The sequence below is a fragment of the Grampus griseus genome (assembly GCF_964374135.1).
Source record: "Grampus griseus genome assembly, chromosome: 12".
Classification (NCBI taxonomy): Eukaryota; Metazoa; Chordata; class Mammalia; order Artiodactyla; family Delphinidae; genus Grampus; species Grampus griseus.
Window position 1 is genome coordinate 1,060,186 of NC_139006.1, and position 144,179 is coordinate 1,204,364.

The 144,179-nt window shown below is 48.3% G+C and overlaps 1 protein-coding gene across 2 annotated transcripts; it reads right to left on the reverse strand.

Annotated features, from left to right (window-relative positions):
* Positions 1–275: 275 nt before the first annotated feature.
* Positions 276–82,780, reverse strand: SFSWAP (splicing factor SWAP). 2 transcript variants are annotated; one of them, XM_082668207.1, is made up of 18 exons: positions 82,448–82,780; positions 79,730–79,899; positions 79,017–79,148; positions 74,447–74,532; positions 68,510–68,735; positions 67,231–67,343; positions 66,149–66,284; positions 48,183–48,423; positions 47,043–47,174; positions 46,405–46,498; positions 45,293–45,464; positions 37,440–37,670; positions 36,127–36,317; positions 18,543–18,808; positions 12,031–12,156; positions 2,336–2,491; positions 950–1,022; positions 276–576 (listed from the first exon to the last, which is right to left on the reverse strand). In XM_082668207.1, exons 1-18 carry the CDS (start codon positions 82,663–82,665, stop codon positions 511–513), a joined length of 2,829 nt encoding a protein of 942 aa, XP_082524333.1. In that variant the 5' UTR covers positions 82,666–82,780; the 3' UTR covers positions 276–510. The 2 variants fall into 2 exon arrangements, with proteins under 2 accessions (XP_082524333.1, XP_082524334.1); XM_082668208.1 differs by lacking the exon at positions 82,448–82,780 and having other exon boundaries at positions 79,777–82,069.
* Between the last annotated feature and the right edge of the window lie 61,399 nt (positions 82,781–144,179).

The window sequence follows — 144,179 nt, forward strand, 5'->3', positions numbered from 1 at the left end:
GATCTTAGTTCCCCAACCAGGGATCGAACCCTCGTCCCCTGCCTTGGAAGGCAGATTCTTAACCTGCCACCTGCCTCTCCTGCTTTGCGGGGGCTGAAATGGCTGTGGCCTCACGCCCCGGTGCAGGGCTGGGGGAGCGGGACAGGCGACCCCTACAGCCGTCCCCATGCTGCGCGACACCCACGCAGCAAGTGTTAGAGGCCAGTGACAGACGACAAACAGTAATGAACTCACAAGCCAAACAAGGAAGAAACTGCCCACGGTGACTAGCTAGAAAAGGTGTTTTCTTCCCATTTTATTTGATAATACATTTTCACAGAAACAGGATATTATTTACAAATATACAGGTAAGAGACTGCTGGTCAAAAATCTTAAACCTAAAATGTCATCAAAAATTAATTTACAAAACCCGCCAACCGTCCAGGAGCCCCAGCAGGATGTCTGTGCAGGACGGGGCTCTCTGCTCTGCCAGCTCCTGGGGCCCCAGGCCCAGTCGCCCACGGCCGAATCTCAGGAGGCACTGGTCTGCATGTTTTTGGAAGCTGCGAGCATCGCTCTTACTTTGGCCATGAGGTCCTGTGCGAGGAGAAGAGGGCATCCCTGAGGGCTCCCGCTAAGTCTCAGGAAGGGGACGCTCCACACAGGGAAGTAGCTCGTGAATGTGTTAACGGGTGAAGACCGAGGAAACTGGGGGCAACGTGCTGGGTGGCTGGGGACACACCCAGGCAGGCTCAGGGCCCAGGAGGAGATGCTCAGGCCTGGCCGGGAAGGAGGAGACGGGGCTGACCGGAAAGGGGGGCCCAGGGACCAGCTGCCCTGGGCAACGCTGACACCACCGCCTCCAGAGGACCAGCTGGGACCCCCGTCAGGACCCACAAGATAAGGGGACAGGGAGTGGAAACCAGCCCCCTTAGAAGAAGATGGGAAGAAAGAGACCCTCCCGCCTTACCTGAGTGATTTTGCTCTGCACGGAAGAAACAATTGCTGAGGAGATCTGACCGTCTTTTTCCTGAGAAACTCCCCTAACGCAAGTAAACAGAGAGGTCAGAGGCTTAAAAAATACTTTAAGGAGGCATTTTGTTTTACTTGTTTCCAGTATCCTTAAAAAAGAAATCAACATTATAAATATATTTCACTTTTATGTTTTATGTAACACGTTTGAAATATTTCATAAAATGCAACATTACTCAAAGATATAGGGCTTCCCCGGTGGCGCAGTGGTTGAGAGTCCGCCTGCCGATGCAGGGGACGCGGGTTCGTGCCCCGGTCTGGGAAGATCCCACGTGCCGCGGAGCGGGTGGGCCCGTGAGCCATGGCCGCTGAGCCTGCGCGTCCGGAGCCTGTGCTCCACAACGGGAGAGGCCACAGCAGTGAGAGGCCCGCGTACCGCAAATAAAAAAAAAAAAAAGATGAAGAAAAGGACAAAAGCACAGAAAGCGGGCGCCACACTCCCAGAGCCTGACCACAACCCGAGTGGGCGCCTCTGGTGCATCGTGAGGACTTTCGGGCCGTGGACACGACACACAAGTGGTGGTCGGGGCCTGTACTGAGTCACGTTTTACCTTTGAAGAAGCTGCACCTTAGATTCTGACCCACCTCAAGTGAGCTGTGGCCTCTGCTACTCACCCACCAGCATCGGAGCACCGTAACGCACACTTGCGGAAGCAGGGGGTTTACAGGCGCGATGGAGGACCTGATCCCCTGCCCCCGACCCCCGCCCAGGCTCTGGGTGGGTGGGTGTGGGCGGGCGGCTTTTCAAAACAGGACTAGGTCTGGCAAATATCCCCCGACAACCACGGGCAGCCAGGCAACGGGGGTCACCTGCGCTGGCACGGGGAGACCGCGGGACGATCAGCGTGGACGCCGACATCCCCACAGCCTGCGTGGTCAGGAAGTGATGGGTTCACCCCTGCCCGCTTGGGCTGAGAGGGAGCGATGGGTGGGTGGGGGTCCTGGGCCCCTGTCACCGCGGAGTCCAGTGCCCGACCCCCTCCTTTGGTCACACTGGGCTCCCCAGCTCCCACGCCATACGGCCCACGTGAGCACAAGGCACTACCGGCAGGGAGCCTGGAGAGACACTGGTTTGGGAACCGGCCGCTGGCACACTACGCGGCCGCCCCACACCCACTCGTAGGGTTCCCCCTGCCCAAGCGCGGGGCGGGTGGCCCGGGGCGGCCTCTGGACCCACCCCTCCGTGTGCGCCCTCTACTCATCTGGAGCCCGAGTGACACCCGGAGGGGGTGAGGCGCAGGGCCTGGGGCCGGGGGTCTGCCAGCCCGCCCCTTCTCAGTGCCCCCCCCCCGCCCCCGTAGCCCAGAGGTCAGGGCGGGGTTACCTGGAGCGCTCCTGGCTGGAGCCCCGACTCTCCACAGGAGAGATGCTGGCCGAGTGCCGGCGCGCGGCCTGCTTGCTCGGGGAGGCTGGCTGCGAGCCGGCCTTGGACTTGGTCCGCGACCGCGAGCGCCGCTTCTTCTTCTTCTCGTGGGGGCTTCTGGAAGGAAAGCGGTTTTAGACAAAGGCACAGCGCGGGCTCTGAAGGAGCTCTGGGTGCTCTCCACGGGACAATTCAGCAATTTCACCCACCCTTCTATACACATTGACTCCTTTTCAAAACCAAACACATTTAATTAACTTGAAACGGATGGATATAACAAAATAAAAGTCGTGCAGAAGTAACTGCACGTGGACCACCTTCTCGCCAGAAGTCCTGCAGTCAGATGCCTGTGGGTTTAAAACACCATCAGCACTTTATCTGCATTTAAAATAACCCAAGATAAGTAACCAAGCGCTGTTTGTACTGCTTGTTCATTTACGCTGACTTCATGGGAATTTCCAACCAGAAGTGGAAAATCATCAAAACCCAGCACTGCGAGCACAGACGCTAGGCGTGTCCCTGTGGCCTGAGGCTGACGGCCCCCGGGGCCACCCGCTCTCCCACCGCCCTCGCGGCCGCGCCTCGCTGCCCGCGTCCTCGCGTCCTCCGAGTCGCCAAGGCCCGTGACTCCACATCAGAAACGACCCCCAGCCCCTCCCCACTCCAGCCCCGCAGCCCGCACTCTGCCTGGGCCCAGCGCCTCCCGCCCAGAGGCAGCTCTCACTCCACTCCACGCCCTGCCCTGTGACCCCCCCTCCCCACGGCCCTGAAACACAGCAAGAAAGAGGGTATGTGTAGGCGGTGGAAGCGCTGCGGTGCAGGCCCCTGTCCGCTTCTCCTGAGACCACGGTTGCCCGCCCTTCAGAACCCGCCGGCGCCTGGGCTGCAGGCCGCCCTCCTGCTGGGACCATCTCCTGGAAAGTCTCTGCAGGCACAGGTCACCGCTGGTTTCATCAGCCCCCGTCTCAGTTTGTCGCTCCCCGCTTCCTCCCGGGCTGCGACTTGCTGCAAAGCACTAGAGGGTGGATCCCTGGCCGTGGGCAACTGGGCGACAGGACGGGAACTGGACCTCGGGAGACATTGCCCGATGCCCACGCCCTCGTCCTCGGAGCGCGGTCGGAGGGTGGGCGACGGGCTTCTGGTGCTGTCACTTCCCTGCGTGCCGTCACTGCTCTAAACACGGACGTCCTGGGTCACCGCCTGCACAGCTCACACTCCTCCTGGTTCCTCGGGACTCAGGTGGCTCACAGGCCCTTCCCAACCTGGAGACACCCCGGGGCCTGTCTACACGCCCACCCACCCCACTCGTCGGGGCACCTCCCTGGGGCGGCTCCCGCGGACCCCTGGTGCAGGAGGCTGCTGGCCAGCGAAGCAAGCTGACCGTCCCGCCGGGCAGGGCGTGGCTTTCTGGCTCTGTCTCAACAACAAGGACCTGGCCCTGGGTGGTGGCAGCTGGGCAACTTCAGTTCAGCTGTGGGAAGTGTCCCTGGTGCGCTGGTCTACGTGCAGGACAGGAGCAAGAGAAGTGGTCCACAAAGAAGAGGCTGTTCCCGGTGCAGGGTACACAGAAGCGGGAAGTGCACACCATAGGCCTACTTCCTACACTGCAGACGTTTTGTGACTTTTTGTCACATGGCTAGGATTTCAAAAGCAGCAGCAAATAAAACAATAAATATTTAGGAGCACGTGGCATACGTCCCGAATGATTTCAGCCCCAAATCCGGCTAAGTTCCTACGGCTGCCTACGTGAATTAATTAAAGGTAGGTGAGCAATCCTGAACTGTAGATCACGTTCAATTTCACTACAACTTGATCTCATGACAAAACTTTCTAAGCGTTCGCTTAAGGAATTAACTCATCTTTTTGCTTTTTAAATTGAGGTGTGCTTTATATCCAGAGAAATGCAAAGGTCTGAAGTGCTATTTGCTGAGTTTTGGCAGACATGGTGAAACCCAGACCCGTCACGACTAGGAACACTCTACCATCCAGAAGCTTCTTCCACTGATGCTCTCAGGCATCTGCATCCCCTGCCCCACCATCCCAGATACCCACTGCTCTGATTTCTACCACATAAATGGAAACTCAGATAAACCGGATCACACAGTGCTAGTCCTCTGTGACCGGCTTCTTCCGCTCAAGCAGTCTGACTCTGAGATTCCTCACGAGGGGGTTCTTTTCGCGGCCGGGTAGTGTTACACCGTATGAATCTGCCATCACTGGTCTTTTCGCGGCCGGGTAGCGTTACACTGTATGAATCTGCCATCACTGGTTGAGGCTCTCCTCTGTTAACAGACATTTGGGCTGTTTCCGGTTTCTAGCAATTACAAGTCAAGTTGCGTCTGTGGTCAGATGTTTATGGCGAGTAAACACCTGGGACTGGCACGGTCAGGCCATGGAGCAGTGTATGTTTAACACTGTAGGAACCCGCCAAACTGTTTCCCAAGCGTTTCAACACTTAGTAATGTCCGTCTGCTTGTTTCCAGCCATTCTTGTCAGTGTAAAGAGCGCCTCACCGTGGTTTTAACCTGCATTTTCCCTGACAGGTGACTAAGGAAGCTGAGCACATTTTCATATGCTACCTTCACTGGCTATTTAAATATATTCTGTTTTTCCACCAAGGTATTTGTGGTTTATTTATCAAGAGAAAACTATTCCTTAGCCCAGATATGCATAGTTCATAGTTTCGAAACACAAGCATGTGACAAACTCCTGTGGAACTCAACCCAAAGAAATCCTTTCCATTCCAAAATAACTTTGCACTCTAAGAGATACCGGCCTTCCGCATCTCCTCAAAATCTCTTATGGAACCGTAACTTCTGTAGACATCTGCATGTGCCTTCTTTCTTGGTTCAACCACAGCAAGCTTACAGACAGCTGCGACACCCGGGGACACAACGAACGCTCCAGCAGTAGGAAAGTGCAGGCGCTTGGCCAGGAGGCTGCCCCGCTGAGGCCTCCTTACGGGACGCGAAGCTCCTCTCTTCCACAGCTCAGTGACAACAGCCTTCCAGGCCGATGGAGAAATGGACCTGAAATACATTGTTATGAAATGTCTTTCAAGCCCTCTGCCCCTCTTCTAATTGGGTTGCCTTTTTGGAACTGACATAGGCCTCTGTCAGAGATGCACATTGCAAATCTCTCTCCCCGTCTGGGGCCTGCCGATGCACTTTCTTAACTGTCCCTTTTGAATGAAGTTTTTAATTTCAATGAAGTCAAATTTATGATTTTTTTCTCTTATGGTGGCATTTTCTACATCCTCAGGAATCTCTGCCACCTCATAAATGTATTCTCCTTGTTTTCTTCAAAAACAGAATGGTTCTAGTTTTCATGTTTAGGTCTGTGATCCATCTTGAGTTAAGCTTGGTATTCGGGGTACAGGTCACTTTTCTTCCATTCTGATGTCCAGTTGTTCAATCAAGTTTTGCTGCAAAACGACTTTTCCTGCCTGCACTGTTTCGGCTCTTCACCCTTTTAAGGTGTGCAGCGCACGCCGTCTGACTCCTGTGGCTCTCTTAAGTCCTGAATTGGTATGAGAGTCTCCAACTTAGCTTTCAAGGTTGTTCTGACTGCCAGTCAGCGTGCCGAGGGCACAAGAAGCCGAGGGCGTTCTGACTGGGACCGTATTGGGCCTACAGATCCTTTTGTGGAGAAGAGCCATCTGCACGACACTGAGCCCTCCAGTCCATGAACATGGACTCTCTCTCCATTTATTTAGGTTCTCCTAAACATCTTCTCTGAACTGTTTTGTGATTTTCAGTGTAGAGAGATCTTATACACACTTCCTTACATTTATCCGTAAGTAGTTTGTTTTTTTGATACTGTTCCAATTAGTATTGTTTTTAACTTCACTTTTCGGTTGTTCTAGGCTAGTATACAGAAATAAACTCAGAGGTTCCTTAATAAGAAGACACACTTTTACGCTCTCCTTTGAAATCTTTAGGGCTTCTATTTCTTTTTTCTTGCCTTACTGTCGAGGCTATGAATTCTATTACAGAGCAGACACCTTGGCCTTGTCTCTGATCTCAGGGGGAAGGCACCAGCAGGTGTGATGCTAGCTGTAGGCTTTGCAAAGATGTCCTTTGGGAATTCTCTGCTGGTCCAGTGATTAGGACTCCACACTTCCACTGCTGAGGGCCCGGGTTCAATCCCTGGTTGGGGAACTAAGATCCCACAAGCCACAGGGTGTGGCCAGAAAAAAAAATAAAGATGCCCTTTACCAGATGGAGAAAATTTCCTTCTATTCCTGCTTTGCCAAGTTTTTTTTTTCCCCTTTTCTCTTTTTAATGAACAGGTGATGAATTGTGTCAAATATTTTTTCTGCATCTATTGAGATGCCATATGATTTTCTTCACTTATTCTGTCAATACTGTGAATTACAATGACTGGTTTTTGAATGTTAAAGAACCTTGCATTTCTGAGACAAACCCCATTTGGTCCTGATGTATTTTATCCTTTTAATTAATTGCTAGACTCAAATCAGCTAACACTCTGTTAAGGATTTTTGCACTTATTTTCCTGAGAGTATTAGTTTATGAATAAACACATGCGTGTGCACACACATCCACCCCCCCAACAAAACACACCACACTCCACACCACACAGATGTGCACACGCTGTCCGTCTGCTTTAGGATGGTCTCATGCGGTGAACTGGGCAGTGTTCTCTCTTCTACTTCCTTTGAAGTGTCTATAAAATTGGTTATCCCCTTTTTCTTGAACGTTTGTTAGACTCTACTGATAAAAGTCATCTGGGCCTGGAGTTTTGTGGAAAGGTTTTAAATTATAAATTCAGTTTATTTAGCAGATGTGGAGCTACTTAGATTTTCCATTTCTTCTGCTGTCCATTTGGTAGTTTGTTTCTTTCAAGGAATTTGTCCATTTCACCTATGCTGTTAAATTAACCGGAATGAGATTTATTTTCTTATTATCCTTTTAACGTCTATAGGGTCTTTCATTCTTGATCAATCTAAAAAAAGATTTATCATTTTTAAAATTATTTTCAAAGAACCATCATTTGCTTTTACTGTTTTCCTCTGTGAGTCTGTTTTCTATTTTGTTGATTTCTGATCTTACTTTTATTATTTCCTTGCCTCTATTTACTTTGAGATTAATTTGTTCCTCTTTTTCTAGCTTAAGACAGAAGATTGGGTTTTAGACCTTTCTTTTTTTTTTCTAATAGAAACACTTAAAGCTACTAACTTCCTTCTGAGTACAGCTGCAGAAGGAGTATGTTACATTTTCATTATCATTCATTTCAACATATTTTCTACTTTCTCTTGTGATTTCTTCTTTGACCTATGGGTAATTTAAAATGTGTTAACTTCCAAGTATTTGGGGACTTTCCAGATACCTTTCTACAGATTTTTATGTGTAAGAAGACATACTCTGTATCATCTGAGTCTTTTGGAATGTGCTGGGACTAATTCAGTGTTACAGGGAACGATTTAGCCTGCTGACTGACCCACGTGCATGTCACGAGAGTGTGCATGCTTCACTGCTGGTGGTAGTGTTTAGCTGGTCAACAGTGCTGTTCATATTTGCTGCATCTGTAGTGTTCTACTGCCTGCCTTTCCCTTTAGTTCTGTCAGTTTTGTTTCAAGTATTTTAAAGCTCTTTTATTCAATGCACACATTTAAAACATTATGTCCTCATGAAGAGCTGGCCCCTTCATCATTATGAAACTGCCTTCTTTATCTCTAGCACCACTTTTTCAAGTCTGCATGGTCTCCTGTTAATACGGCCACACCACCTTTCTTCTTATTAGCACTGTACGGTGTATCTTTTAGATCTTAACCTATTTGTATATTTAAAGTATCTCTTATAAGCAGCTTAGTATTAAGTTTTGCTTTTTAATGCAGTCTAAAATCTCTGCTTTTTAACTAGAGTTTTTAGTCTGCTTACATTTAATGTAATTATTTGTATGGATGGTGTTAACAATCTTCTTGTTTTCTAGCTGTCCATTTGTTCTTTTTCCTCCTCTTCCCCACTTTTCTGCTTTCTTTTGCATTAATAAAGCATTTTTATGGTTCTCTTTAACAGTCTCTATTGGATTTTTAACCTTTTTATTTTTACTGGTTGCTCTAGAGAATTATGATATGCATCTTTCGATTGTCATAATTACACTGAATTAATAACACTTCATGTATGATACAAGAACCACAGAACAGCAGCATATTCCCATTCACTCACTCAACAAGCGTTTGCTGATGTGCTCGGTGAACGCTGAGCTGTAGGGATTCAATGCTAAACCCTGCCCCCCACCCTAACCAATCACATACTATTTATTGTCATAAAGTAACCGGGACTTCCTGTTGGAGTGTACTGTAATATGATTTGGCTAAACATTTTCATGAATTTTACTTTTAAAAATATTCACTCTCCCAGATCTGGATCTCCAAACGCTAAAAGGAACCAGGATTCCTAGGAGAAACAGCTGACCCCAGGTCTGGGGCAGGGAAAGCACAAGCTAAGCCTGGAATATCCTGGGCCAAAAGTGACAAAGTACTCAAAGAACAATGGGGCCAAATGTGAGACAATGTTACCATCAAATAAAATATAATGGCAACGGACTGTTGCACAACAAATAAAAAACAAATCCCCAAACCCAAAGTCCACAGTGATACTAAAACAAAGGGGGGTGTTTAGAGAAGAAATGAGGAGAAAGCTGCTGGCCACAGGACACTCACATTGTTCCAGTGCCACCCCACAGATGACTTGTTAGTTCAAAGAGGAAAAGGTATGATTACACAGCAGACACAACCTTAACCAAGTGATCAAACTCAGTGTCACTGGCAAAGGGACAAAGGGACACTTGTGTGCCTCCTGGTGTGATGCAATGGGAAGTTACACAACATCACTATAGAGTATTCTTGCTAAAAATACTTAACATGAACACAGCCAAAAGGACACAGTAAGACAAATCCAGAGTGTGGGACCTTCAATGATACAGGTGACCTGGGCTTGTCAAAGTCATGAAATATACACTCACAGGAGGGCATGAGGGAGGGAGGAAGAGGAGGAGAGAGAAAGGAAAGCAAATGTGGCAAAACGTTAACACTGAATCACGCTACAAGTTACATGCAGATGGGTGTTTTTAAGTAGTAAGTTAAAAACTTTCTAGTAAGTTAAAAGTTTTTCAAAAATAGAAGTCAGGGGCTTCCCTGGTGGCACAGTGGTTAAGAATCCGCCTGCCAATGCAGGGGATGTGGGTTTGAGCCCTGGTCCAGGAAGGTCCCACATGCTGTGGAGCAACTAAGCCTGTGTGCCCCGACTACTGAGCCTGAGCTCTAGAGCCTGCGAGCCACAGCTACTGAGCCTGCACTCTAGAGCCCGTGCTCCGCAAAAAGAGAGGCCACCGCAGTGAGAAGCCCACACACTGCAACAAAGAGCAGCCCCCACTTGCCGCAACTAGAGAAAGCCCGTGCGCAGCAATGAAGAACCAACGCAGTCAAAAATAATAAATTAATTAATTTAAAAAAATGTTAAGTTAAAAAAAAATAAAATAGAAAAAAAGTCAGTGAAAGAAGCACTCGGTGATCAGCCTGTAGAAATAATCCTTCAAATCTGGCAGGAGGCACTTCCCCTCAGTTGGGGTGACCTGACGGGATTAAAGTGACCCTGACTTGGTGGACGGATTAGTCACCTGCTGCCACACTGAAGCAGAGACCCCGAAGCTACTCCGAGTAGAAGGTTGAGGGGACAGCCTGATTGCTGGGTAACAAAACGCGCCTGCTAACAGAACATGTTCCTGGCCTACAGAAACTCTGGGTTTATAACCAAGCCCAGGAAATCGACCAGTAATCGTGCACATGTTCACCTCTACTGGGTTCCTCCTGAGTCCACCACTGTCCACGACCCCTGAGTCAGGTCACAGGCTTGATCCCATCTATCAGGGCAGGGTAGCTAGGCCCTGCAGTAAGTTGAGTCTTAACTTCTTTTATCTGACTTACTGAAGTTCTGATGATAGCACAAGCTCTGATGAATCCTAATATAATCACCGTCTTCTCTAGTGATAGCTCTTTTAATGCAAAGGTTAATTTGAGGGCAAAGCAAGAACTCTTCTGTTAGGAGAGATCTTCGGCTCCAAGGAATTAATTTTAGACCATGCCCTTTACATATACCAAGGGTGACGATAAATTTCAAATGTCAATTACTTGCATAAGGAATAAAATTTAAAATGGACTTCAATTTTCATCATTTTATCCTGCAACAGTCACGTATGCTTAGCGTGGGAGTTCCAAGGCACAAAATGAAATTTATAAACAGACAGAGTGAGTCTGTACATGAAGCCTTCACTGAAATATATCAGTTTTACAGCTCCTTTCCTGATTTTTCTGTTTTAAGAAAGAGATGACATTTTATCATTTAATGGAACTATTGCATAACTAGCCAGACTGCAGGAACGTTTTTCAGTTAGAAATGCCTTTCAGAACTGCTCCTGCATGTACACATGTAGCTGATTCCCTTTGCTATACAGCAGAAACTAACACAACATTGTAAAGCAACTACACTCCAATAAAGATGTTAAAAAAAAAAAAAAAAACTGCTCCTGTTGAGGATGTCTGCTGATGGAGGGGCGTCTCTGAGGCAGGTTTGGGTGATGGCTGGGTTCATTTGTCCAAGAATGGTGGACACCTGCAATGCAGATTTGTCCTCTGGAAGACCTGGAAGGTTCTGGAACCCCGGGTGTCCTGACACTCAGCAGCATGGCATCATGAAGTCTGAGACTACGATAGGCAACAATGGCGTCTTGCCCTTTTCTGGGTGCCTTGGTCACCGGGCCAGCAATGCTCCTTGTCTACCTACCAGAGCCGGGGCCTGCCTTAACTCCAGTGCAGGGACACAAAAAATGGGAAGCCCTCATTTTCAGAGAGAATGGAAATACAGAAGCCAAGTGACAAAAAGCATTCAGGTGGCATCACCCAGGCTGGACGGGGCGATCCCCAGACGGCGCCCCTCAGCTGAGAGGGACACGCCCACTGGCCCACCGGACACGCTCCTGGCTTGGGCCCTGTGTCTCCTCGAGGCAGTGGTGGTGCCAGGGCCTCTGGTGGCAAAGGTCAGCCCCGGAGCGCTCTTCCTGGGAGCGGGGGCAGGGGCCCTGGCTTGCTGGGCGTCCAAGGCCCAGACGGGGGGAGATGGCGACATGGGAACCAGCCTCCCTCACTCTCCTCAACTAGACAGGTCTCTCCTAGAGGTCAAGGGGCCAGAGGACGGGCCCTCTCCCTGCTCGCAGACCCCACGAGGACCCTGCGGCACTCTCCTGGGAGCTGCAGCCGAGGCGTGGCCACCTGGGCAGCAGGAGGGATCCACCTGAGATCTGAACTTCAGATCCTCCTTGTCGGTCGCCCCTCCACTCCTTTCCCTGCTCAACACGTGAAGGGGAAGGAGCTGCGTGTGGGGGTCTAGGGGCAGCTAGGCTTGGGGGAAATGTGGCCCCAAGAGCTCCCAGCAGGGCCAACCACCTGCAAAGACAGACGTGTTCCAGCACAGGCAAGCACCCTCTGCTTCTGAGCTCCAGAGCAGTGAGAACGCTGCCAGGATGACTCGGGATCGGCCAAAGCAGCTGCTCCCCGGCTCCGGACAGCTCTGTGCCGGAGACGTGGGAGCCCCACCTTCCAGCGCAGGTCCCGTGTCTGCGGAAGCTCCGCCGCCTACCTGGACCGGGTCCGCTTCCTGCTGACTCCAGGGCTGTTACTCATTCGGTAGGCAGTGGGGACACTCCTGTCCTCCCGCCGTCTCTCGGGGGAGTGTGCTCGTCTCCGAGGGGACCGGGACCGGGACCTGGCAGAGGAAAGCAGGCATTTCAGTCCTGTGTGGGGTGGGCAGGGGAGCACCTCCACTGCTGAGACGGAGGCCAGCCCTGGCCTGAGCCCGTGGGGCGTGGTGGGTCCCTGCCTGTCCTTTCAAGGCCCACCCCCAGCCTCCCTACTCTGCTGACCCGGAACTGGATCCAGGCTCGGAGGCAGAACGCTCATCACACCAATGCTAAGCTTCTAAGTGGGGCCCAACTCGTGCTGAGGCTGGAGCCGTGGGCTGCTGGTGCGGACAGCCAGCAGGAGCCAGCTCCCGCCCACTGGGTCCCTGCGGTTCCTGGCGGACGCAGGCCCGCTGCTGCTCTTCCTTTCTCTTGCCTTTGCCCATCCGGTCTCCCTAAAACACGTTCAGCTCACTGGTATTGCTGTCAAAATTAGGTAAGCAAAGGCAACAAGGTCCAAGTGAGCTGTTTCCACTTGTTCTGAACACTGGCAAGAGGAAGAAAATGACACGAGATGAAGTTTGAGGACCCCTGGAAACCTCTCTTGTTTGCACTCATCTTATGGCCTCTCAGCATGAGGAACAGGCTGCAGGCCCGCTGGCAGGAAGCCTGAACCTTCAATCCAATTCGGACCATGCCGTTCCCATGAAAGTTCTGGCTAAACCATTTGTTTATGAGATGTCTAATATTTTTTCTTCCCTTTCCTGTGCCTGGAAGAGGACTATTCTATTCGTGCAGTGCCGTGACCCACACACGGCAACCGTGCCCCAGACAGCAGCACGCAGAACTCCAACTCGAGACCCTCACCCACGGGGTCACGGTCCTAACGGACGGCCCTTTAACAATGGGTTTAGGACTCTTATTTTAGTTTTTTGTCCATTCAGTGAAATTACTGTTTTGGGGAGACCTGAAATAAGCAGAAATCTGGGGGGGGGGGAATTTCTTTCCGTTCTGTTTCTATGACAACCCACTCAAAAAATGATATACAGAAGAGGTTTTGATTTTGTCATCTAAAGAAGTTCTACACGGAATCATTTTAAGTCACAGTAAAACCCCCAACAACGCACACCGTTGTTGCAAAGATCAGCTTGTATCACATTCCACCCTCTGTGTCACAGGGGGAACGCTGAGTCACTCCTGAAAAACACCGCAGCCACGGAATGACCTGCTCCGGGAGAAACGCGCCTCGGCCCTGGGGCTCCTCTGACACAACTGCTTTTCAGCTTATACAACGGTTGTGATTTTTGTTTCCAGAGCTGTCCTAAGATTTAAGTAACGATTACAAAGGTGAGGTCAGTCAGACTCCTGGACATTTTACCGGGCTTTCCCTCAAAAGAGCTCCAGGAGTCAAATCTGTTCGTGGTGGAGGCTGCCCGATAAATGCCTCGCTGTGCTGCCGCCACTGCCGAGCTGCCCTGACAAGGCTCCGGGCTCAGCACCCTGGGAGGCCGTGGGTCTGTGGCACGGAGGCACACACTTAACGTTCAGAATGACACGTGCTGGGCTGCGCGGTGCTAGAGCCCCGAAAAAAGCTCTGCTCAATCAAAGCCATAGCGCCTACGGAACGCTTAAACACAGGCTTCTACGATAAGCTCAATAATCAGGAAAATAAATGAGTTTTTACTGTCTGCAAATCCCTAACTTTGACATACAATACCACTTTGCAGTGGCCACTGGTGCTTTCTTTGAAGTGAGGTGCCTGTTACCAGTAGATTCCAAGTTACCCGGGAAAAGCCCATCTCAGAACGGAGGGCCATGAGCTACACCAGATGACGCTTAGGTTTTATTTTAATTAAAGAAGCTCCAATGCTTTTATTCTGTTAAGTAGGGTCTGAATATTGCTACCATGGCACAGTGCAAGGAACAGGAGGTCCATTTTGTAAGTAAATCATCTGTATAACGTGACCGGAGAACTTCTCATAAAGAAAATGAAATAGTCTGAATTAAAAATTTTCAAGCATGATGCAACTCAGATTTTTTTTCTTAAATGATCATAATGGTTTGCTTTCAAAGAGGTCATAAGGAGACTTCTCATCTGAATGACAGCGATATTTATAAACAGCTTCTTTCCACCAGTGTTTAACCATTTCAGGAACCCACTTCCTCCATTCCTGTTACTTCACTACTCACAGGCCCTCACGGAACTGAACAAGCAGCAAGGATCTGGTACCAACCAGGCTGGGGTCCTGGCGGCAAGGATCTGGTACCAACCACGCTGAACAAGCAAGAGGCTCCCGGTTTTAGTTCTTCTCAAGCTTGAACTGTGGACCCGACTTCACCCGCAAACCCTTCCTCCCCTCCTGCGGGGACAGCTTCTCCCCGCAGCACTGTTACCAACACGGTGGCCACGGCTCTGCCTGGGGTTACGACTCACTTCCTGGACACCAGCACGTGAACCGGCGCCTGGGGGAACGTCAAGCACCCCATCCTCCTTTAAGGGCCTGGATCAGGAGATTAAACCAACCACCCTCACCGGTTTGCTACGCAGTTTTATCAGGGGGAGAACGTAAGGAATTACAAATTTCAAACTAAAATACGACCACAATTTTGCCCGCCTGAGTTCTTTTTGAACATTAAATAGAGCACTTGCAAAAGTCACATTAACCCCCAGCTCCCAGGCCCCTCCCCGAGTGAAAGCCCTGAGGGAGCCTGACCTCTGGAAGCCACACGGGGGGCCCCTGGCCCTCCTCCACATAGAGCACCTCACACCGTGGGGCTGCAGAGTTCCACCCAGAATCCCCCCAACCTCAGAACAAGCGAAACCAACCCCCCACCAACTAACCAACTACACGACGCTGCAGGCGATCTCATCAAAAGCCTTACAAACAAGCTGAATTTCAAGCTTTAGTCTCATCGAGCTTTGTTTTAAAATACCTACACTGTTACAAGTGGATTTTAATTTTAGGCAGTGAATTGCATGAGTACATCTTCATCCATTAAGGTATAAAACCTAATGTGATATAAAAGCAGAAAACAACAGAGAAAGAAGTCTTATACTTTAATCAGTGTTGATTTAAAAGACACCAAATACTGTCTTTCGGTAATCACTGTGCTTTCTGAGAAGCAAAAGACTGATTTCCAAAACTAAAAATTTTTCTATGACAAATTCACCTTTGGAGAGCCAGAGTCATCTATAATTTAGACATATTTGATAAATGGGACTTCAACCATACGAGCATTAACATATTAACATAAAAATTACTTATGACATAAAAGCTTTTTAATCTTAACTTTCTACATTTTATACAGTATTTCAGTAATTTAATATACAAGAGAAAATATATTTCAACTGTAATATCCTACAACAAGTAGAAAGAAATATTAACAAAAGTCATTTTACTTGGAGCTGACAGTAGTCTTTTTAAAACAATTAAGTTGTGTCAGGCCCAAGAAACAAGTCTTATATATCCTATGCAGACATTATGTCTGTCATGGGTTAGTCTATCTGGAAAGACAGATAGTTAAAGAGAAAATTATGACAGTATCATTAGCAGCTGGTTAAAATTTAAATTTCTTTTTTTTATACTTCAAACCATTCATATCACCAAGAATACCAACCTCTTTCATTTTATAAGTTTATTTTATAAATCCAGTTGGATCCCTAGAAACTATTAGTGTGAGCCTGGATTAAGAAAGCAGGTCTGTAACCAGCTTAAGAAAAAAGGCAGTATTCTCAAATAAAACTCACTCTTCTCAGAAATAAGAGCTGAAGCAGGATTCTACCTGGTGAAGGTGACTTATCCGACTTATGTCCCCAGGGCCCAGAGACCCACCACGAGACAGCTGGTCTCTCCTCCGTACCTCCGATCAGAGACCTGCAACCCGCCTCTGGGCCCTGAGCTCAGAGGTGGTCTGATTTCAAGGAGCGTCACTGCCACATATAAGCTGTCAAGGCAAATACTCCTGGACAAACACTTTGAAGGTTTGGTTTTATAATATTTTTTTAAAAATATTTTATAATAAAGTTGCACTCTGCCTTGACATTTTATCTAAACTGCAAAATCAAACATCTGACTTATTTAGTGAACTTAAGTCAGCTGATTTAACTAAAAGTTAACTGATTAACTAAAAGTATCACACAGATACTACTGAGATTTAAAAAAATGTTTGGGAGTTATGAAAATACTCAGCTCTTTTTACAAACATTTTAACTATAGGTCAAATTAAGGTAAAATTGATGGTTTGCCATCACAGAACTCACACTAAAAATTTTTTGAACTTAACTTTTTCTTTTAACTGAAAATTACAAACTAAGGATTAGGAATTTGCTTCCTGCAGTTGTCAGCACTGAATATATGAGAACAATATAAAATATACTTGAATATAAAACCTGTAAATCTATTCTAAAATAAAAAAAATTTAAATGTATTAAAATAACATACAAAATGACTTACTATTATATATAGATAGTCAATAAATATCACACAAATCCTAGCAAGTTAAAATTCCAAGTGTTTCACGAACACTTCCAGTTCTGAACAGACCAACCTGGGGGAAAGGTCTGTGGCCATCAAATCTGACCAGACAGGCTCACTTCAGTACTAGACACCGGCACCTACTGTATGCGCTGAGCACTCACCATGAACACCTGCTCATTTCTTACCCTGGGAAACAATCTAAGGAATCCTGAGAGTTACCAGTCCCCTAGATGGGGCTTTATGGATGCACTATACTCTCTTCTCTTTGAGCCCTGGAATAAAGGCTAACTAGGAAGAATTTTACTGGGTATGTCATTACTCAGAGGGCTTGTACAGGCCTATTTATTTATTTCCACTATATAATGTTGTAAGAAATTTTTTCAAATAAGAAACTTTAAAAAGTTTTGATATATACATACAAGTTTCTGGGGACTTTCAAAAACTGAAAATATGTCAGCAAAGTTGTTCATTTAGTTAAACAACAACAAGCTCTGTGTGTTTGTGTGTGTGTGTGTGTGTCTGTGTGTGTGTGTGTGTGTGTGAGGGGGGGGAGAGAGAGAGAGAGAGAGAGAGAGAGAGAAGTGATGGAACGTCTAAAGAACTAGCAAAAACACAGAAAGCGGGACTTCCCTGGTGGCGCAGTGGTTAAGAATCCACCTGCCAACGCAGGGGACACGGGTTTGAGACCCGGTCCGGGAAGATCCCACATGCCGCGGAGCAACTAAGCCCGTGCGCCACAACTACTGAGCCTGTGCTCTAGAGCCTGCGAGTCACAACTACTGAAGCCTGCACGCCACAACTGCTGAAGCCCGTGCACCTAGAGCCCGTGCTCCACAGCAAGAGAAGCCACAGCAATGAGAAGCCCGCACACCTCAACCAAGAGTAGCTCCCGCTCACCACAACTAGAGAAAGCCCGCGTGCAGCAACAAAGACCAATGCAGCCAAAAATAAATAAATAAATTTATTAAAAAGAAATGCAGAGAGCCAAAGATCAAATTTATTCTAATTTCACTGTAGACAAGTGTAAATACTTGTCAAGCCTTTAAGGTCTGGTCTGGGTAAAAACAGAGAAAGCACTGTTGTTCTAAGATATATTTAAGACAGGCAGATGTGTATACAAGTACACTTGTTTTTTAAACATTAAAAAATAAAAAGTATAGGGCACCTGCATTTTTCCCACGGAAAGGAAAGAACTAACAGCAGCTGGAGAAGAAGAACTAGATCAGTACAAGTGCTGTGCTAAAGAGAAACTGAGAGAAGTCCAATCAACGTTCAGTAATAAATCACAAGGCATGAAGTAAGTTTTAAAATTAAAAATTTGCTTTCCTGAACCTCCTGCAAGCCAGGTGCTTTAAGAAAAAGAAAGCAGCAAATTCTGTGATGCTTACAGGTTTTCATGTTTATTACTTCTGTTGCCTGAAATGTTAAGCTGCTTCCTCAAAAGCTGGCTCCTTGTAAAGGTGGTTTTGGGTTGAACAGTGACTGTGGGTGAGAGGTTTGGAAGCAAATTAATCGAGAAAACAGATGTGTGCCGCTGTGCTCCCTCCTTTATGTGCGCTTGTAGGTGCTGTGCCAGGGAAGCTGAACACAGCCGAAGTACAAATCCTCCTGCTTGGCCACCTGCACGTTCACAAGGAGCTGGCCTGGGAAAGCCTCTTGCTCACACCAAGCAAAAGACCCCCAGCCTGTGGATCTTCCACACATTTCAGCCGATATGCTAGGCTTGCTTCTAAGGCCTGTTAAAATGTAAATACCTCTATTTTTAAAAAACCTGGCAGTAGCTGATGAACCTTAGGAAGTCAGGTTAAAAAAATATTTTGAAAAGACCTTATTTGGGTTGGCAGGGCGCATCTCTCATCAACACACGCAGGTGTGTGGGTCTGTGCTTACGGGGAGCTGGTCTAGGGAGGCCCCACCCAGCTCTGCCGGTGAGCAGGTGCGGGGGTCTGCACCCACACCAGATGCACGGCCGCGAGGGCGCCCTGCACACCCACCTCGAGCGCCGTGCTGTCCGATAGGCACTGGGAAGACAATGCTTTGCTTTCGAGTGGGATCTAGACCTGGACTTGGATGACGAATGGTACTTGGGAGAGCGTGATCTTGTTCGAGACCGTTTTTTGTGCTTTTTCTTTTTCCTCTCTCTCTCTTCTTCTCTCGGCGGGTCTTTGCTTTTGCTTGAGCGCCCTTCCGGAGGCTTAATGTCTAAAGTGGGCAGCGGTCTGCCTCCGGCCAGTAGAGGGCAGGACACAGTACTGGCTTCCTGGGAACAGAAGCAAACGTCTGGATGTTAACAGGGAAAATGCGACATTTAAAAATGTATGTTTATAAGCTTCCGACTTTGGGGCCCTCTCACCAGTAACAAACCAACACCTCCTAGAGCGGACCACGCCTCCCTCTGTGGTGCTAAAAACCCTGCCCTGGCATCTTAGGGAGAAGGACGGCTCCTTCGAAGTCAAGAGCTGAATGCCCACCTCTCCCGGCCGAGCCTTCCCGTGCAGGGTTCCCCCCAAAGCCTGCTGCGCTGCAGCAGCTGGATTTGACGAAAGGAACGCGGCACGAAGGGCACTGTGTTAGGAAAAGAGCCCCGCTTGCTCTTTCGTAAATAATTGTGACCTTCCACCGAAAAGGAGATTCCTCTAGTATCGCGTTTTGATGAACCTCTGCTCTGCCTGAACCAAAAGAGGTTCCTCTTTGATTTTTAAAAAACTCTTTGTCACAAGGAAAATACATTTCTCTCCTTCTTTCTTTGTACCTGTGTGAGGGGATGGATGTTAACTCCTAACTCCTACTAACTTACTGTGGTAGTTATTTTGTTCTATATGTAAGTGAGATCATGCTGTGTACCTTGAACACACAATGCTGTGTGTCAACTGCTAACCAGAAAACTGTCACTCGCCATCTGCTCTACAAGGATGAAGACACTGGCCACTGCCGTTGCTGACCTCTGACATCCCCTGAAAGGAGCTCTGGGTGGAGATCAGGAAGGAGGCCCTCGGTGCTCTGGGAAAACCTGGCAGAACAGGCCTTCAGATAGAGTTTCAGAAGACTTTATGGGCCTAATTTCTTGCAGCTCCTCATGCCTAGAAAAGCACTAACATCATTAATGGTGACATCTGCTCCTCGTGACGAGCAGCCACCTTCTGCCAAGATGTGTGCTCGACTGCACGCAGCCCCTGACCAGAGTCACTTATCTACTGACCCCCGGCCCCCAACCTCTGCGGAGCAGTTCCTCGGCGCTCCTGAGAGGCTGTCTCCTGGGCTATCATCCTCATGTTGCCCCAAATAAAACTTAACTCACAACTCTCATGTTGTGCACTTTTTTTCCATTGACACAACCATATCTCAGTAAAACTGAAAGAAAAAAATAAAGCCACTAATGGGAATCACAAACAAGATAATCCCATCAGTGCAAGTCAGCCGTGCTCCACACATGTGAACGCACCACACCACGGTACCGCACTTAGTAAGTTATCAGTCATCCTCAGAAACTCTTTACCCAAGCATGACAGACACACAGAAGAGTGCACAGGCCTTCAGGACGCTGCCTGCTAAACTCTCACGGTGGGACACCAGCACACACATCAAGAAGCCACCACCCTCAGCGCTGTGGCATCCGGAGCACGCCCATCGCTGGGACTTTACTGTAAAGTGCTGGAGACGCACACCTGAGGACCACATCGCACTCTACGATGACAGGAATGATAAGCTGCCTGCATGGCCATCAGAAGGGTGCACTCCTGGCTCACTATGGTCCATCCCAGCAGTGAGTCAGTACAAACCAGCTTGAAAGAATGATGTGGTGACATCCTATTTTTATTGACGTTAACATTTGTCCACATCACGTTGTAAGATGAAAAAATGAAAAACCCCATCAAACCCAGAACTCCAAAAACCCACCACTGGTATTTTACATTTGCAGCTGTGGCCACCCACCTGCAGCCCTTCCCCTTGTCCTGAGAAAGGTCATTTCCTCAATTCATTTACATGAATTTTAACTACAGCCAGTAAATACCACACGCAGAGATATATCGAGAAATCTGCAATGTGTCACTTTGTGCCTCTGAGGATTCAGCTGTAAGGTTTACGGAAAACAACCCCAGGCAGGGGCTGCGGCCCGGCCCCGTCTCGTGGGCCGCGTGGGCGCTGGCTGCTGCCGGGTGCTGGGCTCTAGCAGGACCGGCCTCCCCGCTCTCCTCCGCTGGTCCATTTGGACAAGGCCAACTGGATGAGGGAAAACGACACTTTGTGCAAATGGTTCTTCTAAAGTTGCGCTTCTTGCCCTGGCGGTGCTCCTGCGGCCGGACGAGGATGCCACCCTGGGTTACGGGTCAGGGCTGCGACCCGAGGGCAGTGCTCTGCCTGCCTACTGTTTACACTCACAACACCGTCTCTCACACCTTCCCTTCCTTGTGAGCTGAGAGGCAGCAGGGCCGAGAATCGCTCAAGAACAGTAGAACAGTGCGCTCTGTTCCCAAAGCAGTTTGCTCTCTGTAGCCGGGGCCACTGCAGGACGGGGGGCGCACGGGCCGCCTGCCGCTCCTGGCTGGCTTCGCTCGTCTCCTCCGTGTCAGCGCTGCCCAGTTCATTTTTAAGGCTCTGCCTAAACTGTCTCCAGGGAAGCCAGTTCATCGTGAGACAGTTCTTCCTATCAAAAAGGTCTCTCTCACTTCAAATTCTTTTAGTGCAATAATATTTTTTGGGTTGCATTTAAAAATAATTGGTTGTTGTTAAACAATTCTAACATGTAGAAATGAACCTTTACTTCTAAGAACACCTAACTCCCACTCCGGCACTCCATAAACTTATATACAAAATGATATGTTAAGACTAAAATAAATAAAATGTAGTGGCCTTTCTAACTTTAAAGGCTGGCGGAAGGGAAGTGCTGGCTGTGCCGCCAGCCGTGGTGCCTAGTAGAGAACCCTGTTGCCGCTCGGCTGCAAGAACCAGCTTTTAGTGCATTTAAAAAATCCCAGTAACTGTGGACTCTAAATTAGGAATATATACATTGCACGAACAAGGAGACGGAAGTAGGGGTAAGAGGCGCCAGTGAGCACTTCCACACCGGATGCACGAGGCCTCCAGCAACGGCGAGTTAGTGGTCACGGCCCCAGGAGCCACAGGGCAGTCAGGGCTGCTGCAGAGATTTTCCCCGGAGAAGCAGAGAGAGTCTATTTTAGGAGAACTGAGACATGGTTTCCATCCCTTATCTAAGTGGTTTGTTGAGTGAGGAGAAACACAGAATGGCTGTCTTTCTCCCTCAGGGTTCTCCCTTCCTGCACATGAGGACAGAACCACGGTACTAATTAGTGATGATTAGTGCTGCAGTAAACGGGGGAGAGATGGGAAAACACGCCCCCCATGATGGACGTCTGCAAAGAATAAGAACCAGGTGGACGAGGCACACTGCAGGCGGCCAGTCCAGGACAACAGGAGAGGGTGAGTGGCAGCTTATTAGATGAATTCCTATTTATACATTATTGCCAACCTGATAATTTGTACCTCTGAACTTTATTACTGCTTCTTTTGCCTTTATCCTACCTAACGCCCGTCATTAGGAATACTTATTTCACCACTGTGGTTATAGTTTAGTACTTCATTTTGAAGCGAGGGAATAAGTGAATCAATATATTCAAAATATAACTCGTAATTAGGTCATGGGGTCTATTTATTCCAATAAAATGATTGATTACCCTTCACCATTAAAGTGAAAATCAGCAACTGAGGTGGGGGGCCTTTGCTGGGCTGAATTAAGATGATACATTGTGACGACCTCACTGTTTTTTTCAGCCTAAAAGTACTAAGAGGATATTAAAAAAAAACCCGGCAGTTAGACTTGAGAATAAGAAAAAAAAAAGGATAACCAGTCCCACACGCCCAGGGGCAGCCCCCCAACAATGGTGACCCCAGGGGCAGGCTGTCTGTGCCAGCACGTCTCGGGGTCCTGAGATGTACGCTCTCCCCAACACGGCTCCACTTCTGAAATCAAGCAACCTCACGACGCGTCCCACCACGCAGGGCGGCGGCTCTCGTGACCGACCGCACCAGGGGGAAGCAGGCGCGGGTCACGCCCTTCATGCAGGGTGAGGCTGAAGAGACTTGCAGGCCGCCCGCACTGCCAGACAGGACGGCTGGATGCAGGAGCTCTACCCAAACACAAGCCGAAGGGCCTGGCCTGCCCGGGCCTCCAGGGCTGCTCAGAGGCAGGGCTTCTGTTACGTCCAGGCTCGGGGAGCGGCCAGCACCTGGGACACGTCAGGACAGGCGTGTGTTCTGGCCTCTTCAACTACACCCAAGGCGTTCCTGGGTGCACAGCTGGCGCAGGGGGCACGGACTCAACAACACTGAGGGGTGGTTCGTGGATATTAACGACATGAGCCACAGAACTATTTCAGGAAAACATCACTTGGGCTGTTCAGGAAAGCGCGGTGGCCCCCTGCTCTCTCTGCAGCCCGGCACCCTCTCCCCTACTTGCAAGAACACCGTTGATGTGGACAATGGCCCTTCCTGCCCTCTCAGTGCGTGAATTCCGGATGAAGATCTGCAGCTGAAGCAGAAGACAGACCAGAACATTCTGCTCTCCCCAGCCACCTTGCTACGTTGAGGGAGAAACACATGACCCGAGTCTGGCCCAGGTCAACAGATTCAAGACCAGGCTGAGCGGGGCGGGGCTGCGGAGTGAGGCACTGAGACAGGGGCCGGAGGGAGCAGAGCTGCGGAGCTCAGCCCGCCCAGGAGGCTGAGCCTGCAGAGGAACCCTCGAGACATACGTGAGCCCCAAGCACGCTGCGCCCCCCTCACAACTCAGAAAGTGAACCCAACTAGTTACTGGACTTGCTTAAGTCATTTGGGGGCAGTCGGGTGGTTTTCTAGCACGTGTAATCAGGGCCCTGACTGATGCAGCAATCCAGGCTTTCAAACGACTGGAAAAGAGATTTAAATACCCAGCTAGCTCTGTAATCTAGACCTGGCTGCAGTGATGGAAACGTACTGTTTCTGCACTGCCCCCCACTGCAGTTAGCTACCAGCCATGTGCGGCTACTGAGCGCTTGAGATGTGGCCAGTGTGATCAAGGACCTGAATCCTCAATTTTAATTGAGTTAAGCTGAAATTGCCACGTGTGGCTGGTGGCCATACTGCACAGTGCACATCCGGAAGGAGTCAATGGCCCTGCTAATTTGTACTATAAATTATACGAAAACCCCAAGACCAAGTCACTGCTGAGTCAACACCCTCCCTGCAGCCCCACACCTCCCTTGTCTAGTTTCTGAAGGCGCCTGGCTGAGGCTCTGCAGAGGGTGACCCGTGAGGAGCTGCCTGTGATGCCCGCGGGGACACAGCAACAGAGCCGTGCGGCAACCAGTGTCCAACAAGCAAAGTGGCCTTTTGGGGATGGAATGTGAATACTCCAGCAAAAATGATCAGAGCACAGATCATCACGGGGTAGGAGAACACATAGGCTGGTCTGAGTCATGACTGGCAAAATCAGGAAGGAGCATGAGAAAGATTAGTCCTTTATAAGAGCATTTAAGGGCTTCCCTGGTGGCACAGTGGTTAGGAATCCGCCTGCCAATGCAGGGGACACGGGTTCGAGCCCTGGTCCGGGAAGATCCCACGTGCTGCGGAGCAACTAAGCCGGTGCGCCACAACTACTGAGCCTGAACTCTAGAGTCCCTGAGCCACAACTACTGAGCCCACAGGCCACAGCTACTGAATCCCACGTGCCTAGAGCCCGTGTTCCGTAACAAGAGAAGCCACCGCAATGAGAAGCCCACGCACCACAATGAAGAGCAGCCCCCGCTCGCCGCAACTAGAGAAAGCCCGCGTGCAGCAACGAAGACCCAACGCAGCCAAAAATAAATAAAATAAGTAAATAAAAAAAAAAAGAGTATTTAAAAACTTGTGCCCCTTATTTTGGTAACAGTGGGAAACAATACTGATCAGTCTTTGATCACAATAAAGTATTTGTCAACAAATTAGCACACAAACTAGCAACTATTATTTCCTGCTGTGGGAAAATAAATTGCTCAAAAGCAGACTAACATACATTTTAAAATAAAATCTTATTTCTGAAGTAACACTACATTAACCACTAAATGGGATAATTATATAAAAGACTCAAGATATATTATACGTTTGAAATCAGACTTTGAAACGCATCCTCTAAAACCGCATTTGCAAATGTCTACCAGTGCACATCGAGCCAGAGTCTCCCCAGTCGACCTCGCAGGCAGGGCAGTCGCCCAGATCTGACTGCTGAGGCCTCTTTCCAGATGACCCTCTCCTGCCCTCTAATCAGCTGTGCCCGCTCAGAGTGCTGTTGCCGCCGTATCCACATTCTTCCGTGGAAACGTACTGCAGCGGTTCAGCCTCTCCCAGACCTGTCCCCATGGCCGTGCTGGTTCTGCCCCTTCCTCCACAGACCCTTCATTCAGTGCGGGGTTGGGCCAATCACTGCTGCCTGCGCAGCTTGTGGGTCTTTGGCCCCAGAGTGCCCTCGCCCCCGTCACCTCTCCAAATGACCATGGTTCCCCAAGACCCTGCTCTGTCCCCAAGCACTCTACGGACCCTGCCCTGGGCCGCCTCTGCTGTCCTGGGGGCCCAGCACCCTCACCCTCTTGCTCAGAGCTGCTCTGTGCCCCGCAGGGCTGACCTGGTGGAAATGTCCATGGGCAGATGCCAAGCACACGAATGCGACTGGTCACGGAATAAGAGACAGGCTTCTAATTCACATCCCAAAGCGCCCTGAATATAACAGAGGCTCAACAAACATGGGTTGATTTTTGTTCCCCTTTCCTTTTCAAACTCTTGTTGGACCTGTAAACTTGGCAGGATCATTAACTTGAAAAAATTACTGTTATCTAAACAATGTCTTGAAGTCTGTTGTTACCACGTAAATGACGGCATGATTCAATTCAAGACTTCTGATTTCTCTTTGTTTTGAATTAAGAGCACAAACAAACACACACCAGAAATGAGATGGTATATACACAGATTTCTAAGTACTACTTATGAATAGTGTTTTAAATATTTTATATACTGCTTAAAAATTTAACATACTAGTATCTGTCCACATCAATAAACACACTCCAAGGCATCATTAAAAGTTATACCTGAGTATGTAAAAATCACCTCTCCTAAGAGATCGATGGAACCGAACAGACAACCATGCACTAACAGAGCATGTACAGCTGGGATTGAGTGTATAATAAAGGGGCCCTTGAACTAGTGCAAAAAGATGTGTGATTTAGTGGGTTGTGTTGTGTCTAGCTATATGCTCCCCAGAATGAAATAAATTCCCAGTGGGGCAGATTAAAAGACAAAAAGGAAACTGTTGGTAACTCTGGTGATACAGAGCTAACACAAAACAGGAGAGAAAAGCCAGCCAGCCAGGAGAAAAGTAAAGGCTATGGAAGGGGTTCACAGCAGGGGAATAAAAAGGCCACAAAACCCGTGAAAAGTTACTCAGTTAACACCTATAATTAAAATATGTAGGTTAAACCAAACAGATACCATCTTTTCCTATCTATCAGACTCACAGAATTAAGATGGATGACAGCCAGCGACGGCAGGGCGTGAAGACAGTTACATTCACACACCACAGAGAAAAACAATATGAAAACAAACCCCCCCAAAACTGCTATAATCGTTCTAGGCACTAATTTAGCAATAAAATAAATTAAAAAAATTTTAAATCTGAAGTTTAAAAATCAATTCCACGGTCAGGGATTTATGCCGTGGATATACTCCCCTCAGTGAGCACAGAAGGCTTAAAGCAGCACTACTGTAACAGTAAAACCCCAGGAGCGGCTCGCGTTTCCACCAGCAGGGAGGGGTGAACCAAGTACGGCACAGGCAGGCGGTGCTTGATTTCAGGACTGATGTATGCAAGGACTGACGGTCACTCATCCTGTAAACAGTTACCACACGAGGCACTACTCTGGCATTGATATGGAAAGATCCCTAGCAGAAGTGAAAAGAATCGAGATACCAGAATAATGGACAGGGCACAGTCCTATTATTGTAATATTCAAAATCTATTCCTAACTACAGAGGATGACGGGTGCCGGGGCCTGGAGAGGGGAGAGGGGAGCTGGGGTTTAATGCGGACAGCTTCAGTTTGGGAAGACGGAGAGGTTCTGGAGATGGGTGGCGGGGGTGGCTGCACAACAGCGTGAATGTGCTTAATGCCCCTGAACTATATGCTTAGAAAGCGTTAAAGTGATAAACTGCATGTATATTTTACGCAATAAAAAATGAATTAAAAACGGATACTTCGGAGACGGCGGGGAAGATGGCGGAAGAGTAAGACACGGAGATCACCTTTGTCCCCACAGATACACCAGAAATACATCTACACGTGGAACAACTCCTACAGAACACCTACTGAACGCTGGCAGAAGACCTCAGACCTCCCAAAAGGCAAGAAACTCCCCACGTACCTGGGTAGGGCAAAAGAAAAAAGAATAAACAGAGACAAAAGAATAGGTACCGGACCGGCACCACGGAGGTGCAGGGAGGAGCAGGGCGGACACTGCGGATGGCGGAGGGGGAAAGCTTCGAAAACGTGGAGGAGAGCAACAGGGGTGCGGAAGGCAAAGCGGGGAGATTCCCGCACAGAGGATCGGTGCCGACCGGCACTCACCAGCACTCACCAGCCCGAGAGGCTTATCTGCTCACCCCCCGGGGCTGGTGGGGCTGGGAGCTGAGGAGAGGCTTATCTGCTCACCCCCCGGGGCTGGTGGGGCTGGGAGCTGAGGCTCGGGCTTCAGTCGGTCGGAGTGCAGGGAGAGGACTGGGGTTGGCGGCGTGAACACAGCCTGCAGGGGGTTAGTGCACCACGGCTGGCCGGGAGGGAGTTGGGGAAAAGTCTGGACCTGCCGAAGAGGCAAGAGACTTTTTCTTGCCTCTTTTGTTTCCTGGTGCGCGAGGAGAGGGGATTAAGAGCGCTGCTTAAAGGAGCTCCAGAGATAGGCGCGAGCCGTGGCTATCAGCGCGGACCCCAGAGATGGGCGGGAGATGCTAAGGCTGCTGCTGCCGCCACCAAGAAGCCTGTGTGCAAGCACAGGTCACTATCCACAAACCCTTCCGGGGAGCCTGTGCAGCCCGCCACTGCCAGGGTCCCGGGATCCAGGGACAACTTCCCCGGGAGAACGCACGGCGCGCCTCGGGCTGGTGCAATGTCACGCTGGCCTCTGCCGCCGCAGGCTCACCCCGCATCGTGCCCCTCCCTCTCCCCCCGGCCTGAGTGAGCCGGAGCCCCCAAATCAGCGGCTCCGTTTTTTTTTTTATATTATTTTAAAATAATATCCTAGCAAATTCTACCACCATTTGAGTGATTAATAAAAAATAAAACTTTTATTTATTTTCTAGCACCTGAAAACATCTCTAAACCTTTCAACTAAAGTATGTATAGATGAATGTGCAGACCAAAGTAAAAGCATCAAGATAATTATATTTAAAAATGAGTCAGGATTAAAGGCGATGTCCTCCTTTTTAAAAGCATATTGCAGTATTCCAAGTACATATCCTTACTCTCAGCGGCTCCTTTAACCCCGTCCTATGTGAGTGAAGAACACACGCCCTCCTGCGACCTACGCGCAGAGGCGGGGCCAAATCCAAAGCTGAGCCCCCCCAGCTGTGCGAACAAAGAAGAGAAAGGGAGGGAAATCTCTCCCAGCAGCCGCAGGAGCAGCGGATTAAAGCTCCACAAGCAACCTGATGTACCCTGCATCTGTGGAATACCTGAATAGACAACGAATCATCCCAAATTCAGGAGGTGGACTTTGAGAGCAAGATTTATGATTTTTTCCCCTTTTCCTCTTTTTGTGAGTGTGTATGTGTATGCTTCTGTGTGAGATTTTGTCTGTATAGCTTTGCTTTCACCATTTGTCCTAGGGTTCTGTCCATTTATTTTTACTTAAAAAATTTTTTTTCTTAATATTTTTTATTTTAATAACTTTATTTTATTTTATCTTACTTTATTTTCTTTTCTTTTTTCTTCCCTCCCTCCCTCCCTCCTTTTTCTCCCTTTTATTCTGAGCGTGTGGATGAAAGGCTCTTGGTGCTGCAGCCAGGAGTCAGTGCTGTGCCTCTGAGGTGGCAGAGCCAACTTCAGGACACTGGTCCACAAGAGACCTCCCAGCTCCACGTAATATCAAATGGCGAAAATCTCCCAGAGATCTCCATCTCAACACCAACACCCAGCTTCACTCAACAACCAGCAACTACAGTGCTGGACACCCTATGCAAAACAACTAGCAAGACAGGAACACAACCCCACCCATTAGCAGAGAGGCTGCCTAAAATCATAATAAGTCCACAGACACCCCAAAACACACCACCAGACGTGGACCTGCCCACCAGAAAGACAAGATTCAGCCTCATCCACCAGAACACAGGCACCAGTCCCCTCCACCAGGAAGCCTACACAACCCACTGAACCAACTTTAGCCACTGGGGACAGACACCAAAAACAATGGGAACTACGAACCTGCAGCCTGCAAAAAGGAGACCCCAAACACAGTAAGTTAAGCAAAATGGGAAGACAGAGAAACACACAGCAGATGGAGAAGCAAGATAAAAACCCACCAGACCTAACAAATGAAGAGGAAATAGGCAGTCTACCTGAAAAAGAATTCAGAATAATGATAGTAAAGATGATCCAAAATCTTGGAAATAGAATAGAGAAAACGCAAGAAACTGTAACAAGGACCTAGAAGAACTAAAGATGAAACAAGCAATGATGAACAACACAATAAATGAAATTAAAAATACTCTAGAAGGGATCAATAGCAGAATAACTAAGGCAGAAGAACGGATAAATGACCGGGAAGATAAAATAGTGGAAATAACTACTGCAGAGCAGAATAAAGAAAAAAGAATGAAAAGAATTGAGGACAGTCTCAGAGACCTCTGGGACAACATTAAATGCACCAACATTCGAATTATAGGGGTCCCAGAAGAAGAAGAGAAAATATTTGAAGAGATTACAGTTGAAAACTTCCCTAATATGGGAAAGGAAATAGTTAACCAAGTCAGGAAACACAGAGAGTCCCATACAGGGTAAATCCAAGGAGAAACACACCAAGACACGTATTAATCAAACTGTCAAAAATTAAATACAAAGAAAACATATTAAAAGCAGCAAGGGAAAAACAACAAATAACACACAAGGGAATCCCCATAAGGTTAACAGCTGATCTTTCAGCAGAAACTGTGCAAGCCAGAAGGGACTGGCAGGACATATGTAAAGTGATGAAGGAAAAAAACCTACAAGCAAGATTACTCTACCCAGCAAGGATCTCATTCAGATTTGATGGAGAAATTAAAACCTTTACAGACAAGCAAAAGCTGAGCGAGTTCAGCACCACCAAACCAGCTTTACAACAAATGCTGAAGGACCTTCTCCAGGCAAGAAACACAAGAGAAGGAAAAGACCTACAATAACAAACCCAAAACAATTAAGAAAATGGGAATAGGAACATACATATTGATAATTACCTTAAATGTAAATGGATTAAATACTCCCACCAAAAGACACAGACTGGCTGAATGGATACAAAAACAAGACCCATATATATGCTGTCTACAAGAGACCCACTTCAGACCTAGAGACACATACAGACTGAAAGCGAGGGGACAGAAAAAGATATTCCATGCAAATGGAAACCAAAAGAAAGCTGGAGTAGCAATTCTCATATCAGACAAAATAGACTTTAAAATAAAGAATATTACAAGAGACAAAGAAGGACACTACATAATGATCAAGGGATCAATCCAAGAAGATATAACAATTGTAAATATTTATGCACCCAACATAGGAGCACCTCAATACATAAGGCAAATATTAACAGCCATAAAAGGGGAAATCAACAGTAACACATTCATAGTAGGGGACTTTAACACCCCACTTTCACCAATGGACAGATCATCCAAAATGGAAATAAATAAGGAAACACAAGCTTTAAATGACACATTAAACAAGATGGACTTAATTGATATTTATAGGACACTCCATCCAAAAACAACAGAATACATTTTTCTCAAGTGCTCATGGAACATTCTCCAGGATAGATCATATCTTGGGTCACAAATCAAGCCTTGGTAAATTTAAGAAAATTGAAATTGTATCGAGTATCTTTTCCAACCACAATGCTATGAGACTAGATATCAATTACAGGAAAAGATCTGTAAAAAATACAAACACATGGAGGCTAAACAATACACTACTTAATAACGAAGTGATCCCTGAAGAAATCAAAGAGGAAATTAAAAAATACCTAGAAACAAATGACAATGGAGACACGACGACCCAAAACGTATGGGATGCAGCAAAAGCAGTTCTAAGAGGGAAGTTTATAGCAATACAATCCTACCTTAAGAAACAGGAAACATCTCGAATAAACAACCTAACCTTGCACCTAAAGCAATTAGAGAAAGAAGAACCAAAAAACCCCAAAGTTAGCAGAAGGAAAGAAATCATAAAGATCAGATCAGAAATAAATGAAAAAGAAACGAAGGAAACGATAGTAAAGATCAATAAAACTAAAAGCTGGTTCTTTGAGAAGATAAACAAAATTGATAAACCATTTGCCAGACTCATCAAGAAAAAAAGAGAGAAGACTCAAATCAATAGAATTAGAAATGAAAAAGAAGAAGTAACAACTGACACTGCAGAAATAGAAAAGATCATGAGAGATTACTACAAGGAACTCTATGCCAATAAAATGGACAACCTGGAAGAAATGGACAAATTCTTAGCAACGCACAACCTGGCAAGACTGAATCAGGAAGAAATAGAAAATAGGAACAGACCAATCATAAGCACTGAAATTGAAACTGTGATAAAAAATCTTCCAACAAACAAAAGCCCAGGACCAGATGGCTTCACAGGCGAATTCTATCAAATATTTAGAGAAGAGCTAACACCAACCCTTCTCAAACTCTTCCAAAATATAGCAGAGGGAGAAACACTCCCAAACTCATTATACAAGGCCACCATCACCCTGATACCAAAACCAGACAAGGATGTCACAGAGAAAGAAAACTACAGGCCAATATCACTGATGAACATAGATGCAAAAATCCTCAACAAAATACTAGCAAACAGAATCCAACAGCACATTAAGAGGATCATACACCATGATCAGGTGGGGTTTATCCCAGGAATGCAACGATTCTTCAATATACGCAAATCAATCAATGTGATACACCATATTAACAAACTGAAGGAGAAAAACCACATGGTCATCGCAATAGATGCAGAGAAAGCTTTTGACAAAATTCAACACCCATTTATGATAAAAACTCTCCAGAAAGTAGGCAGAGAGGGAACTTTCTTCAACATAATAAAGGCCATATATGACAAACCCACAGCCAACATCGTCCTCAATGATGAAAAACTGAAAGCATTTCCACTAAGATCAGGAACAAGACAAGGTTGCCCACTCTCACCACTCTTATTCAACAGAGTTTTGGAAGTTCTAGCCACAGCAATCAGGGAAGAAAAGGAAATAAAAGGAATCCAAATCGGAAAAGAAGAAGTAAAGCTGTCACTGTTTGCAGATGACATGATACTATACACAGAGAATCCTAAAGATGCTACCAGAAAACTACTAGAGCTAATCAATGAATGTGGTAAAGTAGCAGGATACAAAATTAATGCATAGAAATCTCTGGCATTCCTATACACTAATGATGAAAAACCTGAAAGTGAAATCAAGAAAACACTCCTATTTACCATTGCAACAAAAAGAATAAAATATCTAGGAATAAACCTACCTAAGGAGACAAAAGACCTGTATGCAGAAAATCATAAGACACTGATGAAAGAAATTAAAGATGATACAAATAGATGGAGAGATATACCATGTTCTTGGATTGGAAGAATCAACATTGTGAAAATGACTCTACTACCCAAAGCAATCTACAGATTCAATGCAATCCCTATCAAACTACCAATGGCATTTTTCACAGAACTAGAACAAAAACTTTCACAATTTGTATGGAAACACAAAAGACTCCGAATAGCCAAAGCAATCTTGAGAAAGAAAAACGGAGCTGGAGGAATCAGGCTACTTGACTTCAGACTGTACTACAAAGCTACAGTAATCAAGACAGTATGGTACTGGCACAAACACAGAAATATAGATCAATGGAACAGGATAGAAAGCCCAGAGATAAACCCACACACATATGGTCACCTTATCTTTGATAAAGGAGGCAAGAATATACAGTGGAGAAGAGACAGCCTCTTCAGTAAGTGGTGCTGGGAAAACTGGACAGCTACATGTAAAAGAATGAAATTAGAACACTTCCTGACACCATACACAAAAATAAACTCAAAATGGATTAAAGACCCAAATGTAATGCCAGACACTATAAAACTCTTAGAGGAAAACATAGGCAGAACACTCTATGACATACATCACAGTAAGATCCTTTTTGACAACACCTCCTAGAGTAACGGAAATAAAACCAAAAATAAACAAATGGGACCTAATGAAACTTAAAAGCTTTTTGCACAGCAAAGGAAACCATAAAAAAGATGAAAAGACAACCCTCAGAATGGGAGAAAATATTTGCAAACGAAGCAACTGACAAAGGATTAATCTCCAAAATATACAAGCAGCTCATGCAGCTCAATATCCAAAAAACAAACAACCCAATCCAAAAATGGGCAGAAGACCTACATAGACATTTCTCCGAAGAAGATATACAGACTGCCAACAAACACATGAAAGGATGCTCAACATCACTAATTATCAGAGAAATGCAAATCAAAACTACAATGAGGTGTCACCTCACACCAGTCAGAATGGCCATCATCAAAAAATCTACAGACAATAAATGCTGGAGAGGGTATGGAGAAAAGGGAACCCGCTTATACTGTTGGGGGGAATGTAAACTGATACAGCCACTATGGAGAACAGTATGGAGGTTCCTTAAAAAACTAAAAATAGAACTACCATACGACCCAGCAATCCCACTCCTGGGCATAAACCCTGAGAAAACCATAATTCAAAAAGAGTCATGCACCCCAATGTTCACTGCAGCACTATTTACAAAAGCCAGGACATGGAAACAACCTAAATGCCCACCAACAGACAAACGGATAAAGAAGATGTGGTACATATATACAATGGAATATTACTCAGCCATAAAAAGAAACCAAACTGAGTTATTTGTAGTGAGGTGGATGGACCTAGTCTGTCATACAGAATGAAGTAAGTCACAAAGAGAAAAAGAAATACCGTATGCTAACACATATATATGGAATCTAAAAAAAAAAAAAGGGTTCTGAAGAACCTAGGGGCAGGACAGGAATAAAGACGCAGATGTAGAGAATGGACTTGAGGACACGGGGAGGGGGAAGGGTATAAGCAAGGATGAAGTGAGAGAGTGGCATGGACATATATACACTACCAAACGTAAAATAGATAGCTAGTGGGAAGCAGCTGCATAGCACAGGGAGATCAGCTCGGTGCTTTGTGACCACCTAGAGGGGTGGGATAGGGAGGGTGGGAGGGAGACGCAAGAGGGAGGAGATATGGGGATATATGTATAGCTGATTCACTTTGTTATACAGCAGAAACTAACACAGCATTGTAAAGCAATTATACTCCAATATAGATATTAAAAAAACCCAAAACAAACAAAAAGCCCACAGTTTTATTAGAAAATATAGATGCAACCATGTAACATAATGGGTTACAGTATCTATGTATGCAGATACCTTTTAATTAAGCCCTATATTCCCTGCGCAAATGACATCAAAACAATAAAGGAAATTAAAGTAGTCCACTCACACCCCTCCCATGTGGCAGCTCCCTCACCTTCTTAAGTTCCCTGCCCGCCCACACTATATGCGCGTTTTTACAGCTGCAGCCATAAACGTGGAGCTGTTCTGTACTCTGCCTCTCCCCCCTTTTCTATCTGCGGCGGTTATAGCGGCTGCATGTTTTCATCACTGCCCTGGCGCAGAGGTGCTCCCAAAGCCAGGGTATGACTGCAGGTGCTTTTCTGGGCCCGCCTGCCTTTGGCCTCCCCAGGCGGCCGCCTCCAGAAGCAGCACAGGGAAGCACAGAGGCGGCCAGGCCGGTGCTCCAGCAGGTGGCCGGGGGCCCAGGAGGATGGCAAGCGCGCCCAGCCTGCCAGGGCGCAGCCCACAGTCCACAGGCTCTCACGGAAGCTGGCATTCGTGCTCCCCAGCCTGATCCAGCTACCATTTTTGAGGTCTCCTGCCAGATTTGAATTTCAGACTGACTCCTGAGGTGAGAAAGCTGATTCGACCTTCAACAGAATGCTGAAAATCTGAACTTAGAATGCTGCTTTCCATGGAGAAACAAATAAACCAGTGGCTACATGCAGCAAAAATCAGTTTTTAGTAACGGCCTTAGACGCTCAGAAATGTCAACATAATTAAAGTAAAAAACGCGCAGCGCCCGTTCTACGTTACAGGAAAAAGGCAGCTGCGAAAGACGTTTGGGGACCCCTGGAGAAGCGGGGCAGGCCGTGTTCTGAGCAGCCCAACGCCCCACGCCCCACTGCCATGTGAAGGGAGGAAATGGGCCGGGGACTAAGCTGTGGTTCTACAGCTTAGGAAAGAGTTGTGGGCATCTGACCCCTTTAAGAGAAGACGACGGTAACCGTAGCTTACTTTTCTTTTTAATTAAAGTGCTGCTATTAACACAGACCCCTGAGTAAGGTTCTTGGCCGTCAGTGTGAGCTCAAGGGCCACTGCTGTGGCAGGAGCCTCACTGCTCTGGTGAGTCTGTCCAGGCCCGAGGCGGCCCTCACAGCCGAAGCTGTCCTGCAGCTCCTGGGAGGCTCACCACGAAGCACAGGCTCCCAGCCTGGGCCCAAAGGTCCGTGTCTGTGACACTGCACCCAGTATTTGGTGTGCATGTGCACTCAGGGAGTTTTCATCAGGTTCTTACTGACCTCAGCTATACAGTACAGACAGACCTCATTTTATTGTACTTCACAGATACCGCGTTTCTTTTTGTTGTTGTTGTTTGTTTTTTTACAAATTGAAGGTTTGTGGCAACTCTGCGTCGATCAAGTCTATCAGGGCCACCTTCCCAAGAGCACTTGCTTATTTCATGTCTCTGTGTCACATGTTGGTAATTCTCGTAATGTTTCAAACTTTTTCATTATTAGATCTGTGATCAGTGATGTTACTATTGCAAAAAGATTACCACTCGCTGAAGGCTCAGATGATGGTTGGCATTTCTTAGCAATAAAGGGTTTTTAAATTGAGGTATGTATATATTTTTCAGACATAATGCTATTGCACACTTAATAGACTACAGTATAATGTAAACATAACTCTTATACACACTGGGAAACCAAGAAGTGCACGTGATTTGCTTCGCTGCTATGGTCTGGAACTGAAACCACGGTATCTCCGAGGTCTGCCCGGAAAAGCACGCGATCCCACGTGGCAGAAGGGCGGGGTCTGCTCACAGCCTTCACGCAGGCTCGAGCGCTGAGTGGCCGGAGGAACCCACGCTCAGGTGCTTTTACCAACCACGCTTTGCCCAGAACACAGACGTGGACTCTTGTTTAACTCACCTCGACGCTGAAAGGATTTTCTTCCACTTTCCCGACTTCTGCTTCTGGCAGAGGATTTTTTAAGGTTTGTAAAAATAAAGCTGCCTTCCTTTTACGTTCCGCTTGAAGCTGCTTCTCCTTTGATTCCTTAGACGCCTGGGCAAGCTTTTCCCTGGCAGCAGCTGCCAGTCGGTCCTCCAACTTTTGCTTTGCTTAAGGAATAAACAGAAAAAAAGATGTTTAGAGCAAGCAGTACTGTATAAATATATTGCTATCTTAATTTCCATGGGCAGTAAAAGGGTCATGAAATATAATGCAGTTATTTTAAAACGTGAATATGATACAGGTTTCAGGAAAGGCCAACAAATCAGGCAAACAATTCGCAGAGCATTAGTTTACAATGCTTTTACTATTGGTACTTCTCACCGTTTACATTCAAAATCAAAGTCAGAAAGTTGTTGGGATTCCACGGCAGTGAAACCTGAAATGATGAAAACCTCGGAATGGTTCTCATAAACATGTGCCCAAATTACCAGGCAAGGAACACCGTGGAAAGCGTTTTATTCCACATGACCTGACACACTGTTCCGTCCACACGCAATAAACGCAGATTTAGGCACACACGCATGAACACAAGCGTGCTCGGGGGGGCAGCACAACGCTAGTTCCCAAGAGCAGGGCATCCTATGGTTAAAGAATTGCCTTCCATCAATGTTGCGTGATCTGTTTGTGTATACAAAGAAAAACTCATTCACAAAACCAGTTAGAATAGATAAATACTGCAAACGCAACTGTTAATTCACTACTTTAGTGAGAGCAGAACAGAACTTATTTTGGAGGAGGGACAGAACACGACAAGACGTTCCCCACAAACACTGCTAGCCATGCGTCAGAGGCAAGCGGTGGCCACACCGTGACCCCTGAAGACGAGCCACAGCCTGAAAACCAGCTTGGGCCCCAGCACCTTCAAGGGTCCGATGGTTCTGCAGGGAGATGGCCTCGCAAAGAGGCGTCTCCCAGCTCGGAACATTACCCCGAGCTGGGCGCACAGGCTGAGCATTTGCCCCAAGGCTGCCATTAAAGCCTTCTCGGCCACCCTCAGCTGACCCTCTGAAAACACATCGCCGAGGGCACTGCATCTGAGCTTAAGGAACAGCAGCGCTCCTCACTCCACAGAGAACTTCTCAGCTGAGCCAAAGCAGCCCGCGGCTCCGCAGTGGTTCTGATCTCCGAAGGCTGGAGACTCCAGCTGGCAGTCCCGTAGTTTTGGCTTAGTAGGTTAATCTTGTATTTACGCACTTTTCTTTTAAGAAGTTTAAAACATATTGACAAACCTTGCTTTGCTTCTAGCTCCTCCTGGGTAAGTTGAGGCCGCTTCTCCTCAACAACTACACAGGGTGGGGCAACTGCCGGGTTAGTGTTTGTAGCACTACTAGAACTTTCTTGGCCTTCTTTGCTTTCTTCATCATCATCACTGTCATCATCTAGCTTAACACGATTTTTTTCCAGGGGAAGTAGATCATTTTCTTTGGCCTTGATTGCAAAGCTTATTGGAGCAAATGAAGCTATTGAGAAAAGGTGAAAATGGTAATACATTTTTAAGTAACTGGAAGCACAGAGCAGAAATCTACACGGGCCCCACCATCCACATGAGCATCAGCTGGTGGAGCAATGTCTTGAGTGGAGCCACATCTTACGCAGAGGGAGGTTCTAGGGGCCGCAGGCAGTGCCTGTGATGTCAGAGGGCATTTAAGAGGACATCACACGTGCTGAGCCCGATGGAGGGGAAGGCAGAGCACCGGCTCCATCTCGGGCCACGTCAGGATGCACACACTGAGTGCCAGCTGGGGTCACTCTATGGGCAAATGGTCAATTTTTGTTGGTGTTTTCCTTTTTTTTCTGGGCTCAGCACATTGCTGAGTTTGCAGAAGTAAGCATATGATGGGACTCCACTATTAAAAGGTACTTCTAAAAAATCCCAACCATAGAAGGTAACCTTTTCTTACAAAAGCAAGCTGCAGAAACTGTTCCTTTATTCAGCAAACGTTTGACTGGGTGCCTACTTTGTGCTAGGCGTTATGTCAGACTATTCTCTGCACCTTTAAGAAAATCTTAAACCTAGTGTAACAAAAATTTAGGTGGTTCAATTTTTCTCTCCTAGAATATTTGGAAATTTTAATTGAAGAGAAATACAAAGGCCCCAAAGGAAACAATCTTCTTCCCCTTCCCCCGTCTACTCAGCACTCACTGAGTCCCTGCGTCCTCAGACTACGGCAAATGGCTCCTAACAACACCTAACTGGTTGTAATGAGATACTTTATTTTTAAAAACCATGCGTTATTACTGATGAAAGCTACTCAAGTAAACCACAGCGAAGGGCAATGTCAAGTGCAGTGCAAACGGGCTGACTCTGAGAGGGAAGTGGATCTAGGTTACCGAAGGCAGGTTCTGATGTGGCTGTAACTGTGGAGGTGAGCTCACCCAGCTGCCCCCGCCCCCCGGGCTTCTCTACTTTCAGCATTTCACGGTTCCAAACCCAAGTGTGACTTGAAGCTGGTAAATAATCTCTGACATATAATCATCTCTCGTCAATAATCTCTCAAGCTACACAGCACACCCCAAGATGTTAAATGTTAGCAAAGTGATATTTTATAAGTCAGAATGAAAAGGGGGCAAAATCAGTCTCTGTGTTGATTATGCAACGCCATGCACTTGCACTGTACGTGGTGCGCTGAGGTCTACCGTCCTAACAAGCCCCAAACAAAGATATAGCACGGGGTGGAAAGCACACTGTGCTGGGAGAGTCAATGTTAACTATTTTACCGTGGTTATGTTAAGAACGGCCCTTATCTTTTGGAGATAAGTGCGATCACACTGATGGATAAAATGCCATGATGTTGGGGTCTGCTTCAGAACATCCTGGGGCTGGGCTGGACTGAGAATTCTAAGCTGTGTCCTGCGCCGGCCGCGGGCGCTGGATGCTAGCGCTGCGTGTGTGACTATTACACCACGCTCTGCTTCTGTACTTGTTTGACATTCTCCGTAAGAAAATACTTTCATAATATTAACCGTTTATAGCCTCTAGTAATATGGTCTCTTTAACAATAGAGTCAAAGAAACAGAGAAAAGAAAACTTCAGTTAAATGTTAACCAAAATTACTCAAGTTAACTTGGGCTAAAGTATTATATCACAAAATAATTTTAAAACAATTACTCCCAATCTCTTCCTCCAAATTAAAAAATATGCAATCAACAACTATATTAAAATGAAAACTTCTGGAACACAGTTTAATGCATGTCGAATACAGTGGCAAACAGCACCACTGTTCGATACATACTTTAAAGTGATTTAGGGACTTCCCTGGTGGTGCAGTGGTTAAGAATCCGCCTGCCAATGCAGGGGGACACGGGTTCGAGCCCTGGTCTGGGAAGGTCCCACAGGCCGCGGAGCAACTAAGCCCGTGCACCACAACTACTGAGCCTGTGCTCTAGAGCCTGCGAGCTGCAACTACTGAGCCCACGTGCCACAACTACTGAAGCCCGTGAGCCCTAAAGCCCATGCTCCGCAACAAGAAGCCTGCGCACTGCAATGAGGAGTAGCCCCTGCTCGCCACAACTAGAGAAAGCCCGCGCACAGCAATGAAGACCCAACGCAGCCCCCAAAATAAATAAATAAATTTATATTAAAAAAAATAGTGACGTAACAAAAGAACTGACTAATGTGCAGAGTCTCCACGCCTCACCTCACTTAACATTTGCAACCCCTGGAGGAGACAGATACTATCAGGCCTCCCCATTTACAGATAAGGAAACTGAGGCTCAAAAGGTCAAGTAAGCTTCCCGGCATAGCTCAGCCAGAAAGCAGGGGATGAGGAACTACTTTCTTTGGAGAATTACTCAATTACACAACTACTGCTTCTACCTGGAACCTTATTTGCAAGTCACCTCACAACACGTGAAAAGCACTTCCTACAGCCTTCAGCGGTTTCCTGTTGTGTTAAGGATGAGCAGCAGCTGTGGAGGGGCCCCTCTCCCACTCCCCGCTCCTGCACTGCGCTCCAGCCCCGCCCTGTCTTCTGCCTGGAGCCGTCATCCTTTTCTCATGCCTGGCTTTCTTGCTCGTCTCATCTCAAATGAAGCCTCTCCTCAGACAGGCCCTGCCTGGCCTCTCTCCTTCACGCCACTCCTGACGTTCTGTGTTGTGTGTGCGGTCTGGTTACCCCGGAGCCTGGAGTGGGCAGGACCGCAGGACTAATGTGGCCCCGGTGTGCACTGACGCAGAGTAGCCTGTGCTCAGGAAACACGCGTGAGTGAGCTGACGGCGCCCGGCCCTCCACCTTCCACATCAAATATGCTTCGTTTCTTAAGGTATCAAGTTTCATTACTAACTTTTAACTTCTAAGGTAATATATATTCTCTATAGGAAATTTTGAAAACACAAGTGAACAAAATGAAAAACCAACTGCTATTCAGATACGGGAAAGAAATGATCTGAACACAATGGTTCCGAGGCACGTACATGTGCATGTGTACAAACACACGAAAAACGGGACCATACTTTATAGCCTGCTGTTTTCACTTAGTAAGCGACACCTTTCCATAGAAAACGTTTAGACATCTTTCCATGTCAACATACATCATTTTAATAAATGGCAATAATATTCCTTAGTATGGACATGCCAACTGATTTCAGTCTCCCATGATGGTTCCCAATTTTTTATTTTTAAAAGCCCACGAGCCTTGGGAGGAACACCTGGTCGAGACGTCCTGGTGAGCCAGACGTTTCTAGGAGTGGGAGGGCATCCGCATTTAGGGTTTGGTCCCCATCACTGGGCTCTCCCCTGGAGAGGCCTTACCGACAACACTCCAAGGACAACGCACGAGTGAGGGTCCTGCCACTTGCACGCTCTCTGTTACTTTCTAACTTTACCAAATTGGAGGCAAAGAACAGTATCTTGTTAGTGAGGATATATTTTAAAAGTTTAGGACTTCCCTGGTGGTGCAGTGGTTAAGAATCCGCCTGCCAGTGCAGGGGACACGGGTTCGAGCCCTGGTCCAGGAAGATCCCACATGCTGCAGAGCAACTAAGCCCACGTGCCACAACTACTGAGTCTGCACTCTAGAGCCCGCGAGCCACAGCTACTGAGCCTGTGTGCCGCAACTACTGAAGCCTGTGCTCCGCAACAAAAGCCACCACAATGAGAAGCCCGCGCACTACAATGAAGAGGAGCCCCCGCTCGCCGCAACTAGAGAGAGCCCGTGTGCAGGAACAAAGACCTGACGCAGCCAAAAAAAAAAAAAAAAAAAAAAAGTTTATTCACTGACCAACTGTTTTCCTTCTTTTGTGAACTACCTTTTCATGTCCTTTGTTTTTCTACTGCAGTGACTCTTCTTACTGATTTACAAGAGCTCTTTCTATAGCAAGGACTTTGACCTTTATCTTCTGTTATATTAGCCATCACTGCCATCCTGACGTTTATCTTTCAACTTTATACAGGCCCAGTTCCCATCAGACCTATCTTTCTTTATCATTCATGGCTTCAATTCTTAGAAAATCCTTTCCACTCTGACTAGAAAAAAATTACCTTTATTTTCTTCTACTTCATGATTTTATTTTTTATGTTTAAACACTTAAATCTATCTGGAATCACTATAATTGTCAGAGGTAACGTGAGAGTCTTATTTTTTTCACAATGGAGAGCCTGTTTTTGCAACGTCAATTACTGTCATACTAGGGAAGCTTTATCATAAAAATCTCAGCAAATGTTGGTGCTTTTCCAGCATCTGCTAGCAAGGTAAGATTGTCCTTGGAGGCTTTTCTGGCGGGACGCCGCACTGGGATGGCTGCAAGGAGCCCCACCTGCTCACACCTGCTCTCACTGTCGTTCCCAGCTTGCTTCCATCTGAGGTGCTAACATCTGGGTTTCCCGGGGTCCTGGCCTGCAGACTGCTAAGCTTTATGGGGCTAAGGTGCTAGGGCTGGAGAGCTTCCTAACTTTCCACCTTTGGGCTCTGGAGTAGCTTTAATCAGACAGGCTTTTCTCTTCTTGAGGGAAGTTACCTTGACCTTAACTTTGTCCTGGCCTGCCTGCTTTTAGAGGTATTTCACTGACCAGTTTTCTAAATTCTTTCAGGCCTATAGATCTGTCGTCTTACTGCCTCTCTGGAGACATTTTAGCAATTGATCAATATATTTTCTTAGACAATTTTTTCAGTTATTTTCAAGTTTATTCAAATTTAGTTGAATACACTGCTCCCGTGGACTTAAAAACACCGCGTTCTCTCTCATTATGCTGTGCATTTGCTCTTTTTTCTGTATTAAACTTGTACAATGATGATAAGTTTTACTGGTCTTTTATTATATCCTCACCCATTTCTGCTTTGATTTTTACTGATTCTCCTTTTCTGCTTTTCTTACGTGCATTTTTTTGTTTGTTTTTGTTTTTTTGCGGTACGCGGGCCTCTCACTGTTGTGGCCTCTCCCGTTGCGGAGCACAGGCTCCGGACGCGCAGGCTCAGCGGCCATGGCTCACGGGCCCAGCTGCTCCACGGCATGTGGGATCCTCCCGGACCAGGGCACGAACCCGTGTCCCCTGCATCGGCAGGCAGACTCCCAACCACTGCGCCACCAGGTAAGACCTCTTACGTGCATTTTATAGAAAGTTTCTTCCTAGGTCCTTGAGTTGAATGCTTGCTTTGTTTTCACTTTCTCTTCACCAACATAAGCACATGAGGTTGTAGGTTTTCTTTAAGTTTTCACTGCATCTGATAAGTCTGGATAATATGCTCACTGCCCTCACCTTCTCTGACTGATCAATTTCAGGGCGCTGACATGTCTGTAAGAACCTTTGTCCTCCAGCATTCAGAACACTTTTCATTCAGAAGTTCAGATAGAGCTGAACTCCCTTTCATTTAATGCTGTAGATACACGTCCGATGCGCCAGCCTCTGCTTTTTCTCCCCCGTGAAGGACAACCTGTCTATTTTCCCATCTGGATGCTTTTCCTTCCATCTCTATCCTTTCCCTTGGAAATCTGAGAAAAATTTTGAACTTGTCTTCTCACCCAGTCTGATTTGTAGTGTTTTTATTATATTTTAAAATTTGGCCATCTTTTTCTAACAATCTTTTCCAGATGTCAGATTATCGGCTGCACTAATTCTACAGTGCCTTTAATTCTGTGAGAATACGCATCAGAGACTAAAAGAATTTTCCTGTCACTTAGTAACTGTTTCCAAGGTGCCCACGTGCTCCGAGGCTCGGATCGTGTTCTCCTGAGCTCCTGCCTCTTTGCGGAGCCGAGACTCTCTGTCTCCTCGTCCTCACCCTGACGGAGCTGGGGGTGGGGTGCGTGCTTTCGGACACCCGCAGCTCTCGGGCGCCTCAGGCTCAGAGGGTACGACGAGGGAAGTGGCGAGCGAGCACCATTTTGTCTGCCGAATCCCAAGGCGCTTGCTCCCGGGAGCGGGAAGGGCGCTCCATGCGGGGGCTGGCCCACTGCACCCCGACCACACCCTGTTGGGGCCCCGCTGCCCCCTGGACGCTCCTGGTGCTTCTGGCCTTCTGCCCGCCCCCTTCTTTGGTTGACAGTGGTTCCCCCGGGGTCACTGCCACTGAGTCCCCAAATGTCCTACTCTTTCCTATGAACTGAAGTCCAGGTGGCCTGGCCTGTCCTTCTTAAACATGAACAGTACCTCCCCCTGCTTCTGGAGCAGTAACTGTTTTTACTCTCCTTACTAATACATTCCTTTGGTTATTCCAGTGAGAGCTGAAGGCGGCTGGGAAGGGTGAGAGATTAAACACGTGTGCTCAGGTGACCTCCTGGACTGAGAGGCTCACAGGCACTTCCATAAGTTTCCCAGTTACCCATCTGGGTCATTTGGGTTACTCCTGATCGCCATCTTTGTATCAGAAAAGGCATCTGTATGCACAGAAAAGGCCTTCCTGCAATCCTGGCCCGTCTGCCCGTCCCGCGTCTCCTCTGCCTTTCCTTTTAACCCGGGCACTGGCTCCTGCACCGCCCGGCCACGCCCCCTCCTCCACTTCAGGCCACCAGCTCCACCCTGAACCCCCCCCATGGCTTCTCTGCCTCGATCCCTTCACACACTCACCATACTGCATAAAGTGATTCCTCTGATCTAAGCCACAAGGTGTGCTGTCCCTGCTGGAAGCCCCGGGACCCGCCAGGAAGGCAGAGCCCCACGAGCTGCCCATGGTTACCTGGGCAGGTGTGCCCCCCTTGACACCCGGGTCCCTCAGACCACTTCCCGTCTCTGAACAGGCCACACGGCTCAGACCACGCCGTCCCGCCTGGGAGCTCCTCTGGCTCTGAACCCTCTTCCCTCTGCACAGCCCTTCTCATTCCCACCTGGTGCAACTCACTGCTTCTTCACACGTCCAACCACAGAGTTCTCTGCTACCGTGCCTGTGTCAGCTTTGTTTTCTTTCTGTTTATTTATATTTGCTCTTTTCATGTATGTCTGTCCTGGTAGATGAAAAACTCCTCCCAAGAACATAAAAGGTAACTGAGGGGCTTCCCTGGTGGTGCAGTGGTTGAGAGTCCGCCTGCCGATGCAGGGGACGCGGGTTCGTGCCCTGGTCCGGGAAGATCCCACATGCCGCGGAGCGGCTGGGCCTGTGAGCCGTGGCCGCTGAGCCTGCGCGTCCGGAGCCTGTGCTCCGCAACGGGAGAGGCCACAACAGTGAGAGGCCCGCGTACCGCAAAAAAAAAAAAAAAAAAAAAAAGAAAAGGTAACTGAAACGGAGCGAGTGGAATACCGCCTGGTAGAGACCCTCAAGGGACTTGCCTTAACAAATAAAGAAAACGAATTCCATTGGCACAATAGTTTGCATATAGTTTCAGAAGTCCAAGGGGGGGGTACAAAACATCATTTGAAAAATTCTAAACATTTCCATTAAATTGGTAGAACAGGCTGTTAGCAACAGCCTGTAGAACGCATACCTAAGATGAGCTTACATCCAAATGACCCCAAACCCGAAATCAGGAAAGTACTATGAAATAAGCAAGTTTTATTAATAACAGCAACTTAAAAGGGGCAGCCATTTCCTCCTGTCCTGTGGCTAAAGGCACCTGACCTTAAGCGGTCCAGCGTTCTTCCTTGCTAATTTGAAGTGACACCTGTGAGGTACAAGGTCAAAACTGGAACCCTTGGTAGTGAGGGCAGCGTACCTTTCACCAGCTTCCCGTCGGGGACGGCTTTGCTGCACGACAGCTCCTTCTTCCCCGAGGAGCCACCTCTGCCCCCTGCGTCGGCCACATCTTCAGACACACTATCGTCCCCAACGTCACTCGGCTTTTCAGGAGCAGACTCTGCAGGAGCCTCTTCCGGTGCTGACACAGCCTGCAGAGGTTAAACATGACTCTGAACTGCTCCATTGGAAATGACACAGGATTTGTCAGAAAAGATATGCAGCACATACATTTCATGGGACAAAAGCATGGCTACGTTACTGCCTAAGTAACACCACGGAATATATTTTCTAACTCAGATTTACTATTTTCTGATACAACAGAATGAAAAGAGGAACGGAAGGAGGTATTTTCCCTGTAATACTGTTTTGGGAACCAATGCCCACTAGCTCTTCTTTGGAGAATGACCACTGAGAACACGTTTAGAACACCAAATTATGCCCAGCACCTACAGATGAGTCCATTTTCTTCAGTTTGAGCAGTCAGATAAAAGCCTGTAGAAATCCACTGATATGCAAAGCCTACGTCATCTCTCTATCAAAACAGGTTTTAGAAAGACATTAGGGTGCCCATGTAATTGAGGAGAGGAGAGGAGAGGCAGAAGAAAGGATTACAAGGACAGGAGGAAATGCTTCTAACAGGTGCCTGAGAACCAAGTGTGGGGACGTCTGCAGGGATGGGAGTCGTGAGGCGAGCTGCTGGCAGGTGGCGCTCGAGGCCAGTGGGTGGGTGGCACCTGTGTGGCTCCAGCCTGTCAGCTGGGAGCATCTGTGGTTACACTTAGGCATTTAAGTACATGTTAACACAACAGAAGTATAATACACAGCTTCCATCCAAAGTAGTTAAAAACAACAGCCAACCAAAACACCAAATGCCTGAAGAGACAGGATTACTTTGTTTACAACATTCTGGACAAATGATCATCAATGAACTATGAATACGGGTCAAAGATTTCAACAGATGTAAAACAAGAGAGGTGGGAAAAGCTAAACTCGGCAAATGCAAGACATACGTTACACGTAAAAGTGAGTGTAAAATCAGCCAACCCTGTTAGTGCACATCCCGAGGATTACTTCCTCCCAGACACACACCTGTGCGCTTTCAGCCCCTTCTTTCTGGAGGAAGAACTGCTTCTTAAACTCATAATAGGCATTATACTGGTGCCACGGCTGCAGGAACTCAAACCTAGGAACAGAGAAGAGGACGAGTCATTCAACAAGACACGCTCGCTGTGACACCCCTCGGCTCCGACGGACCACACCTGCTGCTCTGAGGCTTCGCAGTGACTGACCCTGGCGATCACACAGATCGTGTTGCGACCACAGCCTCCTGTTGTTATGTTACGACCCGAGCACGGAACATTATTTGATGAAAAAAACAAAGTGCAGTGTGTGTCTGAATTTCCACAGCAGATTCTTGAAAAGCATGAATTCCAGCTTTTTATTTTAGGGAGGTTCAACATTTTTAAAAAAACAAAGCAAAACAAGTTAAACAAACAAAAAAATTATAACAATAAAAAAGACAACCACCCCAACTCTAAGTAATTTAACAAGATATATTTATCTAAACACATAAGGATAAAAAAAAATATATGTGTATATATATATATAAATATGCACACACACATATATATACATATATATAAACAATTATGTAGCTAGATTAAAAAAAGAAGCTAAACTAAACCCCAAATACCATTCATCTGCCCCACATAAACTCCTTCACTCACCTTTGATCATTCTTGGCACGAACGCTCGTCTCAAACTTAAGGCCGTTCCTGGCCACGTACTCTGCCAGCTTGTCAATCACGGGCTGAATGTCGGGGGGCGGGGGGATGATGGCGGCCACGGAAGCAAGTGCACTGCAGAGGAGAGCTGGGTCACACACACAGTGCCAGGCCCTCCTCCAGATCAGCGGCAGGGGGGCGGCCAGCAAGGCTGCTGGGGGACTTGCACTGTCTCAGTTCACACCGGCAGGTAAGTTACACACAGACAGGGAGGCCCTTATCTGAGATGACTGGGACTACAGAAAACTAGTCAAAGTCAATCCATTTGAAACAGGGACCAAAATATCATTGCCAATGATGAAAACAGGGGTTTCACTCCAAGTGACACTTAAGGTCATGAACACAGGTTCATCTTTTCTCTCCTCACATTTCCCCCAGTTGCTAATTCTAGAAACAACCAAGGACAAATCAAGTGTGAATTTGTGTATATATATGAAGGTATGCTGGCCGGCGTGACTCATCATCCTTCGTTTCCTGTTTCCTGCCTTAGCATGATCAGGAAGCGGGAACCATCCAAGTGCTCCGTCAAGGCTCCTGAGCGGCTGTCCTGTCAGCTTGAGACGTGCCAGTGCCTCTTAGGAAGTGCTCGCTCACCCGCAGACGCCCTTCAGAGCCCCCTCCACGCTCCCCAGGACAGGCGCGGGGGTCCAGTCCCTGCCTTGCTGGCTCTGTTAGTCGATGGTTAGCTGAACTAACAGCAGATCCGCATTTCCTACCAGCTCGTGAGCCATTCACTTGCATCGGCTTTTATGAAATCCTGCATTTTGGGCAGAAACTGGGCCTCGCTTCACACTGCCCGTGCCTGGTGCTGCCCCGCCGAGATGGCGGCACACGGGAGAGAGCAGATGCTGGGTCAGGGCAGCGGCGCGGGACGCTGTCTGGGAGTTCATTTTCTCAGTGGCTGGACCTCACTGCTACAAGTGCTTATGTCATGACAGTTTCCGTTGCCCAATCAACCCTGCAACTCGGGGATTTGGATAATAAGTACTCAGGTAACGGAGACCCTCTATGTGACTCACACTATAAAGAAGCCCAAACCAAGAACACAGGTGCTCCAGGTGACCAGCAGAAGTGAGAGCATACCTTGTGGTGATGGTGGTGGAGGTCACCCCACTACTCGTCTCTGCTGTGCTTGGGGGGGGCGGTGGCGTGGTCCCTGGAGGGGGCGGGGCCGTGGCTGTCACTCCAGCGGAGCCGGACACGGCCACCCCGGCAGGCAGGGTGCTGTAGTAAGTGGCTACGTCAACCCCTGGAGGGGGAGGTGCCAGGCAGTAGGTGCCGTCGGGCAGCATGTAGTAGCTGTAGTACATGGCTGCCACTGTCGCTGTGAAAAGACACATTTTGGGGGCGTGAGAGTGGCAAAAGACAGGCTAGTTGGTGAGTATCCACAATGCAGGAAAAAGGGACACTTTTCCAAATGCAATATCACTTCTGTCCAATGTCAACCACATCGTTTTGTTTTTCGGATATAAGAAAGGCTGCCCAGGTGACACAGAGTTTGGAAGAATCAGGCAATGCCCAGACACACACCCAGGGACGATGGAAAGTGAACATGCACGGGGACATTCAAGGCAGCCCAACGTGGACCTTCCTACTACACAATTGATGTCCTCCCTAACTGCAGAGCGGGCAGATTAGGACAAAGTCCACTGTCCAGCAGCACTAGCTCCCTTCCTGTGTGGCCTGTGAGGTGATCCGTCTGAGGACTAAACACCCTTCCCTGGCTTCCCCGTTTGACACCAGCTCTCCACTCTCTCCTCTCCTTACTTTTCTCATTTAAACATTTGTCTGGGCATAAATCACAGCCATGTATTCTTAGGTCAGTCTCCCAAGGCACGACACAGAAGCAAAAATAAACAAATGGGACCTAATCAAACTTAATAAGCTTTTACACAACAAAGGAAACCACAAACAAAATGAAAAGGCAACCCACAGGATGGGAGAGAACATCTGCAAATGATGTGAACGACAAGGGCTTAATTTCAGAAATATACAAACAGCTCATGTAGCTCAGTAACAAAAAAAACAAACAACCCAATCAAAAAACGGGCAGAAGACTCAAATAGACATTTCTCCAAAAAAGACATACAGATGGCCAATAAGCACATGAAAAGATGCTGGACATGGCTAATTATTAGGGAAATGCAAATCAAAACTACAAGGTACCACCTCACACCAGTCAGAATGGCCACCATTAAAAAGTCTACAAATAACAAATGCTGGAGAGAGTGTGGAGAAAAGGGAACCCACCAACAGTGTAGGAGGGGATGTAAATTGGTACAGCCACTATGGAAAAGAGTATGGAGGTTCCTTTAAAAACTAAAAATAGAACTACCGTATGATCCAGCAATCCCACTCCTGGGCATATACCCTGAGAAAACTCTAACCGGTAAAGACACATGCACCCCAGTGTTCATAGCAGCATTATTTACAATAGCCAGGACATGGAAACCACCTAAATGTCCATCAACAGAGGAATGGATAAAGAAAATGTGGTACATATGGAATATTACTCAGCAATAAAAAAGAATGAAATAATGCCACTTGCAGCAACATGGATGGAACTTGAGACTATCATACTAAGTGAACTAAGACAAAAAGAAAGACAAATATCATATGATATCACTAATATGTGAAATCTAAAATACGAGACAAACGAACTTATTTACAAAATAGAAACAGACTCACAGTCATAGAGAACAATACCAAAGGGGGAAGAGGGAGGGAAGGGATGAATTAGCAGTTTGGGGTTAGCAGATACAAACTACTATATACAAAACAGATAAACAACAAGGTCCTACTGTATAGCCCAGGGAACTATATTCAATATTTTGTAACAAACTATAATGGAAAAGAATCTGAAAAAGAATGTATATTATGTACAACATTCATATAAATGAATCTGGTATTTCTTATATACATGTAACTGAATCACTTTGCTGTATACCAGAAACTATCACAACACTGTAAATGAACTGTACTTCAATAATAAGCAAACAAACACTTGTCTTGGAAGTCATCTTGTCTACAAAGCTGTGCTGCTCTGAACCCCTGCATGCCTTCACCCCAGCACAGAGACGTACTGCAGTTGATTTAAGAAGTCCTGACGGCACTGAGATCGTTTGGGGCTCTATTATTATAAACAGTGAAGTACAATCACTTCCTATATATTTTGCCCACCCATGCAAGTATCTGTAAGATAGAGCCCATTTTTTAAAACAATCAAAATTCCTGTAAATTTATTCATTTTTTATTTGGGGGGAAAATATTCAAAACCAGTGAAATCACAGAAGATCCAATGAACTAATTAAGAATTTAAATTTCTAATCCTGCTGTAGATAAGCAACTGGTTCTGACTACACAGAGATTTAATTTCCTCTGCATTAGAGCATGGTGAGAGATTTTTCTCATTAAGGAATTTTATTTTGATCTTCAGTTAATCTACTTTAAAACAAAAACATTTGCCAATAGTGAGAGCCTTTACACTGACCACAGTTTCCCGCACTGGAAGCTCCGTGGGGAAGGTGTCAGTGGTGCAGCAGCTCACAACCCGTCCTTGACAGCTATACCCCAGCCTTTCCGCCTCGGCTGGGACAACTGCATCACTCACACGTGCTGCAGGCATATCCGCGGCTGGTAGCGACTTACTTTCTATGAATTATACATGTCTGAACTCCCAAGTTGTGAATCGCTGGCTCGATGCCGTGCACCAACCACTGTTCACGTTCACCACAATATTCCACATTTTCAAAAAAAGATGTGTGGCCTCAATATCCTCTCTGTGTGATCTTTAGCACAGAGACATTCAAAGCATATCTCTGAAGGAAGGCGGGGGCAGAGGGCAGGAAAGACACGTTTGTTCTGTAACCCCAGCGCTCAGCACACAGAATCTGTTGGGTGGACAGATGGATTCGGTGCTTCAGATATAAGCTTTTCCTAACCCAATCAGGTATTCAAATATGAACAGAGGCTTCTGGGAGCTGTATCATCCTCCTTGAGACGATGGAACGACTTCCCCACACACCCTGCACTCGGTCGAGTGACGCGGGCCCTTCTTCTCACCCCTGGGCACAGACACCGCCACGGAGGAGGGGTGAGGAAGCAACGGCAAGACCAGGGCGTAGCCCCGCCCACAGAGCACCCCCTGTCTTGGGAGGGGCAGCAAGAGCTGCTACTGCCCAAAGTGCCACATCTCAAGGACAGGACAGACACTCCATGTCCCTCCTATGCCAGGTGGCCAGCCTCTGGCCTGAAAACAGGCCAAAATACATCTCAAAGTCGTAGCTACAACCAATGAGGCGTATGGATTAGAACAGTTTACAGTTAAGTGTCAACTATATATTATGCAATTGCAATTTAATGCATTCTTTATGTAACAGAAGTGAATAAATTATTTTCAAAACTAAGGATCATTCCTTTGAAAGAATGAATGCAGATTAACCATCAGTCTGTACCTGAGTCACCCATCAAATTAAACTAAAACAAAGTCTAAAAATAACCCTGCCAGAAAGACGGCAGATTAACTCAGGAACTCACCCATTACAAATACCTAAAAATGCTTGTAAAATATAAGGGAAAAATTTAAATGCATAGCTGAGCTCACAAAGAGAAGAGGCTCCATTTCCATGTGTGAAAATCAAACAAAGCCTCCAAGCCTGAAGGCAGCTCCTAAGCCTTGAGCCAAGTCTTACTCCGGAGGCAGGGATCCCACACTGGAAGGCCAGCCCAGGGCACGCCCCTGGGGATCTTGCAGAGGAGGACAGACTGGAAGCAGAAACCTAAAGACAAGGCACGCAGGATGCCCTCTCACTTCTCACCCACGCGCTCTGTGAGTCCTTTCCAACGAATTCTAATTACACCTTGCAAAGGTGAACAGGAATTTGAAAATCCCTCTGTATCCAAAACTAACCCTGATGCCAATGGAACACCTGAGGCCTGGCGAGCTGAGAACGCAGACTTTGCTGCTGCGGGGTGCCTGCTGGGGCAACGCCACAGCTGAGGGCCCAACAGTGCAGCCAACTGTGCACTGTTTCCCTCAGATTCCCATTTCATGTGCAGGATGTCACAGATGAAAAGATTTTAGGGAGAAGGTTGTTTCTGTCCTTTTCCCCACAGACACTGAGGCCCGGGGCGGATGTGACAGTGATAGGCCAACCTCAGCCCGGAGCCACGCCTGGCCTGGCCTGCCCCCCAATCTATGGTGAACAGTATCATGCCCCTCATTTCATTTGCAGGTGCCAGGGGCAGCTCCAAACAGTGTCTTCTGCCTGCTGTGAAGCCCCTCCTAAGTTTTACCTCCAACAAATAACAAAGGTTGGCGAGGATGTGGAGAAAAGGGACCCCTCATATGCTGCTGGTGGGAATGTAAATTGATCCAGTCACTGTGGAAAACAGTACAGAGGTTTCTCAAAAAACTAAAAACCAGGGACTTCCCTGGTGGCGCAGCGGTTAAGATTCCGCGCTCCCAATGCAGGGGGCCTGGGGTCCAATCCCTGATCAGGGAACTAGATCCCACATGCACGCCACAATTAAGAGTTCGCATGCCACAACTAAGGCCACATGCCTCAACTATGGAGCCAGTGACCCACAACTAAGGAACCCGCCTGCCGCAACTAAGACCTGGCACAACCAAGTAAATAAATATTAAAAACAAACAAAAAACCCCCTTGAAATCAAATAAATATATATATAAAAAAAATGAAAACACTAATTTGAAAAGATACATGCACCCTAACTTTCAAAGCAGCATTATTTACAATATCCAAGATATGGAAGCAACCTAAGTGTCCATCAGCACATGAGCTGATAAAGAAGATGTGGTGTGTACACACACACACACACACACACACACACACACACACACACAGTGGAATATTGCTGAGCCATAGAAAAGAATGAAATAATGCCATTTGCAACAACATGGATGGACCTGGAGGGTATTACACTTAGTGAATTAAGTCAGACAGAAAAAGACAAATACTGTATGACATGACATATGTGGAATCTAAAAACTAAAATGAGTAAACATAACAAAAAAGCAGATACAGAGAACAAACTGGTGGTTACCAGTGGGGAAAGGGAAATGGGGAGGGGCAAGACAAGGGTAGGAGATTAAGAGGCATAAACTATTACATATAAAATAAATAAGCTACAAGGACATACTGTACAGCACAGGGAATATAGCCAATTATTTTACAATAACTATAAATGGACTATAACCTTTAAAGGTTGTGATTCACTATGTTGCGTCCCCGTAACTTACATAATATTGCACATCAACTGTACCTCAATTAAACCAAAGTTTTTACCTCCAGAACCATCTCCCACCCCAGGAGGCCCCTGCTCTGCCCTCCTGCACACACATCCCTGGGGCAGTTCTCTGCGATCAGGGCTATGGTCCCAGAAGGCAAAGCATCTTAAAAGCAGTGAGAGGGAGGCTGCACAGCTCCCAGGTTAGAGCAGGCACTAGAGAAGCGTGTGACAAGCAAAGCCCGCTGACAGCAAGGTGCGTGCTGAGGTATTCCGCAAGAGCAGGAGCCAGCCGCCGGCACCACCCCGTGGCAGACACTGCAGATGTGCGCTCGTCGCTGCAGTGGGGCCTCACAGCTCTTGAAATCCTTGAATTGGAAATCCTTTAAAATGACTACCAACTAGAGAACATGTGTTTTTGTGTACAGCTCCCAACTCAGAAATTCTCACGAATGCTAAGTTTTGAGAATCGCTGGACCAGACAGAGCAAAGAACAGACAGAGGTCTGGCTCCCTGGAGCTCACCGTCCCATCCTAGACACGGGATGGTGTGGTGTGCAGGGTTCCAAAGGGTGCCCGCAGTCCCACTTCTCACCGGGCTTCCAAGGCATAACACTCCTTACTAGGGCTCTTGCTGTTCTCAGGGCTGTCTGTTGAATTTTTAAAGAGGGAATTGGGTTTTACACAAAGTTAAATGCCGATGTGATTTTAATAAACATCATGACAATGTTTACTTAAACATGCCTACTCCAAATAAATCCAAGACAGAGATGCCAACGGGTGCCTCCACTTCCCAAGGGCAGGCATAGCTGTGTGGAAAGATCAAGCCGCTTAAAACCACCGGCACATTCTTAAGCACTTCCTCCCTGACACTCTGTGCGCTCAGAAACGTACAGAGCTGCGGAACCCAGGGTCAGACAGACCTGCCTAATTACCTTCCAAAGCCCTTCTATTCAACGGGCTTCTTGCAAAAATCAGAGCCAATTTACTGATTCTTGTATGTGATCTTAATCTCGTACAAATCTAACTCTCAGAAGAGAATGTAAGCCTTGGAAGGGTTCTTGGAGATCAGCGGGCTGGTCAGCAATCCCTGCTGTCAGTTCAGAAATACAAACGTGTGTCTGTATTAAGAATGAAAGAAAATAGCTTTCCTGAGCTCCGTGGAGAAAAATAAGTATACTCTTAAAAGACCGATCTACTTTATCCACACAAGATCGTGAAAAAGAAGCGCTGTGCTACCAGCTGAGCGGGCCTGGGCAGCAGCAGCAGCAAGACTGCCCGCCCGCCCGCAGCGGCCCTGCCCACCCCCGGCAGCGCCTGGCCCCTTGGCCTCCGTCACTGGATGGCCAACCAGTCTCCATCCACCTGCATCCTTGGGACTTCCCTAATAACTTCAACAGCTTTAAATCCTACGTACACTTGCTGATTCCAGAACTGCTGTCTCTAGCTCTGAGCTGAACTGGTATGTTAAGTGCCTGCTCAACACGCGCACTGGGACATCTCATAAACCTCTCAAAGGGACGCGTCCAGAACACAGCCGTCCCCACACACTGCCGCTCCTGCTTCCTGCGGCCGCGCCTCCTCCCGCTGAGTCAGCCCGGGCTCCGTGGTTTCTCTCGGACCCATACTCGCCTCCTGGGAACCAGAGCCCTTCCGGCCGCTGCCCTAGAGGCTCCAGGGACCCCTTCCTAGACCAGCCAGAGCCCCCATACTGCCCACCCAGCCGCGTCACTCCCCATCAAGGCCCCAGCCACGTTCCCTTTCTGTGAGGCACCTGCCTCGGGTCCCATGCCCCCTCCCCACCACTACCCAAATCGGGCCTCACCCGGGCTTCCTCAGGCCCCTGGGCCCCGGAAGCCTTGGCTCGAGGGCCTCCCTGGTTCCGTCCGCCAGCACTGCGGACTCCCCCAGGGGTGTCGCTGATTCTGCTCCACGATGGTGGGAACGCCATGCACTGCTCTTCCCAGCATGGCTTGCCCGCGATGCCAGTTTGTTCAAGGAATGTACAAGTCACGTGTGGAAGAACAGGAACTGGAATGGCACAGGGCAAAGGCTTCTAGGAGATGGTGGCCTAGAACCTTCCAAACTCTGAAGGGCGATATTCAAACCACAATTCTGGGCCCATCCAAATGACCTACCATGAGTGAGAGCAGAATTAGGGCATTTTCAGACATTCAAGAATCAAAAAAAACGGTCTTCCTGGTACCCTTTCTTCGCAAACTACTGGAGGACATGCTCTAGCAAAATACAGGAGTAAACAAACAAACAAGGAGAGAACAGCACTAACAACACAGGAAAGCAATGAATGGAAGTCAGCGGAACACCCCGGGTTACAGGCTGGGAACACGGCCTGTCCAGATTGGTGCCAGCAGCCAACAGCTCAAGAAACACAGCTGTCGGACTTCCCTGGTGGCGCAGAGGTTAAGAATCCGCCTGCCAATGCGGGACACAGGCCCTGGAAGATCCCATGTGCCGTGGAGCAACTAAGCCCGTGTGCCACAACTACTGAGCCTGTGCTCTAGAGCCCGCGAGCCACAACTACTGAGCCTACATGCCACAACTACTGAAGCCCGTGGGCCTAGAGCCCGTGCTCCGCAACAAGAGAAGCCACAACAATAAGAAGCCCATGCACCACAACGAAGAGTAGCCCCTGCTCACCACAACTAGAGAAAGCCCGTGCACAGCAATGAAAACCCAACACAGCCAAAACTAAAAACAAACAAATAAATAAATAAATATACTAAAAAAAACCCCCAAAACCAGTCTACTTGACTGGAGAATCTTTTTCTGCCTACAGATAAGAGTTAGCTTTCTCACACTGAAAACCTTTACCTGAGGAGAGGTTAAACTATAGGAGTTTAAATATTAAGCATCAACAACACAATTCAATGGTAAGCAAAATTATCACTGAATTCTGCATTTTCAAGGGGGAGGAAAGTGCCCAATAATCCCAGGGAATGTTAAAAACGTTCAAGGTGCTTCAGAAGTAGAATGAGAGAAATCAAAGCTGAAACCTCCCTCTCTATCCCTTTTCTTAAGACTCTCTTATCCACGCAACTGTCTCTTGATGTCTGTTCTCAAGCCCTCTGGCTTCACCTCATGGACTGGGATAATTTTCAGGACTTCCTTAAAAACCCCTCCTGGCCGCCGTTAGCTCTAGGCAGAGCACTTATCTACTAGCTCTCTATCATATACAATTGATGATACAATTGTGTATCATACACAATTGCAAGGGAAAATTACAGTCAAAACAAAAACTCCCTCAAATTCTACATCCACAGTTTTTAAGTAAAAAAATATGACCCTGGGACTTCCCTGGTGGCACAGTGGTTAAGAATCCGCCTGCCAATGCAGGGGACACAGGTTCGAGCCCTGGTCTGGGAAGATCCCACACGCCGTGGAGCAACTAAGCCCGTGCGCCACAACTACTGAGCCTGCTGCGCTCTAGAGTCCGCGAGCCACAACTACTGAAGCCGAGCGCCTGGAGCCCGTGCTCCACAACAAGAGAAGCCACTGCAATGAGAAGCCCGCGCACCGCAACGAGGAGTAGCCCCTGCTCGCCGCAGCTAGAGAAAGCCTGCGCGCAGCAACGAAGACCCAACGCGGCCAAAAATAAATAAATACGTTTATTTAAAAAATAATATATTATGACCCTCCCCATGCCCCAAACACTTAAAAGCTTTCAGCATCTGGATCAGCACATACCGTGTCTAAAAACCCTGGGGCTCCTCTCACCACAGTGAATGGCGGTGGCCCACGGCTGTTAAGGGCTCAGAAGCCAGATGCTAGAGAAGATGGAAGCTCAACGTGGGCTCACAGCAGCCACCCTGCTTAATTTCCTTCACTGTGACATCCAGACAGCCCTGTGTTTAAGGAGAAAGAATCCCCAAACAAAAGGAGACTGGTTTTGCTGTCACCAAACTGGAAGAGGAAAACCTGAAGACTTCTGCAGTGACACGGAGAATTTCTCACTTGTAAACGCACTGGAAACCACCCAAATGGATCCGTTTTAGACACATGAATGTGTGACTCAGGAACTTTAAGGCCAGTGTTGAAAAGCAATTGCTCTTTTTTTTTGCTTCTCAAGATGCCTTGTCTCCAACTATTACTTAAAGTCTTCATCAGTGACCCTCAAGCAAAATGCCCTGGATTTTTCATACCGTGTGGAGGGTTTGGAGGCAAGCTACCTAAGAACAGGTCCTGGGGAGTCCGGGTGGAACCATCAGGCAGCTCAAGCGCGAGACCAGGAGCTCAGGGTGAGGCAGAGCCTCAGGGGTATGGGAGGTGGGAGCCTGCGGCCCGGGCTCTGTGCTGTCAGAAGTCTCCCCTGGGCCCCCGACTGGGGGAAGGACATCTGCTCCAGGGCATTTTGGGGATCTCGTGAGAGCAGAGAATGGAGTCTCCAGAAGAGCTGCACTTGGGAGGGACGACAAAGCATCTCAGGGCAGGTGAGAACGGTGTCGAGCAGGGGTGGCCAGTGCTGGGATGAAAGGTCTGGATGGAGCTGCCGACCTGAGTGGGGGAAGGTGAGAAGGACAAGGCCCAGCAAAAGGAGCCCAGGGAGGAACATGCCGTGCAAACAGCAAAGAACGGAGTCTGGAAGGAGACAGAACCCAGGCAACCCGAGTTCTCTGGGCCACGGACGAATCTGGAGAGACAGGACTTCAACTGAACACAAAGAAAAGGAAGTAAGACTAGTAATGAGATGGAAGGGATCCTGCTGAGCAGGGCCAGGAACTGGGCCCGTGCGCCTGCTTCAGCCCAGCTCGGGAGAGCTCAGGATGCTTTTACATTTTCAAACAGTTCAAAAACAAACCCAAAACAAACCAACAAAACAACACTTCATGATGTAAACATTCTATGAAATTCAAGGTTCGGTGTCCATAAGTCAAGGTCTATTAAGGCTCGGCCACATGCCCTTGCTCGCGATGGTCAGTGTGGCTTTCATGCTCCACCAGCACCAGCAGCCGCCACAGAGGCTGCTCGGCTGCCACACTGGAAACGCTTACATCCTTTACAGAAAAGGTCTGCAAACCTGCTGGAGAGTTTAGAAAACAAACCGAGGCCCAAAATACCACCATTATCGACTATAAGGAACACAACAGTCACAGCTGAAAAAAACCAAGTCACCAACCAAGGAGAAGATGGATGGAAGTGGATGTAATCATGCTGAATGCCAAAGAGAAACATTAAAAAAAAAAACAAAAGAAAATGACAGATATGGAAGAAAAAGGTGATCCAAAATAAGGAAGCTGGTGTCTTTTAAAAGAAGTTCAGAGGTATAACAGAAAATAATTTCCCTGAAATGAGAACTGCATCTTTGACTGAAAGGGTATACAATGAATTCCAGGAAAACGGGGGGCTTTATGCTGATTAAGTTATTAAAATGTAAGGGCAAAGAGAATTCTTCACGTATCCAGTCAGAAAAAGCAAGCTCTTAAGGGGTGAGGGAGGGGAAGATGGAGCTGGCCTCACCCCTTCCACAGCAACATGCAGCAACGCTCCCAAATTCCAGGCAAGTGTGACGAAGCGTACTATTCTCTGCCTAGTTGCTATTTATGTCAAAGGGCAGCAGACATTTTCAAACATAAGATCTCAGAGAACAGCACCCAGGAGCAACTAATGAAAACCAACCAACTAACTCACTCAACTAGTCGGTGGCAAAAGTCAGCCAACCCAGGTTTCTCTGATAGGAAGGACCATGTGAGATTCTAGTTTACAAGATCTCAGAGAAAGAAAATACAACCCAAATATTTTATACCCAGGCAAGTTTTCCTTCCTACACCAGGGTCAATGGCAGGCACTTTTCAAGAATGCATGAAATGGAACCCTTGTAAAACTGACTTGTTTATGAAATTCAAACAACCAAGAAACGAATCAGATAAAGAACTCAAAGACAGATGCTCTGACAAAAAAACTAATCCGCAGAACTCAGACTAACCAACCAGGGAAAAGAACAGAATGTAAATACTACTTTAAACTCTCACAATCTAAACACGGTATTTCTTAAAAAAAAACCTCGCAGTTAGGGGAGGGGTGAAGGGAAGGCATTTTAATAGTGCTGAATTTTCTCTACTTTCTTAGTTGATTAATAACTCTAAGATAAAAAACATAGCTTGAAAAAACCCCTACAATTCCAACCTCTCTGATGTTCTCCTTTTAGAACTGAATTCTTGAGGTATGGAAGAAACTTTTAACTGAAGTTCAGGAATTACTTCATTTTCATTTTGATTACAGTTCTTCAGCTAAATTCAAGTAAAATTATAAAGCTTATTTCTACTTTAACACAAATATTTCTATCTATACATTAACTTTTTAATCTATCTTTGCATAAAAATTATCTTTGTATTCTAAAGATATGAGCTTTCTTTTTTTCCCCTTTTTCCCACAATAGCTCAGTCTTCTTCACTGTGTCAATGATGCTAACTTAATGTTAAAAATGGCTATTTCTGGATGGTGGCATCTTGGGTAATATTTTTACTTTTTCCCTTTTACTTCTCTTGAATTATAGTACAGCTACTTCTAAAAAAGAGCTTGCAAGGTAAGTAAAGCATTTCAAGGTCACGACTTTGCAGAAAAAATGCTAAAAACAATAGCAAAACCACATTTTAAAAACTGGGAAGAAGCATGAAAATATCTACTGCAGCCATGTGACGTGGTTTAATTTCACTTAAGCTATTTATAGACCGAAACATCAAAAAACCCAAGCTGGCATTTTATTTAAAAAAACTGCACGCTGTAATAGTGGGTGGTATTTCAGCATTACTGCTTCCGGCATAATTTATTTTTATTATGCTTTTTTGCAAGGATTTATAGATAAATAGCAGAAGTCAACTAAATAATAACAGAAAACAGCATGAAAGACAGTTCACTGTCAGGCTAATAAATGAAAGAGATTGTTTAAGTTTCGCATATCTATATTTAAGGAGCTTCTAGAAAAAAATTCTTTTAAAATAAAAATAGGGGCTTCCCTGGTGGTGCAGTGGTTGGGAGTCCGCCTACCGATGCAGGGGACACGGGTTCATGCCCCGGTCTGGGAAGATCCCACATGCTGCGGAGCGGCTGGGCCCGTGAGCCATGGCCGCTGAGCCTGCGCGTCCGGAGCCTGTGCTCCGCAATGGAAGAGGCCACAGCGGTGAGAGGCCCGCGTATCGCCAAAAAAAAAAAAAAAAAAAGATGCTTTTCTTCCTAGACTGCCAAATCTAGGAAAACCTCTGATCAGCAGAAAGTAAATAACAAGGGACGACTGAGTCCATTCTAAGGTGATTATTAAACACCAAGTAATGTAAAAAGACGGAAAAGCTCAGTGACTTCAGCTGCCTGGACGGGCCCCAGCCGGTGGGCTCCCTCGCCTCTGTTCGGGACACAAGCTGTCACAAGGACTGCTTCAGCCTCAACAGGATACAGGGAGAGCTGACAAAACAGTCTTGCCATTAAAATCTCAAAACTGCAAAGAATTAACTCAGGATACGAGTGTTTCAAATGAGCATCACACACACCTGCAATTTTTCTGAGAAGGTTCAAAGTGGTACAAATGGCCAGGGAAGGAGTCACCCCCTCACCCTGAACCCTCTTCTAAGCGCACCGCTGGTACCAGTCTCTTACCTGCCCCTCTAGTCTCACACCAAACGCCCCCTTCGGCCCCACCCTCGCCCACCAGGAGCCCCAGGCAGAGCCTCCAGCTGCCGCTGTGCCCTAACCCTACTCCATTCGTCCTCCCTGAGGGACACACAGGGCATCTCAGTCTTTTGCTGCTAATAAAAATCGTTCTTACAGTGAGCATTCTTGTAAGCTCGGTCTTTACACACGTAAGCTCAGTTCTGGGTCAAAGGCGTGCATTTTAGGTTCTGGTCTACACGGCCAGCTTGCCCTCCACAAGTCTAACACTCCCACCAGCAACATGATGTCGACCTTTTTTCCTTCTTTGCTTACGTGACAGTTGAAAAATGGCGTGTCTCTCTTTTATTTAATCTCTATGATTACTAAGAAATTCAAATAGGTATACATGAAACAACATTTCCCACAGCCCAGAAACCTCGATTTTATCTGAAGACTTATAATTTCAAAGTGTTCTTGTGTGCCTGCGAATGGGTATTTTTCCACCATAACAGAAAGTCTCGGATTCTTCATATATTTGCTGTAGCCTGATTTAAATGAAATGTTGGATTTTATTTTCCACGGAGGTTAGGTTCTAAAGTCAGCAGATACAATGCCATCTGAGTGAGCAGCAAGGGTGAACCTTTAAAAAAATTTTTATGGTCATTTTTACCTTTGTGAATTATTCATACTGCAGTTCACTTTTCTACTGGGCTATAAGTTGTTTTCCTATTTGACTGTAAAAGCTGTTTCTGTTAGTTTTTTTCTGCTTTCTCAACGGTTTTGTTTTTTCCATTAGTTGAATATAATGTCTGTTGGCTTAAAATAGATGATTCTTGTTCTGTTATTTTCGGGCTTCCCTGGTGGCGCACTGGTTAAGAATCCACCTGCCAATGCAGGGGACACGGGTTCGAGCCCTGGTCCGGGAAGATCCCACATGCCACGGAGCAACTAAGCCCGTGCGCCACAACTACTGAGCCTGTGCTCTAGAGCCTGCGAGCCACAACTACTGAAGCCCGCGAGCCTAGAGCCCGTGCTCCGCAACAGGAGAAGCCACCGCAAGGAGAAGCCTGCTCGCCATAACTAGAGAAAGCCCACTCGCAGCATCAAAGACCCAACACAGTCAAAAATAGAATAAATAAACAAATCTATTAAAAAAAAACAATTAGGGGGCTCCCCTGGTGGTGCAGTGGTTGAGAGACTGCCTGCCGATGCAGGGGACACGGGTTCGAGCCCTGGTCCGGGAAGATCCCACATGCCACGGAGCAACGAAGCCCGTGCGCCACAACTACTGAAGCCCGCGAACCTAGAGCCCGTGCTCCGCAACGGGAGAAGCCACCGCAATGAGAAGCCTGCGCACCGCAGCAAAGAGTAGTCCCCGCTCGCTGCAACTACAGAAAGCCCGCGTGCAGCAATGAAGACCCAACGCGGCCAAGACTAAGTAAATAAAATAAATTAAAAAAAAAAAAGTCGTTACTTTCCTGAGAACTCTCACATCTGGCACGTACACCTGGAAGTAGTTTTGCTGTTGGATAAAAGGTGAGGCTCTAATGGGATCTGTTTTCCGAACAGTTTTTCATAAGCCAGTCCTTCCTCGTTTGAACCTGTCTCGGGGGGCGCACTCACCCCTCCCCGCTGCAGGGCCTCCTGGGTCTCGGGCCGGGGAGGCCCCGGAGGCACTAACACACCAGGCCAGGGCACTCCTCTTTAGAACGCTGAACTTTCTGCTTTTTACCAGCAGAGTTTTTCACTTAAACTTTTTCTGGTTAAACGTACTGTAATTACGTATTTAATTAAAATTTATGCAAACAGATGAAATCTGAGTGAGAAAAAAGAATTACTGATTCTGTGAAAATGAAACTGAATCCTTTGAAAAGATCAGAAAAAAACACCAATTGCTTAAAAAACAAAAAACTGTTGTGGAACCCAAGGAGGGAGAAAGAACTGTGAAAGCCCTGAAGTAAGGCACTGCAAGCTTGCGGTTCTGCTCTTGGGCGCCTGGCGTGCACCTCACCTCACAGAACTCAGGCTGGCTGTGCTGAGGACGCCCGTCAGAGGCAAGGCCGTGGCCCACGTCACAAGTGGGTCAACAGCAGCACGTGTCAGGCACGCACGTATGTAGCATTTTCAGACCTGTTTGAATCACACATTTTGTGTAAACCACCAATTACTTAGGCCTCCCAAGGACTTCTACTGTAACATCTCATTTTATTATCTGATGAGCCATGTTGCCTTTATTTGCCTCTTTTTCAAATTTTTCATATTCTTTCTTGCTACTTTTTAAGATAACCATAGACTCTAATTACAAATAAAAACATCTTTGAGAGCCCAAGTACAGGTGTCTGTGTTCATTTCTTCTAGGCATTTTTCTGATCTAGATCCAAATTCTAAGGCCGCCTCTCCCATCCTATGACTCCCGGATGCTAGACGGGCTGTTGTCATGGCAACCCAAGGGGCGATCCTGGAGGCAGGGCTCTCAGGGAACATTTTCTCCACTAGGCACTGCCCCTCCCCTCTTCACAAAGTGGCCCGTGCTCAGGTCTCCCCTTCTACACCACCCATTCACTTCCCACCCGGGTGGAGTCTAGCTCTTGTCCTCTCCATTTTAGCGAAACTGCTCTCGCTTCCCAGCACGACGCGTCTAAATCTGTGTGAAATCTGAAGGCCACCTGACAGCCCCTCCGCAGCTTCTGGGCAGAGCCGACTACTGCTGAGCGCGGTCTCCACAGAAGCTCCGCGACCTCCCTCTGTCCCGCTGCCCAGGTACCCTCCTGCACCCACAGCAGAGGCTGGACACGGGCACCCATGAGTAGCATCTGGCTTGCCTTATGTTTTGTATTTTTACAAAATACGAATTCACTGCTGACATTTGTAAGTTGAGATGTTTCACCTAAACACGCTAGGTTCCTTGCTTCTCTGGAAAACCCAGAACCTGGTCCCAGCCCTCCGGCATGGCTGAAACCCACGTCTCAGCAGAACACACTCTGTCAGCACCGACTCCCTCCTTCCCCTCCACTGGCCTGGGCACACGTGAGGCTGGCCCCCAACGCAGCGTGTGTGTCCATCACCAGGCATAACCTCCATACCGCCTCTCCTACTCGTGTCTGTCACTCTTGCATGTGTGAAGAAGATGACTGTCAAAACAATTATTTCACTGAGGGGAAGAGGTGGTCACTAACTGGTGCCCCACTGCTGGAGCACCTCCGGCTGGGGTCAGGGGTCAGGGAGGGGACCAGGACACCCCGCCCATGGACTGGCCTGCAGGGTTTGCCTAGAGCAAGGGTGGGATTTCCCCCGGGCGAGAGGCTGTCAAGGGTCACCCTGGCCTCTGGGGCCCCTGATGAGTGGCAGGAGGGACTGAAGTCATGGGGCTCCAGGCTCCCTGGGTCCTGCCCACCCCTCTCATCCTCCAGCTAGCCGTGACTCGGCCCAGGCCGTGGTCAACAATCAGAGCGTGGGACCTCGCAGTAAAACCCCGAGTCACGGAGTGGCCTCCCTCGGCTCCCCTGCCCAGTCCTACAGGCTATGTAGAAACACAGAGCCATTACCGACCTCGTAGTTAACTGCACGCACACTAGTGATTAGCAGCGCGAATAACCGGATAACGGCCACTCAACCCTGAATTTTTATTCCTTTCCGATGCAAGAAGTTTAATAGCTCTAGAAATCTAGAGGAGGCAAAGGGACACTGCATTCAACTTGTGCAAATTCAAACACAGGTGTGAAAAGAGAAAGCAAGGAAAAAGGAAGCCAGAGACGTACCACTCAGTGAGCTTATAACCTGGACTGAGGTAAAGATGGGGGCAGAAGCTCCCGGTCACGCCCAACTCCTGATTCACGGGCTTCCCCCGGGTGGGCTGGCTGTCAGTACTGAGAGCCCCGTCGGGAGGCATGAGGAGTGATTTACAAAGTGCTTCCCTGGTGGCGCAGTGGTTGAGAGTCCGCCTGCCGATGCAGGGGACACGGGTTCGTGCCCCGGTCCGGGAAGATCCCACGTGCCACGGAGCGGCTGGGCCCGTGAGCCATGGCTGCTGAGCCTGTGAGTCCGGAGCCTGTGCTCCGCAACGGGAGAGGCCACAACAGTGAGAGGCCCGCGTACCGCAAAAAAACAAAAGAAACAAAGAAAAACAAAGCGCTGCAGGGATTACCGCCCACTCTGACGCCCACTGCACCCCCAGCCCAGAACCAACAGGCAGGTAAGATGAGACCGCACCAGATCCGCTCTTTGATTTGAACATTTAAAGAAACTGTATTTAACTTGATTTATGCATTAAAGAAATTATCTGAGTTCTCTAAGACATTTTTTTAAAGACACATACATTAAGTTCACTCAAGTAATTGATTTTTGAAGTCTAAAAATGTTAATTTAGCACATCAAAATTACACATTGCATGCCAGTGCCAGACGGGAATGGCAAAAGGACACAGTTATCATTTTTAACAAAAGCTTCTTCCTAAAGTGACAAGCAGCTTACGTTTTAAAAGGGAATTAACCTCAGGCTGACCCTCCAATCTCTAGCTGAGAGTGACAGGCTTTATAAATTCATTGTATCAGGTGTCCCTGTGAAGTAGGCTGAACAGATGAATTCTCGTGGCTTTGCTAAAGGTTCTTCTCATTCAGTATTTAACCTCTGAATAAAATAATTTTAAAAAGACCTGATAACGAGACCAAGGTTAAATACTTTCAAATGATTTCTTGAATAGAACTTCAAGATTCACCTTCTATTAATAATCTTTAAGTAATTAAAAAGAGAAAAGAGTAGCAACCAGCAAGAGCAAGTAGGAACTGTAGCCAATTCCGAGGTGCACATTAGACCCCTGTGTCCTTTAGGAAAGCAACCCCGGCAAACAGCGGCACAACACATGTCCCCCGACGCCCACTTTTCCCGTCCTGCTTAACAGAACTCTGCTTTTGTTTAGGGCAGCGATGTAGCCGACTGAAAGCCCACTTCCCAGCCTGTGCTGCAGGACAGCAGGACCATGAGAAACTGCTTTCTGCTCTTGCTCTTCCTCTTCATCCTTCCTGGAATGCAGGGCTGATGCTGGGGATGGGGCAGCCATCTTGCCAACGTGAAGTGACAGGCAAAAGGATGAGGCCACATGCTAAGGGTGCTTAACATGAACGCTCCTCATGGCACCTCTACCGGACCTGCAAACCTACCCCCGCACCTGACACCCTGCCCGGAGGCGCACAGTGAGGTACTCACAGTCAGTGGTGTACTCCACCTGGGAGGGCTGCACGGCCGTGCCATCTGCCGTGGGTGCAGTGGGGGCAGGACTGTCGGCCTGGGCTTTACGGACCAGGGCCGCAAGGGGGTGATCTGGGTCCACCACCTTCAAAGGCTGCAGAGAGAGAGGGTGCAAGGTCACACCACATCCTGCATTCTGAGTCACGCAGAACCCTTCTGTGGCAAGAAGGCTCTAGGACGGTGTCTACGCTTCAGAAAAACCTCAGCACACGCATGCACGCGGCACACACATGCACACCACACCCACACACGTGGGCAGGCGCACAGAGGGAGGCCCTGACCGTGGCCGACGAGAACTCTAGCTGGTTTTGAGTTCCAGAGGAACTGAATAAACAAATCACCTCAATCTTCCGAATGACATGAAGGAAAAGGAGGGATGACCAAGACTAGATTGCTGCTGAGAAAAGTGTAAGCCTCCAAATTCACTCAAAACCTCAAACTCTGTCCATCCTTAAAGCAATTTCTGATTTTTAATCACCAACAGCTTTTAAAGCCCAATCAATCAGCCACACTGCGTGACTGCTGAAATGACATGCTTAGGTCTGATGGACCCCTGTTTTTTCACATCACAAATGGCACAATGAATGGTGTGGATTAACTCCTTATAATAAGAATGAAAAGAAAATTTTTCTTTAATTTATGTTTCTCACTAATACATTATGCTATCCGTGACAGTAACAGACTATTTCAAGCGGCACATACCCTGGACACCTATGAAATCTAATCCTGTTTTAATAAAACCTGCATGAAAAAGTAATTTTCCAAGTCTTAACCAACATTTTACTTAAACTAAATATCCCAAACAGTAAAACTATAACAAAATGAAAATAAATTGCTTGTGATTTTATAAAATGGGATATATAAGCAATAAAGGGAGCAAATCCTTTGCCACCAAGCCAAACAAAAAGGCGAGATACACGTCAATGCTAGTAAAATTAAAAAAGCTATCATACAAAGAAATGCCTGCCTAACAATTTTCCGAAGTTAAATGAGCAGTTTCGCCATGGCATAAAGCTACAGCTCAGTAACGAGATGAGAACCTTCATGAGCTCCTCCAGGCGGCTGCACTTCTTGGAAGCGAACAGGGACGGGTGCAGGTAACTCCCGCCCTCTTCGTCATCGTCATCTTCGTTGTCAGAGCTGACCCCCGACTCTGAAAGCAAAACACGTGTCAAGACGTCAAGGTACAAATAAATTACGTAAGACCTCAGACGCACACAAAGGCAGAACTGTATGCAGCCATTTCTTGGTTATCTGTCCAAAAACCACCTTCGGAAAATATTCCCTAGCTTGCTGCCACCCAAGTCGTTCAGCAGAATGACATTTGCTTGTGACTTTATCAAGTGGGATCACAAGAAACAAAGGCAGCGAGAAAGGAGCCTGACCTCGGCCCCGCTGGCACCTTCCCTCTGACATTTACTAGTCCGGAGCCACTGAATATTTAAATTTTTTGGAAAAAAGGCAAAAATCGTACTGATTTTGAAGGTAAAATAACAGCAACAGATTTTTTACTGAACTACAGCAAACGAACAACCGTGGAGGAGATGAGGTCTGGGGTAAGATGCATACAACTGATTTTGAAAATCGTGTTTCAGCTGGAAGAAAAATTCAATGTAGACACATGTACTGCTGTCTCAGAATGTTATTCAAAATACTTAATTGGTCTTTGTAGTAAGAATTCCAAATTTAGACACTTATAAAAACAACAGCTTAAGGCAGAGTAAAGAAAAGAGAGTAAGATTAGGCACTTCATTCTGTGGACTTGTGTAATTTAGCCTCAGGCCCTAACATGGGGTGCACGCTAGAACGATGCACGGAGCACGAGGCTCGCTGTTCTGTCTGTGACATGTTCAACAACCAGAATGAGGGGAAACGTTTCCAACCTAGATGGTTATGCTCTGATGGCATCAACATTTAATTCTATGTCACCCATCTTTGAAAACGTTAATTAAGAATCTAGGGCTTCCCTGGTGGCACAGTGCTTGAGAGTCCGCCTGACGATGCAGGGGACATGGGTTCGTGCCCTGGTCCGGGAAGATCCCACACGCCGCGGAGCGGCTGGGCCCGTGAGCTGTGGCCGCTGAGCCTGCGCGTCTGGAGCCTGTGCTCCGCAACAGGAGAGGCCACAACAGTGAGAGGCCCGCGTACTGCAAAAAAAAAAAAAAAAAAAAAAGAATCTAATATATGTTCAGACTTATTGCACAGCAGGTTTAATCCTCGTGCCTTAGTGGCAGGATTTCACAAACGTTCAGGAAGTCCTACAGCGCAGATCTCAACCCCTCCCCCAGCCCAACACAGGACAGAAACAGTTTCACATACTCTTTTTCTCTTCACTTTTGTTTTCTGCCAGTACCGTATACCGTCCTTCTTTCATAGCTTTCTGGATGAATTTGTAGTAGGGATTGAGGTAGTGATCAAAGCGCAGAAAGTCGAATTGAGAGTTTCGGGCCTGTTTGGCCTTCAGCATTATTTCAAACTGTGCACCCTGTTTGCACACGAAGTTGGCCGTGCGCTCAATAATGGCGTGCATTTTGGCTGTTGGTGGCTACAAGAGAACACACGCATTCACGTTATCAGTCTGTCCTCTTTTCCACTGAGCGTGTGGCTTAAAACACAGGAATAACCCTGGTTTTACTACTGACTAGAGACATTTCAATGGGAAGAGTCCAGTTTGAACAGACTGTGGCACTGGCCCCGTTACACGACACTCAGTTTCTGAATTTTGCAGTATTTTGTGGGAAGAAAACTCACCTGCTGAGGCAGGCCATTCTAGCTTTGTACTGAACCCACAGGAGGCAAGCTTTTCCGCACCAATCAATGTGTTTCCTATATTGGGGGCCCTTAACCAGGGTTCCGTGATAGGGTTCAGGGGGTTGTGAATCAATCCTCTGGGGAGTTGTATGCAAATTTTGCATATACACATGCAATTTTCTAGGGAGAGGGGTGCATGTTTCAATAAGTTTCTCAAGGATCTAAGAATCATTTCTCTTCCCTTTTTCTCAGCAGGGACTAATGTTTAGAGCTTTGAAAACACTACTTTTGTACATCCAAGGAAAGCCGCAGGCTCACGCCCAGCCTTTCCTTCTGCACCTGACCTCTCCTCACCCCGTTCCTCCTTCTTACTCCCTGTAAGACTGCCCCGTGGCGCCCGTTCATCAACGCTCCCACTTAAAAGTACAAAGCTCCAGGGACTTCCTTGGTAGCGCAGTGGTTAAGAAACCACCTGCCAGTGCAGGGGACACAGGTTTGATCCCTGGTCCGGGGAAGATCCCACATGCCGCGGAGCAACTGAGCCCGTGCGCCACAACTACTGAGCCTGCGCTCTACAGCCCGCAAGCCACAACTACTGAGCAAGTGTGCCACAACTACTGAAGCCTGCAGGCCTACAGCCCGTGCTCCACAACAAGAGAAGCCACTGCAATGAGAAGCATGCGTATCACAATGAAGAGTAGCCCTGGCTCGCCACAATTAGGGAAAGCCCACATGCAGGAACGAAGACCCAACGCAGCCAAAAAAAAAAAAAAAGTAGAGCTCTAAACTGAGGCCCAGCTACCTGTGGTCTGGCCAGAGCAGAGACGGTTTCACCCACATTTACTGGGCAAGTCATCTGGTTGCCTTGAAGTGCATTCACTACCTGGAACCAGACCCCACCTCTCTCCTGCATGTGCTGCTAAGTTACCTCCGCCACATCATGAGCTGAGCAATTCCTACCCACACAAGGAGCCCCTCGGACCAGAAGCTGGAAGCCACACATCTGAAATACTTTTAATATTAATGAAGAGATTAACACTAGAAAATTACATGCAAATAAAGTGGGAAATTATTCTCATTAATAACGGGCGGTTAAGAACTCAAGATGCTTACTGTAATTTCAGGGCTGAATCCTTCACAAAATACAAACGCCTTAATTCTCAAATGTGATTCCTGAACTAATGATGTCCTTCACACTCACACTGGATAAATGTCTATGACTATTTACTGGTCCCCAAATACACCAGAGTCCATGTCAAAGGCCCCCTGTTGCACCGAGGTGCGGATCCTGATGCACATGTTCAGCGGCTTTGGCTCAACGGGAAGATTCATTTTTGCATTAGTGTATTCCGTATACATGACAATTGTTAAGGATCGCTTCAGAATAATGATCCTTAAAGGAAAATACAACCCCTCCCGCCGCCCAAGTAGAGATGTTCTCCACTGACCAAACCAAAACGCTGGTCTAGAACTTCTTAAAAGCAGGCCCTCTTATGATGTCACCTTATGGTTACAGCAGTCACAGAGAGTGTGTGGGTCATTTTACAAAGCAGCTTACGAGCACCCTTCCAGATGTGCTACTGAAGCAAGTGGATATCAGATAAACATTTGGTTTGGAGAAAGTCATTCTCTGCTCTCCTTATCATGTAGGTTTTAGAAAAATCCTCTTCTATTTAAGAATATGATCATTCCTACCATAAGATGGGATTTTAAGGATGTAGCCAACACATAAATACGTATGTGTTACAAAGACTGACTGGTCCAGGGGAAAATGCTTTTCTAATTTATGGAAGCCTTTCAAGAAAGCAACTGAGCCCAGAAAGGGGGACTAACACCTCCCAGCATCTCCAAAATTAACGTGGCTCTAGAAACTCGAATAGGCATCGGGAAATGGGACAACAGCATGTGAGGTCAGAAAACCTGCATCCATTTTCCAAAGAGCTTTGGAAAATGCTGGAGCTCTGATCCCTGCAGCAGGGTGGGGCTGGGGGCCAGGCTGGGCGGCAGGTGGGGTGAATAAGCGAGTAGCCCCAGGGGCAGCTGGGCTGGCCCTCTCTCCTCCTCTGTGATCAGAGCCCCAAATAATATCAGACTGAGGCACGAACTCAACTGTCAAAACAAAACTATGGAAGTAACAGCAGGAAGTATAGGAAAATATTTAAAAACTGTCAGGGGTGGAAAGGTCTTCTAAGACAAGATTCAAAATCCTGAAGCCAGAAAGGAATACAGTGACATATATGGTGACATAAATGACTTCACAAATACCTTTAAATTCTGCACGGAGAGAGGAACAAACAGGTAAAAGACAAAGCGCCAGGAGAACAGGAGTGCACGACGCTGACCGGACCAGGGCTTAGCACTCATCATACTGAAAAGTCCTCACAAACCCCCAAGGAAAGGCAGGACTCCACAGGAACACGGGGGTAAATCGTGCTTCTTTTGTCTCCCCACCCCCATCCCATGGCAACACAGCACCTGAAGGTACGGTGAGACTGACGCTCTAATCAGAACAACATTCGGTAAAGCGTAACCGCAGTGGCTCTGGGCTGGAAGTGCAGGCCTGACCCTTACAGGATGACCTGGGGCGGCTGCTCTCGACGGCTCTGTCCCGTGTCCCCGTCAGAGGCACTGGTGTCGTGAGGACAGAAGATCCGAGCTAACACAGCGCCTGGCACACAGCACATGCTCCATGAATACTCACTATCTGATGTTGTTATTAACCTACTGGTGCCACCGCGCAGGACCAGGACGGGAATTGTACATTGTATCCTCCCCCCTTTTCCTTCTGTCCATAAAATATGTTAAACAAGCACATTTCGCTCGTAAATACACTCAAACGGGCGTGCCGAACAAGCAGCACTTCCGATCCCCTTGCTGATCCGAGGGGAACGTGAGGTGTCACACAACAGGCGGGGGGCTCACGAGACCTCGCGCGCCTCTGGGCAGTGCCTGTGGAAACCTCGTTTGGGCTCAGAACCCGGATCTGCGGCGTCTCGGGTGGGTGAGAGACTTGGCTGAGACGCGCCCTCCACCTTCCCCGCAGTGCAAGACAACACAACACAGCCAGAGACGGACCTGGGCACGTGTAGAACTCAGGAGGTGACAGAGACAGGCCTTCGGGTCCCTGGGAAAGGGACAGGTAACTGAAAACACAATGTCGGGACAAGTGATGCTGGGCTACATATTCCGGGAGAAAACAGTTCCTTACTTCCCAAGAAACATACAAGTGGACAAACAGTCACTACGAAAAGCTAAAATAAAGCTGTGAGGTCACCTGAGGAGCTGGCGTCTAGAGGCCCAGTGGGACCAGGCGGCCAGCCTCGAGCAGGCGCCGGCACGCGGCTTCCAGGACGCTGTGACCTCTCACTGCTCCTGACCCTTCGCACGGACCCCCAGAGACCCTGCAGCCATGGGGTTCTACTCCAAAAGCCTAGTTTAAACCTGAGACCCCCTCAAGCACCCGCTCTCTTCACCACCCCGCCTCCGCCGCTGCCCGAGCAGCCCCTGCCCACCGAGGCAGCAAGCGTCACCTAAACACGAGCCGGCAGTTTCATGCTCGGCCACCAAGACGGAACGTACGACGCAGACACCTGTCTCCTAGGCAGTCTCCCCGCTAACGCGGACACGACAGTGTGTGACGCATACAGCAAATCACTGCCCCGATTCACAGCAATTCTGAAGAATGACATACTGCTACCACCGTACAGGAAAGGCCAGCAGTCCACAGGCCACCTGGTGAGCACTCACACACGGTTTCTCCACAGTCGCGAGATTTCCTACCCGGGGGACCATTTTATACGAACATCGGGAGAGAGCAGACCACTATACGCCAGGCTTGCTGTGCTCTCCACGGGGAGCAGACGCTTTGGGTCCCGGCAGGCCACCACGCAGCCTAGTGGTGCTGACTCTGGGAACATACAGCCATGAAATACTTCAGTAGGAATTAAGGCAACAAAATCTACTACACCTCTATGTTTATGTTCGCATAAAAGCTTAAAAATGATCTTCATACCAAAACTTAATAAGAATCTATAAAGTCAACCTTAAATAAAAGCTTTTAGCATTACGTGTGGGTAAGAGAGCAACTGTTTTTAATGCGTCTCTCACGTAGAATAGCATATTCCAGAAAAAACAGAAATACAATACATAAAAATATTTCAATACAAGTCTCAGGATATCAAATCTTCAGAAAACATTTTCAGTTTTAACTGTAGCAAACTGATCAACGGTAGAAACGGGAATCAAACATAAATAGTGATTCTACTTGGCAAAATCCAAAGAAATTTTTACCCATATTTGCAAGAAAAGAGAAAGAGAAGGAGAGGATTTATAAATGAGTAAGTGGAGGAAGGAATGGGTGGAGGCAGGAATTAAATTCTGTTCTCTCCCATCGTCACATAAAACCGAAGGGCAAGAACCAGCAGATTCACGCTGCGCTAAATAAGGGAAGTATCAGGTGCTAGTGTGGGGAACACAAGAGGCTCCTCCTATGGGGAATTTTCAGCATCCACTGTTTATTCAATGATGCTGTAGCAGGACACTATGAAGGGGCTGGAATACCCACGTCCGTGGTGCTTGCAATCCAGTTAGGAAGATGCCAGAGAAAAATCTTTACTCTGAGCACGAATATCCCTTTTCCAAGCATGTACACACAACACAAATATTTTAAACGTCCCTAATGACCATGTAAGAATCCCACAAAGCACAGCGACTCAGGATGGCACAACGGCTAAGACCATGGGTTAGAGGTCCTGCCTGGCACGCACGACCCAACTTCTTCACTTTTCTGCATCTGTGAAAGGGGAACAGGAAGCTACCTTATGGGGTTACTAGCATTAAGTAATACTTAGAAAATCCTCAATGGGGCCTGTCACAATGTAACCTTGACTGGACGTAGCTGAAATAGCGAAGTGAGATCAGTGGGAACTAGAGACCCAGCTGCAGAGCACTTAGGCCAAGAGGATGCGACCCAGGTGTCCCTCCCGAGGGCAGGGGCCGCCTGGAGATGCCACAGGGTCCTAGTCATAACGGAGAGGAGAACCGGGTGGAAGGGTGCCAAGAGAATGTTATAGTAAAGGTCCCCATCTTGAGTGCCCACAAAACCACACCAGCAAAAGACAGGACACAGCAACTGTACTGAAAGCCACGTGCCCTGAGCAGGAGGGTCTTTGCATCTAAACGTGGCTAACAGTCTCCTCACCAGTAGTTCTGACTGGGTTTTTCCATGTTGGTAAAGTCTGGGGATTCAACCGTATGGTCTCCGAGAGCGAGCCAGCTCCCCAGGCCCCTGATGCTCTGGTCTGGTGATTCTGCTAGAATTTCTCCCTTTTTCTTTAGGGGGGAAGAGGTGGTGTGTGATTTTTTCTCCGTTAACTCACAAATAATTTTAAAGCATTACACACCCAAACTAGAAAGCAACTGTGATCATGGCGGGGTGCTCTCACCAGTACTTCCCGATAAGTAGTAACAAAGGTTAACAGTATTGTGAACGAGAAAGACACCTACCAGCTCCACATCAGACGGCACGTTCAATCCTAAAGGGGCAATGAAAGGCTCCTCGTTTTCCTCCAAATTTTCAGCCTCGTGTTTTTCTGTATAAAAAGAAGACATAGAACTTCAGAACCGTGACCTGCAGAGGAGGCACACCCACCAGCTGTAAGCCACTATGGGGCCGGGGGGCGTGGGCATGACGGGCCCTTCCCGGTTCTGTCGCACACCATCCCTCCCAGGAACACTTCCGTTCTCTGCTCGCTCCACCACGTGTGGGCAGAATCACTTTATCAAACCCCCGAGGGGCTGGGGGTACAGACACAGCGGCGGCAGCGTGGACTCCCCGGCCGTGGGGAGGGTGCAGCGAGACAAGGCACGTGAGCATTTCCCCAACAAGGCTCCGCACTCGGCAGGCACTCGACACACGCTAGGCTCTCCTCCTTCCCAGCCCCTCTGACCTGCTAGGACCGCCCTTCAAACTATCGCTGTGGGTCCCCCAGAGCGTCAGGCACAGGTGCTCAATTCCAAGACAACGCTTTCACCGCTGAACCGTAAAACCCCAGCATGTAACTGCCAAGACTTCTCCCCCCAAGCAAACCACCTCTCTTTCCACAAATAATCAGATGTATTTCCAATTCTTCTTCTTCTTCTTTTTTAAAGACGTATTTATTATTTATTTGTTTGTTTATTTATTTATTGGCGCTGCATCGGGTCTTAGTTGAGGCACGCAGGATCTTTGTTGAGGCATGCGGGATCTTTCTTTGCGGCGAGCGGGCTTCTCTCTAGTTGCAGCGTGCGGGTTTTCTCTTCTCTAGTTGTGGTGTGCGGGTTCCAGGGCGTGTGGGCTCTGTAGCTGTGGCGCACGGGGTCCAGAGCGTGTGGGCTCTGTAGTTTGCAGCATGTGGGCTCTCTCATTGTGGCACACAGGCTCAGCAGTTGTGGCATGGGGGCTTAGTTGCCCTGCGGCATGTGGGATCTTAGTTCCCCGACCAGGGGTTGAACCCGCGCCCTGCGTCGTAAGGCAATTCTTTACCACTGGACCACCAGGGAAGTCCCTCCGTTTCTTCTTTAATGGTTCATTTAATAAACATTTGTCTACTGTATATTAGACAAGGCACTACACATTATAGCTTTCTGAACTCTAAGGTACCTATATACAATTCAATCACTCAGAGGATCAATTTAAAAGAATATAGTGAAATGTACAAAAAATAGTAGAAACCCTGTAAAAGCTAACAGTTTTAAGGATTTCAACATCTACTTAAGTTTTTCTTTCAAAAAAGATGACATGAGATAAATATTAAATCTTCATCAAAACAAACGTTTCCATCATACATAATAGAGTCTCTTGAAGAGATGAACAATTTCAAAAGTCTCCTATCAAACCTAATTCTCTGTGAAGCCAAGAGGGCATTTTAAACAGGCTTCACAGTACACGGGGACCCGGGGACTGTAGTCTGATGAGATACAGACTGATTACAAGTTCCTATTAGATAAGAGTATTTAATACTGCCCCACAAGTTCATGTAGCCTTACTCTCACCCAAGGGCTAAAGACTTACTGTGGCCTGAAAGCTCCCTGTAATCAACAATACCCCCGCTCAGCTTCAGTAACCAAATGACACACTGAACTGGTAGATATTAGAAAACACTGGTTTGCGACATGCCAAGTAACAGCTCCAAATCCTCAATTTCCTTTGGGAATGAAGCCAGAGGTGTCTCTATAAAAGTACAACTTTTACCGTACCTCCCTAAAATGACAAAGTGATGGAAACTAAGGAAACAGCCTTTCCTTAGTGCTAAGTTGTTCTCAAAAATAAAGCCACTGGAATCAAAAGAGCTGTCTGGAACAGGTGGGTTACACAGCTTTGCTCTGTTCTTATACGTACCCTTCTTTACAGAAAAATGGCTTTAGCAGCACAAAATAAAACCCAACCATTGCAATACTAACTCAGATTCAGATAAATTTAAGTAACTTTCTCTTTTTTAAAAAAATGGATATGTAATAATGATGAAAAACAGAAAATTTAAAGGATGGAACTGGGATGAAAACAGTAAGCCGCAAAAAGGGAAGAGAGAAGTTAAGTTGCACAGAAATAAAGGTTCCATCAAATGCTTCTGTTTAATGTCACAAGGCTTTAAGGTGCTAAAGACGCCCAGACAATGCGGTCATCCCTCAGTACCTGCAGGGGAAACCAAAATCCGTGGATACTTAAGTCCCACAGCTGGCCCTCTGTACCTGCGGTTCCACATCTGTGGATTCAACCAACAGTGCAGTACCGTTTGATTGAAAAAAAAAAAAATCTGAGAATGAGTAGACCTGCACAGTTCACACCTGCGGTGTTCAAGGGTCAACCACATAGTAATTCTGGAAATCAAGGAATATTTAGACATGTTGGTGACTCAGGAAAACAAACAAAAATTAAATTTTCAAATTTTAAGATAACGCAGCAGTAAAGTAAAGTTTGGCTGTTAGTGGTGCTGGGCACCGAACACCCAATGTTTGAATTCCGTCTACAAAGTGCGTGAATGTATAGGTACACATCCACGTACGTGTATGTTTGTGTGCATGTGTACATGTTATTCATAGATGTGGCATTTTATTTATATTAGTGTAAATTAAACATAAAGTGTCAAGCTGTAAGGTTTACATGGGCCCAACTTCCACTAAAAAGTTAATCAGCGTACCAAGCAAAGTTCTGAGGATGTGATTACAGAAAGAAACAACATTTTAAATACAGAGAACGTTACGTTAAAGAGAAAACATACTAAAACTTGGAAGAGAAACCAAGTCACATGGAAGTTCTTAAAATGCAATAATCATAGCAAAGTTCAGCACCAGCCAGCCCAATAATTACACCAAGACAAGTGCCCATCACCTAGAACAGGGGCTGGCAACCGCTTTCTGTAAAATGCCAGACAGTAAATATTTCTGACTCTTCTGTCTCATCTACTCAACTCTGCCATTGGAGTGCAAAAGCCACACAGATAAAACGTGAACAAATGAGCACAGCTGTTCCAATAAAACCTCACAGAAACGTGCCAGCTGGGCCTCGGTCATAGTTTGCTGATCCCTAATCTGAAATGTTAAGGAATGATTATTATACATTTTTCCAAAGGCGGTCGATGGACCTTGCAAAGGACATCTGGGCGCTATAAATCTCAATTCTTCACTTGTGAAATGGTGACAGTATGCATTCCTTCCTTCTGATCAAACACTAGATATTTAAAGCAGACATAACGCATATGGTTCAGACACAACAATAAAACAGGAACTATTCGGAATCCCAAAGTGGATGAATTATTTTGGATAAAGGAACGAGTGTATACTTCTTAAACCTGCAAGAACATGTCTACCGCACCCTAACTTCTGAGGTATGGTCAGATCCAAAGGTCAACGGAAAAAGGTGTTTAATACCTTAACCACGCTTTAACTCAATACGGTTAAAACTACACCTGGAAAAACTCTTTAGAAGCTCGCAGGACAGAGCTGTGCAACAGTGATTCTTATGTCCATCAAGTAATGAGCAGAAGGAAAGGAGGGGCAACAAGGCAAGTGTCTGTACTGCTCTCCCAGGATCACGCCCCCGGCGAGGGGTCGGGAGAACCCGGGTGCAGCTGCACCGTGCAGGGCAGACAGCATGTTAATATTAAACTGCTATAATTACTTCATACGTGTCAGGAGGTTTGTTACTTAAGGAGGAAACAAGCAAGTCCCACATCACAGGTTCAGTTAGCTCGAAAGTGAAATCCCTCTATGATGGGATTCCTGTTCATTATTCTGAACGTCTGACTAGGCTTCTGAAGTTCTCCTTCTCTTTAACAGAACACCATGAGTAGAGTGATCCACCCTCAATGACTATCATCACTGACGATTCACGACTGACCAGCATGCAGGGCTATAACAAAGGTGCTCTCAGGTCTTACCAAAGTGACTACGGACACCTGCTCCTGAACTGCACATGGGTCTGGATTTTTTAATAGCACTATTTTTTTAAAAAATAAATATTCTGAGTCAATCCAGAAAGGCATAAATTTAAAATCTTTAATTCTATGTAAACATTATTTTGAAATACCATATGGTTAAGTCTATCCCCTAGGGCCTACTGAGCCTAAGCAGGACATACTGTGCTGTTTTCTGTCTGGTAATAACTGACCCCACAGGCGTCCTTCCACTGGGCATCGGCCACTGTTTCAGTCGTGGGGGGATGTGAAGGAGCAGGCTAGCAGGAGGGTGGTTAACGCCTGTCCTGTCAACGGCCCAAGAGCAAGTCACTGCGGATTTCAACACATATACTGTCTATCTAGAAACAAAGAATCCAGCGTGAGTAACTTCCTATTCCCTGAATCCAAAAGAAATAAAGGAAAGGCACCCAGATCCTAGACAGTAACTAAAGTCTGAATTCACTCTCCATCTCCATTAACAATTCATCTTCTGGTTTTTAGCTTTGTTTTACCCTAATACCAATGATGTTCTCTTTCTGTCCCAGCGATGCTGTAATTACTCAGTGCCTGTATCGTGTTTGGGAGACTCTACCGCTGCACGTAGTACCTGCCCAACGTCATCACCCCGGGCAGCCCCCCACCTCGCTGTTTAGAAGGCTCCTCTTCCTCTGTTGGTTCGGACGGGTCATAGTAATCACTGCCGTAAGTGAATCCCACCGCATTATAGCTCCCGTCCTCCGCCAGCGCTTCACTCAACCGCTTGTATTCTTCCTCTTGAAGAAAAATAAGAATTATGTTAACAAAAATAGAAATTTACTGAGAAAAATTTTATATATTTCTAAAGTTGTAGCTATCAGTAAAGCATACAGCACACTTTTTCCAACCTCTTTTTGAGGCAAAAATGTTTCTAAAAATTCACACTTCATATCTATCAATATGTACTTTTGCCAGTACATGTTTACCACAGACAGCAGAATACGTGTCTTTTGTGGAAAATTTCTTCCTGCTGAGAAATTTGGGGATTAAGAACTGTATTAAAGATTGTTAAGGCAAAGACAAGAACATCAATTTTAATTTATACGATACTGTTAAAGAAGAACAGTTAAAGAGTTTGGTTTTTGTTTTTTCAAATCCCAGTCTGCCCTCAAAAGCTGGGAAAATTCTTTGTGGCTCTATATATAAACTATCCTGAGGTCCTCTCAGAACGCAAAGACTCCTGTTTTTCCAATCCACTGGGTACTGTCAAGATAATATCAGAAAGAGTGAGTATAAAAAAATGAATGGGAGTAAATTTTTAAATACTTAAAAAATTTTAAAGAGTTTGTTGCTTAAATAAGTTTTTCTTGAGCAGTACCTTGCCTTGCCTCTTCCTCAAGCAAGTCCGTATGCAAGGCTAAATACCTCTCTTCATCACACAGGGCCTCTATTCGTGCCTCCTCTTCAGAGAGCTGGTAATCTCTGTTCCATGTGGAGTACTCAGCATCGCACTCAGAAAGGTCATGCAGGTGACCGCGCCCATCATATCTGTAATATGAACGTGCTGGTCAATGGAAAGAAATTAACGTCTGGGTTGGTTTGTGTGGGATGTTTTATACATATACTTACCGATTAAGATAAAGAAATAAAAATAGGAAAACAAACATATAAACTCTTCTCAGATTTATATTTAATTTGGCTAGTCATAGCTCACCTACTTTTAAGCTCAAGTTATCTTAACAAAGTCTAAGCTCCTTTCTGCAATATGATAAAACTTATAATTAAAGGTAAACAATCCTTTAATAGCTTAAAATGGTATCCACTTCAGTGGCAGTTCTTACCGTGTATGGTTTGGTTAACCATTCAATGCCATTTGCAAAAAAAATAAAAAATAAAAAAAATTTTTTTTCTGAAAAGTCAAATATCATAGCTTACATTCACACAAACCGGATACATAAATACCTATCCGTAAGAACCAAACGGTCGAAATTTCCTCGCTTCCTTCTGCTAGTCCCGAACTCTCAGGAGAGATCTTCACCAAAGAAACTTGCGTCCATTGGAGGTAAAATCTTGGCTAGGCTCGCCCCCTAGCCACTTGGCTGAGGAAATAAGTGCTGGGTTATGTGATAGAGAGACACACATACATAGGAACAGTGACATATACGTGCAGTTTAAGGAGGTTCACTTGAAACAGAGCAAAACTATTAGGAGATGCAGGATCATTATTTTCTTCCAGACTTTATGCCCCCAAGATATAACATACATGAAGACGCATCCACGTGTACTTGCATGGACCGATAGATACTTTAGCCAAATTAAGAAGAGCACTTCCTGCCATGCTTTTAACACAGAAGATTCAGTGAAGATGCTGCCAATGTGCACCTCTCAGATAATGAGTGAATTAGTAAATTTCACTTAAAACACTCAGATTTAGGGTTGCAAAAACAAATGTAGAAAGACAAACAAAAGTCTGCTTAATTTTTTAATGCTGACTTTTGTAATGAGAACCAGAAAATACTACAGGTAAAAAAAGACATTTACAAGAAAAAAAGGCCAAAAATTTCAGGGTAGCCAAGTTATTGCATTTTATTAAATTTCAAAATTATGTTTACTATGCTGTAAACCTCCTTAACTTACAAATGTAGATCATTATTTTAAAATATTACACATGTACATGTGTGGTGTTTGCTCCCCACTGGTTTTGGAAGACCTAACTCCCATCGTATACAGAATGATATGGAAAACTGTATAAAAAGCTCAGATTTTCTCGCTTATCAAACTTTAATAATAAATACCGCAAGTAACACTTTGGAAAAGGAAGCTGCCTGACAGCTCAGGCAGCATGATTCAATAGGAACCATGGTTTAAAGGCACAGCATGCTTGAGCAGAGCATGGGGGCCCTCAGGTCCAGACCTGAGCTGGCCACCCTCCGTCCATGAGTCCTTCTTGTCTAGATCTAACTCCAAATGGAAACGTCGGGGATGGAAAAAGCCGTCTGGTCATTAACGTGTCCATTCTGGCCAGCTCAGAGGTCATCCCTACAGTCATGTTCCAGGGCTCTGCAGAATCCAGTTTTAATTGGCTCAAACGATGGGCTTCCTTCACTCGGAGACTATTCCACAGTCTAATGGTTGGTCACGGTTACTTTTCAGTCCGGGCCCCAGAAGCAGAGTTGCCAAATTGGCAAAAACCAAACCGACAAACAAAAATCCCAAGGAGGAGGAAAGAGGGACTGAAAACATGGGAGGGGAAGAGAGCAAACAACCTACATCACGTAAGGGCATCCTTTTCAAATCAAACATCTTTAGAAATCCAATCCCGGGAGCCCTCTGCCCAAAGTGGCTGAACACCCTCCAGGGTGATCACCTAAAGCACCTTTGATTTGAAAAGAACACATCTGTACCCCAGCCCCACCCTTCAGTTGTAAGAGACAGTGAAACCAGCCCTAAGCACGCTACGTCTAAGAGCAAGGCCAGTGTCTGCACGAAGTCAACTGGCCTCCAATTGATTGGCAACTTCACCCTCGGCCTGAATCTGTCAAACTCCTGGGATTAACACAGGATGGGGGAGGAGTCGGGGGGAGTCAAATGTCAAGCTGGCAAAATATGCGCGCTCCACAGAGAGCGCTGCGGGCACGACAGTTTCAAAGCCAACTCAGGGGACCCAAGAGGTATCTAATTGCGGCATCAAGCTTGCGGCGTTTCGGGCTGCCCTCCCACCCACACCGAGCTATGGGAGCGCGGAGGGCTCCAGAGCGCCGGTCAGGAGAGGCCCAGGGCCCAGGCAGCTTCCACTGCCCGGAGTGGCAACTGCAACCCAGCGACAAGAGTGAGAGGTCGCGAGGTGGCTGCGGGGGCAGAGACGATCCCTCCGGCGACAGACGCGACACGCAGCTCCAGCCAGGGCCTTAGGGCCGGTTTCACCGTCCCCCTCCCCCCGAAAACCAGGGGGATGTGGGGACAGGGGAGTGGGTGTCCCCCCGGATCCCTGATGGCTCCAGAAAACCCCTCTCCAGTCCTGGCCATCAAGTCAACATCAGACGAAATCAAGCGGGCGAGGGAAGGGGAGGACCGGCGGGTGGGGGGAGGAACCGACCTGTCGATGAGGATCTTGTGGTCCCCCATCCAGGGGATGAGGTGCTGTCCCTGCTCCTGGGCCAAGGCCCGCTCGTCGTCTCGGAACAGCTTGCAGGCATAGCCGAAGACCAGCAGCTCCACTCGGTTCCCCCCACCGCCGGCACCGCCCGGCCCGGCCTCCTCCTTCGCGCCGCTTTTCCTCTCGGTTTTGGCGCGGCCTCCGGTCGCGCCGTACATGACAGCGTCCCCGGCGTCCAGGCTGGTTCTCTTCTGCGCCGCGACGATGTCCCCGATGTCTCCGCCTGGCCTACCCCCTCAGTCAAACGCGCCGCATCCCGGCCCCAACCTCTACACCGCCGCCATAGCGGGCAACAAAATGGAGGAAGCGCAACTTCCGGCGAGGGGCGGCCCTACTTCCGGCGAGCAGGTTCTGCAGATTCGCTACTCCCGGGGCAGTTTGAGCCGCTAGAAAAGATTTGGCTTTAGCCTTTCGCATTCGGAGGCGCCGCCACGTTCGGGGCTGCAGTTATCAGAGAGGAGTGTGGTTTTCGTTTTTATTTTTCTCCGGCGGCCGTCCAGGGCAGTGGCGAAAGCGCAGCTCTGGATCGCGCGCTGCCCACACCCTGGCCCTTCCCGGCTCTGGGCGGAAGGAGGGCGGGTGCTTCGTGGGCCGAGTGCGCGGCTCGGTGTGGGCGGATATATCTTTTCTGGGCGAGGTTTCCTGTTGGCTGCCGCCTGGACCGGGGGTCCGTGGGGTCGGGTGCTTTGGAGCCGGGGGTCGTGGGGTCGGGTGACCTGGGGCCGGGACTCTGAGGCCCGGGGGGTGGCTGACAGGCTGTGCCCTGGGATGGGTCGCATGGCCTTCTGGTGCCCTGGTTTGTTTTCGGTCCTGGGGGTCACGACCGTCGTCTCGCGTACCACGGAAGGTTTCCTTAGCGGGTGTCAAAGAGCTTAGTAAACGGGAAGCCCCTCGCGGTGACGGACTTGGGGGTCCTGGGACCCATGTGGGAGAAAAGGGGTTGGGGCGCTGGTGGCAACCCCGTTTGCGGAGACCTGTCACTTGGATGCGGGGTGACTTTGCTTTGTTTTGTTTCTTATTCTATTTAGTTTACTGGTACAACCCCTTTTTAAAACCGTCGCTGTCTAGTGAAGGTCAACATACCTACCAGTACCCCAGCATTTCCACTTGTCTTACCTGATACCCCAAGACCTGCGGGAGACTTGGACTCAAGTGTTTATAGCAACTTTTTGTTTCTTTTTTTTTAACATCTTTATTGGAGTATAATTACTTTACAATGGTGTGCTAGTTTCTGCTGTATAACAAAGTGAATCAGCTACATGTATACATATATTTCCATATCCCCTCCCTCTTGCGTCTCCCTCCCTCCCTCCCTATCCCACTCCTCCAGGTGGTCACAAAGCACCGAGCTAATCTCCCTGTGCTATGCGGCTGCTTCCCACTAGCATAGCATCATTATTGAATGACCCCAAACTGGAAACAGCCCAAGTGTCCATCAACAACAGAACGCTTAAATAAATTGTAGTATAGTAATATACACAGTGGAATATACAATGAAACCGAATGAGCTGCAGTTACAAGCAAGAGCCTGGATGAATCAGAAACAATTTTGAAAGGAAGCAAGACGGAAAAGTACAAATAGTACTTTTGTGATTTCAATCCTAAAATTCAAACAGGCAAAACTAAGCTATAGTGTTTAGGTGGTAAAAGATTAAAGCAAAGGGAACTTCCCTGGTGGCACAGTGGTTAAGAATTCACCTGCCAGTGCAGGGGACACGGGTTCGAGCCCTGGTCCGGGAAGATCCCATGTGCCGCGGAGCAGCTAAGTCCGTGCATCACAACCACTGAGCCTGCGCTCTAGAGCCTGCGCGCCACAACTACTGAAGCCTGCACGCCTAGAGCCCGTGCTCCACAACAAGAGAAGCCACCGCAATGAGGAGCCCGCGCACTGCAACGAAGGGTAGCCCTCGCTTGCTGCAACTAGAGAAAGCCCACGTGCAGCAATGAAAACCCAACACAGCCAAAAAATAAAATTTAAAAACAAATAAATAAAATTGAAGTTGCTTTTAAAAAGAAAAGATTAAAGCAAAGTAAAGCAATGTTAAAAGAGATGATTACGTGAGGGATGTGGGGGAAGCAGAGCGTTATGATCAGGAAAGGCTGATGGGATGCTGCAAACATTCTATTTGTTGAGCTGAGTGATAGTTACAAGAGTGTTGACAACTCTGTGGAGTGCATTTTTTAAAAATAATTTTATTTATTTATTATATTTCACTGCGTTGGGTCTCTGTTGCTGTGCACAGGCTTTCTCTAGTTATGGCAACCAGGGGCTACTCTTCATTGCAGTGCGTGGGCTTCTCATTGTGGTGGCTTCTCTTGTTGTGGAGCACGGGCTCTAGGCATGCAGGCTCAGTAGTTGTGGCACACGGGCTTAGTTGCTCTGCGGCATGTGGGATTTTCCCGGACAAGGGCTCGAACCAGTGTCTCCTGCGTTGGCAGGCGGATTCTTAACCACTGCGCCACGAGGGGAGTCCTGTCAAGTGCATTTTTGTTTAATGTTTTTAAAAAGAATAAAGGGCATCTCGGGTGTAAGCTGTTATCATTTTTTGATATTTTTGTTTCAGCCACACACACATATGGTCATAAGATATAGTTCTTATTGTGGACCACAGTAAAGAAGTTTGCTTATATTATCTGGAAGATTCCTTCCTATTCTGTAATTTGAAATGGCCGATAACTTCCATTAACATTCTTCCCACACAGGAATGCCTGCTTTTTAACACAACTGGAATCTTAAAGTGTGGGTGGGTTTTGGGCAGTCGTGATGGGTAGGATGGCCAGCCCTGTCCATTGCTGTGGACGTTAGCTCAGTCCACTCAAACTGGAGCTCTTTGATCTCCAGTTACTTCATCTGTCCAATGAGGCTAAGAACTTTGCCAGGTCCCTGCCATGAATGCTAACTGGCCACGTGAATGGTAACTAGTCAGAGCCAAGTTGGGTGAGGCCATAGAGGAAATGCCTCTCCCAAGATCACCCCAGACTGGCAGGCACAGGCTGTGAAGGGGTGATACATTTTTGGAAGTAAATAGTCATAGAAAATGGGTCTATATGGTCTAGATTTCTAGGTCCATCTTCGTGCAATTTTGTCCTTTTCAACCAAATGTGATTTAACTTTTATACATTTGCAAGAGTTTGTGTGAATAATGCAGTAAATCAGGAATATAAGTCCTATGTCAGGTCATGGGTCCCAGCTTGCATTCAGGTTTATGAAAGAGCATATCAGTCAACCCATCTCACCTGAGCACTTACCATGTGTCAGGCACTTGAGTGCGCCTCACAGGACTGTGAACTCCTGGGTGATAGGAAACGTGTTTGTATCCCCAGTTGGACAAAAATTAATGACAATGCCTTGTCTATCGTTTGGAAATTTCATTCAGTGGCCGATAACATCGCGGCCCCTAGGTGAGATGCATTGTCTCCTTGAATAAAGATTCTTTGCTAACGAAGAAGGGAAGAATGGGTATTGGGTGGGCAAATAAGCAATGTCTGTTACATTTTACATTATCCCTACTCATAAAAGGCAGGGGGAAGACATGTAAACACATAAATACGGTAAAGGGGCATGCAATTTCTATGAATCTGAACATGCTTAATTTAAAAATAATAGCTTATATTATCGAGCATTTTCCAATTAGGGTTCTCTTAGGAAAACAAAGGTGGTTCTACAGAGGGAAGTTAGTACCCTGGACTGGTAACAAAGGCGTAGGAAGAGCTGAAGACAGGAGTAGGTGGGGCAACCCTGAGACAAACAAGAGCTGGCGCCCCAACCATCCTGGATGCTGGCTGAGCACGGGGAAGGTGGCCCCATCAGACCTGGGGTTGTGAAGGAGGTGCTGTGCAGAGCCCTGGAATCAGGAAGAAGATACAGATAGAACAGGAGATGCCTTTCAAAACAGAGAAGAGGGCTTCCCTGGTGGCACAGTGGCTAAGAGTCCGCCTGCCGATGCAGGGGACATGGGTTCGTGCCCCGGTCCGGGAAGATCCCACATGCCGCAGAGCGGCTGGGCCCATGAGCCATGGCCGCTGAGGCTGCGCGTCCGGAGCCTGTGTTCTGCAATGGGAGAGGCCACAACAGTGAAAGGCCCGCTTACGGCAAAAAACAAACGAACAAACAACAGAGAAGCAGAGAGATACACAGGCTTCTCCCCTCACACCCTCCAACACCCAAACTGTCAGCATTTGCTGGACGGAGGTGACGCCAGTGGGCAAGGGAGCCTGGAGGCTCCGCCTGCAGGCCAAGCCCCTCGTGACACTGGGCAGAAGGACCATAGTGGACATGAGGGCAGATAGGTGCCCTCCTGAGCACGTGTATTATCCAATTGGTCCTCACGAGGCCTGGCTAAAAACAAGACGACCGTCCCCAAATGGAGTTGATTATGCTGAGCCCCACATCACCAAACTAAGACCTAATTTAATAACGGCTTTTGCTCTCCAGAAATGGGACCTTAAACCTGTGAACCAGGAATCACCAGATCAGCACCAGTTAGGTCACCTGCCTCTTAGACGCCTGTCACCTGCACAGGAAAGTAACCTTGCAGTAACCAGCCCATGTTCGGTCTAGTATGACTTCCTCGTTCCTCTTCCCTTCTGTCTATAAAAGTCTTTCATTTTGTACAGCTTCTTGGTGCTTCTTTCTGTCTGTTAGATTGGATGCTGCCTGATTCATGAACCACTGCAGAAAGCCAGTAAGATCTTTTTTTTTGCGGTACACAGGCCTCTCACTGTTGTGGCCTCTCCCGTTGCAGAGCACAGGCTCCGGGCACGCAGGCCCAGCGGCCATGGCTCACGGGCCCAGCCGCTCCGCGGCATGTGGGATCCTCCCGGACCGGGGCACGAACCCATGTCCCCTGCATCGGCAGGCGGACTCTCAACCGCTGCACCACCAGGGAAGCCCAAGCCGGTAAGATCTTTCAGGTTTGCTCAGTTGAATTTTCTTCTTTTATGGCCCCTTCATGAAGGTGCTCTGTGATCTGAGTCTTACCTGGAGGTGTTTGGTAACTTGTCCGAGGTCACAGATCCCTGGCCGCCTGCCCCCCGGGCCTGTACTCCTGCCCACCAAGGAGCTTCATCTTTCCGTATAGACGTGTCTGGGTGTCAGTACCCACACGTTCACTGTCGACATGGCCTCGTATGGCCAGAGGGACTTTGCAGATGGGATTAAGTTAAGGGTCTGGAGTTGGGAGATTATCCCGGATCATTTGCGTGGGCTCAACGTGGCCACAAGGATCCTTGTAAGACGGAGGTGGGAGTTTGGGGAGCCGGCCTTGAATACAGAAGCAGATTGGAGGGACGCAGGCGCCTCTAGAAGCTGAAAGAGGTGAGAAACAGACCCTCCCCTGGAGCCTCCACATGGAACCAGCCCTGCCGACACCTTGATTTTAGCTCCTTTGAGACTCCTGTCCTCCAGAGTGAAAGAAAATAAATGTGTTGTTTCAAGCCACTAAACTTGTGGCATTTGCTACAGCAGCAGTAGGAAGTTAATACATATGGTAACTCTGTACTTAACTTTTGGGGAGCTGCCACGCTGTTTTCCAGATGGCTGCAGCATTTTCCATTCCCACCAGTACTTGGCATGGTCCATCCCTTTGATCTTAGCCATTCTAGGGGGTGCGTACCTCACTGTGGCTTTAGTTTGCTTTTCCCTAATGATGAGTGTCTTTTCACATGCTTATTAGCCATTCAGATATATTCTCTGGTGAAGTGTCTATTAAAATCTTTTGCCCATTTAAAAATCATAGTCTTGGGATTTCCCTGGTGGTGCAGTGGTTAAGAATACTCCTGCCAGTGCAGGGGACATGGGTTCGAGCCCTGGTCCAGGAGGATCCCATATGCCACGGAGCAACTAAGCCAGTGCACCACAACTACTGAGCCTGCGCTCTAGAGCCCGTGAGCCACAACTACTGAGCCCGCGTGCCACAACTACTGAAGCCCGTGTGCCCAGAGCCCATGCTCCGCAACAAGAGAAGCCACCGCAATGAGAAGCCTGTGCACCGCAATGAAGAGTAGCCCTCGCTCACCACAACTAGAGAAACCCCATGCACAGCAACGAAGATCCAACACAGCCAAAAATAAATAAAGAAAGAAATTTATTTATTAAAAAAAAATCATGGTCTTTTCCATATATCATGATACGCTGATATGTTTCCTCCTTAAAGGTAGCTGTTCCCTGACTTTTATCATGGTAGATCAGTTTTGCCTATTTTTACGTTTTAGGTGAATGGGATGACGTTGCATGTGCTCTTCTGTATTCAGTGTCTCACTCGTCATGTTTGCAAGTCATCCATATCATGGTGTGTGATTTCTAGATTTTTCATTCTTAGTGCTGAATAATTTCCCATTGTGAAAAGCCACCAGTAATCTATCCATTGTACTGTTTATGGCATTTGAGCAGTTTCAGTTAGGGTCAGTGCTGCTATGACCATGCTTGTGTGTGCCTTTTAGGGCCCAGGGTTACACACTTTTGTGCTGAAATCGACAGGTATATACCTAGGGGTGGAATTGGTGTGTTACAGCACTCAGCTTGAGAAGATGCCACCAAGCTTTCCCTCTGTGCGTGTACAGATCCAGACCGGGTTGCTTTTGTCCTTGGACATTTTCACTGTGGGGACCACACCCAGGTGACACTGCTGTTGATCAGTGTGGCCCGCACTGTCATCTTGGAGCTGTGGAAGCACAGGTGAGTGTACAGATTGGAAACTAGGACTGGGCTGGGGAGAGACCAAGGTTGGTGTAGAGATGAGTTAGTAAAGGTCTATTCAGTGCCTACTGTGAGCCCAGCACCCCTGCAGGAAGCATCCAGCCCCTCATGTTGGGGGCTTTAACCTAGGGGCATGTATGATCTAAGTGTGTGCGGGTACACTGGTGATCTGTGAAACAGGTGCGAGAGCATTTAGTATTTTCTGCTGTTGCCAAGTTACATCCTTTGCCATCTGTCAAATGAGCCCAGAAAGAACAGAAATGGTGGCATCAAACTGCCGTCACCCGGGGGCATCCGAGAACGACCCTGTCCTCCACCCAAAGCGCTCCTCCAAATCAGCGGCAGAAACAAAGTTGGAAAGCATCTCCTTTCCACTGAGACCAACACTTGGTGGATTTCCTTCCACCAGGAGCAGGTGGTCTATGGAGTAGCTGACTTATCCTGTATTAAATCTCCCTTTTCTAAGCCTCGAAATCCTTACATCCCTCTAAAACAACCTGGCTCGTTATGAGTCTCCAAATAGTCTTTTCCTCTACATCGGGAACATGGAAGGGCTCAGGCATGTAACACCGATGAGGACGCCCCAGCGGGGAAGCGGACCCCAGCCCAGGGGAAAGGGACGCTGGCCACGCCCTGCTCGGACCTCAGCCCAGGGCCACCGAGGTGCAGGTGAAAGTCTGGGTTTTCTGTGAACGTCTTTTCCCCCTTTTTAAAGTGGGAAGAAGCAGGCCCCCATAAAACATCTTTCAATCTCTGCTTTACATGCTTTTATTTATTTGCTTATTTTTTGGCCTCGGCCCGCGGCATGTGGGATCTTAACTCCCCAACCAGGGATGGAACCCGCGCCCCCTGCTTTGGAAGCGCGGCGTCTTAACCACTGGACCGCCAGGGAAGTCCCTACATGATTTTACATGTGATTTGAACCAGCAAAATCATACTTTAACGAAGGGGCTCCGGTAGGGGGGACCTTGCGGAGCTCAGCGCTTCTCAGACCCCTGGAAAAGCCTGAGCGTCTGCCCTATAACCAGTCCCTCGGGCATGCCCCACAGGGATCCACTTCCTCAGGAACTGGGACTGCTCCAGCTACTGTGGCCGCCTCCCCAGGGGCTCCGGGAAGTGAGATGTCCTCCCGCCGTGCTCGCTGGGTGATGCATCCCCTGGGGTGTGTCCACATTTGAATGCACGGCTCTCTCTAAATTTAGCTCTCCGATCCCACTGAGACTCACTGTGGGCACCATCCTTCCTCTGCTCACCTGCCAGAGCTGTGTCATTTTGTCATTAGGAGAACCCAGTAGGGAGGCACGCATGCAGAGAAGGCCACGGGCCACCACAGGCACGGACAGCCTCTACAATCTGGGCCCAGTCCACAGAGAGCTGGCCTCTGCCTCCTGCTTCCCAGAGCCTGGGGTCGGTGGGAACCGCCTGCCTCCTGCCTACGAGGCTGGCAGCCAGGCGTGCGGCAGGGCATCCGGCCTGGCCGACCTGGAGGTGGGAAAGAGCAGCGGGGTGGCTGACCCCAGCAGGTTGGGTTTAGGAGGCCCAGAGGCGCGACTTCAGTGCTGGGACCGGTGCTCGGGAGTCTGCTGGGCTGGGCAGGCTGATTAGCCTACAGACGGCGGCTGGTGAGTGAGCAGCGTGGAAATGATGATGGGCTGATTGCTGTTTCCTGTGCGGGGGTGGGGTGGGGAACGGGTTTGTTCCCAGAGAGTTAAATCTCAGGGATCACATTCACTGTCGAAGTGCTGGATAAACCTGTCTGGGCTCTCAGAGCCCTGCCCATGGCCCCGGGAGGCCGAGTCAGGGTCGTCTGAGTGAGTGGGCCGGGGGAGGGCGGGTTCACAGGGACAAAACCCACCTGAGCTCTCCCTGGGCAACGCCCCCAAATGCCCCAGCTCCACTCAGCTTCTAGGTCTGAATTCCCCGTGTAAATAAATGAAAATTGGTGGATTTAGGGGACCTGAAGATATGCAGAATTTGGGATATGTGGACATAGGTGGGTTTTGGACTAGAAAGGTCTCCCTGCCGCCTGCGGTCTGCATTCTGTCTGGAATGGGTCACGTTTGGTCCACAGAGGGTTTTCTTAAAAATCTGAAGCAATATTTATGTATTTGGAAACTTCTCTTGAAGAACTGGAATGTCTGCAACTCTGGGCCGCGATTCCGGGATTCTGGCGTGTACATGCTGTCCTGGGGCTGGGGAGTGGCTGTCCCTGTGGACTCAGTGTGTCCCTCCCCTGCCCCTCCCCGACTCAGCCTTGCCAGGCGTTAACCACTCAGTCACCAGGTCCTGAGGAGGCTGGCAGAGGGCCGGGCGCTTGCGGGGCTTGGGGCAGTGCCTGTTCACCACGGTTAGAGACATGTTCCCATATTTCAACACTAACAATTGTTAGGGCCCGTGAACTCAAAGCCACACGGTGGGGAGGTGGTGTCCTGACTGTCCCAGGCCTCTCCAGCTGCTCTGGCCTCTCCCTGAGTGAGTCTAACACTGATCTCGGAGGGGCAGCAGTGAGTGGTGGCGTAAAGTGAGATCTTAATTCCCTGCCCGGGAGTTGAACCTGGGAAGCCTGGATGAAAACCAGGAATCCCAGCCAGCACACCCCCTGGCTCTTGCCCCCCAGTGAAAAATGCATTTCTCACCGAGGCAAAACTGTAAAAACAGGTGCAAAGTTTATTGTTAGGGACACAGCACAACAACAAGTGGGAGAGCACACCGAGAAACAGCTTGTTTAGTTAAGACAGAAGCAGGGCAGAGATGCACACCTGGAGAGCAAGGGTGTGGTCGTCCTCCCTAACGAGGAGGACCCCAGTAAAGAGGCAGTTAAGTCACTTATATAGGGCAGGTCTTCCGGGTCTCTGTTCACCTCTGGCCAATTATCTGGTTTCCTTCTCCACACCTGCCCTGCCCTAGGACCCTCCCTAACATGCGTGGGCAGCTTCTTTCCAAGATGGATCCCAGCCCAGAGGCCTATGGGACGGCCTTAGCATCACCTATTATGGGGTGGTGTCCCCTCCTTTTTGACCCCCAAGGAGCCTTTCTGCGCATGTGCAGTGTCTCCCTTGCCCCAAGGATGGGAGATGTATGGCCTCTTGATCTTTTAACAGGATTTAGTCCCACTCTGTTCCTGCCACAAAAATGTCCAATGTCCGATTATTTACCCTATTTCTCTTACTGGTTTTTATATCAAGGTGCAGATCTCGAAATATAGACAGGAGTCTGGTCATAAATATGTATTCCTGGAGCCCGTTTGTCTCTTGCTTCAGGAAACGTAAACAGGGGGCTGGTAAGGAATGTCCACCCTGGAACCCATCTTCTTCTCCCCCCAGGGAGTGTGAACAGGAGGCCGGTTGTAAACGTCTAGCCTGGAGCCCATCTCCTGCCTCAGTCCCATCACGTGGACCCACGGACGTGCCCGTTGGGATCAGCGCTTCCTGTCTCTGGAGCAGACACGTGGTGCTTCTCCTCCTCTCTCTCCCCCATCCTCTGGCTCTGGTTCCACGTCTCTTTGCAGAGGAAGGAAAGAGGAAAACCCCAAATCACCGCCCTGCCCAGACCCTACCTCACAGGACTGGGGAGTAGGGTCCCGGCAGGGCCACCCTGCACCCCCAGAAGACACTCCTAATGCCATTTCCTCTCTGTCTCTGTCTCTCTTTCTGTCTCTGTCTCTCTATCTGTCTCTGTCTCCCTCTCTCTGTCTCTCTTTGTCTCCCTGTCTCTGTCTCTCTATCTCTCTGTCTCTATCTGTCTTTGTCTCTCTCTCTCTCTCCATCTCTCTGTCTCCGTCTCTCTGTCTCTCTATCTGTCTCTGTCTGTCTCTGTCTCTCTTTGTCTCCCTGTCTCTGTCTCTCTATCTCTCTGTCTCTCTCTATTTCTGTCTTTGTCTCTCTCTGTCTCTCTCTCCATCTCTCTGCCTCCCTGTCTCTGTCTCTCCCGTAGATTAGTCACTGAGCTGACAGGGTCAAAGGTGATCATTAAAAGCCCATCATCTCAAAAGCGCCACTTCTGCACCCAAACGGGGGCTTGACGTTGCACAAGGTCAGTGCATTAAGTCCGCAATCAAAGTGGCTGGAGCTCCCAGACCCCCGCGGCTGCCTCTGCGGTGAAGGTGGTCCTGACTCTCCCATCGCAGGTCCCCTCGAGGGGCCGTTTGCGTTCAGACGGGCAAAGCCCTGCCTGGAAGGTTGTCGTAGGGGTTACTCTAAGTGTGTTTTCACCCACTGAGATCGCGCTATCGCTCCGAGGTGACCGCTGCCACTAGTGTGGACGGAGGCGGGCGCTCTGCCGGGATTTCCCCATAAAGTGTAATTGTGAAAACCTTGAGAGATTTCGGCTGGGACACCCACCCCCGCGGCGGAGGCGCTGGGTGGCCCAGGAGGAGAGACCCTCTTTGCGCAGCCCCAGGCCGGCCCCTGGGGACAGAGCTGGCTCCCGAGCCTGGGGACTGGGGTCTTCACAGGGACGGCGTCCGTCTGCAGGGCCCCCGCGGGGCTGTGAGCTCCCTCGGCTGGGACGGCTCCCTCAGGCCGCGTCTCCCCTCGCACAGCTCTCTGTCCAGACGCCAGCACCCCTCCCTGTGCTGGGCATGGCGGGGGGCCCAGGCACTGGGCTCAGAGGGAGAGCCCAGCTCAGTCCATCCGACCCCCCTCGTCGGGGGCAGGAACTTCCTCACGGTCCCCACCAGCATCCCGGCTGCTGCCCAGGCCCCATCCTCCGTTCTGGGATCGCAGGCTCGCAGGCCCATGGGGCATGTCTGGTCCACATGGGGTGACTTGTGGGGTTAGGCAAACCCTCAGGACGCAGACGGGCATCACTCAGCTGGTGACCAGTGGGGGAATCCGTGCCTGCTGTGGACGGACAGGCCCAGGGGCTGTGGGCAGAAGGGAGAGGGCTCTGTACCTCACCCTGGGCAATGCTCAGGGTCACCTGGATGAGACTGGACAGTCGCTGGCCCCGACCCCACCCCCTGGGGCCCCTTGTGGGTGGTTTCAGTCAGGGGACTCCTCTGACCTCAGACTCTTTGACAATTCAGCCAGGGCTCTGCTAGCAATTTCTGTGCCTCTGTGCAGACTAGAAAAAGTTACCTGCTCCAGGGGGCACCTGGATACCTGCGGAGTGGACCACAGGCTCCTCCTCAGCCCCTTCCTGCCCCTTCTGGGACCTCTGAGCAGTGTGCAACCTGCACCACCAGGCGGGGCAGCCCTGACGCAGGCCTAGGGAAATGGGCTTGAAGCAGCTTCAAGGTTAAAATGTGTTTACCCAGCAGCTCCTTCTAGAAATTCATCCCAAGGAAGTATTCAGGGATGCGTGTGAAGATTTATGCTCATAGCGATGCTATTTATAATGGTGGAAAAATTGGAGACAATCAAAAGGTTTAAACACAGGGATCCACTAAATAAATTATTGTGCAGTATTCTCACAGCTCTCGAAGCAGCCATTAAAAACAGTGCTGGGGCTTCCCTGGTGGCGCAGTGGTTGAGAGTCCGCCTGCTGATGCAGGGGACACGGGTTCGTGCCCCGGTCCGGGAAGATCCCACATACCGCGGAGCGGCTGCGCGTCCGGAGCCTGTGCTCCGCAACGGGAGAGGCCACAGCAGGGAGGGGCCCGCGTACCTCAAAAAAAAAAACAAAAAAAAACAAAAAAAAACATGAGGCAAGATGTCCCGTCCCACTCATCACCAGGCCTTGAATGCAGAGGTCTGTGACGTTCCTGCCCTCCCGATCCAGGCTAATGTGCTGTGGAGTGTGGACACCAGCCCGGGGACGCCAGCCCCGACGCCTCCCCTGGAAACTCCCCAGGAGGTGGGCACATCAGCCTCGTCAACAAAGTGGCCCAGCGCCTGCCCGCTGGTGTCCATTCCTGATTCCCCTCAGCCAAGCACAATGGGAGCCGCTGTCTCGGTGCCACTGCAGGAAGCAGGGTCTGCGATGCTAATGCGCCTTCCAGGACACCAGGCCCAGTGGGGCCCTTGGTACAGGGCTGGGGGACGGCCTGTGTCCCCTGCTTGCCTGCGGGACATTCATGCCTTCTGTAGAGGACTCCTGCTGAGGACAAGCTGGGAAAGGAGGTTTTCTAAAGGGGAGCTCGTTTCCTGCCTTCTAACCAGGGGCCCAGGACAGGAGGGGGAAAGTCCACTTCACCAAGAACATGAGGTGTTAGTAAGAATGATATTAGTAACAGCAGGCACAGGGCCTGCTCCAAGCCCTGCCTTGCCGCATCACCTTTCCTCCTCTCCCTGGAAATAAGGCGCCATCTTCACCACCATCATCACCATCACCGTCATCATCCCTATTGCGCAGCTGCGGAAGCCCAGCCACAGGAAGCTCAGTGATCGGCACATGATAAAGAGATTAAATTTCTCCAAAGCTCACAGACCCCCTTTTCCCTTGGGGCCTCCTGGGCCCAGATAAGAAGCTGACCCAAGCAGACCGGGCCTCATTCAGCCAGTGGATGGGAAAAATGGGAGGGGAGGGCTCCCCTGCATCCCCTCAGGGCGCGACCCGAAAGCCGCTCCCATCACCTCCTGCATCCCCTCAGGGCGCGACCCGCCAGCCGCTCCCATCACCCCCTGCATCCCCTCAGGGCGCGACCCGAAAGCGCTCCCATCACCTCTGCTCACAGTGCATTGGGCAGAACTCGAATCCACTGGTCAGATGATCCCTGATTCTGCGGAGGCGGCCGGGAAATGCAGTGTGTGCCCTGGGGATGCTCGGGGTTCTGATGCACCGGAGGGGCCGATGCGGAGGGAGGAGCCTGGGAATCTGCATTTATAACGAGCGCCAATGCTGCTGCTGCTGCAGGTCCAGGGACCCCAGTCTGAGTAGCAAAGCTTTAGGGGCTCAAACACCCCTGTGTCTTTCCCCGTGGGAGGCACCTGCTCAAGGACACTAGAGGTCCCCACTCAGCCCTGTAACCCATCATCCCCCGGCGTCCTCTCCGCTGTGCCTCCTGATGGACCCGTGAGGACAGACCCCCGCGGTCTCCTCCGCTAATTAGTGCAGCAGTTCCTGCGATGGATTCTCCCCCAGAACGCGTCCCCGGGATACCTGGCGCCTGTGTTTGTTTTCCCAGCATTGATCCGATGCATGTAATGAAAGCACAGAGCTGGCTTAGCAGAGGGCTAATTTCTCCTGTGGACATCAGACATACTCAGTGCATCGCCAATACTGCTCATTAAAATTTCACCTGTGTGCACAGAGGGAAACCTAAAAATACTCACCAGTCTCTCGCTGCCTCAAACTTCAGAGGGGAAGGCGTGTGCGGCCCTGGACCGGCGTGAGGAGACCCTGAGACTCCAGACAAGGGCAGAGGACCCCTGCGGCCTCCTGGGCGGGGAGCTTGTCTTCAATGTGCAGAAGATGTGGGAGGGAAGGGGCCACGGTGCACCGGGCTGCAGCGCCCAGTGGGCAGGACACACGCTCATCAGGGACCCTGAGCCGCGTCTCCGAGGCCTCCAGCCCGTGTCCCTCGCTCATACCTGAGGTCCAGCGTCAGCTAATGCCCGTGAAAGATGAGAAAGTCCCACAAACCTAACTCCACAGGAATCAGCGTGGAGCAAACACTGACATGTCAGGGTGCTGCCCACTAAGGTTCACCGTCCGCCCTGCGGTGACCGCCTTGTAGGACTTACAGACCCCTTGACCCAGCCTCACTGCATCACAGTTGGGGGGGGCAGCCGCACACCCCTCCTCCCAACCACAGTCTTCTACGCACCGTTTTACGGCAAAGGGGTCAGCCCGGAACCCCCTCCCCCAGGCTTCCAAAGTCCAAGAACTGAAGCACCAGATTCCTCTGCATTGAACCAAGTCTCCATTGCAGGACGTTTCATTTTTTCCTCCGAGCTCTCACGCCTTCAGGGAACATCGTGGTGGGTGTTCTCTTTCTCGCCTCCTTTGCACACGAGTGGGTGTTTCTCCAGGTAGATCTGGGAAGCGGAGAAGCCAGGGCCTGTGCGGTCTTTGCGCCAATAGATGTGCCCAGATCCCTCTCCGCAGAAGGCCCTTCAAAGTACGTTCTCACCAACAGCACGTAGGAATCCTGTTTCCGCACGTCTCTGCTGATACCCGCTCTTGTCAGTCGTGTTCGTGTTTGCCAATCAAACAGGTGAGAGAGGATGTCTTGTTTTAACGAGTTTTCCCCTCATTCCTACCGAATCGAGCATTTCCACGCTTACTGGCATTTGTAATTTCTCCCCCATGAATCGTGTTTATATCCTTTGCCTGAATTTCCACCGTTGTTTCTTTTTCGTATTATTATACGGAGATGATGGCATATTGTATCTGTGAATCCCTTGCTATGTATGGTGTGAATGTTTTCTCCAAGTCTGTGGGTAATTCTTAACTGTATCATGAGTCGTATAGGGATTTTAAATCTTGAGGTAGTCAAGCTTATGTGTTCTTTAGTTTAGCCTTTTGCATTTTCTGTGTCTTGTTTGAGGTCTTTTGTCTCTCCAGGTTCCATTGTCTTATATTTTTGTCCAATGTTTTTACAGTTCTGTTTTACACTGATGTCTGAAATCCACCTGAAATTACTTCGGGAAATGATGTGAGGTTGAAGATTAATTCTGTTTTTCTTCCACAGCAGCAGAGAAGTGTCTCCGCACCATTTAGTGCCATCAGTCCCTGTGGATGCGAAATGCGTCCTTTCCTGTGTATTAATTTCACATACGCTAAAGTCTCTGTTTCTGGACTTTTCATTACGTTCGACTGATCTATTTGCTCACGTCAGCTGCCCTCCCCGTTTTATACCCATTTGTTTTGTGCCCAACATGGGGAGAGAATCACCACCCCCTCTTCCTCCTTTTCTTCCTTTCTTATCTTTTCTGGTCTTGCCCTTTCTCTTCAAGATGAATTTTAGATTCCGTTTGTCAATATCTCTAAAAATCTATGTTGAGCTTTTGATTGTTGTCTCACTGAACGTGTAGAGTAAAATGGAAGAAAGTCAGCCACGCACTCCTGAGGCTTCCTGTTTAGGAAGGTAGCAAACCTCTGCTCCCTCTGCCAGGGCGTCGCAATGTCTTGCAAGGATGTCCTACTGTCATCTTTGTACGGATCTCACACGTTAATCAGGCTCACTCACGTATGTTAAAGTCCTGCTGCCGTTGTAAATGGAAAATTACTTTTCTATTGAATCTTCTAAGCAGTTACTGCTGATAATTAGGACAATTTTGGTTTTTTATTAAAAGTTTTTCTTTTGATTTGAATTTGTCCGTTTGATTTGTGACGTTGGTTTGGGGTTTCTACTTAGACAATTATAAGTAGAATATACTTATATTCTACTAAACATGTAATTTCCACCTTCTCAATTGACTACCTTTCCTAGCCATGGTAACTGGTCTAAGGCTGGACTGTTGACACCCACTGGACCAAATAATCAGGGAGGGAAGGATCTCGTCTATTATATATCGAGTCTCTGTAGTAGTCAGTGTGTGGGGGTCTGTGGGGAAAGTCAGTGTGAGGTAAAGGAGATCAAAGTTTGCACACAGACAGAAACAGAAGATGGAGAGAGAGAGACGTGGCTATTTGAAAGTAAAACTGAGCGTTGACTAACACAATTGCCTTATTTTCTTGAGATTTCTTATTATTTCTCATTTATTTTTATTGAAGTATAATTGACTTATAATATTATACTAGTTTCAGGTGTACAACATAGTGATCTGATACTTTTATACACTACAAAATGTTCACCTTTTAAATTCTATTTATAATCTGTCACCATACAAGTTATTACATTATTATCGACTTTACTCCTATGCGTTACATCACATCCCTGTGACTCATTTATTGATCTTTTATGACTGGAAGTTTATACCTCTTAATCTCCCTCACCTATTTCACTCATCCCCCCGTCACCCTCCCCTCTGGCAACCTCAAGTTTGTTCTCTGTGTCTGTGTGTCTGTTTCTGTTTTGTTGCATTTGTTCTTTTTTTAGTTTGTTTTTTAGATTCCCCATATAGTCAAAATCATATGATTCTTTCTCTGTCCGACTTAAGCCACTTAGCATAACACCCTACAGGTCCATCCATATTGTTGCAGATGGCAAGATTTCATTCCTTTTTTATGGCCAAGTAATATTCTACTGTACATATGTACCACATCTTCTTTATCCATTCATCAGTTGATGGACACTTTTGTTGCTTCCATATATCGGCTATTGTAAATAGTGTTGCTATTAACATTGCGGTGTATGTATCTTTTGACCTAGAGTTTTTGTTTCTTTGGAAGAAAATACCCAGAAGTGGAATTGGTGGATCATATAGCAGTTCTACTTTTAATTTTTTGAGGAACCTCCATCCTGTTTTCCATAGTGGCAGCACCAATTTACATCCCCACCAACAGGGCATGAGGGTTCCCTTTTCTCCAAGTCCTTGCCAACATTGTTACTTGTTGTCATTTTGATGATGGCCATTCTGACAAACCTGAAGGTGATAGTAGCTCATTGTGGCTTTGATTTGTATTTGCCTGGTGTGGAGCATCTGTTCATAGGTCTGTTGGCCATATATATGTCTTATTTGGAAAAATATTTATTCAGGTCCTTTGCCCAATTTTTTTTTTTTTTTTTTGCGGTACTTAGGCCTCTCACTGTTGTGGCCTCTCCCGCTACTGGCTCCGGACGCGCAGGCTCAGCGGCCATGGCTCACGGGCCCAGCCGCTCCACGGCATGTGGGATCTTCCCAGACCGGGGCCTGAACCCGCATCCCCTGCATCGGCAGGCGGACTCTCAACCACTGTGCCACCAGGGAAGCCCCTTTGCCCATTTTTAAATTGGTTTTTTTTGATGCTGAGTTGTACAAGTTCTTTGTATATTTTGGATATTAACCCCTTATTTGATTTATTATTTGCAAATATCTTCTGCTATTCAGTTGTCTGTCTTTTCGTCTTGTTGATAGTTTCCTTCACTGTGCAAAAGCTTTTTAGTTTGATGTAGTCTCATTTATTTTGCTTTTATTTCTCTTGCCTGAGGAGACATATCCAAAAAAAAAAAAAATTACTGCTGAGGCCAATGTCAAAGGGCATACTGCGTGTTTACTTCTAGGAGTTTTATGGTTTCAGGTCATATATTTAAATCTTCAATCCATTTAGAGCTTTCTTTCTCTTTTGCATATGGTATAAGAAAGTAGTTCAGTTTCATTCTTTCGAATGCAGCTGTCCAGTTTTCCCAGTACCATTTATTGAAGAGGATGTCTTTTCCCTACTGTATATTCTTGCCTCCTTTGTCATAGATTAATTGACCATATGTGCCTGGGGGGATTTCTATTCTGTTCCATTCATCTATGTGTCTGCTTTTGTGCCAGTACTATACTGTTCTGATTACTGTACCTTTGTAGTATACTTTGAAATCAGGGAACGTGATACCTCCAGCTTTGTTCTTCTTTCTCGAGATTGTTTTGGCTATTCAGAGTCTTTTGTGTTTCCATTCAAATTTTTGAATTATTTGTTGTGGTTCTGTGAAAAATGCTATTGGTGTTTTGATAATGATTGTGTTGAATCTGCAGGTTGCCTTCAGTAGTATAGTCATTTTAACAGTATTAATTCTTCCAATCCACGATCAGGGTATATTTTTCCATTTGTTTGTGTTGTCTTCATTCTTTTTCATCAATGTCTTATAGAGGTCTTTTACCTCTTTGGTTAGATTTATTCCTAGGTATTTTATTCTTTTTGATGCAATTGTAAATGAGGTTGTTTTCTTAATTTCTCTTTCTGATAGTTCGTTATTACTGTATAGAAACACAACAGATTTCTGTATATTGATTTTGTATCCTACAACTTCACTGAGTTCATTTATTAGTTCTAATAGATTTATTTTTGTGGCATCTTTAGGATTTTCTCTAAATAGTATCATCATCTGAAAACAGTGACAGTTTCACTTCTTTCTTTCAAATTTGGATTCCTTTTATTTCTTTTTCTTTTCTTATTTCCATGGCTAGGGCTTCCAATACTATGCTGAATAAAAGTGGCAAAGGTGGGCATCCCTGTCTTGTTCCTGATCTTAGAGGAAATGTTTTCAGCTTTTCACCCTTAAGTATGATGTTGGTTGTAGGTTTGTCATATGTGACCTTTATTATGTTGAGGTATGTTCCCCCACGCCCACCTTGTTAGGAGTTTTGTCATAAATGGATGTTGACTTTTGTCAAAAGTTTTCTTCCTGCATCTATTGAGATAATCATATGAGTTTACTTTTCAGTCTATTAATGTGCTGTATCACATCGATTGATTTGTGGATATTGAACAACCCTTGCATCCCTAGGATAAATCCAGCTTGATCGTGGTGTATGAGCCTTTTACTATATTGTTGAATTTGGTTTGCTAATATTTTGTTGAAGATTTTTGCATCTATATTCATCAGTGATATTGGTCTCTAATTTTCCTTTTTTGTGATATCTTTGTCTGATTTTGGTATCAGGGTGATGCTGCCCTGGTAGAATGAGTTCAGAAGCATTCCTTCCTCTTATATTTTTTTGGAATAGTTTGAGAAGGATGCATGTGAACTCCTCTTTAAGTGTTTGGTAGAATTCACCCATGAAGCCATGTGGTCCTAGGTTTTTGTTTGTTGGGAGTTTTTTTTTTTTTTCAAACTGATTCAATTTCATTCCTGAGAATTGGTCTGTTCGTATTTTCTATGTTTTCCTGATTCAGTCTTGGGAGATCATACATTTCTAGGAATTTATCCATTTCTTCTAGGTTGTGCATTTTATTGGCATGTAGTTGTTCATAGTACTCTGTTATGATCCTTTGTATTTCTGTGGTGTCAGTTGTACCTTCTCCTCTCTCATTTCCCCTATTTTCCCCCCTCTCTTTTTCTTGATGAGTCTGGCTAAAGGTATATAATTTCCTTGAGATTTATACTGCTCATGGATGATCCTATTCCAAAGCTCCAGTACACTCTGGGAACAAAAGTAAATCTTAGATTAAACTTAACAGAGATATTGGATCATGATAGGAAACCATGCCCCACGTGAAGGTCTCCTGCTAACACTCTTCAATCACAAACTCTGCTCCAATAGGGGGATGATAGTGAGCTCTCAGAAAGCTGGTTTCTGACCAAACCATTTATTTCCTAAATGTACCAGCTAGTTGGTGGCAGTTCTACAATACATGTTATTTCATCTTTAACATTCTTTTTTTTTTTGGCGGTGCCACACAGCATGTGGGATCTTAGTTTCCCTACCGGGGATCGAACCCATGCCCCCTGCAGTGGAAGCACAGAGTCTTAACCACTGGACCACCAGGGAAGTCCCTCATCTTTAATATTATTATATTGAATGTTGACTCCTTATAGATCTAGAACTCTTCAGATTTAAAACCACTCCTTCTATCTCTTTATAAGCACCCAGATGCCCAGCACAGTGGGTGATCAGAAGGGGTTTGGTAAACATTTGCTGAGTCGATTGATAACCCCTTAGCATTATTTCTACTGACATCTGTCTTACAGTCTGCAGACATCTGAATGGATTTAGAGACGTATGTGTCTCAGAATCTGTATTTCTGAGGATATTCAAGATAAAGCCACCATCTCCCCAGGCTTCAGCCCAGAAGCATCTTTTCAGACAGAAAATCTTTCAATTATGTATTTTTAAGCTGTTACCTGTTGGAGTTAAGGCATGAAGGAAATATTAAAATAACATTTAGTACTGCCACTGAATCCTCACATGTGTTCACCGTGGAACAGAAACACCAGCTCCATCCTGGCGTCCCAGCAGGTTTCAGAACCTTGGATAGGGCCAATGCCCAACTTGGTTTGGGAAGCTCTTCAGTCTTGGAGGGAGTTGCTAAGGACGATTCCACCTGGTGAGGTGAGGGGGAAACAGAGGAATGAAGTCGGCAGCTGAGGGACAGGAATATGGGAGAGAGATGGGAGGACAGAAGGGGTTGTGGGGGAGGAGTGTCTAAAGGCCACCACCTGGGGAAACGTGTCACACATGCTTTGAATGGCTTGTTCTTTTTTTTTTTTTTTTCGATTAAAGATCTGATTTATTCAAGCATCTGAAAACATTCTACAATGAAACCTGCTATTAGCTGCTGCTTATACTGTGCTAGGGACCACGCACATACTGCCATACTGTTTTCAGAAGACTTGAAATGCCAGTGATTGATAGTTTAAAAACTGTACACCTGATGGAGAAGGAAGACAGTTTAATGCTTCACCCGGATCCAGAGGTGCACAGATGAAAGAAACGGGTGTTTCATGATCGTATCCGAGAAGAATCGACTGGTGATGGACAATTCAGAAATGCTTCCCCAAAAGGTGTATGGTTCCTTAAAAAGTTTCAGGTCACAACCCTTGCAGAAAACACTGACGCCCAATACACTGATTCTCGGTCCAGGAAACCTTCCAGGTTCTACGTGGCTGGGTGCCCCTCATAATCATGTTTCTGTGGTGTAACTAAGAGGGTCCTTTGGACCGGACAGGGCGCAGGTGGGGACTGTGCACCAACAGTCATAGTGGATGGCAGTGAACAAGGCAAACGATGTCATAAACACTTCCTTTGTGAGCTCCAACGTGCTGCCATATTTTTTGCGGTACGCGGGCCTCTCACTGCTGTGGCGTCTCCCGTTGCGGAGCACAGGCTCCGGACGCGCAGGCTCAGCGGCCATGGCTCACGGGCCCAGCCGCTCTGCAGCATGTGGGATCTTCCCGGACCGGGGCACGAACCCGCGTCCCCTGCATCGGCAAGCGGACTCTCAACCGCTGCGCCACCAGGGAAGCCCTACCACACTCTTCCTCATCGATCTGTAGGTAGTTGCTGAAGTAGAGGGTACAGGACACCGGCGCTGAGCAGGCAGAGTCCTGCTCGTCCCAAGAAACCTCGCCATGGTAACTCGCCCCGGATGACACCTAGGCCCACAGCAATGATCTGTCGGGACCAGTAGATCACATCTAAAATTTCATCCCTGTCCTCCCGGGCCGCGTTGCCCCGCAGCACCTTGCTCCAGACAGAGACTTTGAGGGCCCCGTTGGCCAGCTGCGGCTGAGAGGTCGCCTCCTTCCGCCGCGCCGCGCGGGCCGGGCCTGGGGCGCGCGGGCGGATCGAAAACAGGTCCGGGTCTGGGGTCGCGGGTCCCGGCGCACGGGGCGGGGCGGCGGCAGCGACAGGCTCAGCAGATCGGTTCGGCGGCGCGCATGCGGCTGCCCACACTTAACCTAACACTCCGGCTCTGCCAGCTCTGCCGAGACCAGGAGCGAGCAGGGCGGAGCATCCCTGGATGGCTTGTTCTCGGGTACCAGGAGACAACTTGCCTGAGGTCAGGGATCCATCCACATTTGGGCAGATTTTCTCCACTGTCACTACCCACGCTCCTTGGTGGCCATCTCACACTCAGGCCCTACAGGGTCCCGTACACTAGACCTAAAACGTACACTGACTGAGCCATTGTGACACGTGGTCTGCGTTCTGACGCACGCCAGACCCTTATTACAGGAAGGAAAAGAAAGAGGACAGAGGAGAAATGTTAGCTCCCAACACCGGGCAGAAAGAATTTGTTAAACAAACAAACGAACGAACCATTTCCCCTCTTCATTCCCCCCTCCGGGCAGTGATACGAACCTAGCTTCCCGCCCTGCAACCTCACTGCTTCTGGGACCTGGACCCTGTGCTCAGTTCACGGCTGCCAATTGCTCTGCTGGGTCTCATTTTACCTCCGGCTTTTCCTCTCTGAACATATGTGCACACACATTTATTATTTATTTACTTTTGTTTGGTGATCCAACTGCAGTTTACTTTAATTAGAAAGTTAGCCTCGGGCCAAGCATAATATACATTTGTTTTGTTTGACTACTTTTGAAAACAAAAACCCACCTAAGATCCCCCATAGCTAATTAGCTTGACAAGATTTGTTTGATAACAAAGACAGTGAAATGTTTCAAATGCATCCACCCAGCCTGGCAAGAAAGTGGAGGGAATGCCTTCCAGCTCTATGTTGGCCCAGGTGTGGAGAAAGATGGATAACCTGAGGCTCAGAACGTTCCTGTGCCCTTCCCGGGACAGGGGTGTCCACCCTGAAACCACGAGAGCTGACTGCTCAGCCCCCTCCTACGACCCTTCCTTCTGATAGGCTCTGCTTCTGCTGAGCCGTGGACAGCCACAGCCACAGTCAGAGGGGCATGGCTTAGCCTGCAGAGACAGAGCCTTGGTGCCTGCACCCCTCCTCCTGGCTCCTGCAGAGACAGAAAATATGCACCACGAGAGGCAAAGGGAACTCTGCTCCAGCCTCAGAAGTGGCCCCCGTCCCTGAATTATTTACAGGGACATGTGATTAGATAATTCCTGCCATCACATCCCTACCATCCCTGCTGCTGGCTCATCAGTCACAGGCGGTTACAGGTAATTAGGGAAGTCTTCACCAGGGAGGTCTATTTACTGTCACAGATGATTCATAAATTAACACTTCATCCTCAAATCTAAATCATTAAAATAAAAAACTAAATTTGACTACATCCAATTAAGATAATAATCATCTTACCTTGGAGTTATCTCATGCCTTATCCTGGCTAAGCCTCCAAGTCTTTCTGTGTTATTTCTTCTTATATCCCTAAAAAGTTCCAACTAGAGGAAAAGGGTCAGGAATTATTCTGCCCATTTTGCAGATGGATAACCTGAGGCTCAGAATGTTCCTGTGCCCTTCCCGGGACAGGGGTGTCCACCCTGAAACCATGAGCGCTGGCTGCTCAGCCCCCTCCTACGACCCTTCCTTCTGATAGGCTCTGCTTCTCCTGAGCTGTGGACATCCACCGCCAAGGCTCTGCCTGATGCTCATGGGTTGCGATGTGATTTCATCTGAAGTCCGCTCACCCACGTTCTTTGCCATCCAAGAGAAGGACATCTCCACTCTTCCAGCTGGTTACGCCCAAGCCTTGAACTGTGTATGCAATCTTTCAGAAAATCCTCACGGTTCTACCTTTAGAATATCTTTACCATCCAGCCACCTCACTGCCCCACATGGCAATTCTCATACAGGACCATCACCTCTTGTCTGGATCCTGCATGAGGTCCACCAGCCTCTGCTTCCACCGAGACCCCTGCAGTCGGCTCCCCACGCAGCAGCCTGGGGGTCCCTTGCCCCCATATGTCAGACCATGTCCCCCTCTGCTCAAACCCTCCAGGGTCTCCACCCATGCTGTGCTGTCCAAAATGGTAGTCACAGGCACATGTGCTGCTGAGAAATTAAAATGTGGCTGCGCGACTGAGGAACTCAATTTGCATATTACATAATGTAACTGATTTAAATTTACATAGTGACCCGTGCTCCCATGTTGTAGAGTGAAGATCTAGGCCCTGCCCACCTCTCCACCTCCCTCTTCCTCTGCTCCTGGCCACCCACCCATCTATCCACCAAACACATCACTGTGCCTCTCTGGGCCTCAATGTCTCCACGTGACCAGCGGGGGAGCAGTTCTACTTCCACATCCTCACAGGGAACGCTGGGAACGCTGGGAGAGTGACACGTCCTTACACACAAGTAGGGAAGCTGTGCAGCCGCCAGGGTGACAGGACGGATAGTCTGCAAAGTGGCAGCTCAGTCCAGCCTCCTTCCCACCCCCTCCCTGCTGCGAATCCCAGCATCCCTCACACTCCCCTGGGCTCTGTGTCCCCCCCCTTCCATTCTGAGTGCCCAGCTTAGTCTGTGAGCTCCCCACATGGTGAGTGGGAGGGTGAGGGCCCTGGAGCAGCTGGCCTGTGTGCAAATCCCAGCTCTGTCCATGCGCCGGGTGCCCTCGGGAGGGACACTTAACCTCTCTGGGCCTCAGTTTCCTGAGGACTCTCCTGGCGGGTCCCCTCATGGTGTCCTCTGGCCCCATCACAGTGGCCCCTCCCCATATCCCCCACTGCATCACAGTGACACCTCCTCATGTCCTCAGGACACATCACAGTGACGTCAGCATCACCAAGACGTGTAACGGGCAGTGCAGCAGCAGCCACCTGTGTGTGAAATGACAGCTCTCGCCTCTCCGGACGGTCGGGGAGTTTATTCTGGGCAGGGGGAGCAGGCAGAGGCCACACTGAAAGGTTCTGTGGCACATCCAGGGATGCGGCTCTCCCTGGGGCGGTCCTGCCCCAGCCTGCGGGCTGACAGGCGCTCACGGCTGCCCTCGTCCTCACGCATTCCTGCCTCTTTCTGCTTCTGTTTTCTGCTCCCTGCTCCGACTTCCCTGGGACCCACCTCTCTGCTCTGAGACGCCGCAGCTGTAAACGCCAGATGCACGAACGGGCCTGGGGACCAGTCTAGCCGGTGTCAGCGCATTTTCCACTGAGACCTTCCTGACTCGTGTTACCTGGGCCACGGGGACGATTTGAAAACACTTTCTGTTCAGTTTTGAGGCCGGCTGTTCTAATTCCAGATCCCCATGTAAGTTCACAGGTGTTTTTTCTTTGCTTTTTGCTGGAAGCATCGGAGCAATTTCCTCTCTGCGTGTTTCCCTCACCCGCCGGGCAGGTTTACACACCGAATATAAACCGTGAGCATAAAAGTCAGGAGTCTGCAGGCCCCGTTCCTCTCAAACTGGAGCCGCGAGGTTTAACAGAGGAGAGAGGGCCTGGGGAACCACGGGCGATCACAGTTAGAATTGAATTCCCCTCTGGCACCGGACCCACCCCTGCGCCCAGCACCCTGCAGGGACAGGGAAGGCGGGGAAACTCGAGTTCCCCGCACGTGTGGACCCCGCGTTTCCCGGCTCTGGACGGGTCCTCGGTGGGCGTCTCTGCCCCGGACCCGGTGGCCGTCCGCTGTGTCCCGCACGAGCCCCTCCCGGCGTCCCCGGCCGTGCGCAGCTGCACGTGGAGGGATTGGCAGGTCAGGACCTGAGTTCCCGCCGCCAGCTGAGGGTGATGACGAGTGCGTCAGCACCTGCCGGGCCGTCGGTGCCTCGTGTGGTCACGACGTGTCTGTCCACAGACAGGCTGGACCGACTCAAGCCCAAAGGGGCCTCTATCGCTGGTGGGCCTGGAAGGGCCGGGGGAGCTGGGGATTCAGGCGGCATTTGGACAGGGGAGGGCGCGTGCCGGGCCAGGGGTCAGGGCCTTGGGGTGTCCTCGGATGACCTGGTCATACACTGAGGGATGTCGGGAGGGTCCGAGCACAGCGCCTGAGGGTCCCCAGTGCCCCGGGTACGGTCCACCTCCCCACCACCCAGCATCGTTACACATGTAAGTGTGTTCCATCTTGGCTTCCTCTTCTTGAGAAGCGCTGCTCCATGTAGCTGGGGAGGTGTGGGGCTTTCTCATCCCACGGCTGCTGTCCCGATGCCCAGAGCCCATGCAGCACTGGGTGAGGTGTGAGTGTTCTGGGTCCTGGAATGGGGACTGTCCACCCAGGGTACGTCGGACTCGAGGGCTGAGACGAGCACCCAGGGTGTGCTCAGTGCAAGGGCACATGTGAGCTGGGGCACAGAGGAGTCGTGCTGGAGGCCGCTCTCCACTGGAGCGCTGTCAGGGTGCCAGGGCGCAACGCTGCTGAGCCCTCACCGTTCACAGTCCCCATGTAGACTTTGGTGGAAGAAGCCTCCCGCCCCTCCCTTTTTTTGGCTGCACCTCCCAAGTGGGCTCTTAGTTCCCTGAGCAGGGATGGAACCTGTGCCCCTGCAGTGAGAGCACAGAGTCTAAACGGCGCCCCGCCCCCTTCCTGATCGTCTCTCCATGCCCCCGCCTCCCTCCCCCCCCCGCCGGCGGGGGTCCTTGGTGGAGATGGGAGGGGGCAGGAAACTGTCTCTGAAGTGCACGTCTGACTCTTCCTGTTACACACACACACACACACGCACGCACACGCACACACACACACACGCACGCACACGCACACACGCACACTCACACACTCATGGTTTCTGAAATTAATAGCTGCTGTTTTCAGTTGTCTTGCTGTCTGTGCACAGAGGTGGGAACGGGGGAGACCCCCAGAGGGGCACTGGAGGAATTTATGAGCCCCCAAGTCATACTCAGAAGACACCCTGTCTTGTGCTGTGAAGAAGCTCTGCCCACGACTGGCCTTGGAGAGGGTGACCCAGTGACACAGCTCTGGGCCACGTCAGGGGTCACACAGAACTGTGTCGTCTCGCACATGTGCTGGGTGTCCCTGGGGCTGTGCACGGCTCCCCCCCGCACTGGCTGTCAGGTCAGTGCACAGGAGGGAAATGGGGCCCTGGGTGTGGGTGGGCAGGTCTGGTACTCGGCTTCCCCTGGGCTTCACTCTCCCCACACGTGCACGCCCTGTGTCCGTGTCCCTGTGATGAGCCATGGGTCACCTGTCCCTCTGGGTTACATCCTTCCCGGGCTCACAGCTCCCCAGGGAGCCTGAGAGGAGCAGCTGCTCAGGCCCCATGTGGAACCTCCCACCAGACAGATGTTTATGAGTTGCTGTGACTGGTACAGCCTCCCCAGGCTGATGGGCAGATGGGCAGAGACAGGCCCCGAAGGCTCAGGCAGGGCCTCGTAGGGGGGCTGCCCACCCGGGCCCTGACCAAGCCCACCCCCGGGGAGCCGTGCCCTAAAGCAGAATGCCCGAAGCTCTCCGTGGATGAGCGCTCCGTGGATGAGCTCTCCGTGGATGTCCCCACGAGGGCATCAGCATCTGAAAATGCCAGCCCAGGGTGGGTGCACTGAGTGCAGGTGAGGGCTCAGCACTGACAAAGTGTCTGGAGACTGAGTCTCAGCTCAGGCTCTGCAGCCATTATTCTAGAACATTCTTGCCCCCCGGCTCCCGGAGTGCTGGTGGCTGCAGGGTGTTCTGGGTCCCTCATGTCTGATGTCATTTACCTCCTATGCTCAGGTGGCATCATGTCCTTGTGTGACAGTGACCGTGAGCCTGGATGACCAGAGCTTCCGCCTCTGGATCCATTACACACGGAGAACTAAAGACCAAGCTGTCTTCCTCTGTGACGTGGGTGGGTCTGTTGGGTGGTGGGAGTGGGCAGAAGGGGGCAGAAGTTCAGCAGGAAGCGTGTTTGTGAGAGGGTAGGGGAGAGGGAGGACGTAAAGTGGTTCAACCCACAAGTTTAAAGAAATGAAGTCACAGAGTTATTTATGATTAAATGTAACTCTTTCTCCAAATCTGTCACCACTCAATGTAGGTGACACCAGATTTAGACAGTCTGTGGGCGTCTGCATGGAAGCAAATCACATCTGTTCGTTGCCAGGAAAGGTTGATCTGAAAACGGATTGAAGTTATCCGTGCTAAAAATGAACATTTCATGAAGAGTCATGTGAGCGAGTGGCAGCCCGAGCACATGCCCACCTCTCAGCTAGGGGTGGGGACACCATGAGGACAGCATCTATCCCCACCCCGCCTGGCTGTGTCCGGGAGAGGGTGGTCAGGTCTCCCAAAGGAAATCCAGAGGAGGGGGGAAAAAACAAAGAGAACAGGGAGGCAGGGTTGAGCCCCAGGCATGGGGCAGCTGGTCCTAGGAGGCCACTCGGTGCTGGGACCTCAGAGACAAGGACTGTGTGTATTTGATATCTGTGCTTAATGACCAAACGGAAGTTTTGTGACTCCAAACAGGAAACCGAGGTATCAAGTACACATTTTTATCCTGAGAATTAGCAGACTGCTGAATATTGTAAGCATAGGACTTGGTGTATCCACCACAAATCATGCTGTCCCTGGATTTGAAACTGAGCAGGACACTGTGGGGCCTTCCTGGGGACAGATCCCCTGCCCTGTGTCCCCTCTAGAAGAACTTTAGCCTCCTAGGCCTTCCCCAAGTTCCAAAGAGCAAATTTAATCCGAGAAGTGAGAAAATGCAGAAACAAAGGAAAAGAGTCAAGTAAGACAAGTTAATAATAGTTCAGCCATAAAGTCAAGGACCTTTTGTTCCTCCTCAAGGGCTGTAGATACTGGGCTGAGCCGTATCCTTGAGGTGTTTTGCAGATACCGAGACCCTCACCAGGTGGAGAAACTAAATGCATGCCGACCACCACCACGTAGACCCCAGACCAGCTGGAACCAGAAGGTTCATGATGTTGACTCCCAGAATACCACCTGTTACCTCACCACCAACCAATCAGAAGGATGTCCACAAGCTGATCACACACCTGCGACCCTCTCCCTCACTTTGCCTTTAAAAACGCTTCCTGAAAGCCATCAGGGAGTCCTGGTCCTTCGAGCATTAGCAGACCCACTGGTCTCCTCGCTTGGCCCTGCAGTAACTGCTGTACTTTCCGCCGTCACCACAGCCTGGTGCTTTGCTAGCAGACCCAGGTTTGGTACAGTAATAGGTTTCTGTCTTTAATGCTTTTCTTTATTTTTTTCTCCTTTGAAAAGATCTCCTCCTTCCTCCCTCCTGTCACCTTCCCATCCCCTTCCATCTCCAGTTCGCCTCCCAGGCCGTGCCCTCTCCGGGTCCCATGGGGACACATGCGTGGTGCCTGGGCATTCTCCCCCTCTCCTCACATCAGTGCCCTCGCTCAGGTCTAAACCAAACAGGGGCACTCCACACCTGCTGTGAGCTGGCGTCCTGGTGGGCCTGCCGTGCCTTCTCCACTGATGGCTTCTGGCTCTGCCGGTGGGTGCCCAGCCCGGGTGTCTCCAAAGCCTCAGCCTCGCTCGCTGGCTCCCTGGCAGCTCTGCCCACCTCAGAACCCACCCCAGTGGACCAGGAGGGTCACGTGCACCCTCCCCAGCCAATCCTGCTTCAGGGATGGGGATACTTATGCTGATTGGCCAGGCCTGATTCCCTGCTCTCTCCTGAACCAATCACCGTCCTTGGTGGGGGAGGGGGGCATGCAGTTATTGGCAACTTCCTGAGTCACGTGCCCCATCCACATCACTCCATCTAGAAAGGCAAGATGTGACTCCCCAGAAAGAAAATGAGGCCACCTGACCAGAAGGCGCCCCCCAGAAAATGGGTGCAGGGACGTTGAGACAACAGCACGCACCCACTGCTCACACCCGAGAGAGCTTACCCTCCCTGCCGTTGCTTTGCTCCTAGGCCCCGTGCCAGGTGCTGGCCGTGCTCCTGCACTACCTCTTCCTGAGCGTCTTTGCGTGGATGCTGGTGGAAGGGCTGCATCTCTACAGCATGGTGATCAAGGTCTTTGGATCAGAGGACAGCAAACACCGCTACTACTACGGGATAGGATGGGGTAGGTGGGGATGGGATGGGATAGGGTAGGGTGGGATGGGATGGGGTAGGGAGGGCTGGAACAAGTTAGGTGGGGATAGGATGGGGTAGGGCAGGTGTACCTTCATTGTCAGGTCCTTCTTCCGACCCCTCTGCCCCCAGAAGGGCAGGAGAGGAAGGAGAGTTGGACAATTGATGGCAAAGACCTGTCGGTTTGTTTGTCTCTCTTTGTTCTTGTCCATCCTGAGGAGTCCTGGTGAGTACCTGAGGCCTCGTTTCCTGCGGGAGGGTCGGGCTATGTAATTGACACCTGGCCTTCCGGCATTTGCCGTAAGGAATCTACCAGCCGCTGGAGACCTGCGATTTCTTTCTGATTGTCTCTCAGTAGTTTTAATTTTCACAGTCCTCGTTATGCGAAGATGACACGTTTGTTTTATGCTTCGAGCTGGCAAATACTTCTTTGGTGAGGAATTGGAGGTAAAATACACACACACCCTGTAAGGCCAACGGGCCGAGGCGGGGGAACACAAGCAGATTCACAGGTTGCATCAGGCCGAATTCTCCGGACCACCCAGTTCCAGAAACTGGCATGCGGACTTTGAACCCAGCCCAGCCTTCCCGCCTTTCGAGGGGCGGGACTAACGGTCCCCCAGGATACCCGAAAAGACCACCAAATAAGGAATACCCTGCGCCCTCCCAGATTCACCACACCCCTTTCCCTTCTTCCCCTATAAAGTCTTGCCCAACCCCCCCCCCCCCCCCCCCCCCCCCCGGGCGCGACTTCTCTGGCCCCTTTCTCTCGGACCAGTGCACCCCGCCCGGGAGCGCTCCCTAATCTCTCAGACCAGTGAACCTCGCCCGCGAGCGCTCCCTAATGAAGCTCACTTGAAGCTTTCCTCTGTTCCGCGGTGCCGTTTGTTAAGATCCGACCTTACACACCCCACTGGTTTTCCTGGAGTGAATAGCTTCATTATTCCCCTGGGAGGATAGAAGAGGGAGAATTTGGACTTTGAAGGGCAGCTGTTGGGGGGGGGCGTTCCTGGAGGAGGGGCCACTAGAGAGAGAGGGAAACTCCCGGGAAGAAAGAAGGGGAGAATGGATGCAGGCAGACGAACTGTCTCTGCCTCATTCTTATTATCTTATCGCTTAGATTTTTTATATCTTTTATTGAAAATTTGAATCTTCCTTTTGCAATAGATGTGCTCCTGACAAGGAAGGGGTTACTATGTTTTTTAGCAGTTGTGTGATAGCCAGGACGGAGCAGAGTTATGAAGACGAGGGCCTTCGACGACCCTCCCGCTGGTCGCTTCAGCTGAGGGCTCACTCTCAGTCAGGGGTTGCAAGCCCCCATGTCCACTGAGACCAGACAGGGAATCGGCACCCTGTAAGACCTGGCACCCTGGGCTCTGTCCCTTCCTGATGGTACTTGGCTGGAGCTGGACAGCGCATGTCACCACCCCAGCCCTGGAGGACCCCAAGCCTGCGGGCCTGGATGTGAGCTCCCTGCAGACAGAGCGCTAGGCTGGTTTCTAGCAGCCTCCATCCATCTTCCTGCCAGCTTCCCCTTCATGAATTTCATCAGCGGCTCAGGAGCTGTGTTCTTCGCTCTGAGTGGGCTAGACTTGGCTCTGGGCCTAAGAACAGACAATCTGCAGGTGGCTGGCCTCTCTCTACCTGCAGTTATTAATCAGGAAGGAGGTGGAGGCTGACCCAGGGCCCCAGGAGGTCACCCTGCAGGGAGGGCCCCTCGGAGAGGCCGCTTCTCCGCAGATTCCCTCCCTGCTCTTACCCCGACCCTCAAACCACCTGAAGCTGGCGGGAGTGGCACCTTCAGATGCCAGGCCCCGAGCAGGCGAGTATGCGGTGGGTGGAGGTGGATGACAAATACACCCTGTCTTCTAGAAAGTTCACGAGGAATCCAGGAGAGGACGGCAGTGGTGAGCACACAAGAGTTTCAGTACCAGCATAGTGTACACCAGCCTCAGCTCCCACACTCAGGAGCGGAAGAGACGTGTGTGCTGTATTTTCTCGTGATGCTACCTTATTTCTTTCAGAAGCTCCCGTTCAGCTGGAAGGTGGAATTTCATCAGCCAATTCTGGATCCTACCAGGAAGACTCATTACACAGCGCCAAGATAGCTGAAGGCGCGTCCCGGGCCGTATTGTGCTGCAATAGCGAATAACCCACAAAATCCCGGTAGCTTGAAACAGCCAGTTTTTTTCTTGCTCACACTTCATGTCTTTCATGAGAATCAGGAGGTTCCACTTATGACAGCAAAAATCTCAATGAGGAAAGCACAGCCTGATCGCTTTGAAAAGTTTCTATTTTCAAGGGTGAAAGCTTGAACCCCCCAAAATATATTTCATTAAGATGGGACCAGGATTCTGAAATGTTATCACTGTCTTGTTGGCATCTCACAGTTCAGAAGCTGGTAATAGAGAAAAAAGAAATGGGAACGCGAGGTAGTTAATAATAGTAGATTATTGTAGGGATTAGCTTCATGCCTTGAGTGACTTATTTTACATACACCTGGAGACACCTCATTTGGTCTTCACAATAGCCTAAGGAGGAAGGTATTCATTACCACTTTTCACAGTGAGAACATGAAGGCTCAGAGGGGTTTAATGAGTTCCCTAAGGCTGCACAGCTGGTCTGGGGCTGGGAAAGGAGCCAGGTGTTGCTTGGCTCCAAACCCACTCACTGTTTTCTCCATCCTGCTCCCACGTTCCTCATTCTGCCATCTGTGAACTTTTTCTTAACACACACACACTCCTCTAGTCTCTGTAGCTTGTTCTGCAGCTGTGAGTTCGAGGAACGATCATCCCAGTCTCTACTTTCTATTGAGTGTTTGTGCCAGTATTTTGCTGCTACCCTCAAAGCTGCAGAGAATATCTTCGTACTTAAGTAGGACAAATTTCAAGCACAATACCTGGTACTTGGTCCTCGATAAACATTCATTACATTGGTATGTTTATCTAGGTCCAGGTGTCATCAGCAGGGTTACACATGCAGTTACATATTTTAGATGCTCTGTTAGTTTTTCCTTATTCTCATCCATCACCCTCCACATCCGTCACTTCATCACATCACCATCATCACCACCATCATCATTACCTTCACTATCACTGTCATCATGTTTACAGCTAACATCTGTTGGGCACTGCTGTTTAGCTGTGTGCGTACTGGGCTGGGTTAAGAACTTTGCGTGTATTTTCTTATTGAGTCTTCCCCCATGATCACTTGTTGAATGAGTGAGTTCATTGACTCACCAATGATCAGTAGGGATCTTAAGACATGGCTTACTTATCTTAAATACGATACATCTGATAATTCTTCCCCCCTCCGTCATCCTCCCGCTAGCATTCACTGAGTGCTTATTGCTTACCAAGAATGATAAACTACTTATTAGTTCTTACAGTGACATTTCGTGGTAAGGACTGTTGTCACCCCCATTTTACAAACGAGGCGGCTGAGCCTCAGAGAGGTAAACTGACTGCCCAACGTCACCAGCTCTGGATCAGCAGAACCTGGGTTTCAACCAGGGAGTCTGGTCCCACATTTGGGATCAGATAGGACCATCCCACGGCCTCCCAGACACACAGGCCACCGACATGCTGACCTGGCCTCTCATCCTTACACAGATTATCTTCCACGTATCTGGAGACACAGGAAGTAGGAGGGTAGTGGGACAAAGTCATGGTCATCAAATCCTACTATGGAAGAATCTTGCATTTGTATGTGGTCAGAACTAGGGAAAGCGTGTCTGGGCTGCAGACACTCTCTGACTTGGCACAAAGCCGGCTGTTACTCAGAGGAGCCTGTGAGGCACCAGCCCCAGGCATTCGGCACCTTGCCAGGAAGCTCTGTTTTCCGTTTCCCTTTCGTTGCCATTTCAAATTTTTAATCAAGGTAGACTTGTGAGAGTCTAAAATTGTCCTCACTACAAAGGATGGGTGGTGTTCTAGACAGAGAGAACAGGAGGGACTGAATTCCAGGTGGAGGTAAAAGAAAGCTACATGTGAGATGCTCAGGCTGACCCTATAATCATTCTCAGCTTCCAGCAGCTCCAGCGGAAGCCCGAAGAGCAGCTGCAGTTGGTGCGAGTGGGGTCCTGACCCTCCCCTGCGGGTCCCGATGCCCTGATGCTCTGGAACACCCTGGGCTTCACAGTTGGTGCGAGTGGGGTCCTGACCCTCCCCTGCGGGTCCCGATGCCCTGATGCTCTGGAACGCCCTGGGCTTCACAGTTGGTGCGAGTGGGGTCCTGACCCTCCCCTGCGGGTCCCGATGCCCTGATGCTCTGGAACACCCTGGGCTTCACAGTTGGTGCGAGTGGGGTCCTGACCCTCCCCTGCGGGTCCCGATGCCCTGATGCTCTGGAGCCCCCTGGGCTTCACAGTTGGTGCGAGTGGGGTCCTGACCCTCCCCTGCGGGTCCCGATGCCCTGATGCTCTGGAACGCCCTGGGCTTCACAGTTGGTGCGAGTGGGGTCCTGACCCTCCCCTGCGGGTCCCGATGCCCTGATGCTCTGGAACGCCCTGGGCTTCACAGTTGGTGCGAGTGGGGTCCTGACCCTCCCCTGCGGGTCCCGATGCCCTGATGCTCTGGAGCCCCCTGGGCTTCACAGTTGGTGCGAGTGGGGTCCTGACCCTCCCCTGCGGGTCCCGATGCCCTGATGCTCTGGAACGCCCTGGGCTTCACAGTTGGTGCGAGTGGGGTCCTGACCCTCCCCTGCGGGTCCCGATGCCCTGATGCTCTGGAGCCCCCTGGGCTTCACAGTTGGTGCGAGTGGGGTCCTGACCCTCCCCTGCGGGTCCCGATGCCCTGATGCTCTGGAACGCCCTGGGCTTCACAGTTGGTGCGAGTGGGGTCCTGACCCTCCCCTGCGGGTCCCGATGCCCTGATGCTCTGGAGCCCCCTGGGCTTCACAGTTGGTGCGAGTGGGGTCCTGACCCTCCCCTGCGGGTCCCGATGCCCTGATGCTCTGGAGCCCCCTGGGCTTCATCTATGCAGGGTTTCTACCCCGCAGGAGCCAAACTAGGTGGATCAGTGAATGCCCAGCGTCAATGCTCAGCAAGAACAGGCGCTGGCTCTTCCTGGCTCCTGTGCTTTGCTCCAGAGGTGGAGGTCTCAGCACACTCAGGAGTTAGTCACAGTATTTCCAGAACCTGTAGCTGGGTCTGTGCTGCACCCATGGAATCCAGCAGCATCCACGTGATGGAGTCCTTAGGTTATGTTCCCCAGGAGCAGGGCCTCAGGGACATCCGCTTCCTCATGCAGAGGAAACTGTGGTCTCAGCTCTTTGCACCTGGTCGGGCACCAGCCCTGCCCCTGGATCCAGTCTCTTCACGCTAGACTGTGAATGCAGGTGCACATCAGCTCTAGACCCTGGGCTGGGGGTCCTGAGCCCTTCACTGGCAGAGGGAGCAGAGGGCTGGGGTTCCTGAGCCCTTCACTGGCAGAGGGAGCAGAGGAGGAGGCTGCTGTGCTCAGGGCGGCTGCGTCATTTAGAGACCTCGGAGGAGGCACGACTTTCTGAGTAACTAGGGTGGGTTGTTTCCAGAAGTAAAGTCCGATTCTCAGGTCAGGATCCTCAGAATTCACCTGTGTGTGTGGAAGTGGAGAAAGTCCTATTTTCGATGTGTGCCCTCCAGGACAAACTCCCCAGATAACTGGGGTGGGGAATGCTGCGTATCTGCCTCCCTGTTTGAGGTTCATAGACACATTAGCTTATAAATGCCTCTAAGCTACACAGTGTCATCTGGAAGAGAAAGAGGAAGGTTCCCTATGGTCAGGCCAGATTTCCCAAAGCTCTTCTTGAACATAGGGCCCTTTCTTTGCGGAATGACTGGTAGCTGATCCAGAGTAGGTTTTAAAAACTTTATTCTCAGTATGAGAGCTTTCTTCCAACTCCCAATCCCCAAACAGACTGTGACATGGCATTGTAAATACCAGGCAGATTTACTCTGTCTTAATTCAGTGTCAAGTGGCAGAAACTCAACTGAAAGTAGCTCATGGAACAAAAACACCAGGGCGATGGCTTCAGGCACGCTCGCTCTAGGGACTCGAGTGACATTATCAAGATTTTTTCCCTTTTTTCCATCCTGCAGATCTGACTCCTCCATTTGTGCCTTGGCTCTCCCCATGTAGTCTCAAGATAGCTGCTTGGATCTGAGTCTCACTAATATTTGCATCTTCTTAGAAAGCTCAGCTGCTTCTTTCTCAGTCATTTAAATGAAAAATCCAGGACTGAGTCTCATTGGTCCATCCAGTGCTACACGTCCATTTTTGGGTCAATCTCTGGCAAGAGATTTAATGATTTAGTAAGCTGGGTTTGGGTAACATAGCCATCTTCGACCCATGACAGGAGTCAGATAACCTGACCACATAGAACGATGATGGCTCTGAGGACTTCCCTGGTGGTCCAGTGGTAAAGAATCCACCTTACAGTGCGGACGCGGGTTCCATCCCTGGTCAGGGAACTAAGATCCCACATGCCGCAGGGCAGCTAAGCCCACGTGCCACAACTACTGAGCTCTCACGCCTCAACGAGAGAGCCCGCGTGCCGCAAACTACGGAGCCCACGCCCCCTGGAACCCACGTGCCACAACTAGAGAAGAGAAAACCTGCACGCCGCAGCTAGAGAGAAGCCCGAGCACTGCATCGAAGAGCAGTGCACCCATGCGCCGCAACTGAAATCCGATGCAGCCAAAAATAAATAAAAAATAAATCTTCGAAAAACAAAACAAAAAAGGATACAGGGCTTCCCTGGTGGCGCAGTGGTTGAGAGTCCGCCTGCCGGTGCAGGGGACACGGGTTCGTGCCCCGGTCTGGGAAGATCCCACATGCCGCGGAGCGGCTGGGCCCGTGAGCCATGGCCGCTGAGCCTGCGCGTCCGGAGCCTGTGCTCCACAATGGGAGAGGCCACAACAGTGAGAGGTCCGCGTACCGCAAAAAAAAAAAAAAAAAAAAAAAAAGGTTACAGTCTTCTTAAAAAAAAAAAGAATGATGATGGCTCATCAAGGAAAATGCAGGCTCAGTTACTTGAAGAAAGTGGACCAATGGAGCAGATCTGTAACGGTGCCTGCAGACCCAGCAACACTGACAAATACCCATCATCCTTCAAGTTCCAGGTGACCTCACCTGCTCCACCTGTCCCCCTTCCCCCACAAGCCATGGCTCTAGACTGGCAGATTGCTTCCCATCACTGCAGGACCACACCTTTTCCAGGTCATCCATTTTGACATGGAATCATTCACTTCCTTATCCTCGCGCGCGCGCGCGTGTGTGTTGCGCGTGTGCGTGCACAAGCATGTGAACGCAGGCACCTACCTGTTTAGTTGCATCTAAGCTCTTAGGAGACTTGTATCTCATCTCACATTTGCCCTATGACCCCCACCTGTCAGATTAACCAGGGAGATGGTTTTGCACATATTTTCTCCCGTTCCATAGGCTGCCTTTGCATTTTGCTGCTTGTTTCGCTGTTCAGAGCTTTTTAGTTTGATGTAAGTCCACTCACTTATTTTTGATTACGTTGCTTGTGCTTTAGGCGTCATATTCAATAGCTCATTGCCAAGACCCATGTCAAGGAGTTTTTGCCTGTTTTCTTCTAGTTTTATGGTTTCAATTCTTATATTAAGTCGCTATTTATTTTGAGTTAATTTTTGTGAGCACTATAAGAGATGGGTCTAGTTTCATTCTTTTGCACGTGAATATCCAAATTTCCCAGCACCATTTATTGAATAGACTGGCTTTTCTCCATTGAGTATTCTTGGCTCCAGCTTTGTCCTTTTTTTCAGGATTGCTTTGGCTATTTGGGGTCTTTTGTGGTTCCCTATAAATTTTAGGATTTTTTTCTACTTCTGTAAAAAATGCCGTTGGAATCTTGTTAGAAATTACATTGAATCTCAATGTAATTAAAATGAGAATTTAATTACATTACTAAAATGAGAAATTATGAACGATATAAGTAACCAAAATATTTCCTGTTGAAACGTGAAAACATGATTTCCAAATTGATTCAACTTGTTATATGTCTCTGAGAAGTAAGAAGTTGTTTTAGTTTCTGTGGACTGTTGAATTGCTCTTTACATAAATATTTCCTCTATCTTAAAACAAACCGGAAGGGCTTCTGAATGGCACTGACCCCTTCAGCGTGGGAAGGTAGTCTTGACAAACTTGCTTCCAAGGCTGCCTCCAAGGTGATTCATTCCATCACGTCTATAGTATCTCCAAATCTACATGTCGAACTTCAGGATTTCATTTTTTCAGTTCCTTCTCAAGTCTATCTACTTCACCTCCTAAAGTATCAATAATATTTTCTCCATGTTTAAGCGTAAAGGTCTCTAGTTCTTCAGGAGTCTTCCCTTCTTGAACTTCTTGTAGCATTTAGTCAAAATCTTGTTTTTCCAAATATGATCTTGTAACAACTCGTCCATCGAAATCTACTCCTGCCTTAAATCTTACGTTCCCTAATCCTAGATCTGTGGCTTTAACATCACGAATTGCGCTTACTCATGGGTCGTTCTCCAGGAGTTCAAGTAAGAACAAGTTGTACTTACTTGGATCGCCCTAAGAGTGCTTCTGTGTTAGTGTAGATGAGGAACGCTGAGACCACACCTAATAAGGTGCCCACACCCAAAGAACCTAGGCTGTCGTACAGTGGATTGCCTGTTATAGAAGCAAGGCCCATACAAGTGGCTGCTTTGTCACTCCCAACGCTGCTGCAGTGTCCTCCAATAATATAACATTTGTACTAGGATCACGGCTTTCCATTACACAATTGTAAAATGACATTTCTTTGGCCTGAGCGCTCTTACGAAGCTCATTTGCAGCAACAAGGCTGGGGCAGGGGAAGCAGATGCTGGGAATCCTGGATCCTGCTGAGGGGAGCCTCTGTCTGGGGGGAGGTCGTGGCTTTACTGCTCTGTGGGGTTAACTCCCTGTTCATTAAAATTAACCAGCTACGGTGAGGATGTGGGGAAAAGGGAACCTCCTACACTGTTGGTGGGAATGTAAATTGGTGCAGTCACTGTGGAAAACAGTATGTTATTGAATTTCTTGTTTCGGTACGTTGTGTGGTATTTTTCATAAAATGACTGGTAATTTTTTTGTTTAAAGTCTGAGCCTACTGATAGGAATGATGATCTGAGTTTGAACCTTTCAGGTGATGCCATGGGAAGCTTGACAATGACTTTAATCAAGGAGGCAGAACTATGTACTAGAGACTGTGGTCCTGATGACGCTACGGAGCCCTGACTGCAGCTCTGCCTGGAATTGGTACTAACATAGTCTTTTCAAAAATGCAAGCAAAACAAAAACAAAAACAAAAACAAAAATGCTGTTTGCTGCTTAAGCGAGAAAGAATCAGGTTTAAGTCACTGGCAGCCAGGAGTGACTTAGAAAACTATCTTCTCCAAGCCTTTTGGAATTTTTGCCTCCTGTCTGGCACCTGTTACCATGACAACCGTGCATACTGTAATGAGCTGGTCCCACGAGTAAAGGAGGTGAAGAGGCAGCTTATGGTGTTCGTCTCCTGAAGCTTTATCAACTGCAGTGTTTTGAGATTAGCTTCTCTAGCCATGACAGACTTCCAGATGTTTCAAAGATCCCGAATGACCAGATGTTACCCTTAAAAAGGACAGCCTATCTGAGGAGAATTTAAACCCCATGTGCACAGGGAGCAGTACAGGAAGAATCAGCAAAAGCGTGTGCACACTGTCCTGGGACATCTTCCTTATTTCCTAGGTGTGAAGACTCTGCTTTGGGATTTCCCCCTTATTCCTGAGGTGTCCGCTCTAGCCTGGGATGTCTCCCTGATTACCCATGTGTGTCTACCCTGACCTGTGGCCTCTGCCCTAATTCCCCACTTCGTCTGCTTTGATCTGGGATGTCACCCTAATATCACCCTTTGTCTCCCCTGAATAAGATTTCTCCCAAATCACCCAAGCATGTCTAAGCTTACCTGGGACGCCTCCCTATTTCCCCAGAAGCGTCTACTCTAACCTGAAATTTCTCCTTAATTCCCCAACTGCTTTACTCTTTCTGGGATGCCGCTCTAGTTCCCCAGGTGTGTCAACCCAACCTAGGGTGTTTCCCTAATTCCCCAGGTGTGACTACTTCAACCTGGGCTCTTTCTCTAATTTCCTAGTTGTGTCTACACTGACCTGATATGTCTCCCTAATTTCCCGGGTTCTTGCCCCATTTGAAAAATGCATTTCTCAAAGAGGCAAAAGAGGCAAAAACTGCAAAAAAAACAGGTACAAAATTTATTATCAGAGACATAGCACAACATGTGGGAGAGCACACAGAGAAACAGTTTATGCAGGACAGAAGCAGGGCAGGGAAGTGGTGTGGGCGTCCTCCCTAATGAGGAGGAGTGCAGTAAAGAGGTGGCTAAGTCACTCACGTAGGGGCAGTTCTCCTGGGTCTTCGTGTACCTGTGACCAGTTATCCTGTTTCCTTTCCACACCTGACATGTCCTAGGCTCTCCCAATATGCGTGTGCGTGTTTTTGCCAAGATGGTCCAGCATAGAGGCCTGTGGGAGGCTTGACAACGCCTATTACGGGATGGCGCTCGCTCTCTTTTCGACCCCGAGGACCCTTCCTACGCATGTACAGTCAGGGAGGTTTCCTTGACCTCAGGAGTGGTAGATGTGGTCGTCTTATCTCTTTACTCCAGCAGGGCTCAGCTCCTGCCATTAGCCTTATTCTTGGAGTGTCCGGGGGAAACAAAGCTCCAGTTTACTCTGCTTGACCAACACCAGCTTCTCTGCCCCGGGGCCCACTTACCTCTTACCTCAATTCTGGTTCCTCTCTCTAATTACCCTGGCGTGTCTATACTCACCTGGGATATCTAATATCTGTCTGACCTAGAATGTTTCATTAATGCCCTACGTATGTCTACAGCGACAAGGAAGACTCTAATTCCCCAGGTGCTTCTACCCTGGCCTGGAATGGCTCCCTAATTCTTCAGGTGTGTCTACACAGAACTGGGATGTTTCACCAAATTGTCAGGTGCATCTATCCTAATTTTGATGCCTGCCTAAACATGCTTGTGTGTCAGCAGTAATCTAGGATGTCTGATTCCACAGATTTGCCTTCTATGAACTGTGATGCCTTTCTATTTCCCCAAGTGTGCCTTCCCCAACAAGGAATGTCTCTTCTGTTCCACTGAAATGTCAGTCATAACCAGGGATGTCACCCTAACTCCCCAAGTGTAACTATTCTGAGCTGGATTATCTCTCTAGTTCACCAGGTGTGTCTACCCTTACCTGGCATGTGTCATTTTTTTTCTTCCCCGTGTCTCTATTCTAACCTCACACGTCTCTCTAAATCCCCAGATGTGTCTACACTGGCCTGGGAAGTCTCCTTTATTCCCCAGTTGTATTATCAATAATGTCTCACCTAATTCCTCAGGTAGGTCTATACTGAACTGGTATATCTCCCTATTTCCCAAGATGCGTTTACACTGATGTGGGATGTCTCCCTTATTCCATATGAGTTTCCATTTTGACCTGGGATGTCACGGTAATTTCCCAGGTGTGTCTCCCCTAACCTTTAATGTCTTGCTAATTCTCCCAGCTTGTCAACCCTGACTTGGGACCTCTCCGTTATTCCCCAGTTATGTCTACTCTGACCTGAGTTGTTCCCTTAATTCCCTTGGTGTGCCTACCTTGACCTTAGATGTCTCTCTATGTCCTCTGTGTCTTACCTCTCACCTGTGATGTCTCCCTAGTTCCTCAGGGATGTCCACCTTATTGTAGGATGTCTCCTTTGTTCTGCATGTTTAACTGCCCTGATCTGTGGTGTCTCCCTCCTTCACCTGACGTGTCTACACTAACCTGAGATGTCTTTCTAATCCCAGGTATGTCTACTATCAAAAGTAAATTTAGTGAATTTTTCTTTATATGAATACTTTATTGAGTGAGAAGCAAAGTTTTTGGAAACAGGGAAACATCCAAATTGAAATGGCTAAGAAACTTGACTCTCAGTAGCTCCAGGTAGCTTATAAAGCACGAACCTGCAAGTACATTCATTGTTTTCTGTTGTGCTTTGCTTACCAGACACTTACATCTCTTTTCATTACATGAGCTTACTTGACTGTAGCTGATTACCTTGAAAGCTGTAATGTCGTTCTGACATGAATAAGCTTGAGTTTTGTTCAAGATCAGAGTCAGAATTTCTGGAATCAGGACAGTTTTAAATTTTGGTTACATAACTATGGGTCTTTTTTAAAAATTGAAGTATAGTTGATTTAAATATTGCCCTAGTTTCAGATGTACAACATGGTGATTCATTATTTTTATAGATTATAATTCATTTAAAGTTATTATAAAATAATGGCAATATTTCCCTGCACTGTACAATATACCCTTGTAGCTTATTTATTTAACACAGTAGTTTGTACCTCTTAATCCCCTACCCCTATCTTGCCCCTCCCCCATTCCCTCTCCCCACTGGTAACCACTGGCTTGTTCTCTGTATCTGTGAGTCTCTTTCTGTTTTATTATATTAATTTGTTTTATTTTTTAGTTCCCAGATATAAGTCATAACATACAGTATTTGTCTTTCTCTGTTTGACTTATTTCACTAAGCATAATACCCTCTAGGTCCATTCATGTTGTTGTAAATGACATCATTTCATTCTTTTTTATGGCAGAGTAATATTCCGTGCTATCTATTTATCTATATACACGTATATATGTATATATATACACTCTACACTAGATATATATAATAAGTACTATAAATACCATATACATATATATATCACATCTTTTTTATCTATTCATCTGTTAATAGACATTTAGGTTGCTTTCATATCTTGGCTATTGTAAATAATGCTGCTATGAACATTGGGGTGCATATATCTTTTTAAATTAGTGTTTTCATTTTCTTCAGATATATAGCCAGGAGTGGAATTGCTGGGTCACATGGTAGTTCTATTTTTAGTTTTTGAGAAACCTCCATACTGTTTTCCATAGTGGTTGCACCAACTTACATTCACACCAACAGTGTACTGGGCTTCCCTTTTCTCCACATCCTTGCCAGCATTTGTGATTTGTAGACTTTTTGATGACAGCCATTCTGATGGGTGTGAGGTGGTAGCCACTGTGGGTTTGATTTTTCTTGCTCTGATGATTAGCAATATTGGCCATCTGTGTATCTTCTTTGGAAAAATGTCTATTAGGTCTTCTGCCCATTTTTAAGTTGGGTTGTTTGTTGTTTTGATATTAAGTTGTATGAGCTGTTTATATATTTTTGGATATTAGCCTCTTATCAGTCATATCATTTGCAAATACTTTTTCCCATTCAGTAAGCTGTCTTTCATTTTGCCAATGGCTTCCTTTCCTGTGCAAAAGATTTTAAGTTTAATTAGGTCCCATTTGTTTATTTGTACTTTTGTTTCCTTTGCCTTAGGGGACATATCCAAAAATATTGCTATGATTTATGTCAAAGAGTGTTCCACCTATGTTTTCTTCTAGGAGTTTTATGGTTTCTATCTCACATTTAAGTCTTCAACCATTCTGAATTTATTTTTGTATATGGTGTAGAAAATGTTCTAATTTCATTCTTTTACATGTAGCTGTCCAATTTTCTCAGCACTGCTTATTGAAGGGACTGTCTCAAGGTATTTTCTGATTTCTTTGATTGTTTTCATTGACCCACTGATTTTTTAGTAGTATGTTGTTTAGTCTCCACATGTTGTGTTTTTCCCATTTTTCTTCCTGTAATGATTTCTAGTTTCATACCATTGTGGTCAGAAAAAAATGCTTGTTATAATTTCTATCCTCTTAAATTTGTTGAGACTTCTTTTGTGGCCTAGCATGTGATCTATCTTAGAGATCATTCCACGTGTACTTGAAAAGAATGTGTATCTGCTCTCTTTGGGTGGAACGTTTGTAGATATCTATTAAGTCCTAGTGGTCTAATGTGTCATTCAAGACCACAGTTTCCTTATCGATTTTCTATCTGGATGATCTACCCATTGAAGTAAGTGGGGTGTTTTTTTTTAAAAATTATTTATTTATTTATTTATTTATTTTTGTCTGTGTTGGGTCTTCGTTGCTGCACGTGGGGTTTCTCTACTTGCGGCGAGCCGGGGCTACTATTTGTTGGTGTGTGGGCTTCTCATTGAGGTGGCTTCTCTTGTTGCAGAGTATGGGGTCTAGGCATGTGGGCTTCAGTAGTTGTGGCACGTGGGCTCAGTAGTTGTGGCTTGCAGGCTCTAGAGTGCAGGCTCAGTAGCTGTGGTGCACAGGCTTTGTTGCTCCACAGCATGTGGGATCTTCTTGGACCAGGGCTCAAACCTGTGTCCCCTGCATTGGCAGGTGGATTCTTAACCACTGTGCCACCAGAGAAGTCCCATAAGTGGGGTGTTAAAGTCCCCTACTATTATTGTACTACTGGCAATTTCTCCCTTTATGTCTGTCAATGTTTGCTTTATATTTAGGTGCTCCTATATTAGGTGCAAATATGTTAATAAGTGTTATATCCTCTTCTTATAAGGACCCCTCTATCATTTTATAATGCCCTTCTTTGTGTTTTGTTAGAGACTTTGTTTTAAAGTCTATTTTGTCTTATATGAATATTGCTCTCCCCACTTTCTTGTCGTTTCCATTTGAATAAGATAATTTTTCCCATCCCCTCACTTTTAGTCTGTGTGTGTCTTTAGTTCTTAAGTGAGTCTCTTGTAAGCAGCCTATAGATGGGTTTTGGTTTTTATCCAATCATCAACTCTATGTCTTTTGATTGGAATATTTAGTCCATTGACATTTAGAGTGATTACTGTTAGGTATGTACTTATTGCAATTTTGTTACTTGTGTTTTAGTTGTTTCTGTAGTTCTTTAATGACCTTTTCTTCTTCTTTTACTTTCTTCCCTTGTGGTTTGATTATTTTCTTTAGTAGGAGTATGCTTGAGTTCCTTTCTCTCTAGTTTTTGAGTATCTATTGTAGGTTTTTGATTTGTGGTAACCGTGTGATTCATATATATTGCCCTAAACCTACTTGTTTTAAACTGGTAGTCAATTAAGTTCAAAAACATTCTAAAATAGCTACACTTTTTAAATTTAACTTCTTACACTTTTTTTCCTTAACTTGTTACACTTTTTTTTTTAACTTCCCTCTCTGGACATCTGAAGATCATGAACCAGAATCTCAGTAGGTTCTTCTGATGATTCTTGTTCATGTAGTTTTTGTTGTTCAATTCACACGGAGATCATTTGATTAGTCAATGACTGCTGAAAAGCACTGAGGACACATGAGAAAATACAACACAAAAGGGATATTATTAATATGGTTAATAGGAGGATAATATCAAGTGTTTTAAAAAATACTCCAAAGCCAAGATGTACATTTGCCCAAATTTAAACAACTAAAGTATCAAATGGGGAACTACCATACGACCCAGCAATCCCACTACTGGGCATATACCCTGAGAAAACCATAATTCAAAGAGAGTCATGTACCACAATGTTCATTGCAGCTCTATTTACGATAGCCAGGACATGGAAACAACCTATGTGTCCATCAACAGATGAATGGATACAGAAGATGTGGCATATATATACAATGGAATATTACTCAGCGATAAAAAGAAACGAAATTGAGTTATTTGTAGTGAGGTGGATGGACCTAGAGTCTGTCATACAGAGTGAAGTAAGTCAGAAAGAGAAAAACAAATACTGTATGCTAACACATATATACGAATCTAAAAGAAAAAATGGTTATGAAGAACCTAGGGGCAGGACAGGAATAAAGACGCAGACATAGAGAATGGACTTGAAGACATGGAGAGGGGAAAGGGTAACCTGGGATGAAGTGAGAGAATGGCATGGACTTATATATACTACCAAATGTAAAATGGATAGCTAGTGGGAAGCAGCCGCATAGCACAGGGAGATCAGCTTGGTGCTTTGTGACCACCTAGAGGGGTGGGATAGGGAAGGTGGGAGCGAGACGTAAGTGGGAGGAGATATGGAGATATATGTAAATGTATAGCTGATTCACTATCTTATAAAGCAGAAACTAACACACCATTGTAAAACAATTATACTCCAATAAAGATGTTAAAAAATATATCAAGTGGGTTATAATTGGATTCATTTTTTACTTTTCAAAGTCAATCTGCATTGTTTTGCATAATTTTTAATTGGTTCCTGATTTTTCTGAGTTATATATATCAGCAAAACATGATGTATTAACAATAATGTATATTTCTTCCTGTTCAGATAGTAAATAGTCTGAGGCTATGCAATTGTTTAATATCTAACTCTGGTAAAGAGTTTATAGATTCTCATTGTAATTTTAGATATTTTGAAACATGTAAGGTCACCCCTAACGAGTTTCAAGTCTTTAGTTAAATACACCTGGGGAATTCTGGAGAAATAATTTTTAAGTTTAGGCATTCCTGGGCAACTAGATCAAAACCCCAGTTTATAATAGAAACATCTTGGGAATTAGAGAGACATCCTCATCAGTATAGACACACTTGGGGAATTAGGCAGATATACCAGGTCAAAGTAACACACCCATGTTACAGGAAAACCTCACTGGTCAAAGTAGACACACCAGGGGAACCAGGTACATCTCCTAGGTAGGAATAGTAGTTTTGGGGTTTAGAGAGAGATTCTAAGTCAGGGTAGACGTATATGGGATGTAGGGATCACACTGGGTCATATTAAACTCACCTTGGGATTATGGAGACACCCCATGTGAGTGTAGACATACCTGGGGAATAAGGAATACAACCAAGGTCAGAGTAGACACACCTGAAAAACTAGGTAGACTAGGAATTAGAGACAATCCAATTCAGTAGAGACACACCTGTGAAACTGGAGTGACATCCAGGTCAGAATAGACACTCCTGGGTAGAGACAATCCAGGTAAGAGTAGTCAGATGTGGAGAAGAAGAAAGACATTCTTTGTAAATGTACACACAATTGTTTACTAATTAAGGAGACATATATGTTCAGGTTATACACACCAGAGTAAGTATGGAGGCATCCCTGGTCAGAGTATAGAGAGCTGGGGAATTAGAAAGACATACAAGTTAAAAGTACGCACACCAGAGGAAACACAGACATTCCCAAGGTCAGTGTGGAAATACTTCTTTCTCCAAAGAAGACATACAGTTGGCCAATAGGCACATTAAAAGATGCTCAACGTTGCTAATTATTAGAGAAATGCAAATCAAAACCACAATGAGGAAAACCTCACACCCATCAGAATAACCATCATTAAAAAGTCTACAAATAACAAATGCTAGAGAGGGTGTGGAGAAAAGGGAACCCTCCTACACTGTTGGTGGGAATGTAAATTGGTGCAGCCACTATGGAGAACAGTATGGAGCTTCCTTAAAAATCTAAAAAACAGAGTTGCCTTATGATCCATAAATCCTATCCTGGGCATATATCCGGCGATATAGAAAAGATACATGCGCGCCCATGTTCATAGCAGCACTATTTACAATAGCCAAGACATGAAACAACCTAAAAGTCAATCAACAGAGGAATGGATGAAGAAGATGTGGTACATATATACGGAGTGGAATACTACTGAGCCATAAAAAGAATGAGATAATGCCATTTGCAGCAACAGGGATGGACCTGGAGATTATCACACTAAGTCAGAGAAAGGCAAATATCACGTGATATCAGCTCTATGTGGAACCTGAAATATGATACACATGAACTTATTTACAAAACAGAAACAGACTCACAGACATAGAAAACAAACTTATGGTTACCAAGGGGGAGGGGTGGCGGGAGGGATAAGTTAGGAGTTTGGGACTAGCAGGTGTGAGCTACGGTGTATAAAATAAACAACACGGACCTACTGCATGGCACAGGGAACTATAGTCAATAGCTTGTAATAACCTAGAATGGAAAAGAATCTGAAAAAGAACATATATATATATAACGGAACCATTTTTCTGTACACCAGGAACTAACACAACGTTGTAAATCAACTATACTTCAATTTAAAAAAATGCATCTAATGAGTAAAGTGTGGGCTCCAAGCAGAACCCCATGTTGATACCCAATGAAGGGAAAGCAAGTAACAACAGACGTCCCCCAGAGCCCTGTCCCAGCCTCAGCCCACCTCCTCTGCACTCCTGGGAACATGGGAGTTCACGGCAGCCTGGGGGCAGGTTTGTGACTCTGCAGGCAGGAACCAGGGAAGAGCAGAATGCAGCATGTGGGCAGTCGTGCTGGGACCCAGCATGGCTCATGCCCGGGGATGAGGGGTGCAGAGCTCTGAGGTCCCCACCCTTCCTGTGGCTCACCTCAGGAGTCTGACCCTCGTCCATTCCCTCCTGCCGAGTTGCTGCAGCGAAAATAACTGTGTGTTTCCCGCACACTCACGGCTGCTTCCTGCTCATCTGCAGAACATGATGACCAAGGTTCTAGCGCCCCTCAACCTCCGCGGGGGCTGAGAAGCCCCTGCAGTTTGGAACTCGGGGGAATAGGCTCAGTTTGGGCGTTTACGCACCTGCCACGTTGTTTCAGAACCACTGAAAACAGCCCAGGTGAATCCACCACCAAGAACACAAAAGTTTCCGTAGAGACTATTCTGTTACCAAGAGGAGCATTTGGGCGAGGAATCGATCAAGTGAGTGAAGGCTTTCGAGTGTAGGTTCCTTCTCTTCTGAAGGACGGTTCTGACCCACAGGGCTTGGGGCTGTTTCTCCTTGAAGTCTGGGCAGCCAGGATCTCGGGTGATGGGTCACTCTGAGCTTGAACTTGAGACTTTGATGAAACTTGTCACATCTCCAGTCCATGGCGCCCTTCCTCCTTCACTTATCTTGATCTCAGCTGGAAGAAGGGAGACGTGAGACATTCTGAAAACTGCAGTGTTTGCTTTGCTCATTCCCAAGAAAAGGGAGCCAGAAAAACTCATTTTGGGGGAATTTAGGAAGCTTGGCTGTTGGCTCCATCTAATGCCCAAAGCTCATTGTGAGTCTGATGAGGTGACAGGTTCGCACAGGTGACCACGGACCAGCCGCTCCAACCCTCCCCTGGCGCCCCGTCCCTCCTGCCCTGCAGAGACCTGGGCCTCTGCCTCCCCTCCGCGGGCTTCTCATCAGCAGTGCCTGAGAAAAGTCCATCCACACTGAACACGTTATTTCTCTGCCACACCCCTTAGCTACAGGCTACACTTCGTTCTCCACCCACAGAGGACCTTCCAGGGAAGGTGCGCAGGAGAAGGGTTTCACGTGGCATCTAAAGTGTGTCTCCTCCTGGTGTTCCTGTCGCTGTGGTCACCCCACCCGCCCAGGTGGGCTGCGTGCAGGGGCTCAGGGGAGCATCGCAAGCGGTGCCCCGTCCACGTGCCCAACCTCCTCCTAATAGATACCTCCGACCGTGTTTAGGAACAAACCCCATGGGGCATACTAAGAATTACTTGTTATTTATCTGAAATTAAAATTTAATTGCTCCCCAGCCAGGGGTCTCCTACCAGCCCAGGGTCTCTGGTTGGCAGGTGTGTGGGACCCTGTGGGCTGTGGGGAGAGCGGGTGGGGCATGGGCACCAGGTGGTCTCGGGGCTGGAGCACAGCCAATCCCTGGAAGGTGTGGGCAAAGCCCGGTCACTCACTTCTCTCCTGCCCTAGCCCTGTGACCTGAGGCCAGCTCTGTGAAGACAAACCTGCTACCGTGGGTGGCACTGAGTAGCAGCTGCCCTTTCAACAGGGCATGAACTGCCTTCCTGATGTCCTCCCCCGTGCAGGGGTGCAGGTACTGCAGGACACCTGCCCATCTCACAGCTGGGTCTCAGCAGCTGGACCCCAAGTTGGGGAGTTTGCAAGGCTGCTTCCAATCCAGAGAGGTCTGGGTTGGATCCCGGCTCACTCCCTGTGAACACGGACTGTCCCTCCACCTCTCCCCAGGAAAGGGCTATGGTTGGTACATCTCCTGCCGTGATGGGTTGGGGCAATCATGGCAGCGCACATTCTTAGACGCGGCTTCCAGACACTGGGCTTGGGGCTTTATTGTACAATCCCATTCACCCCCTCGGTCCCCCTGGGGCAGGGGCCAGTCCTCTTCTCCATTCACAGCAGAGGAAACTGAGGCTCAGGAAGAAGGAGCAGCATGATGTGCTGGGAGATACACAGCAACCAGCTCTCCTGTAAGACACCCTGACTCACAGAGCTTCCTGTGTTCCCTGGGGTAAATACTCCCAACACATCTGATTTCAGCAGTTTAAGAGCTGGTTCCCCAAAACCCCAAACAGCTAACAATCTGTTCTCAGAGGCTGGTGTGAAAAATGTCATTCAGATCTCTGCCCGTTTTTTGATTGGGTATTTTGTTGCTGTTGAGTTCTCTCTATATATTTTGGATATTAACCTCTTATTGGATCTATGATATGCAAATATTTCTCTCATTTGGTAGGTTATTTTTTCGTTTTGTTGATGGTTTCCTTTGCTGTGCAGAAGCTTTTTAGTTTGATGTAGACTCATTTGTTTATTTTTGCTTTTGTTTCCTTTGCCTAAGGAGACAGATCCAGACACATCCAGAAAAGATAATGCTAAGACCGATGTGGTGTATATATGTACACCACACACAATGAAATACTATTCAGCCACGAAAAAGACGAACTCTTGCCATTTGCGTTAACATGGATGGAACTCCAGGTATCATGCTAAGTGAGATAAGTCAGATGGAGAAAGACAAATACTGCTTGGTTTCACTCATATGTGGAATCTAAAAAGCAAAGAAAGAAACAAAACAAAATAAATGAACGAGACAAACCAAACCAAAACAGAAACATAGATACAGAGGACAGAGCAGTGGTTACCAGAGGGAAAGGGGTTGGGGGGGTAGGGAGAGTAGAGGGGATCACGTGTGTGGTGAGGGTGAGCACACTGTAGAGTACATAGAAGTAGAAGTATAGTGTTGTCCACTTGAAACTTATAGAATGTTATAAAGCAGTGTTACCCAATAAAGCATAATTTTTTTTTTAAAAAGCAGCTGGTGTGAGCGTCACAGCACCCTGGTAAAAGCGAGGGCGCACAGCCAGGGGAGGGAGAGCTGGAGCTCCACTCAGCTCCTTGGGACCCCTCCGTCCCCAGCACCCAGCTGCCCCTGCACTGCTCTTGGGACATGGTCCGGCCTCAGGCTGCTGAGCCAGATGTGCTCATATCACAGGGGGGTGAAATGGCGTGAGGCCAGCAGATGCCAGCTTGTGAGAGCTGATTTTTACATCTTAAATTTTCAGGAACTCTATGAGCCAGTTGGTAGCTTAAAAATGAGCCCTGGGGGAAAATATCTATGCCACAGAAAACTGACAAATGCTGTGAACGTCTCCCCCACCCCACAGGGACAGTTGTCAAACACTTAGCATCACGACTCTGCCTTTAACCGACGACAGTGTCGGTTGTGGGGTGTGACTCAGCTCCCGAGATTCCACTCAGAGATGTGGTGACACTCCCTGCCCCGGTACCATCGCACTGAGGGCCACGTGGACACCACACTTTGCTCAGCTCTGTCCCCTCCCAGCCTGGCTCCCGGCCCCTCACCAGCTCTCCGAGAGAGCCTCTGACCACATGGCTCATCCCCGGGTCCTCACCGCAGCATCTGCTCCTGGGGTCCAGGTCAGGCTGGCCTCCTGGACCCCACGGCCGTGCCCTCCACCAGCATGCAGCTGAGTGTGTGCCAGGCGTCTTTGCCATTGATGGTGATGTTTTCATTGTTCTGTGTGATTCTGGTTGGCTTCCCCCTAAGGGGGCACAGTCAGCAAAAGCTAGAATATTGCAGCAAAACCAACAAACTAAATACCGTGTTCACAGGATGGCTGTAAAGACAGTGGTGAGGTTGGCTCCACAAACAGGTACAGAGGATGGATGGTATGAAACTGGTGGGGGAACCCAGCTGTATAAACGGAGAAAGAAGACTAAGTCCCCACCCACACCGCTAGCAAAGGTGGGATCTAGGTGGATTACAAACCTACATAGGAAAGGAATAAAGCGGCAGGTTATATAGGACGCTGGTGAACGCGGAGCTGGCAAGTATATTTTAAACAAATTTAAAACGTATGAGCCAGATCGTTAAATGATTAATTTCCTTACATCTAAGTAAGGATGTCTGTTCATGAAGGAAATCATGGAAATTAACAGACCACTGACAGGTGGGAGAACACGTTTGTAATGCTTGAAACTGGTAAACAGTCAATGCTAGAATACACAATGTAACTGTGAAAATCAACAAGAGAGAGAGAATTCCCACAAATGGACGTGAAGATATTAACAGATAATCATCAGCGACTGAAACCTCAAAATACTAACGAGCTTATGCCAAGGTGCTCCAAATCGCTGGTCATGAGGGACATGCAAATGAACCCTGCAAAGCGATACCCGTTTACACCTAATAGACGGGCGGCAATTAGGAAACTGGCAACGGCCAGTGTTGCCGGGGAGATGGGGACACAGGCACTCCAGTGCCCGGCAGGCGGGAGGGTAGAGGGAGCACCCATCCTGGAGAGGAACCTGGCATTATTTAGTCAGACCAAGTACAGGAAATCTCTATTAGCAGGGGTCCCCCCTCCCCTGCCCCCAAGCATGAGTCTGGGGAGATGCTGACACAGGCCCACGAGGGACACGTAAGAGGATGTTCTCTGAGCGTGTGTGTGGTGGCTGGGAGTTGGAGGCTACCTGGGAACGTGGAGGGAAAATGTGGTGGGTGCCTGACCCCAAGCAGGATGCAACCCGAAAAACAAGGCAGTCACTGTGCACTTAGCGACGTGAGCATCTGGTCACAACATAATTATTTGTGGGACTTCCCTGGTGGTCCAGCGGTTAAGACTCCACGCTACCAATGCAGGGGGTCTGGATTCAATCCCTGGTCAGGGAACTAGATCCCACATGCCGCAAGTAAGAGCCCACATGCCGGGCTTCCCTGGACACGGGTTCGAGCCCTGGTCCGGGAAGATGCCACGTGCTGCAGAGCAACTAAGCCCGCGTGCCACAACTACTGAAGCCCACACGCCTAGAGCCTGTGCTCCGCAAGGAGAGGCCACCACAATGAGAAGCCCGCACACCGCAACGAGGAGTAGCCCCCGATCGCCGCAACTAGAGGAAGCGCACGTGCGGCAACAAAGACCCAACGCAGCCAAGAATGAATAAATAAATAACATAACATAATTATTCATAAAAATAAAGTGTCATAAACAGAATGAAAATATATGCCCACAAAACAGCAGTGGACATTTTACAAGAACACATTCAAGTAAAAAGATAGTCATTAAACACAGTTCAAGGATGTCCTAGGAGTGAAATCTTAGGAAAGAGTCTCAATAAACACACTCAAATTAATAACATAAAAGTTCGATAAACATCAAATACCAGTAAACACAATTCTGTGATTTCCTAAGAGCAGAAGAGGAATGGATTCAAGGGGAATAAAGAAACAATCTAACCAGACGGAATCCACCTGCAGAAAAATGACACGGAGTCTGTGTAGTGTGATTAGTTCACCACACTTGTCTTGAGGTCCGATAAAGAAGGTGAAGATGGAAGCAGCAAAAGAGGGGCTGTGAGACCAACGGAGGCCCCTCCAAAGTGGACATCATTCTTTTTATCCCCCATCAGCACAAGAGAACAGTGGAGGCCCCCCCACCTCAGGCCTGCCCCGCCCTTCCACCCTGGCCCCGCCCCTCAGGCTTGCCCCCGCCCCCAGCCTGGCCCCACCACCCTCATCCCCCCACCTGGGCCTTCCCCACCTTGCACACAGCACACCTACCATGAGCTCAAATGGTCTGGCAATGGGTGGGATGGCCTCTCCTTTGCGGGGTGCAGTCCGGAGCCTTCACAACCCTGGGTCTGCACAGGCCTGAACAGGGGGTCCGAGGCCCCTTCACTGGTGCAAACCCAGACCCTGTGGAGATGGGCGGGTGTGCAGCTCTAGGACCCCGGGCATTTGCTCCCTATGTCCACTTCCCCACTGTCCTTCCTCCCGTCCACCTGTAGGGAGCCCCGGGAAGACCAACGTCGTCCTGTCCCCCTCCTGGGGAGGAGCCTACAGGGATGGGGGTCCCACAGTTCCCTCCCCAACGCCCCCAGCCCTGCGCAGGCCTTCGTGCAGGGAAACATCAGGACATCGACATTCTGTGCGCAGAGACCGTTCTGCGGAGACTGTAAAAATGACGGATGGTGGTTGATGGTGGTTGAAGCCAGGTCAGTGGTGTCAGCGATGTTTTTCTGCATTTCTCACCGTGTTTCAATTTTGCCTCAAATACAAAGAGTTTAGAGTCGGGATGATGGGGCCCCGTCTGCGGAGGTGGCCTTGAGAGAAGGCGAGGGGTCGGCAGGGTGGGTGCCGGACTGGAGGCGACTCCCTCTCCGGGTTTCCAGGGTGGGCGGTGCTGCGGGAGTGGTGGCGCCTCTGAACCTCAGGAGTTCCTTCTGTACGACCAGCCCGGCGGGGTCCACCTCCCGGGGCTCTGGGTGTCATGTCCTAAGCTCTGGGGAATGTGTCCACTTTCATCCATCTGCACTGCTACCCTCCCAAGCGCTGTCACCTTTGTCAGGTTACCTGCAGGCTCCTGACTTCCGCCCACACCCAGCCCATTCTCTGCTCGGCCAGAGTCATTAAAGACTGAACTGAATAAAGTCATCTCCTCGCTTAAAGTCCCTTCAGTGGTTTCCCTCTGCTGCCAACCTCAAATGCGGTAAAGGCAGGATCTAGGCAGGAAAGTGGAGACTGGGTCACACCCGCGGTGGCAGAGCTGGGAGGGCAGGGGGTGGCTCGGGCTGGAGGGGCAGAGATCGTGGGTGACGGCAGAGAAGAGCCACCGCAGGGCCAGCTCCGCGCAGCTCCCAGGGCCGGGGGCCAGCGGGGCGGGGCCCAGGAGCAGCCTGGGGGCGGGACCACCGCCCACCGTGGAAGGACCCCTGGGGACCCCAGCACTGCGGCGGACGGCACCAGCAGGGGTGGGAGCCCGAGGAGGGGGCTCTGCAGGGCAGCTGGGGGAGCTGGAGGGAGACCTCCTTGCTCAGGGGCCCCTCCCACCTCGGGTCCCGCGGAGCCCCTGTGGTCAGGAGCTGGCAGGGTCCTGCGCAGGGCAGTGCGTCCACGGACCCCAGCCCCCGATGCAGAGCGAAGCAGGATGGGGGCTGGGGCGTTGTGTCAGCAGGACATCCAAGCACTGAGGCCGACAGGGCCCTGAGATGTCCCCCCGCCCCCTCCCCAGCACGGGCTGTGGTCCGGCCTCGCTGGACCCTGTGTGTCCCGTCACCGTGTCCCTCCCCCTCAGGCCCTGGCCTCCTGCCCCTCTGCCCTCAAGCCTGCCCTGCTGTCCTGGTGGGCCTTCCCCAGCCCTCCTGTCTCTGCTCCAGCCTCCCTCCCCCGGGAAGTGCTCCTGCCCTGTGTCCCTGAGGTCAGGTCCCCCGGGCTGTCCTCTCCTTCATCCCACTCAGCACAGCTGACAAGGTAACCTCTGGTCCATACTGTCCCCTCTAGACGCAGTGCTTGTGTTCAGGGACCACCCTTCCCTGCTGCCTTGCGCACAGTAGGTGCTCATTAAATACTTCTTGGGTGAATGGGTAGTGGGTTACTGGGGTCTTAGAGCTGGGAGAGGGATCTGGGTCTGGCTGGGGCACCTGCAGCAGCCCCGGTGTCACCCTGGGCAGTCCCTGCGGGGAGCCAACCCTGGCTACGCAGACAGCCGCCTATGACAGGAAAGGAATAGACAGAGGGGCTGGCGCTGCTCAGGGAGCCAAGAAGCAAGTAGGGGCCAGAGCCAGAGCGACACTGCAGAGGCGTTCCTGCTGCGAGGAGCCCCGCCCAGCACCCGGGGCCAGCAGCTCGTGGGCACTCCGTCGTGGCGAGTGTGAAAGTGGACCCTGCTCTTCCTAATGCGCCTGGGGGCTGCCAGGGAAGTGGGGGGCACGGGGCTGGTGGCAGGAAGCATCTGGTCCACAGAGGACAGAGGATGGAGGGGGTCATCCATAGGTTACCCTCCCTCAGCCCTGGACAGGAGGGAACAGTGACGAGTGTCGTCCCCTCACCCCTCTCCACCCCCATCCCACTAGGGAGGTCTGATCCACGCTCCCCAGGTCCCCTGCTGCCGTCCTGGTCCAGGCAGCCGTCCCTTCCCACCTGGACGACCACAGTGGCCTCGCTGTGTAGTCGAGGCCGTCACACGTCCACGTCAAGTTGTGTGAGTTCAGATACGTGCCCTTGGGAAGAAACCAAGAGGTGGGTGCCGGTGGGGACGCTGCCCCGAGGGTGAGACGCGCATGGCTCTCCCTTATGTGGTGGATTCGTGCGCCATGTGGGCTGCGTCCTGGCACAGAGCGTGCTTGGGCAAAACTGCCTTTACAAACCTCTGAGATCAGCCACGAAACCAATACCCAACAGCTTTGCAAAACGCGTACAGAATAGATGCAAATGTATTCAGAACGCAAAATACATACTGAAATGAACAGCGTGTCATAAACAGTACATGTGTACATTTCATTTTACAGCTCAATTTGAATTATTTCTCTTCTTTTTTTCTGGCAAAATGCATATATTTGAATTCTTAGGAATTAAACGTGGATTTGGTGAGAACACAGTCGTTCAGTCTCAGAAGGGCCAGCAGAGAACAGGCTCCACTTCACACAGCACAGACACAGCCCGGCAGGTGCACATCTCACATCAGGCACAGGAACCGGTGATGCTGTCACCTGGCCCGGCAGCTCCACGGGGGAAGCCCCATGCGCTGGGGCTGTCGTGAGCCGGGCACCGTCTGAGCACTTTCCACGCAAGGCCCACTCGACCTGCAGGACCCGCGGGAGGCAGGTTTATCGCTGTCCTGTTACAGACAGGATGCCGTGACCTTCAGCTCCTGCCCCAGGAACACAGCCAGTGAGTGAAAGTGAGAAGTGAACATTAGCTTTATCCCTGCTAACCTTTTTTTTGTGTGTGTGGTACGCGGGCCTCTCACTGTCGTGGCCTCTCCCGTTGCGGAGCACAGGCTCCGGACGCGCAGGCTCAGCGGCCATGGCTCACGGGCCCAGCCGCTCCGCGGCATGTGGGATCTTCCCGGACCGGGGCACGAACCCGTGTCCCCTGCATCGGCAGGCGGACTCTCAACCACTGCGCCACCAGGGAAGCCCCCTGCTAACCTTTAAAGTTCAGATACTATGTTCCCAAACAATTTGTCATAAAAGATGAATAGCTTAGGCCAAAAGCCCCTTAAAACTTGTTAACTTTCAGAAAAATGAAAAATCAAAATTCAGGTAAAGAAATGTTGCTCTGTGTGCCCTGAGTTAGAGTGTGTACTTTTTTTTCTTAACAAATCTGGGGGCTGGAGGTCAGTTGTGGTAATCAATTAAGTAAAGCCTAGAGTCCCTCAGAAAAATAAACAAGGTGCTTTATGCTAGATGTAAAAATAAATCTGAGTGAAAAAACACAGTAGGAATAAATGATCAGCTGTTAATGGTCATGTAATAAACTATCGATATTGTCAGCTCTATTCCAGTCCGCAGAAAAACAAGTCTGGTTTGCAGCTAAACAAATCAAAAGAATAAATGAACACACAGGGCCTTGGTGCTGCTGCATTTCCCTGGTGATTTTCTTCTGCTGTGTGTCTGACTGTCATGACTAAAGACACTGAGGACAGAACATTCTAGAAGGTTCTGGCATGTGCCCAGGGTCAGCCGAGTCTGCCTTCCATCCTGTGCAGGGAGGGGCAGGTGGTGGCACTGCCCCGAGGGAGTCCTGCTGCATGGTGTCTCAGGATGGGGGCAGGAGGGTCTGTAGGTCCCTCCACAGCCCGATGCTGCTCCCGCCAGGTCACTGCAGCTGCTGCAGCCCCCAGGAGCCTCCCTGAGCCAGGTCCCCTCCCACCCTCTTCCCCTGCAGCCAGGCTGGGATGCTCAGAGACCCAGAATGTCAGGAGTGACATACAGGAAACCGTCACTCCCCTCTAGCTCTCCTTTCTGGGGCTTCTCCAGTTAGGATAACAAGCTCTAAAAGCCTTTGGAATCCTGCCAGGAAAGCACAGGGTGGAAACTTTACGTGCAAAACTGTTTATTTATTCCTGTAGTAGACTTATTATTTTTTTTGAAGTGTGGCTTTGCTTGCAGTATAAGCCTAATTAGAACCCTGTAGCAATGCATTCCAAACCACAAGGACGAGAGCAGGGATTCCCAATCTCTCTCTTGCCCACACACCCTCTGTAATCCTGCAGTTACCTGTGCATTTGTGGCAGCGGGTGAATGGTTATTGCTGATGAGCATTTATCAGGGACCCCAGGGCTCTGCTAGGAGCCAAGAAACCAGGAACATGTAAGGGAGCTCCTTCCCTCAGGGGGCCAAGCGCAGCTGGGGAGGAGGGTGGTTCCAGTATCAGAGAGATGTGAAGTTGGGCTGAGCACAGATGGCAGAAGCACGGGGGCTGGGGAGGGAGCTCAGGGAGGGTGCAGTCAGGAATGCCCTCAGAGATGCGTGAGGTGATGGCCGGGGACTCTCTAGGGTGGAGCAGAAGTTCTGCGGAAGGGTGTCCAGGTTGTGGGCACAGTGGGCAGAAGGATGCTATAAAGGTTTTGGTGCAAATGGCATTTCCAAAGTTATCGGTCCATTGATGTGGTGGGAAGGGGCTATGATGACCTGGTGCTCAGAACCTGCCTCTGCACAGCCCACTTATTTCTCTCTCCCCATTTCTCTCGGGCTCAGAAGAATGAAGTGGGGGTGGGAGGGGCAGAGATGGGTTATCAACTATAATTTTGTCAGTGACAGAACCAATTTCTAATTGGCTTAAAAAAGGGGGAGGGGCTTCCCTGGCGGCAGAGTGGTTAGGAATCTACCTGCCAATGCAAGGGACATAGGTTTGATCCCCGGTCTGGCAAGATCCCACATGCTGCAGAGCAACTAAGCCCGTGTGCCACAACTACTGAAGTCCATGCACCTACAGCCCATGCTCCGCAATAAGAAAAGCCACCACAATGAAAAGCCTGTGCACCGCAACGAAGAGTAGTCCACGCTCACTGCAACTAGAAGAAAGCCCACACGCAGCAACAAAGACCCAACACAGCCCAAAATAAATAAATAAAATAAAACATTTAAAAAAGTGGGGGAGTTATTGGCCCACTTCACTGAAAAGTACAGGGTATTGCCTTCAGGTGTGGCTGGATCCAGGCACTCTGGTGCTGCAGTCAGGATCTTCTCTCTCCTTCACACTGACTGTGTGTGTGAACAGGAATCCACTGGAGAACAAGCTCTGGGGAATGAAGACAGACCTTCTCTAAAACAGGATGGAGCAGGCATCTCAATGACCAAGCACAAGAAGTCCCTGTCTTTTTTGGAAACAGAGATTGGGGAATGCACAGCAACAGTGAGAGCATGGTGACACCCCAGCGCAGCTGGGGTCCCCAGTGTCCCCAAGCAGGAGAGCCCTTGACAGCCTTGAGTCAGGTCCTCCATCACATAGAGATGTCTGGGGTGGGGGAGGTGTTGACCCTCTAGGTGGGGAGGGGTTGGCAGGAGGACTGAGTAGGCACTGACCCGCCAGCTGGGGCTGAGGAGAGACCTCCTCCCCAGAACAAGGTGCGATCAGGATGGCGAGTTCTGGGAGACCCTGACCCAGAGGCATCAGATCTCCCAGGCAGCGTCCTACTCCATCCCCATCCTGCTGCTTCCTCCTCTCTCCAGACTTTCCTCAACAAGAGGGATCTACCTTTCTTTCTTTTCTTTTTTAAATAATTAATTAATTTATTTTTGGCTGCGTCGGGTCTTTGTTGCTGCGTGCGGGCTTTCTCTAGTTGCGGCGAGCAGGGGCTACTCTTCTTTGTGGTGCGTGGGCTTCTCATTGCGGTGGCTTCTCTTGTTGCGGAGCACGGGCTCTAGGCTTGCGGGCTTCAGTAGTTGTGGCTCGTAGGCTCAGCAGTTGTGGCTCATGGGCTCTAGAGTGCAGGCTCAGTAGTTGTGGCGCACGGACTTAGTTGCTCCGCAGCACGTGGGATCTTCCTGGACCAGGGCTCGAACCGGTGTCCCCTGCAATGGCAGGTGGATTCTTTTTTTTTTTTTTTTTTTGCGGTACGCGGGCCCCTCACTGTTTTCGCCTCTCCCGTTGCGGAGCACAGGCTCCGGACGCGCAGGCTCAGCGGCCATGGCTCACGGGCCCAGCCACTCCGCGGCATGTGGGATCTTCCAGGACCGGGGCACGAACCCGCGTCCCCTGCATCGGCAGGCGGACTCTCAACCACTGCGCCACCAGGGAAGCCCCTGGCAGGTGGATTCTTAACCACAGCACCACCAGGGAAGCCAAGGGATCTACCGTTCATTCTTTTATTATTCGTCACCTCTGATTCCCCAGCGCCCCCGCTCATGGAGCTGGACTGTAAGGGCTTCAAACCTGTTTCCAATGTGCAGCTTCCTTCTAGAGGGACGTTTTCAAATACACACCCAAGCTCCCCAGAGATGACTATTAAATGATGGAGTCGTGGACACGACCTTCATGTAAAGTACCTTTAACCATAAGAGTTATACACACACATGCACACTCACACTCACACCTGTTTCTAAATATTTAGAAAAAAGTCGCAACCCTTGCCTTGGAAGAACCCCTGAGGCTTTTACGCTCTCTTACAGACTAAGTGATTTTGAAACACTCAGTAACGAATTAGCAGTGTGTAGAGCTATATTTCAAAACGACTTTCTATTTATTTAATTTGTTGGCTTTTATAACTTGCAGCTCTCACCAGGGCTCTGAACTTCTTTTTGACGACTGAAGAAATTGTTGGTACCCAGTTTGCTGAGGGCATCCATCTTCACCCCTTTAAAACTACCTTCTCCACAGATTGTGTAGGATTTTACGAGGTTCACCATGACAAATTATTGTTCAAATGACAAAACGGGGCCTCTGAAATAAATGATTTCAGGTTCTAAGTGTATAATTATGGTGTTTTTACTAATTACATAATCAAGACAGGTAATTATGTCATTAAAATATGACATTTAATCCACTCTGCAGAAGCTGTTCGTAGCTGATTGTGAACTTTGCGGGTCTGAGGTGTGAGTGAGGGTCTGTCTGGGGGATCCTGAGACCATCACAGACGAGGAGACGGGGATTTCACCTGATACAGTATCTCCGTGATTTCTGGTGCTCTGCCTGCCCCTGGGGGTGAGATATTCTAAGAGAAGAAATAAAACTGTCTCCATTTGTAGACAACATGATTCTCTATGAAGAACGTCTCAATAAATCTGCCAAAAGAAAAAGAAAAAGGGAAAACCCTCTGGTAACTAATAAATGAGTCTAGAACGGTCTCAGTATATGGATCAACTGACAGAAATGAATCACGTTCTTATGTACACGAAGTGCAAATCTGAACCACAAAATATAATTACAATTGGTCATAAAACATGTGCAGGATCTGTAATCTCAACACGACAAAATGCTGAGGCAACAAATCAAAGAAGAGGATCTAAGTATATGGAGAAACAAACCATGATCGTGTCTTTGAGTACTCAGGAGTTAGGGTACTCATTCTTCCCCCAATTAATTCTCTACGTATAACATAATACAATAAAAACTCTAGCAGGATTTATTTGTAGATAGTGACAACATGATTCTAAACTTCATATGAAAAAGCAAATGAGGTAGAACAGTAAGAATAATTTTGACAAAGAAAAAAATTTGGAGGAACGTCCTCCCCAATTTTAAGAATTCGTATGAAGTTATAGTAACTAAGAGAGTGAAGTATTGATGAAAAGGTAGAAACTTACATCAAGGGAACAGAATATACAATCCAGAAATAGACCCACAATAATATGGAAACTTATTTTTTACAAAGTTGAAAGACTAATTCAGTGGAGTAAATATAGTCTTTTCAACTAATGATGTTGGAAAGATTGATATCCATATGCAAAACATAAAAAATAAAATAATCATCAAAGGAAGTCTTGTACCTTATACGAAACAAACCAAGCATTGATCATAGATCAACTGTAAAA

Coding starts and splice junctions, on each gene's coding strand:
- SFSWAP (XM_082668207.1), bottom strand. CDS start 82,665: ATGTACGGCGCGACCGGAGGCCGCGCCAAAACCGAGAGGAAAAGCGGC. Junction 79,149..79,729: donor TGAGGAAGAGGCAAGGCAAG/GTACTGCTCAAG, acceptor TTTTTCTTCAAG/AGGAAGAATACAAGCGGTTG. Junction 67,344..68,509: donor CAAAAGTGAAGAGAAAAAGA/GTATGTGAAACT, acceptor TTTTGCTTTCAG/AGTCGGGGGTCAGCTCTGAC.